Source organism: Vulpes vulpes, chromosome 1, assembly GCF_048418805.1.
Source record: "Vulpes vulpes isolate BD-2025 chromosome 1, VulVul3, whole genome shotgun sequence".
NCBI lineage: Eukaryota > Metazoa > Chordata > Mammalia > Carnivora > Canidae > Vulpes > Vulpes vulpes.
Window position 1 is genome coordinate 122,672,817 of NC_132780.1, and position 114,671 is coordinate 122,787,487.

At 39.5% G+C, this 114,671-nt stretch overlaps 1 protein-coding gene and 1 long non-coding RNA gene across 11 annotated transcripts; both read left to right on the forward strand.

Moving 5' to 3' along the window:
• The first annotated feature begins 4,637 nt into the window (after positions 1 to 4,637).
• Positions 4,638 to 8,072, forward strand: LOC140594239 (uncharacterized). Its single transcript, XR_011994968.1, has 3 exons — positions 4,638 to 4,804; positions 5,448 to 5,561; positions 7,000 to 8,072. It is a non-coding gene; the product is annotated as an uncharacterized lncRNA (long non-coding RNA).
• Positions 8,073 to 18,070: 9,998 nt separating this feature from the next.
• Positions 18,071 to 80,870, forward strand: CD86 (CD86 molecule). 10 transcript variants are annotated; one of them, XM_072724795.1, is made up of 8 exons: positions 18,099 to 18,230; positions 49,676 to 49,832; positions 50,021 to 50,070; positions 62,426 to 62,761; positions 65,053 to 65,355; positions 68,089 to 68,235; positions 75,915 to 75,960; positions 78,487 to 80,870. In XM_072724795.1, exons 3-8 carry the CDS (start codon positions 50,025 to 50,027, stop codon positions 78,578 to 78,580), a joined length of 972 nt encoding a protein of 323 aa, XP_072580896.1. In that variant the 5' UTR covers positions 18,099 to 18,230; positions 49,676 to 49,832; positions 50,021 to 50,024; the 3' UTR covers positions 78,581 to 80,870. The 10 variants fall into 10 exon arrangements, with proteins under 10 accessions (XP_072580927.1, XP_025845949.1, XP_025845945.1 ...); XM_025990161.2 differs by lacking the exon at positions 49,676 to 49,832 and having other exon boundaries at positions 78,487 to 78,587; positions 79,904 to 80,655; XM_072724779.1 differs by lacking the exons at positions 18,099 to 18,230; positions 49,676 to 49,832 and adding an exon at positions 39,595 to 39,769 and having other exon boundaries at positions 78,487 to 78,587; positions 79,904 to 80,229.
• Positions 80,871 to 114,671: the final 33,801 nt, after the last annotated feature.

The following is a 114,671-nucleotide window of genomic DNA, read 5'->3' on the forward strand; positions in this document are numbered from 1 at the left end:
GGATACAACTTTCCGGGGTATACGTCTTATGCTATATTTCCATTCGCTCATACATGCCTGGAAAACTCCCCCCCCCCCCGCCCCCCCGAAAACACACCAATATGAAGTTTGCACATAAGGTCTGCTCAGGATTTCTAGAAACTAAAGATGTGCAGTATAAACTAGAGAAAGAGACTTAATTTTCCGCAAATATGAAAGTCATAGATGCTTATTACAGAAAAGTTAGAGAAATATAAAGTGATAAGAACAAATCCTGCTCCCACCACCTGCAGTTAGGCTCCCTCCACCACCTGTTGATACATTTCTTTTTCTTAGTTTCCATCCTGCGGGAAGTGCGGCTTAGCAGCCCCTCACTGAGTCACCCCTCCCAGGGTCAAAGATTCTGGCTCTCTTTGCACCAGGCCAACTAGGATATAATCCAATCTGTCCTTTCTTGGCAGGATCCCACAGGGAAGAGTAAAACCCAGGAAGAAGACACACCTGCCTTCAGGAACCAACCAAGCAACAACATTAAGTTGGAAGATCACCTCTACCCTGGTCAGTGTAAATAGCCAGCTATTTTATACACCTCTCCCCGATTAGGGATTGTTCATTGTGCTCTCTCTCCTAGCCACCATCTTTTTCCTCAAGAAAAGAATTAAAAAGGTGTATTAAACATCATTTCCGTTCCTGAGGAAGCTCCCGTTCTCATCACTGACCTTGGAAGTCAATATTATTCCTCTTAAGTATATCTCCTGTCCTGCTCTGTGTGAAGGGTTCTCTTCGTTAGAGCTACTGATGTCCTCCACCTTCCTTCCTCCCAGAGGAACATTCTTGTCCTGAAACTGATTGGAGGTCAACCCAGTCCCTTCTCCCAACTTCCCCTTCTTCCCCCGAGTGTGGCCTCTGGTTCCCCAATTGGGCCACTGTACGTTACATGTTTTTCCTGTGGCCTCTTCTCTTCAAGAATGTAGGAAGCAAATTGAGCCAGTACATGGCCAAAGGCAGGTGGTACAGTATGTTCAGGGGCCTTTAGACCTTCTACAGTGGGATCTCAGCGCAGCAGCAGGAGCAAGATCTAATGTGAAGAAACCCCCAACCCCCTCCAGAGACTGTGCTCCTGGGAACATTCTATGTATTTGAGTGTTTGTGACCCTGAGGGATTTGTGTGACTGCTGGATTTGTAAATTGCTCTAGACAATTTTCAGTCCCAGTCCAAAAAAGTATGAGCCCTCTCTTTCCCAAACCTACCTCCCACACCCCTCAGGCCTTGTTTTGATACAAAGGTCATTTTTAATACTCATTGAAGCCAGCATTTTTCCATGTTTATTCCATGGCATGTTAATAAACAGTATGTAGAAAAAAGAATCTGTGATCAAATTCAATAAATGCTGGATTAAACTAAATGAAACATTTTTGTAGCTTTTCTCAAGCCCTTAGAGTGTACTATACATTTGAAATCCCTAAGGAAATAAGTCATATAGCATTTTTTCAGCTTTATTAAACCCCAAAGCCCTTTTTCTCACACATATCTTAGGGCAAAAGTTTCATGGAACAGATTTTGGGAAGTCCTAGAGGTCTAAACCCAACATAACTGAGGGCATACCTTGAAGGCTTCTATAGGAACAAAAGATGACTTTTACAAAGGTTATCCCAAGTGCAATGGAATTTTTTTCTTAGGATTACTCATTTAGTTCAACATCTACCTCTATTGCTTTTCTTGGAGTGAACACAATGATTACATATTTCTCTGCCTACTACATGGATCTGCTTTCTTTACCACTTATATTCTATACCACGCAACGTTCTAAGTGCCTTATATGCATGATCTCATTGTATTTGTACAATAACTATATAGAATAGAGACTGCTTTTCTGTTATTATCAATTCCATTTTACAGATGTGGCAGCTGAGATACAAAGAAGTAACTTGCCCAAGGTCACAAGGCTATTAGGTGGTAGAGCCAGCTGGCTCCACACTCTCTGGGGTCAGCTATTACACCACACGCTCTCACCTCGCTAAGTCCTAATCTGAATTCACAGCTCGTTGACTCTTCCATCTAATGCAGTTTGTTTCCACGTATATCATTTAGCTCTATGTAAAGTAAAACTACATTCCACTACCGTGAGCTTTCCTGGACCAGTTCTTCTGCCAACATGTGCCATTGGTTCAACAGAGATGTGATAAGAGAATATACTTGGCTCAGAACAACAAACAGTTCTTTTATGCTAAACAAAGAAGTAAAAAAAAAATCACTTGACCTGCTGATAGCGCCTGGGACAAAATTGTCTTCATGTACAAAGCAACAATAGGTACCATTTATTGAACACTTATTTTGTGCTGAGCACCATTCTCAGCACTTTTGTATTAACTTCAGTAATCTCTCACCAACACTCTGAGGCAGAGATTACTACTGTCCCCATTTTACAGCTGAGGAACTTGAGGCACAAAGGTCCAGTTACTTACCCAGGCTTACCCAGCTTGTAAGCAGCAAACCTGAGATGCAAACTCAGGCACTCTGCCTTCAGAGAACACACCCTTAATTACTACCCTGGCCATACTGTGTTTCTTTGTGTTCATTCATCCAGAGTCTAACCACAAAGTACAGGGCTTATGATTTCATCACTTATAATCACACTTCTAGTTAAACCTGTACATAAGTGTCTCTGAATACTGTGTCTATATATGCATGTGCATCTCTTCTTGAGAATAGTGTGATATTTGTATGTTTGACTGTGTAGTTATCAAAAGTGGAAGAAAGAAAATAAAGGTGTAAGTAAAAAAACTGCTCCAAGCAGTTAAACCTACAGGGAGGCAAAAAATGGAAGTAGCTAACCTGTGCTGCAGCATCTGGAGCACATCTTATTCATTTTATATGTCTGGCATCTAGCATAGCACCTGGCATATAGGTAGTGCTCAGTAAATATTGTTGAGCTCTTTATCCATAGTTTCTGGAGGAAGTGACATGTGAGCCGTGACATGTGACATGTGACGTGTGACAGCAATCCAAACAGAGAGACTGTGTGCAAAATTATAGCACCAGGGAATAGCATAGCTGAACTAGAAGCACCTCAGTTTTGCTAGGGCAAGGTGGGGAGTGGAGGGAAAATATGTTAGAGAGCCAGGGTAAATAAAGGGCCTTGATGACCAGCCGGAGAACTAAGACTTCATATAGCAGGCAATGGGGAAATAGTGACAGGTTTTATGCTGGGTGAGGCATGATCAGACTTGCATATTAGGAAAATAAACTTGACAGCAATGAAAAGAATGGTAAGGAAGAACTGAGATAAAAGGTAGGGAGATCAGTTAGGAAACTGTTACTATGGTCCAGATGGAAATACTGAGGGCTCAGCTCAGTCATTGGTGTTGAGAATGGAGAAGAGAAGACAGGTGGGCAGATACTTAGACTATAGAATTGACAAGACTGATGGTAAATTAGGTATAGGAATTGAGAGAATATAGGTTTCAAGTTACTAAGTTTGTGTGGATGGTGTTGTCATTAAAGAATGCATATACAGAGAAGAGTTTTAAATCATTTCAGACATATTACATACCTGAGAGAACAGTGGAGCATCCAAATGATACTCCTGTGGATGGTTGGACACCTTTATTGAGTACAATTGGTTGAATGACATTGGTAGGAGCTGCAAGCTTGATGAGGGAGCCCTGAGTCAGTAGGGACTGGGAGACATACTCTTTGGTCACTGGCATCTATATTTACTAGTACTATCCATTTTGAAGATATGACTTTAAAATATATTTTTGTAATAGCAGTAAATCTATAAAATAACTAGGAATAAATCCAGCAATATATGTGAAACAGCTCTACGGAGAAAATTGCAAAAAGTTAATGAAAATAGTTTTTAAAGATGTAAATAAATGCAAAGTTGTACCATATTCATGGCTAAAAACAGTATCACTAAGGACAGTAATTTTTTCTTTTTTAAAGATTTTTTATTTATTTATTCATGAGAGACACAGAGAGAGGCAGAGACACAGGCAGAGGGAGAAGCAGGCTCCCTACAGGGAGCCCGATGTGGGACTCGATCCCAGGACCCTGGGATCATGACCTGAGCCAAAGACAGACACTCTACCACTGAGCCACCCAGGTGCCCAGGAGAATAATGTTTTTCAAATTGATAAATTCTAAATATTTCTAACACAAACCTGAAAAATCTCCCCAGAGCTTCTCAAGATATTCCGAAAATTAAATGAGATACAGTGGTAAATAGCCAAGATAATTTTGAAAAAAAATTAATAAGGACGAGGGGAATTTGCCTCATTATTATTATTATTATTATTATTATTATTATTTAAGATTTTATTTACTTATTCATGAGAGACACACAGAGAGAGGCAGAGACATACGCAGAGGGAGAAGCAGGCTCCATACAGGGAGCCTGATGTGGAACAGGAATTTGCCTCTTTAAATGTTAAAGCTATAGAACTTAAAACAATGTGGCACTGGCATAGATAGGCAAACAGACAAGTGGAATATAAGAGATTCTGGAAACAGAAACCCATATAGATGAGAACTTGATCCATAACAGAGGTGGCATGATTCAATGGGATAACCATTAACTATTCAGTAAGTGATGCTAGGACAATTAATGTTCGTTATGTTAAATTTTTTTATTTTTTTTATTTATTTATGATAGTCACAGAGAGAGAGAGGCAGAGACACAGGCAGAGGGAGAAGCAGGCTCCATGCACTGGGAGCCCGACGTGGGATTCGATCCCGGGTCTCCAGGATCGCGCCCTGGGCCAAAGGCAGGCGCCAAACCGCTGCGCCACCCAGGGATCCCAATGTTTGTTATGTTAAAAGGTAAGATATCTTTTCTTCATACTATATAAAAATTCCAAGGTGATTAAAATCTAAATGTTAAAAGTAAAAATTTCAGGTTTTTGGAAGAAAATGTGATAGAATACCTACATGACATTTTAAAAAATGATCTTTTAAACAGAAAACAAAAAGAATAAGTCATTGAGGAAAGCTGATACAGAAGACAGTATTAAATTTAAAAATTCTATAAACAAAAGACAATATATACAAAACAAAAAAGCCCCCACAAACTGAGAAAGATATTTCCTGTGCATTTAAAAGGCAAATATATACATATATATCTCCAGCATATTCTTTAGAAACTCCTAAAAATTCAGTAGAGGACAACCCAATGGTAAGGAGATGAATAGTTTATTCATATAAGAGGAAGTTTGATTCACTATTAATTATACTAAAAGATGCTCAACTTTGAGCATCTACTGATGACCAGTAGTCAGAAATTGTAAATTTAAAACAATGTTATTTCACCTGTGACAAATTGGTTAAAATGTAAAAGACTGAGCAAACAAGTATTGGTAAAAATGTGAGAAGTGTAAATTGGTTCAACTACTCTGGGGAACAGTTTGACAAAATTACATAGAGTTGAAGGTGCATATATCCCAGGACTTTGTGATTTCCCTTCTAGGTCTCCAATCTATAGAAATTCTCACCCTGGTACACACAGATACATGTGCAAGGATGTTGGCTGTGAAACAATTTGTGCAAGGCCTGGAAGCAACTTTCCATCAGAGGGGAATAAGTAAGTAAAATAGGGCTTATCAGTAGAATAAGATAATATGACACTGTCACTGTCAAAATGAATTAACTAAATCTATACCATAGGTGAATATTGAAAATATAATGTTATATGAATAAAGAAGTTACAAGATACTATTTACAGTATTTTGTCAAATGTTAACACAAAAAGCAGTATTATGTAGTATTATGGAAGATTCATATGTATGTAGAACAAAGTACAAAAAACATTCCAGGGAATAGGATTCACCAATCTCAGAGTGTTGTTACTCGTGAGAGGGAAGGAGAGGTATGGGTTAGGAGGGACTTCAGTTGAATCTGTAATATTTTATTCTTTAAAAAATATCTGAAACTAACATGCTAAAAGTGTAAAATCAGTTAAATTTTATATGGTTTTCTGTATCTTTGACATATTTTGTAATTAAAAATACTTTTAGGCCAAAAAAATGAGCGCGGGGTATAGAATCAGACCACATGTGTTTGTGCCATGACGTTTCCACTGACATCCAATGTGATTTTGAGTAAGTCACTTTTGGCCAAAAATGTTTCTATCAAATGGGAAACTGGTAAAATAACCTCTTTGGTCCTTCCCATTAATGACATTCTACAAAGGCGAGAAGGACCCAGATTAGGAAGATAGCAGGGTCCCTTGCTTGGCTGGACAGAGGAATGCAGAACTAATGCATCTCTAAGGGTGACCTTTCTCGGAGAATGGGCTCGACCCATTCTGAGCAGAAGTGTAGACTCCATGCTCTGCCAAAGCCATGCGTGATACCAAGGTACTTTAATTGCACTCTTCACGTAAGGCCTAAGGATCTGGTTTTTCCGATATTTTATTATAAGGGGAAAAACTAGGGACAAATAGGGGGCTGTATTCCTGAGGTTAGAGCCACAGAGAAGAGGTCCAAGTGCTCATAGCAACAAAGTCAGGCAGCCTGGAGTTTTGCTACCACCAGAGGGATTTTTTTTTCTCTCTCTCTACTGTTTTTTCATCTTGTGGCAAGGCCCAATTTGTTGTTCAGACTCAGAACTTCTCTGAGATGATGAGCTCAGTCCATACACATCTCAGTATAGCTCAGTAGGAGTCAGAATATCCAGTTCTTTCCAGCCCACTCCAGAGAATCTGATTCAATTCGTCTATGGGGAGACCCAGGAAGCAGTATTTTTTCAAAAGTTCCCAGGTGGTTCTAATGTACAGCTAGAGTTGAGAAGCTAGTTGAAGGGTGAGCTGGATGAGAGAATGCCCCACATCTTTGTTAGTAAATAGGGCATTCCCCAGGGCAGTCCCTAAACAGAACACTTCCCAACACATTGCTTATCTCAGCTTATCTTTGATCATTCTGCTTTGCCACCACCTTGAATGACAGAATTGGAGGGTTTCTACTCCAAAGACCACGGTCCTGAGATAATGTAACTTTTCCCTTTTTCGGTTTCTTCACCAGGGGCAGCACAGCATACTCATGGTACCTTAACTTGGGAGCGAATCTCAGGACATTACCACCAAGCAGCTGTTTAAACGAATAACAGTCTCTATAAGCCTCAGCTTCTTTGTTTGTAACTCAAGGGTATTAGGCTAGGTCTGAGTTTTTTTTTTTTTTTTTAGATTCTATTCATTCATGAGAGAGATAGAAAGAGGCAGAGACTTAGGCAGAGGGAGAAGCAGGCTCCCTGTGGGGAGCCCAGTGTGGGACTCCATCCCAGGACCCCGGGATCACACCCTGAGTCGAAGGCAGATGCTCAACCACTGAGCCACCCAGACGTCCCTAAATAAGTGGTGTTTGTACTATGTTCTGAGAAGCTCTTGCATTCAATGAAGTATCTAAGGGATTGCCACTGCCAGAGAGGTTGGTTTGAAAACTCACTGGATTAACTGATCCAGAAGGGTTTTTCCATAACCAACACTTGACAATCCGAAACTTTACAGAAATAGATTTATGCTACCACCAAAGTCTAACATAACCCATAGGCTTTGAGGCCTACTGAAGATGATATTCCAACCTGATCTAAAGCAGATATTACACACGGGCTCCTTGCAGACCAAATTCAGCACATAGACATATTTTGTTTTTGCCTGAAGAATACTTTTTTTTCTTTCTTTGGCATCTTTTAAAACTTTTCCAAATTTGAAGTATAAGACAATTCTGAAATCTACACAAATCAGAGGTATATTGCTCAATGAACTTAACTGTAATGTAAATATATCTTTGCAACTACCACTCTGGGCAAGTTAGAGATCAGTAATGAAATGGTGATTTCAGAAGCATCTCCTCATAACCCCTCTTAATCACTCCCTCCCTTCTCCTCCCCAAAGGTAACCACCATTTTGACTTTTTATATTATAGATTGGTTTAGCCTCTGTTAACATTTATATAAAGAAAGTAACGTAGTACACATTTTTGGAGTTTGTCTCTTTCACTCAATATTGTATTAGCAAGATTAATCTATGGTTTTGCATGTATCTGTAAGTTTGTTAATTTCTATTTAAGAATAGTATTATATTGTTAGACCATAGCACAATTTATTTATCTATTGTATTGTTGATAAGCATTTTGTTAATACTATTTGGCTATTGTGAATAATGATGTTATAAACATTGTAAATGTTTAGAGAGCCATACACTCACCCTTTTTTTGCTTCTATGACTCAGGGAAAAATTGGTCATGGGGTATGTGTAGTGATTTTAATTTATGTCCCCAAATTCTCTGACCCTCCTCTCTTCAAAAGAGGGGAGCTTAAATCCATGACCCTCAAGTGTAGGCTGGACTTAGTGACTCACTTCTAATAGAGAAGCAGGAGTGACGGTGTGTTCCCTCCAAGACTGGGTCAGAAAAGGCATTCCAGCTTCTTCCTTGTCCAGGTTGGTGGAAGCCAGTTACAATATCATGAGGACACTAAGGCAGTCCTATAGAGAAGCCCCATGGTGAGGAACTAAGGCTTCTGGACGATAGTCATCTGAGTGAACCATCTTGGAAGGAATTTTCTAGCTGCAGTCAAGTCTTCAGAAGTGCTAACATTTTGACTGTAAACTCATGAGAGACCCTGAGCCAAAACCTACATAGCTAAGCTACTGTCAAATTCCTGAGGCACAACAAGAGATAAAATATGTTTGTTGTTTTTTGCCACTAAAACAATATTGCCGTTATGCAGCAAGAGATTATCAATATACTAAGCATATGTTCAACCTTAGGTTCTTCCAAATTTATCTACATACCACTAATGAGTGAAAGCTTTAGGGACGCCTGGGTGGCTCAGCAGTTAAGCATCTGCCTTCAGCTCAGAGTGTGATCCTGGAGTCCAGGATCGAGTCCCAGGCCCCAGTCCCATATCAGGCTCCCTCTGCTTATGTCTCTGCTCTCTCGCTCTCTCTCTCTCATGAATAAATAAAATCTTAAAAAAAAGAGAAAGCTTTAATGTTCCACATCCTTGGCTATATTTGGGATTGACAGTCTTCAATTACGGCTTTACTAGTGGGTGTGTTATTGCATTGTGGTTTAATTTGCATTTCCCTGATGACTAATGAAGTTGAGCACTTTTTTTGTGTGTTTATCAGCCTTCAGTACTTTTGGATATCCTTTTCTTGTCTTTGGTAGAATCTTTTGCTTATTTTTTTCTATTCAGTTTTCTATTGCTTTCTTGATTTATAGGAGTTTCTTATTGTATTCTGGATATGATCCTTTCTGTGGTTACACGGGTTAAAAATATCTTCTCCCAGTTTGTAACTTGCCTTTTTGCTCTCCAAATGATGTTGCTTGATGAACAGATGTTTTTATTATTTATTTTGGAGAAACATATCAATCTTTTAATATCTTTAAGATTTCAATGAATTATTTAAGAAATAAGGTCATGAAGATATTCTCCTCTGTCATCTCCTAGGAGCATTATATTTTGCTTTTTACATTTAGATCTACAATCCACATAGAACTGACATATGAAGTAGGGAGTTCCATTTTTCTCTTTCTTTTTAAGTAGGCTCCTCACTCAACATGGGGCTTGAACTCATGACCCTGAGATCAAGAGTCGCATGCTCTACTAACTAAGCCAGCCAGGAACCCCCTTCTTTTTCTCTCACACAGATATCCAATTGACCAAGCCTAATTATTGAAAGTTAATTCTTGTGTTTGCTTTAGCAGCACATATACTGAAAAAGAAAGTAAGAGAGAAAGGGAGGAAGGAAGAAAGGAAGAAGAAGAAAGAAAGAAAGAAAGAAAGAAAGAAAGAAAGAAAGAAAGAAAGAAAGAAAGAAATCCTTTCCCTTCTGCTCAACAATGTCAGTTTTTCTAAAAGCAAAGTGTCTATACATCTGATTCTGGACTCTCTATTTTCTTTCGTTGGTTGGTCTTTCTATTTGTTTGCCTACCCTTGTGCCAATACCACACTTTTTAAATTATTATAGCCTCATAACAGACCTTCATATCTACTAGAGCAAGTCCTTTCAGTTCATTTTCTTCTTCAAGAATGACTTGACTATTCTCAGCCCTTTGCATTTCCACACACATTTTAGAATCAACTTGTTAATTTACACAGAAATCTACTATGATCTTAATTGGGATTGCCTTATGTCAGTAGATCAATTTGGGAGGAATTGCCATTTTTATATTTGTGAGCTTTCTAATTTATGAACTTAGTATATATCACTATTTGTTTTCATATTCTGCAATTTCTCTTAATATTTTAAAAAGTTTTTTAGGGTAAAAATATCATATATCTTCATGAGACTTATTTGGAGATAATGATATAATTTGATGGTAAATTATATCAATTTGAAAATCATTTTAAAAATTGTATTTTCTATTGTTTATGGCTGGTGTATAGACATTTGGTTGATTTTCTATATTGACCTTGTATTCAGCAAAATGATGTGTCTGGTTATTTTGGTTGAGTCCCAGAAATTGTATGAAATATATGAAGAAATATAGAAATTACTTCTGGTTTCACCAAGTATAGAGAGCTGTGAAGAGAGTTGTTCCCACCCTTACAACAAGAAAATGGGGAACAAAGTCCAAAACTAATAAAGATTCTTGAACTCTTAAGAAAATTGCTACTGCAGGGCAAAAATGTAACACAACATTAGGGAGAGACAAGCTCCTTTATAGAAAAACAGAATCAGAGCATTTGATTATCTGGGTCAGATGCCTCCTGATGCCATATAAGCCAGTAACAAGAACAGCTGGAAAACTAAAATAAATTTCTAAAGGCTGAATGTGGGCCAGTATGATATGGTGAAGCCCCGGGGGGTTAGTACTTTGTTGAAGGGTTTCCTTTGAGAACCTCACCAGGAGCTAACAAGGAAAATTGGAGAAAACTCTGAGGATGTTTTCCTTACAGGGGTGCCTGGATGAGGGGAACTAGAAATTATTGCCAACACTCTGCTCCAACCCACCTATTCTATCTCCTCTGTAAAACAAGTCTTAATCTGCAGGGATAGTGGAAACAAAAACTGTATCATTAGGGCACTGGTGGGAGCCAATTGATACTGGGGGAGGAAAACAGAATAAATGTTTACCCCTTGGAGAAAGTCAAGAACAGATTCTGGCCCAGCACGAGGTCCAGCGGAAGGCAAGAACACTAGTGAAGTTTCATAATGTCTGATGAAAACTGAAGCAATTAGAACATCAGAGAACTAGGCCTTGCCTACTCCCCCTGCAGCCCCATAACCACTCTAATAAACACTGAGTAAAAATAAGAATGGAATACAGCTAGGAGAGCTGCAAAGACAGATTATTTTGGGGAAGCAGTTCAAAGGGAAGACTCAAAAAAAAAAAAAAAAAAAAGCAGAAAGACAAGTGTAAGTGTAAAGCCAAGTGTAGAGTAGACAATGAGAGAAACACTGACAAACAGACCACAAGAGGTATTGCTAGAGAAATTTGAAGCCTGTGAACTTAATCACCGAGTTTAACCATCGCAACACTGAACTTCCAACCCAACTCAACTCCAGACAAACAACACAAATCTCCATCACTAAGTCCTAGCAAAAGGAAAGGCAGGCTTATCTCTAAGCACAGAACATGTATACCTCAGTATCTATTATCTTGTATAACACATCTGACTTTGAACAAAAAATCATGAGGCTATCTTAGTCTGCTCAAGCTGTCATAACAAAATACTATAGACTGGATGGTTTAAACAGCAGAAATTTATTTCTCACAGTTCTGGAGGCTGAGAAGTCCAAGATCAGGGTGCCAGCCTGGCTGGGTTCTGTTAAGAATTCATTGTGGGCAGTCGCCTGAGTGGCTCAGCGGTTGAGTGTCTACCTTCGGCCCAGGGCGTGATCCTGGGGTCCCAGGATCGAGTCCCACATAGGGCTCCATGCATGGAGCCTGCTTCTGTCTTTGTCTGTGTCTCTCATGAATAAATAAATAAAATCTTCAAAAGAAAAAAAGAATTCTTTGTGGGTTTTAGATGACTGCCTTCTCAATGTGTGCTCAGATGGTGGAGACAGAAAGAGAGCAAGCTCCCTGCTATCTCATCTTATATGAGCACTGATCCCATCATGAAATCCCCATCCTCATGACCTCATCTAAGCTTAAATACCTGTCAAAGGTCTCATCTCCAAAAACCATCACATTGGGGGTGAAAGCCTCAACATATGAATTTGTGGGAGGATACAATTCAATCTACAGCAGAGGAATTCAAAATGGCAAGAAAAATCAAAATCTGAAGAGACAAAATGATCATCAAAACCAGACACAAGGGACTCCTGGGTGGCGCAGCGGTTTGGTGCCTGCCTTTGGCCCAGGGCGCGATCCTGGAGACCCGGGATCGAATCCCATGTCAGGCTCCCGGTGCATGGAGCCTGCTTCTCCCTCTGCCTGTGTCTCTGCCTCTCTCTCTCTCTCTCTCTGTGTGACTATCATAAATAAATAAAAATTAAAAAAAAACAGACACAAATATGACATATGTTGGAACTATCTTACAGGGAATTTAAAATAATTAATATGTTAAAAGATCTAATGGAAAAGGTAGACAACAGGCAGGATCAGACAGATATTTCAGCAGAGAAATGTAAAGTATAAACAAAAGAATCACATGAAAATGCTAGAAATAAAAAAATAGTAGTAATGGAGATGAAAAATCCCTTAACCAGGCCCTGATACAACAGAAGAAAAAATTATGGAACTTGACAATATAATCATATAAACTTATCATATAAACTGATAAGCAAGAGGAAAAAACTAGGATGCAGAAAAAATAAACAGAACAGAGCAACCACTGAAGAGCTGAAGGAAAACATCAAATGTTATATACGTGTAACTGGAATCTCAGGAGCTGAGAGAAAGTATGAAATGGAAGAAATATATGAGAAAATAATGGCCATGGATTCTCTAAAATTAGTGCCACACCTCAAATCATAGGTCTAAGCTCAGAAAACACTATGAAGGGAAAATACTAAAAAAGAAAACAAAATAAAACAAAGCCCATTCCTAGACATATCGTATTTGTATTAGTTTCCTAGGGCTACCATAACAAAATATTATAGACTGGGTGGCTAAAATAACAAATTTATTTCTCACAGTTTTGAATGCTGCAAGTTCAAGATCAAGGGCTGGCAGGGTTAGTTTCTTCTGAGGTATCTCCTCTTGCCTTGCATATGGCCACCTGTTTGCTGTATGTTCACATGGTCATCCCTCTGTCCATGGATATCATCCATGGTGTCCTTTTTGTGTGTCCAAACTTCCTCTTTTCATAAGGATGCCAGTGAGATCAGATTAAGGGCCCCCATAATGGCCTCGTTTTAACTGAATCACCCCTTTACCGCCCATATCTCCAAATATAGTCACATTCTGAGGTGTTTGGGATTAGGACTTCAGCATTTGCATTTTGGACACAATTCGGTCTATACCAAAATCAAACTGCTGGAAACCAAAAGCAAAGAAAAAGTCTTGAAAATACTCAGAGAAAAAAAGATTGCCTACGAAAGAAAAGGTACAAGATTATAGTGGACTTTTTCTCCCAGGAGCTATGCAAGAAGCCAGTAATATGCTTTGAAATTGGAAAGTGTGATGTTTCCCTCTTTGTTTTTCTTTCTCAAGATAGCTTTGGCTAAGTCTTTTGTGGTTCCATACAAATTTTAGGATTTCAGTGAGAATTAGCATCTTTATTTTATTCCTGATCATAGGGAAAAAGGTTTCAGCGTTTTACCATTGGGCACGATGTTAGCTATGGGCTTGTCATATATGGCCTTTATTATGTTGAGGTACATTTCTTCTGCACCAATTTGTCAAGAGTATTTTTTTTAATCAAGAAAGGAGGTTAAATTTTGTCAAATGCTTTTTCTGCTTTTCTATTAAGATAATTATATGATATTTACTCTTCACTCTGTTAATGTGGTATATCATGTGTATTGATTTGCATATGTTGTATCATCCTCAAAACCCAGCGATAAATCCCACCCTATCATGGCGTATGGTCTTTTTAATGTACTGCTGAAGTCGGTTTGCTAGTATTTTTAAAGAATTTTTGCATCTGGGCACCTGGGTGGCTCAGTTGGTTAAGCATCTGCCTTCAGCTCATGTCATGATCCCAAGGTCCTGGATCAAGTCCCACGTCAGGCTCCCTGCTCCACAGGGAGAGTCTGCTTCTCCCTCTACCCTTTTCTCTATTTGTGCTCTCTCTCTTTCCCTCTCTCATACTCTCTCTCCCTCTTTCAAATAAATAAATAATAAAATTGTTTTTAGAAAATAATTTTTGCATTCATGTTCATCAGGAGTATTTGCTTATAATTTTCTTTTTTATGATAGTGCCCTTATCTAGCTTTGTAATGACAGTAAACCTGGTCTTGTAAAATGAGTTTGGAATTGTTCCCTACTCTTCAGTTTTTTGGAAGAGTTTGAGGAGGATTGGCAATATTCCTTTTTAAATGTTTGGTAGAATTTACCTGTGAAACTGTCAGGTCCTGGGCATTTTCTTGGTTGTAGTTTTTGATTACTGCTTCAATCTCCTAATTCATTATCGATCTCAGATTTTCTATTCTTTGTAATTCAGTCTTGTCAGGTTATATGTTTCTAGGATTTTATCCATTTCTTCTAAGTTATCCAATTTGTTGGTGTGTAATATTTTTGCCAATTCTATCTATTTATTCATTTTTAATTGAAGTGTAGTTGACACACAATGTTGCTTTAGCTTCAGGTGTATGACATAGTGATTTGACAAGTTTATATGTCATTCTATGCTCACCAGAAATGTAGCTCTCATCTATCACCATACAACATTATTACAATACCATTGACTATATTCCCTAACCTGTACCTTTTATTCCTGTGACTTATTTATTCCATAATTAGAAGGCTGTATCTCCCACTCTCCTTTATCTATTTTACCCATCCCTCCACTACCGTCACCTGTGGCAACCATCAATTTGTTCTCTGTATTTATGGATCTGTTTCTGCTTTTTGTTGGCTTATTCATTTGTCTTGTTTTTTAAGATTCCACATATAAATGAAATCATATGATATTTGTCTTTCTCTGTCTGACTTATTTCACTTAGTATAACATCCTCTAGGTCCATTCATGTTGTTACAAATGCGAAGATCTCATCCCTTTTTATGGCTGAGTAATATTCCAGTGTACATGTATACTGTATTTTTTTAAATTTTTATTTATTTACGATAGTCACAGAGAGAGAGAGAGAGAGAGAGAGAGAGAGAGAGAGAGGCAGACACACAGGCAGAGGGAGAAGCAGGCTCCATGCACCGGGAGCCCAAGGTGGGATTCGATCCCAGGTCTCTAGGATCGTGCCCTGAGCCAAAGGCAGGCGCTAAACCGCTGCACCACCCAGGGATCCTATACTGTATTTTAAAAAAGATTTTATTTATTTATTCATGAGAGAGAGAGAGAGAGAGAGAGAGAGAGAGAGAGAGGTAGAGACACAGGCAGAAGGAGAAGCAGGCTCCATGCAGGGAGCCTGATGTGGGACTCAATCCAGGGACTCCAGGATCACGCCCTGGGCCAAAGGCAGACGCTAAACCACTGGGCCACCCAGTGGTTTAGCGATCCCCATATACTGTATTTTCTTCATCTATTCACCTATGGATTGACCCTTGGGTTGGTTCCATATCTTGGCTATTATAAATAATACTTCAATAAACATAGGAATGCATAGATCTTTTCAAATTAATGTTTTCCTTTTTTTGTGTAACTACCTGGTAGTGGAATTACTGAATTATATGGTATTTCTATTTTTAATTTTTTGAGGAACCACCATACTATTTTCCACAGTGGCTGCAGCAATTTACATTCCTACCAACAGTGCACAAGGATTCATTTTTCTACACATCCCACCAACACTTAATATTTTTTGTTGTTTTGATTCTAACCATTCTAACAGGTGTAAAGTGGTATCTCAGTGTGGTTTAGATTTGCATTTCCCTGATGATTAGTAATGTTGAGGTCCTTTTCATGTACCTGTCTTATTGGCATGTAATTGTCCATCATATTCTCTTTCTATCTTTTGTATTATTGTGGTATCAATTGTAATGTTTCTTCTTTCATTTATAATTTTATTGATTTGAATCTTTTCTTCTTGTTCTTAATCTAGTTAAAGGCTTGTCAATGTCATTTATCATTTTGAAACCAACTATTAGGGTGCCTAGGTGGTTCAGTCAGTTAAGTAGCTGCCTTCACCTCAGGTCATGATCTCAGGGTCCTGGGACTGAGCCCCATCTTGGGCTCCCAGCTCAGCAGGGAGTCTCCTTCTCCCGCTGCCCCTCCCCCTGCTCATGCTCTCTTTCTCTCTCTCTCTCTCTCTCTCTCTGAAATAAATAAATAAAATCTTTAAAAAAATAAAACCAACTATTAGTTTTTATGGTCTTTTCATTGTCTTTCTAGTGTCTATTTCATTTACTTCTGCTTCAATCTTTATTTTTTCCTTTCTTCTGTTGACTTTTGGGTTAGTTTGTTTTTTCTAGGTCCTAGTGGTGCAAAGTTAGATTGTTTATTTGAGATCTTACTTTTTTCTTAATGTAGGCATTTATTTCTATGAACTTCCCTTTAGAACTGCTTTTGCTACATCCCATAAGTTTTTGTAATTTGTGTTTTCATTTTTGCTGCCTCAAGAATCTATTTTGATTTTCCTTTTGATTTCTTTGAACCATTGATCACTTCTAAGTTAGTAATTTGTATCTTCTCTCTTATTTTCTTAATTTATTTGCTGCTAAAGTTTTGTTAATATGTTTTATTTTTCTGAAGAACCAACTTTGGAATTCATTGATTTTCTCTACTGCTTTTTTATTCTCTATTTCATTTTTCTCTGTTTAAATCTTTACAATTTCCTTCCTTCCGGTATCTTTGGGTTTGGCTTGTTCTTTTTCTAGTTCCTTAAGTTGTAAAGTTAAGTTGTTGATTTGAGATTTTTTTTATGGAGATCTTTCTTAATTTTTAAAGTAAGTGTTTACATCTATAAACTTCCCCCTTAGCACTTGCTTTCACTGTGCCCTTCCTCCCCTTTCATTTTTCTCTTTTTCTCCTTTTTTTTGGAGCCAGGCAATCAAGACAATAGCTTCTGTATCCTTGTGCTTTCGATATTAATTCATTTCTTACTATTCTGGAGCACATATTCAAGTAATTTATTTAAGAAGGTTATCTTTGTAGCAGTATTTTTGTTGTTCTGTCTGCTTGATAATACATTTCTATTGATCTTCATACTTAATTGGTATCTTCTCTAGGTAAAGAATGCTACCTCAACACTCTATAGATATTGTTTTGTGGGTTTTTTTTTACAGGATTTAGTAAGAGGTTGAGCTGTTTTATCTTCCTCTGTAGACATCCTATTTTTTCATTTTGCTTTTAGCTTTCAATATCTTTGTAACTTTAAATGCTCATCATGATTTATCTGGAGGAAAATCCATTTTCTTAAAGGTTTTTTGACAATCTGAATCCTTTGAAGTCATTCAAAATGTCCTTTCAGTTCACATGTGGACATTTATTGTCTTCTGAAAATAGTTTCCACTTGATGAATTTTATGTTTCTCTCTCAAGCACATCTCTTAATTTCAGGATACTGCTTTTTTTCCCCCCAGACCTCTATTTCAGGAAACTTCTCTTTGACCAATTTAATTTTTGTCTATAGTAAGAATGAAATAATAAAAGCAGTAGTTTTTGTTTGACCTCCTCGGTTGTGCAGCTCTCACAGGACTTTCCCTTGCCCCCAAAGTTCAGTGAATCCTCTATTATCTCTGTGGTGGAAATCAGTAGGAGGAGGCTACTCACTCCCAATCCACATCCATAATAAATTATACTTTTTATTGTCTTACCAAAACTGTAGGATATTCTTTATTCTATTTATAAATACAGAGAGGTTTTTTTCTTTTTAATTATTTTATTTTCTAGGTTTTTTGAGGGAATTTCAAGAGGGGAAATTTTAGTCAGCCTCATCTTAATGTCAGGTCTGGAACTCAAGCCACCAAATTATTTTTAAAAATATATTTAGATGCAGATCAGTGAATTCAAGTGCAAGGAAAGGGTTAAATTTCTTCCACAAGTGTTGGCAAAATCTGTAGAAAAAAGAGGAACAGCCTTTATTGAAGAAAGTTACAGGATATACAGTCATTGAGAGGAAGGCTTTCACAGGCATAGAAGGGGTTGCTCCTCCTTCCACTGTAACACAGACTAGTACAGAGACAAGAGTCATTCCCAGACGTTAGCACAACAGCAGATGCAGCCAAGATGTATCTCAGATGGTGAGTGATCAATTCTTATTTTTCTTTGAAAGGCAATTAAGAGTTAAGTTACCTCAGCAGCAGACTGACAGTGAGGATGGTGCTGTTTTCTGTCCTTTCTGTTCAAGAATGCTAATATGTATTAAGGGTATAGTTATGCACAATTCAAGAGCAGGAACACCTGGGATAAAAAACAATCTATGCTGTGAAAAATCAGATGAAGTCCTAGAAGCCATTCTCCCCATCTGAGAGCATCCACTCTAGGTTGATCCTATAGCTCCAAGGCAGGGGATCTTTTAAAACGTATTTCTACCAAGACACTTGACTGCCATTCAAAGTTAAGAATTATTTGAGATACCAAAAAGTTTACTGGATATTGGGGGTTTTTGAAGTGATTGATTTTGATTTTTTAAACTTTTTTTTCAAATACTTAAATGTTGCACTTGTTGATTTTAAGAATCAGAAAAAAATTATACACGTCTGTATAAGCATTACAAAGGCTAGAGAGTAAATTTTGTATACACAAAAGATTGGTCAGGTTGGCCTGGGGGCCGAGGAATGAGATAGAGAAGGTAGAAGGAGAGAGGCCAAGGGAAAGGAAAAGGAAGATGAGGTGTAAGAAGAAAATGCAGAATGTAGAAAATGAGTCACAAACAGGCCATGAGAGATTCTGAGGAGGGTTAGGTGGAAGAAAGAAGTAAAGTACTAATTCAATTAGTTTCCCAGTATTGAACAAACATGATGTACATAACGTTATTCATATTATGTCACTGGATTTTAATCTTCACAATGACTCTCAGACAGATAATCCCATTCTGTTTTATAGATAAGATCACGGTGGTTTAAAGAACCTAAATAACTTGGTAGGGTCACACTGCTCATAAGGAGTGAAGCTACAATCTTTCTTGCTGCTTTGCTCTGTACCACAAGGTTTCTCCCTGTGTGGCACACCCCCATAGCTGTGACTTACTAGAAGCAGTCACATCCACCCTCCTCTTAGATGGGGGCAGGAGGGATCAGTCATTATTTGTTACTCTTCTTTGAAAATCTACATAACCCTCGTCTATGCAGTGCTTACTGATTATGGAAACAGCTTTGCTGATTTTATTTCAGAAGATTAGAATTTAATTTCCAAGTAAAGGGTCTTTTTCCTTGCAGTAGAGTTTTGAAATATTACACATGTATGAAAAAAAATTCAGAATTTATCATTTTTGTGGAACTATAGAAGTGATACCATTTAATTATGTTAACATTGCCTAACATCTTTAGAAACAGGCCACTGTCTATATTGTTCTTAAGATTCACTCTTTCACAGTGCCTGAAAATTGATAATGAGCAGAAAATTTTAAAATATAAATGACCAATAAATAATGTTTAATCTCATCAGAAATAAAAGAAAAGCTAATTAAAACAGTGAAATATTATTTTTCTTTATCAAAATGGCAGATTTCTTTTTAAAAAGTAGAATGTTTCTAAGGAGGGAAGAACATCTATACCCTTATTACTTGCTAATGGTAATATAATCTTTCTGGACAAAAATTTGGTGTTACAAATCAAAAGCCTTTAAAAGTGTATATGCTCTTTAACCAAGAAGTTCAACTTTTAGAAATTTCTTGTAAAGACATAATCGTATATTTGTAAAATTTTAGAGACACAAATATTTTTCTTATTGTTTCTGATAGTGAAAAATCTTTGCAACAACTTAAATGTCTTAAAATAGGTAATTGGTTAATTATGGAACATCCATAATGGAATATCATGAAATCATTAAAAATTCTATTGTAGAACAATTTTAATGTCTTTAGCTAAAGAAAAAAAAAGCAGAATATACAGTGCTACTACTTTTATACATGAAACCTGTACACACACAATGTTAATCAGAAATACAGATTATTTTTATTTTCTACGTTATGCTTTTGAACTTGGATTACATCTGCAGGCAGAAAAATAAAACTAGATAATTAAAAAAAGGAAATCAATATTTGGCCTCTCTCAGAAAAGCAGATAACTGTCTAGTACTATGTGATAACTCATAATTTGTGGAATTCCATTTTTAGAGTTTTGGCCCTTTGTGTTTAACTTTTTTTTTCTCTTGACTCCTCTTCAGAATATACTCACTAGATATTAAAAGGCCTGTTTTCATAGAATGTTCTATGTGGAAAGATCAGAGCACTCACTTCCACATTTTACAGCTGTGATGCCATGGCTCTAGAGTGAGCTGCATATTGGGAGGAAGAAGAGAGCAGTGGTTAAGTGGCCATGCTTTGGAACCAGAGTGCTGATGCTGGAATCCTAGCTTCTCCTGCTTTTTGTCTGTGTGACCTTGGGCAAGTTGCTTAAAATTGTGATCCTCAGTTAAGAAACTGTACAAAATGAGGTCCACAAGTCCTAAGGTGGTTGTGAGAGATAACCCATGTAAAGTGCTTAGAACCTTGCTCTGATAAGTAATCAGTAATTATCATTAGTTGTTTTACTATTAGGATTAATAGAGGGGAAGTGATTCATCCAAGATTACACAATTACTTGATGCCAGTGCTGGGACTAGAATTCAGGAAGTTTTTTTTTCCCAACAGAAGTGTGTAATACCCTCTGAATCTGTTAAGACAGGCTGGCCCCCAGTGATGTCGACCAGAAATAGAGTCTGAGGACAAGGCCAACCACTTCCAGGGAGTGACTCTGATCACAATGAGAAGCCAAGTACTGGAAAGGAAGAGAAGCTAAGAAAGCAGAGAGTCAGTTTAGGTGCAGGGGTGAAGCCTGGATCAGAGATGGTGCAGAAGGGATGGCTCAGAGATCTGCTAAGGCTTTTATAGACCACTAGCTATGGATTTCATGAGAGGGTCAACATGGTTTAAAGACCCAAGGTCTGGGTGATTAAATAGACAGATGGGGGAACTGCAAGTATAGCTGTGAGAAGATGCCTGACAGATAGTAATAACAGAAAATGAGGTAGAAACTAGGAGGGGCCAGACCATCCAGAGCCTGGGCATTCAGCTGTGATTATCATAAAGTTGCAGCCTAAGTTTGAAGACTAATAAACAAGCAGAGATCTGATAAAATTGCTTTAAAAGACTCTTCTGGCAGCAGAGTGCAGGACTGATTCTGGTGACAAGGAATTCGTTTAGGAAATTATTGGAATAATCCAAAGAGAGGTGTTGAGGACATGAAACCAGGGCAGTTATTGGGGATTAAGAAAGGAAAGGATACATTTAGAAGATATTTAAGCACAAGGATTGACAGGATTTGGTTTCTGAAAGATGTGGAGCTTGGAAGGAAAAATCTAAGTACACAGTGCATCCTTCATAAAATGAAGGATATAGGAAGTGGATTGGATTTGAGCCAGGGGACAGAGAGGACTAAAGGTAAGTTCATTTTTGAACATGCAGCATTTGAGATCCTGTGGAGCTGCTGGATGGTGATGCCCAAGTAGTCAAGTGAATGTACAGGTCCAAAGCTCAAAAAAAGAGGTATAGACTGGAATAGATATTGGCAGTATTCAGCATCAGTACCGCTGAAAGCTGAAATTCTCATTGTGGGTATGATCACTGGGGAGAGAGGATTATGGAGTGAGAAGAAGCCAAGGATGGAACCTGGAAAACCTTGACGTTTAAGGAAGGAGATGAAGATGAAGAGTCCACAATAGACATCACAGAGGATCTAGAGAGATGGAGCAAAGCAGGAGAAAAGTGATGTCATAGAAACCAAGGGAAGAGATAGGTGCAAGCAAGAAAAGGACTTGGCCAGGGGAAGACAAACTGTTTTACCAAACTTTTACAATGAACACATGAGATACAACAGAAAACAATTAGCCTAAGGACTAAGTGTTCATGGTTGAATTGTGTCCGGCCAAAATTGATATGTTGCAATCTTAACCTCAGTACCTCAGAATGTGGCTGTATTTGGAGATAGAATCTTTACAGTGACTCTCAAGTCAAAATGAGGTCATTAGTGGGCCCTAATCGAAGATGATAGGTGTGCTGGTAAAGAAAACTTAGAGAAACATGCATAGAGAGAGAAGACACTGTGAAGAGCCTTGGAGAAGACCATTCATAAGCCAAGGAGAGAGGCCTGGAACAGAGCCCTCCCTCGCAGCCCTCAGAAGGAAAAAGAGCTGCTGACACCTTCATTTAGGACTTCTGGCTTCCAGAACTGTGACACAAAAAACTTCTGTTGTTTAAGCCGCAGTTCATGGTACTTTGTTATTATAACCCTAGCAAACTAATACACTCGGTGAGTGTGCATAATATCTTGGTGAGAAAAGTGCATGCAGCCAGAGAAAAAAACTGGGCCTAAGTGTTTAGGGGAGGGAAGAAAAAGCATTATGTCACTGAAGCTAAGAGAAGGAAAATATTTCACAAAGCAGAGGGTGGTCACAGTGTCAAATTCTGCAGAAAGGTAAAGTAGGAAGATGGAAAATGTCAGTCCAGAGGCCTTTGGTGACCTCTGCAGAGATCTCCCGGATGAGGAGAGGGAGCAAATCATAGCGAGCTGAGAGTACAGAGGCAGTACCTGGAGCATTCCTGCAAACATCTGGCGATGACAGATCTCCTCTCTGGACCTAACTCACCTCTGCTGTCCACAACAGCTACACGGAAACAACCTAGAGTCCAGTCAGCCAGACCTGGAGTTTTCCCTCCTCTAATTGCTAAACCCGGTGTGTGTGTGTGTGTGTGTGTGTGTGTGTGTGTGTGTGTGTGTGCAGATAGTGTTTTTTTCCCTACCAAACTGGTTTGGGGAGGTTTTCAGGGAGAAAAGAATTTCTGAGGCTATCATTTTACAAATTAGATTTTTAGAACTGACACAGGTTCCATTCTGTTTTGTAAAGCTGTAAAGAAGTTGTTGTTATTTGAGACTTCTCAGAGATGAAGACTGTGGTGAATCTGGTGATGTAATAAAGAAGAAAACAAATGCAAGTGGAATTTTGGGGCTCACTCATAATTTAAACAGAAAAATGTAGTAGAATTAGAATAAATAAGTATTGAAGCATTTTCTTAGAAAGTTTTGAAGTCAAAATAAGTCTAAAATTTGCTTTCTGTAGTCTCAGGGATATTATCTGCCAAACAATCCAAATGTCACAGTTTTATATTATAGGAGATCAAATTAATCCAATTTGACTATACTAAAAGATCTAAAAAAAAATAAAAAGGAATGAATAGTTAGTTAAGTAAACCAATTAGTCAATACCAACCAGAAACTAACCATGGGATAAAACATGAAAAAAATAACTACCCAAAAGATAAACCTAGATCATCATCCTCGTCTTACAACTCTTTTCAGCCAAGAGAACAATAAATTTTTATCAAGAACCTGATCGTTTTAAGGAACTGTGTAGAATAGTGTAAATAAGAAGAGAGACCAACAATTGTAAAATGACAAAAGCAATGCAATGTAGTTAATAATTAAGCAATGCTTAAAAATAAATGTAAATGACAAAAAAATGGTCCTTTTCACTAGGTATTAAGGAAATGCCAATTCAAGATCCAATCAAATATTTTCATTTATCAAATTAAATAGTAAACAAACAATCCAATTCAAAAATGGGCAAAAGGTATACAGAGACATTTTCTCAAAGAAGATATATACAGATGACAAGTAAGCACACGAAAGGATGTTCAACATCATTAGCTATTACGAGAATGAAAATTAAACCCACAGTGAGCTATCACTACACACCTGTTAGAATGGCTAGAAAAAATAATGCTAACATCAAATGCTTGCAGAAAGCAGACAAACTGGATCACTCATATTTTGCTGTTGGGTGTGTAAAATGGTATAGCCTCTCTGGAAAACGGTTTGACAGTTTCTTACAAAACTAAACATATACTTATCATATGACCCAGCAGTTGCAGTCTTGGACACTTATTTCAGAGAAATGAAAAACATATGTTCACACGAAAACTAAAACATGAATATTCATACCAGATTTATTCATAATATTCAAAAACAGAGGGAAAAAATATCCTTCATTAAGTGAATGGTTAAACAAACTGTGGTACATATATACTGTGGAATAATATTCGGCAATAAAAGGAAAGAACTATTGATATACACAAGAACTTGGATGAATCTCCAGAGAATTAAGCTAAGTGAAAATGCCAATCCCAAATGTTACATATCATATATTCCATTTATATGTCATTCTTGAAGTAACAAAATCATAAAGACAAGAAAGCAGATCGATGGTTTAACCATGGGTCATGGAGAAAGGAGGAGGTATGTAGCTACCTAGGGTTAGCACAAGGGAACTTTGCTGTGGTGGAATATTTCCTTACCGTTACATGAATTCACGCATGTGATAAAATTGCATAGAACTACACACACACACAGATGAACGCACATAAAACTGGTCAGATCTAAATAAGCTCTGTGAATTATACCAATGTCCATCTCCTGGTTTTAACTGTTGTACCACAGTAATACAAGACGTTACTGTTGGGAGAAAGTGGGTGAAGGGTACACAAGACCTCCTTACACATTTTTTTCTACTTTTTTTGCCTCTTAAATTATTTCAAAATAAAGCATTTAAAAATTAATTTAAAGATACAACTCAACACCCAAAAAACAAATAATCCAATTAATAAATGGGCAGATCACACGAACAGACATTTCTCCAAGGACATACAAATAACCAATAGATGCACGAAAAGATGCTCAACATCACTCTTTATCAGGGAAAGGCAATCAAAACTACAATGAGATATCACCTCATATCTATCAGAATTGCTACAATCAAAAACACAGGAAACAAGTTGTTAGCAAAAATGTGGAGAAAAAGGAACCTTTGTGCACTGTGTGGTGGGAATGCAAACTGGTTCAGCCACTGTGAGAAACAGTATGGAGGTTCCTCAAAAAGTTAAAAATAGAACCTTTCTATGATCCAGTAATTGCACTCCTTAGGGTATTTACCTCCCAAATACAAAAACACTAATTCAAAAGGATACATGCAACCTTATATTTATTGCAGCATTATTTGTAATGGAAGCAGCTGAACACAAACACACATACACAGACACAATGTAATATTACTCAACCATAAATAAGAATTAAATCTTGCCATTTGCAAGAACATGGATGGAGCTAGAGAGTAGAATGCTAAGCGAAGTAAATCAGAAAAAGACAAATACCATATAAAATACCATATAATTTCATTTTACATGAAATTTAAGAAAAACACAAATGAGTAGAGGGAAAAAAGAGAGAGAGACAAACCAAGAAACAGATTCTTTTTCTTTTTTTTAAGATTTTATTTATTTATTCATGAGAGACACACAGAGAGAGAGAGAGAGAGAGAGAGAGAGAGAGAGAGGCAGAGACACAGGCAGAGGGAGAAGCAGGCTCCATGCAGGGAGCCCGATGTGGGACTCGATCCTGGGACTCCAGGATCAGGCCCTGGGCCAAAGACAGGCACTAAACCACTGAGCCACCCAGGCATTCCACAAGGAACAGATTCTTAATTACAGAGAATAAACTTATGGTTACAAGAGAGGAGACAGAAGGGGGATGGGTGAAACAGGGATGGGAATTAAACAGTACACTTATCATGATGAGCACTAAGTAATGTATAGGATTGTTGAATCACTATATTGTATACTTGAACTAATAGAGCATGTATGTTAACAATACTTGGATTAAAATTAAAAACAATTTAAAAAGGCAATTTAAAGAAACCCAAAATGTTCATCTTCACTAAATATTAAAGAAATGCCAATGTAAACACCAATGAGGTATTTTCAGTTATCAATGAACAATTTATATTTTGTTGGGGTGGATATAATAATGTTAGTGAGGTGGCTCAGTTGGTTAAGTGTTGACTCTTGATTTTGGCTCAGGACATGATCTCAGGGTCATGAGATCAAGCCCTGCATCGGGCTCCACACCTAGGATTCTCTCTCTCCCTCTGCCCTTTTCCTGTTCACTCTCTCTTTCTCTCTAAAATAATAATAAAAAAATAAATAAATAAAATAAAAAAATAATAAAATAAAATAATAATAATAAAGTGTACAAGAAGAATGGTATTTTAGATACTATTGATTGTGGGATTATGAATGCCTATAACTTTTCTGGAAAGCAATTTGTCAACTATAAGAAGCTTAAAAATTCTTAAAAACACTCATTCTGGCCAACTGCCTATTTCTCTGTTCTTAGTAGTTTTTTCAGTTCATTCAGCATCTGTTCTAGGCCTTTGGCTACACATTAGAAATATGCCAAAATGAGTAACATGATTTCTGAAGGTAAATATATCAAATATGATGATTAAAAAAAATAACGGTGAAGTTTGCAAGGTTCCACAGAAGAATGAGGGTAGCTGCTTTCCATTTATCTGTAGGCAGTATGTCTTGGATCAATGCCAGAGTTTTGAATAAGTCCAGCAGATGTCAAATAATAAGTAGTTAATAAGTAGTTCTGTGTTTACCAGCAGCGTTACCTTGCAGAAGCTACTGGGCCCCCTGAAATTCAGTGCCTTCATCTGTAAAATGTGGTTATGAGTACTTACCAATGCCATGAGGCTTATGGGAGTTTATAGTGTATTTGAAGTCTTGTGGAAATAAAATATTTTAGTCTTCACATTCTTTTCTTTAAGCCTATTATTTTCTATATTTTAAATTGTGTTAAATTTCCTTAGCTCTGCCTTTTCTGATTCAGTTTTAGCAAATGAATTCTTATTTAAATTCAGAAGTCACAATAGTAAACCTCTAATTATAGATAAGAGAAGAACAGGCTCAATGCAGGTGAATAAGGTGAAAGCCAAGCAACAAAGCCACATAAAGCATATTTTATGTAAGGTATGATGCCAAAAACGTTAAAATAAAATCCTGTCCTATAATTGGTAATTATGTATGTCTTCATGAAGCTATGAAAACCCCTGTTTTAGCCTTCTGGACTTCAAATATGTTACGCCTGCTAATGTCTGCTCTTATAAAGACTTGTTTGCTTTATTAGTCATTGTGGGTAACATATTCAAATTTGCACTTCTAAATCTAGAAGATATATAAACTACCACTTTTGTTTATTATAAAAAGGATTATTCCTCTTCTGTAACAATTTCACCTTTAAGAATATAGGTAAATAATAAGAAACATGGAAAAGATTTGTGTACAAAAATGTTTATTATAGCATTATTTAATGTAATGAAAAATAAGAATCAACCTAAATTTTTCATAGTAGGTGAATGGTTAAGTAAATTAAAAATGAAGCTGTTGATGACTTGTGTGTATCTATGTGTGTGTTGATGACTTTTTAATGACCCGAAGAAGACATAAGCCTATGGAATTATAAGGAAAAGAATGCATAGAAATAACATAGCAAGCAAGTCTGTCAAAATAGTCACAGTGGTTACCTCTAGATTGATGAGATTACAGAAATAGGGCTTTTTCTTTAAAATTGCTAAATCTACAGTGAATTTATATTACTTTGCTCAGCAGGATGAAATCAAGTTAAAAAAGCAATTTAATGGTGAGGGACAGTGTCTAAATCAGGAGTGGCAAAGAATACCTACAGAGGCCCTCAGATAAGAGAAGTGCGATAGAGGCCTATAGTTCATTATACCCTCATGGCACATGAATGGTGGAGACTTCATGACATAAGCAGATGAGCACCATGTTGAGCAATGCTGCTGGTCACCACTCTGTTGTTTTGTGTGCAGGAGTGTGGTCCAGTACAACCTAATCTAATTTTTTGAGAGAAATAAGAAAGATAACCTTAAAAAAAAAAAAGATAACCTTAAAGGTGAAATGTCCTGATTTTTATGTAATGCCTCAATGTCTGGAGGGTCTGGTTTGGCTCAGGCCACCAGTTTTGAACTCTGACCTCTGTTAGTGCAACAGAAGTTCAGAGGAGAGTGAGATCACTGTGAATGGAGGGGTTTAAGAATATATCACGTTCCGGGCTATAGTGAATCAGTGCTAGAAAAGAGGGATCTGGGACTATTTGCTTATTCACTTATTCAATAAAATTTTATTTAGTGTTGAGAAAATGAAGATGAATCAGATAAAGATCCTATTTAGCAGCTACTAAGGGAGAAGGTTTCACCATAGCTAACATTTCTTACCACATGCAGGCATTATGGCATACTATATCACATTATATATTATTTCATTTAATCCTTACAACTCCAGGAGGTAGATAATATTATTATCCCCCATTTTCCACAAGTGAAAACTAAATTTTAGAGATGTTAAATAACTTGACCAGGTCACAGAGCTGATACAGAGCCAGGATTCCAGACCCCAACCTAATTCTAGACCAAATCTCTGAACAAACATTATAAGAGCATATATTATGGGAGATCAAGGGAGAATGAGATTACTCTTAGCAGCAAGACTGATTTGTGGGTGGAAAGATTCGTGCTCAGAGACAGCTATGTTGTGTCATGGTCCAAAACAAGCTCTAGCAACCAAATGATAAAGATAAGAACTAGGAAGCAATAGGTCTGGGATAGAGGTTGAAAATTAAAAGTTGGTAGGCCAAAAATGGTACATACATAGACTGTAATCTTTAAAAATAAAAAAAACCCCTTAAATTATAATTAGTTACCAATACTTTAAAAATCTGGAGAATTCACATAAAACAGAATACCCGGTAACACTGGGCCCACATTCCCAACTGGTGAATCTAGAAAAGGTTGCTCAATTTCCAATGGGGTTCTCCTTTTCCTATGTGGCCTATTTTGCTCATTTATTTTCATTACCTGCCAGGACACTGCAGGCACTTGAGTCTAAAACCCCTGGCTACACAGTGAGGCATCAGCAGTTGGGAAAACATAACCAAATGGAATAAGACAGACAAGAGCTGGGAGCTGCAGAAGCTAGGGGTTTTGAAAACGTGGATTCAGCAAGACACTTCCCCCAGGGCGCTGGATCCTAAGGCAGAGAACATTTACCTCTTCCTTTCTAATTGGGCTGGAACTGGTCCCAAGATATTTGCTTGGGGGCTAGAAGGAAGTGGATTAGTAAAGACAGAGGGGAACTTGTCTGAGGGCTCAGTGGAGTAGGTGGAAATTTGAAGGACATGAAGAATTTAGACAGCAGGAAGCAGAAAAGTTAATAGGCCCATGCAGTGGCTCACCCAAGTTTCTGTTTTCAAGAGAATTCTCTGGCTGGTTGTGTTTAGTTGCCAGGAAAAGAAGTCAGAAAAAAAGGAAAACAAACACAAACTCAGTTTCTTTCACACCTCTAGTTGTGTTTTCACACCTACAGGCAGAGTGATCCCTTTACACACCACTTAGGTATCGATCTGAGGGTCTCATTTAGTTCTGAGGGATCCTAGGAAAAACATTTCCTTGGATTAAAGGAACTTTGGGCAAGTTATTTACTTCTCTAAGCCTGTTTCTTCATCTGTTAGAAGATTTAATGGTTTCCAATTTTCAGAGGGTAAGGATTAAGTGAGTGAATGGAGGAATATGAAATGCATGGCTGGAAGGAAGAAGTGATTGCTGGGATGAGCAGGGATGGGGCTGGGAACCTTACATAGGTGTTGTCCCTGAATCTTTACAATAACCATATAAATTAGGTATTATTTTCCCCATTGAAAAAAAATGAGGAAATTGAGGTTTAGAGAGGTTTGGTAACTTACTCAAGGTTGCATAATTAGTAAAAGGTAGAGTGGAGAGATTTACTTAAAAAGAGCCAAACCACACCAAAAAAGTACACTGACATCTGTGTGACATTCTAATGATAGTCATATAGCATTATCAGTGAGAAATTAAAACAGATTCAGTTCTATATCCTGCTAAAACCTTGAGATCACCAGCTGTGTGTCCCTAAGCAAGTGGCCTAACTTCCCTGAAACTCAATTTCCTCATCTGTAAAACTTTCTACATTTATTATATTAAACTAAATGAAGTAATGCACTTAAAGTACTACCTACTTATAAGTGATCGATGAACAGGTATTAAGTTTAATAATGTTTACTGGACCTGCACTAAGTATCAGGAATGCAAAAGGAATTAAACATGTTCCCTGCCCTTGTGGACGTCAGGACAGGGCATCCTTATGAGCAGTGAAGTTTTAACACAAGGAGGAAACCCTTAAAATGAAAGAATAAATGATGTGACTTGGGAGGGAGAAAGATACAGATATGGTGAAAAAGGAGAGAAGGATGGCAGGCAAGGTTCAACTGTGAACTGTGGAGTGATCTGGATCTCAAAGGAGCAGAGGAGTTTTGCATATAGAAAAGTCAGGAAAGGCATGCCAGGCGGAAGGAATAGGTTGTGCAAAGGCAAAGTACACAAAAAGTCCTGAAAGGTCAAGGAGGGTCAAGGGACAGTGAAACAGTTCAAGTGGGACCAGAAGGTAGGTTATATGGGTTGACTGATGAAAGCAGAAGAGAAAAGTTGGATTCAGGCTGTGAAGGGCATTGTATGTTTTCCTAAGAAGTATGGCCACTAGCGCATGAGGGGAAAGGGAGCAAGTCTTCAAAACAAGGAAGTTTCGTAATCAGATTGCTCTCGGTGAACAGTAATGATGGGGTAAAGGATAGTGAAAGGCAAACAGCCAGGATGCTGTTGCCGTCATCCAGACAAGAGGTGATAGAGACCCCAAAACTGGCCACCAATGAATGGGTGGCGGTGAGGAAGAGGAAGTGAAGGATGATATAAGCACAATGTGTGAAATCCAAGGTATGAAAATGGCTTGCTCCCTTATTTACCACAGTCATCCCAAAGGACCAAAACAAAAACACAGAAAACCTCTTGTAAAAATAATCTCCTTTGTTTGTATGCAAATAGGCCATGCACAGTGAAAATGGAACTCAAGTATGATGACAAATACAATATTTTGTCTCCAATACTTGAATCGCGAAGATCGGTTTACCAGTGCAGTCCTTCTTAAGAATTCCAATCTCTTCACATCAAAACTGCAGACAACCAGTGCGAGGCTTTTTTTTTTGAGATTTCTTTCCCTCTTAAACCAGATGTGAGGAAAGCTATTTAAGGCCGTTTTCAAAAGAGGCCATCCTTTTCTCACGTGGCTAGAGAGTAGGAAGAGTGACATCTGTTTTATTGGAAAATTTCTTCCAAGTAGCCACATGCCTATGGGGTGGTAGACCTTTAGAATCTTCCAGATAAAAGCATGTGAAGGGAACTGCAAAATTACATCTCAATGGTTCTGTACCATCAACTTCAAAATTGCAAATCCAAGTTGATAAATACATATTGTAAGGGTTCCCAGAAGTCTCATGTACGTTGCTTTTGGTTACAGAGATGCCACGGGGAAGTGAGCCTTTGAGTGTGCTATGCCCACTCCCTCAACCCTGTTGTGAAATGGAAGCTTTAAAAACTCCAGTGGTTGTTTTGTTTTGTTTTAACAAGCTTAGTCAAACTGGCTGTATTCTATATGCCCCAATCTATTTTATTTTACTTTGTAGAGTACATTTTATTTATGCTCTTATATAAATATTTTGCATAAAAAGGTGCTTTCGCAGATCATGCTTCCCTAAATTTGAAATATGCTGCCATTTGCTAAAATGTGTTAGTTTTGTTATGTATTATATTCTTTCCTCAGCACAAATAGGAAAAAGCATATGGACTTAACTCTTCAAGCCACTTTTACATTTAGCATATTACCTCATTTTATTTCTTCTAACTAAGATTTAAAGGAAATGGCAAATGTCAGATGCTTTGTGAGAGAAATGACAGTTTCTCAGAATGTGTAAGTGCATACCCTTAAGCAAATGGGCCACTTTAAATTCAGAAATCACAATCTTCTGAATTTGGGTTTAATGTTCCCAGTTAACACTAAAGATTGATAAAGTGCTATGTTTGGAATCATATATTTACTTTGTTGAATTCTGAAAAGTACCATCACTGATGTTGGTAGTTTATTGGTATCAATTTTTTAAACTTTGTATATGTGTCATTCATCTTGGAAAGATTTTACATAGTTTCTTATTTGTTAACTAATAACATCTTTTGGGTAAACTCGCAGAAGTCCTAAGATTCTAAGATTATATTGTAAATATTACTAGATAGCTAGGATATAGAATTATTAAAATAGAAATTAAGTATCACTTTAGTCTACCCTTCTCTTGACTGAGTTCTCTACTGTGCCCCCATGACTAATGGTCATGCAGACACAACAACCATTTAAAATATGAACTGAAGGAGAACCAATATTTCTTAGAAAAGCCTATTCCTTTTTCTTAATTATGACCGATACAGATACAACCTAGTTAGAATCTATCACATGCTATTAGGAAGTTATTTCATCATTAGGACGTCCTACATAACTAAAGTTGTTGATCTTGAAAATCACTTGGTGGCAGGTCCCTCGACATTACTAATTGGTATAGGTCTCCTGCACTCACCTGCAGAATCTTGCAGAGCAGGGACCCTCTGCTTTTGTTCATCTTATATCCTAGGACCAGCCCAAGACCTACTCAATTAAGGCTGGTGAAGCATTTATTGAATGGCTGAAGGCAAATTAAAAAGTAGAAATTCCAAGTGGCGCTAATCAGTGACTTATTATTGGAAAATGGGAAATATTGTTAAGATACAAAAGATGGGTAGAAACAAAGGTAAAGCATAAAATATGTGTATTTGTTTGACACTAGAGTCTATAGTTATTACCAGTTCCCATGGACACCCTAGAGCGACCCCTGAAGCTGTGCCTGGTTCCTTTTATGACATGTTTGTATGCACAGCAGGCAGACACGGGGGCAGGGTTGCTCTGCAGGTGGTCTTGTTGATATACTTGTGATCTCTAGTGTCCTGGGGTTGAGTTGTGAGTCCCTCAGTTCCCCAAGCTGTAGTCCTCTCTGGCTTGGCCTTGTTTCCTGATCTGTGGTCCAGTTCCCCATTGCCCCCTCGGGCCTATCTCCCAGTGCTGGGCCTTGTTCCATAGCGAGAAACAGTGAAGTGCCTCCACCCACCATACTGTAGATACCACAATTCCAGGAGCTCCCAATTCTGCGTGTGCCACAGCACACCCCCACCCCATTCAGCCGTGTCTCCACTAGACCACTGACCACTTTCAGACCCTGGGTTTGGGATGGCTGGCTCCTTACCTGCCAGGGTTGCCATCCTTAGCCTGAGCTCTATGCCATGTTTCATCTTCCACCCTTGCCCATACTGCTAAAGTAGCGGTTCATCTAAAGGCCACATCCAGCCCAGGTACAGCAGTACTTCTTTTTCTAAAACCTGTACACCCTGACGCTTGACAATTTTTCCTTACCCTACCTTTTACTAGACGCTAATGTAATCTTCAGTCCAAATACATGTATACTGTTGCTGAAGTTTGGGTATGTTTTATTAAGCCACCATTCGGTTTTGAGAGATTCTTGACAGCCAAGAATCTTTTGCATTCATTTGATAGAATCTTGTAAATAACTGTTGGTGTCCTTTGCCTCTGTGACTTCTCCTCAGAAGACATCTAGGCAAAAGTATGTCACTAGGTCCTAGTTTCTGTGCTCAGAAGTTGATCGAATATAACTTAAGAAACAATACATGTTCCCTCTTTCTTAGCACGCATGAATGATGGGTGTGAATTTGCATCATGAGAAAGTGAATAAAATAAGACACCCCGGGCAGCAGAGACACCACCCCAGGACTAGAGAGGAGCCTGCGCTAGAGGTTTTAAGAATGAGGGTCTCTCCCTACCTTGGTGACCCTCTTATAGGATATAAATACGGAGGCTGCAAAACTTTGGCTCAGACAAAGAAAAAGACTCAACCTTCAATACTTAACCATTTAAGATTGCTTTTAAATGTACGTCAATGCTGTATCTCCCACTCAAAGAAAAAAGAAACTTACTGCGTTTCTAAGAATGTTCCTCCAGAAACATGGAACTGAAAGCCATTTTTTATTGATCTGGGCCTTAGAACACAATGGGACTTTTTAACGTACTTAAGGAACTGACATAAAAACCTATAATTCTGCACAAGAAAGATGCAGAAAATATCAAAATAAAGGGCAGAAATACTACAGTACAGATGTTTTGCAGCAATATTTTATGCATGGTGTTTGATCACAAGTGGGCAACATGGAGAAGTGAACCTCTGGACTGTGAAATTGATGCTAATTTTCTTACCCACTAGTGTAGAAGCTCTCTAAAATGTCATGTCATTAACTTAGCTGCTTTACCAGGAATCAGTGCATGTGGTTAGTGTGTGTGTGTGTGTGTGTGTGTGTGTGTGTGTGTGTGTGTGTTTAATCAATTAGGCTTCTTCTTCTTTTTTTTTTTTTTTAACAGTTTTAGACTTACAGAAAAATTGGGCAGATGGTACAGAGAATTCCCATTTACCCTCTCCCCGGCACACAGTTGCCCCTATTAGGATCGTGAGTAACTGTGGTATATTTGCTACAATCAGAGAACCAACATTGTTCATTAAAGCTCATGCTTAACATTTAATTCCCCTCTTTGGGTTCTGCAGTTCTATGGGCTTTGACAAATTTATAACATGTATCCACCATTACAGGATCATAAGGAAAGTTTCACTGCCATGAAAATCCTGTGCTCCGCTATTCACCCCTCCTCACATTTCCTGGCAACCACTGATCTTTTTACTCGGTGGTTTTGCCTTTTCCAGAATGTCATCTAATTGGTAGCATACAGTATGTAGCCTTTTGAGGTTGACTTCTTTCATTAAACCATATGCATTTAAAGTTTGTGTCTGTCTTTTCATAGCTTGAGACCTCATCTCTATTTATCATTGAATAATATTCCATTGAATGGGTGCACCACACTTTGTCTAACTATTCACTTACTGAAGGGCACCTTAGTCGCTACCGCTGAGCCACACAGGCGTCCCACTGAGCACCTTTTAATGTGCTTATCTACCATCTGTATATCTTCTTCGGGAAGGTGCGTGATCAGATCTTTTGTCCGTTTTTTTAGACCGAGTCATTCCTTTTCTTGGGTTTTAAGAGTTCTTTATACATTTTGGATGTCAGTCCTTTATCAGGTATCTGTTTTTGCAAATGTTTTTTTCCAGTTTGTGGCTGTCTCTTCATTTTCTCAGCGGTCAGGGTGTTTATGCTTTCAGGAGGAAGGGTTTTAGAAATACTTTCTCTAACAGCAGTAAAAGAAAAAATTCATAGCAAATGTTTTACACTCTCTCAACTGGTGTCAGGGATCCCTCTCTGTGGACCCAGAAGAGTTCAACTAAAAGGGAAGCGTCAGGCCCTGGGAGCGGTGGCTAGCTATCCTGCACTGTGAGAGTTTACGCAGCAGGGCTAGGAACAAGAACAGAACCTCCCTGAGCTGCATGACTTCTAAACTAAACACCGTTTAGGAACTATGCATAGGGTAGGAATTTCTGCCTGGAAATCCAAGTATGTAAAAGATAATCACTTTCCATATTTCCTTTAACTCAACCTAATCTCACCCGTGAGACCCATCCTGCCATTTGGATAGGAGATTCCGTCTTGATCATACAGGGGTGCCCTTTCCTTCCTCCAGAATTCAGGAAGCTTACTTAATGCCTAGAAATGGGAGAAAGGGCTTAATGTCCCGAGTCTGTCTTGGTTGCCATTGGCAACCTCACTATCTAAACCAGGGGAGTCTGTGAAGCCTGGCAGCTCCCGGCCCCCGTGTCAGTGGGGGTTACCAACTGAGGCCCATGAGCCAAGCGCACTGCCTCTGTAGGCAAGAGCCATGACTCCCAAAGCTTTAGCACCCCCCGGGAGCACTGAGAAGGGTGCTTGGATCCCACTGCTCCCAGGACCCAAACACCTCTGCCCTTCCTTCCTCTTGCATTTCAAAGTGCTCTCTTTTCTCTTCTTATCTAGGACACTTGTATCATCTCTTCCATAGGCTTTCACAAAAGCCCAAAGGTGCCTTGACTTTTGTCTCTTCTGCTTTCTCTCTTGCAAACAAAAGAAAACAAAACAAAACTGTGTGTCAAGAAATCTCGAAAACAAACACTAACATTTCAATAAATAATGCTGCTACAATTATTTGTGGAAATGATCTTGTCCTATATTGGAACTACCACAACGTAAAATATTTAAATTTCCTCTTGACCAGTGACCACAGGAAGTCATTTATATATAGCAAACAAATACATGGCTGGAATTGGAAAATTTGGCTGTTTGGATCTTTCCAAATGCCCACAAGTTCCTAGCTCTGCCCTTCCCTGCCCCCAGAGGAGAGCCTAACTATGTGGTCCCAGGGGAATATCTTTTGGGCAGTTCAGCAAGAACATCACAAAGGTATCTATTTCCCTGACCCAGCTACCATCTCTGGCCACTCGCTTCCTGCTGCTTTTTCTTGTAGCCTTGGCCTCATCAGATATGAGAACATCTGGGAGTGAGGCATGGAGGAAGCAGCCCCACACAGAAAGCAGCCTTCTGAGGTTACTAGTAACTTCCTCCTTACTAAGCACAAGGAACTGATCTTCATTTTGCTTAACCTCATCTCAGCATTTGATATTGTTGACCACCATTACTGCTGAACCCCATCTATCCTTGGCCCTGATGACCCTTGGGTAAGGCTTTCTTATCAAATTTTTCAGCGGCACATGGCTTGAAAAGATGACCAATACAATGAAAGACATGTATGGGATTTAGAGTAATTTTGATTGACTGAACACTGACACACAAGATTGGACCAGGAGGTGGTGATCTGACATGACACTTGAAAAAATAAAAATCATGGTCAGCCACTCCAATACAATTTTTATAAGCTTATTTGATCTCTGACTCATTAACAAAAATGATCTTATCATCATCCATTCCATTTTGTGAGCCCTCTCTGCAAAGAAGTATGTTAATAAATTCAGGAAGTCAGATGCCAGTGAGAGAATCACCAGGTTGCTTTGGTTCTAGAGACCACATCATATGAGGAACAGTTGAGGACACTGATACTATTTAGCAGAGAGAAGAGATATCTGATTTCAACTCTTTGGAGGGCTCTATGTAAAGAAGTTAAAAATGCATATACCAGTTAGTTTACTATACAGGACAGAGACAAGTAGATGGTACTTATAGGGCTGAGGGGAGAGAAGTGGGAGATGTGAGATTATTATAAAGAAGACCTTTTTCTCTTATAACTGTCTTATCAGGTAGTGAGTTTTCCAACATAAGTGAGAAAGCAAAGGCTGGATGTCCATCTACTGAAGATAACATCAAAGGGGTCCTTGCTTCACAGTGAGAGGCTGGGATGACTTCTGAGGTCCCTTAGACAACCCAGCAATGCTAATGAAGTCATGGAGTAAGGGAATTCCATGGCACCGTGTTGTCCTTTATTTCTGCTGCCAGCCTCACCCCTTATCTCCCATTAATTCAATGTTGCAGTGTATAGGATACTGCTCTAAGCAGGAGCTGAAACGAGGAGATGAGAGAAAATATGTGAAAGGGAAAACAATAAAACAGCTTTTTTTTTAAAAGAACCTGCTACATGTCAGGATCTGTGTGAGACACCATATATGTGTCTTCCTGTCTAATCCTTACAACAAGCTTATAAGATGTTTAGCATTACTTCTGTGATGAAACTAGGGTTCAGAGAAGTTAGATGACTTCCCCAAGAACACACACATATCAACTAGTGTTGAGTTTGAACTAGCCAGAGTTTGAACACAAGTGTCTGTGATTCCAAAGCCCTGTGTGATGTGTTATTTTTTACTCACCCTTCACTTATGGCAAGGTATATTGGCTTTTAAAATTTTTTTGTTGATATAAAGACTCCTTTTAAAATAAACTGACTCAAAGTAAGTCAAGAGAAAAATAAGTGTATAAAAAATTAATACAGATTTGACATAGATATGAAGTGGGACTAGTAGCTAGAGTGACTGAAATTCGGTAAATACTATTCCAATATTCCAATAGTAAGACTTTCCAATTTAGTCTATCTTAGATTTTGACTGCTGAGTACAAAGAAACAAAGGAAACTTGAAAAACAAGTGGAATGTAAATTGATTCTCCTGTGCCCTGATACATGGGTAATTTCATGTGTTACAATAAGGAAACTAAATGGACCCTTTGAAATTAAAAAAATATATGATTGTAAAATCCAGAGGAAAACCCCAGGTGGGGCCTATCCGAATAAAGGATGAAGTTTCCAAGGTATACACACAGAATGGCTGAGAGGAAGTGAAGACCCTATGAGTCAGGGCCCGGGACCCATGCAGGAAGGCTATGGGTTCAAGAGGTCCTGGACGGAAGGTGAGGGAGTTGACGTGTTTTGGGGAAGAAAGACCATCACCTTTCCAGTGGTTAAGGATAATCTTTGTGGTCCAATAAAGGTCAAAATGAGAACTGGACGGTCTAAAAGGAAGACAGGGAAGAAATAATGAAGAGTAAGCAGCTGCAGAGCATGCTCAGGGCCAGGCGATTTACATGCAAGATCCCATTTGTCTTTCAGAACAAAGCAGCAAGGACGCTGGTCACATTTCCTGAATAAGAAGACTGAGATGGGGAGATAGAGGTTCAGAACTTTTTCAGGGCCCAGCAATCAAGCCAGCATTTGACCTTGGGCCACCAGTTTCAAACCCAGGCTGTGCTACTTCCCCTGCACCACAAGTCCTTGCTTGGGTGCTCCTTCTCAACCCAGACAACAAACAGCTTTTCCTTTGTTACTTTAATTTCTCCAGCCCTGCAGGGCACAGTTGGCCTCCAGGGAGTGGAGGAGGCTTGCTCAGAGGGAACTTCTCTCTTGAGTGCAAATACTGCAGGCTCAGAAGCACACAAATCTCCCCCCACCTCCCCCCAACATTGAGCAGAGGGCTTTGCAGGGCCAGACTGAGTCAGAAAAAGAAGCCATACATTGGGGGCAGGATTATAGGTGTGAAGCCTGTCCCTGCTGAAGCACTAGGTTTGGAAAAATCCACTTGACATTCACACAGCTGTCACTCCTCTGCTTGTGACTTATCCCTGGACTTGAGAGTACCACCTAGTTCTATGAACAGGAACCAAGGTAATAGAAACATTCTGGATTAGGACAGTTAGGATTAGATTGGGAAAATGTGAAAACGGGCTGTGTATGTTAATTGGCTTCTAGCAGGATCCATGGAGGTGAATGGATGAATGGTTGGTTCAACCCAAACTTCAAATCAAAGTGAATGGTTGGTGGGGGTGGGGGGGTGGGGGGAGTGAGACGAGAAATACCCAGTGTCTGGGTTCTCTGATTCCAAACTGTCTCCTGCAGCCCTGCCAAGCCAGAAACAGTGCAGGGTACGTGGCGACCCCATCAAACACTTGTTAAACTGAGCTGAACCTTCACCTATGAGCCTCAGAGCCTGCACTCCCGGATCCCTGTCAGTCTGTGTCATATTTGTGGCTGGGCTGTCTTTGGGGAGTTTCCTCAGGGCTTTACATTCACTCACTCTCCGCCAGTGCCTTCGTAGTCATTTTCATGGGTGGAAATGCCCACCTGCCATCAGAAGTTATCTGGAACCAGCCCCTGTCTGTGGTGCTATTTCTTTCTTGTCAGTTCCCCTTTCTACATTTGAGTTCTAGCCTCAGCCCTGACATTATTTCTTTCTCTACAAGGGGTGTTAGGACGTTATGGGGAGCTCACGAAGTCTCCTCTTTGTTTATTCTTAACCCCCGGCTTCTGTGTTCCTCGGGAATGCCACTGGGCTTATGCACCTGGTCTCCGGGAGCTGCGGTGGATGGGCACGTGTGACAGGTATGTTCTCCGGGCGCCCGGGTGCCTGGGGGCTCGGGGTTAGATGAGGCTGAGTCTGGGGCAGGTGTTCAGAGGTGGGGCTGGTGGCTGGCCAGGGCTGTGGAGGACATGCCCCGAGCTTCTGGGCAAGCCTGAGCTTGCTTCTGAGACTGGCCATGTCGGAGGTAGGGCAATACAAAGACGTGGCTCTTCCAGCCAGATCCCTTTGTCTGCTTTGGTGACCTGGGGGACAGGACAGGCAGGAAACAGAAGGCGCCACTTACCAAACAACCCGCAGCCGCCCCCGGCCTCTGGCTGCCGGAGGCTCCAAGTAGCTCTGCTGCAGGAGAAACCATCCAAGACGCTGGCCCTGCCTGGGCCCATGGTGCCAGTGGGAAGTTCAGACAACCCAGGCAAAAGCCACAGCCTCTGCAGCGCTCTCTGCTTTCTTATTTGGCATTTCTCTACCTGTCCCTCTTTTTTTCTCTTTTCTCCATTTCTTCTTCCCATCTAAGTGCCCCATCACACTATTGGCCCCTCTTGGCACCAGAGACCAACAGCCCATTTGAAAAGAAAGTCTTAGGTCAAAAAAGAGCCCAGGCAGTGGTTTCTCGTGTTCTGTATACCATGAACGTATTTGCATTTGCAAATAGGCTTAAAATAGAGTCTCCACTAATAGTTATTTAAGGAGAGACAGGTGAAAATAATTTTTGGCCAAGGGAACTTCCCACTCCCCTCAAATTGTAATAGCTAAGGAGATGGTCTATTCCTCTGACGTGTAACCTCAAACTTGGGATGAAGGCTCTGGACTTACATGAGTCTAATTATGTGCGCAAGCTCACAGTTCTGTATTATTTTAACTGTTTGCTGTTGCAGGTACCATGAATGCTATTTATATGAGCTATACCGTGTATAATGGAAGCTTTTATAAATGTTTGTTCACTGGTGTGTTCTAAATATATTTATTGAGGGCTTACCTATGTCCCATGTAGTGAGGTTTCAACAGGGAGCATAAAAGACATGGTCCTTGTACTCTTGAAGCTTTTAGCCTTATGGGAAAACAGTGCTAATTAAATAGTCGCACTAACATGACTGTATGGCGACTGTGCTTTGAAGGCAAGGAAATGTGATTTTACTCACTGTTTAATAACTATGTCTTTGAGCTCGATATTTTGGCTACTCTAATACCCCTGAATGTCAGGTGTCTCTTCCTGGTGGAGATGAGGATTGGATTTTATGGAGTTGAGGCTAAGGTGAGAGTGGAAAGAGCATAAAAGGTGAAAAAATGGGATAGAGGCCAAGTTTAGGTGTTTCTGGGCTAGGAGCCTAAAGCTGTGAAGAAACGGAACAAAAACAAAACGTGTCTGAAGCAAGCAAGGAGGGTGGTCGGAAGGTTCCTGGGCGGTTATCCAGAGTCTAGGCAAGTGTTGACAATTCACCTTTCGTGGTCAGGCAAATAAAAGTATTTAGGGGGCAGGACAGAAGGATAGGGCCTTAGGCTGGGCCCATCATTCTTTACTGGACCTTTATCCTCATCTCTAACCTTATGTAGAGCCTTGTTTCTGAACCGTAGGTTGGCGTATACTCAGGGTGAGCTTTGGGAAATAGACACCATTTTGAATAGGTATAGAGGAAAAATATGTCTTCAGCACTTTCCATCTCCCCATCAGAAGAGGAAGGTTCCCATTCACTAGTCTCCCTACTTTTTTTGAGTATGATTCCTTTCTGAGTTCCATTTCCTATTTAGATAAATTAACTTGAACTTAACTCTTAAGGGCTAAAACCAAAAAAACATAGCTCCTTTCTAGTTAGCGTTTGCATTTTAATAGGGGCTTTCAAAAATGCCTTAACCCAAGGAATGAGTAATTTGGGAATTCCAAGCACCGGGGTAGAGCTGGTACACGGAATGGGGAGAGGGGACGTCCCTCAAATTGTGCCCTTGAAACACTAGCTTTCTCTCTTTGACCATGATTCTGGTTCTGAGAGAACAGGAAGGGGCCCTCTTACAGGGCCAGGATTGGCATAAATGCTTTTTAGTGAGTTCTGTGGGTCTTATTTGCAGCAGGCGGAGCCTTTGACCAGAGGTGCACAGACTCACCTGTATAACTTGGCATGATGCTTGCTCATAGGCACTTTTTTGGCAAAAAAGGAAAAAAATGGCTTCAACAACCATTGACAATTTGGAAAAGGGATGCTCCTTGTCTCAGAAAGATCCAATTCTAGATATGACTAGGAGAACCGGGGATGTGTCTCGTACACAAACTTGCTATAAGTAGCCTGGAAAAACTAAATGCTCTCACCATGCTGTGCTCCTTCTTTTGGGTGAGTGAGGGGAATGGACTCCTGATTTTAATACTTAGTCACCTACAATATCAGGGAATGAATAAAAGCAGCCTTCTTCTCCTTAAGAGTCTACATAGACATTTCTTCATTGTACATATGCATCTTTGATGCTGTTACCCTTACATCTGTGTGGAAACATTCTGCTCCCAAGTGGGTGAGGGGAAGGACAGCTTATCAACGTAAGGCAGTATTACGTAGGAAAAATTCTCCACAAATAGAGACCCAGGAGGATTTGCTCCAAGAAGAGATTGGAAACCAAGTTAGTCAAATGACCCAGCCTGAGCTAGAAAGAGACATAGAGGGCAGGGGAACTCAGCAAAGCTGAAAATGGGTGACGCACATCCAGAGCCAATCATCTCCTGTGTCCACCAGACACCATGAAGTGCTCACGTTTTCATCAAGGCAGCGCTCATGCTCATGTCTTTCTTGTCATACCCACGGTCCTCATCTTGGGTCTATGAGACTTTAATATTGGCTTTCTTGATCCCCCTCACATCAGCCCTCACCTCCTTCCTCAGGCCACTGACAGGCTTATTTTCTTTAAACTTTGATTAAATAATTTTTCTGCTCCTAAACCATTAATCCCAAACTCTCAATTTTCTACCACATCAAATACAAACTGGTCTGACATTGCAGACTCCATTAAGCTATCTTACTCTACTTACAGAAGTGAATTTCCCATTATTTGTGCAAGAAAAAAGGAAAAAAGCATCCACTGTAGCATCCACTGTGTTAATCTATTGAACAAGAGTGACTTCTAGCACTCACTTGTTGAATGAATGAATGGATCAATCAATCTATACCTTATCCTCATCGCCACATCCTGTTGATTATAATCCTAAATATTGCTTGAACCTCTCCACTTTTACTTCTACTACTACCACCCCAGACCAAGTGGCTATCTTCTTTCATTTACATGACCACAGTAGCCAACTGATTGGTCTTCTGGCATCTGTTCCAGTTTCCCTACTATCCATTTGCTACACAGTAGCCAAGTCATCTTTTTAAAATATCGCTCCTCTAATTTCTTCAGTGATTCATGTTGCACTCAGAATAAACACCAAAGTCTGTTGCTGACCCCTAAGATAAGCACGATCTGGCCGCTGCTGACCTCGCCAGGCTTGTGTCCCCAGTCTTCTAGTCACTTAAGCCACATCAGCCTTCCCTCATGTACCCTCTTGCCTCACTGCCTTTGCACCTGCTGTTCCTTTTGCCTAAAATCCTCCCAAGTCACTCCCTTTCACCTTTATAGCACGTATTTAATCTGTTCTGTTTACCTATTAGTGTATAACAAACTCTCCCAAACTTAGCAGCTTAAAACAATGAATATTTTACTCTGTCTTACTGTGTTGTAGGCCAGAAATCTGGGTAGGCTTTTGAGTGATTTTTCTGTTCCTCATGGCATCAACTGAAGTCACATGGTGGTTAGTGTTAATCTAGTGAATGGGCTGGTCTAGAGCTGCACTGTCCAATTCAGTAGGCGCTAGCCACGTGTGGCTACCACCGATCACTTGAAATGTAGCTCATATAAGAGCTATCAGTGCAAAATACCTGCAAGATTTTGTGCAGAAACAACAATGTAAAATCCCATTAATAATTTTATATCGATTATATGTTGAGATGATAATATTTTAGATATACTGAATTAATTGAACTATATCATTAAAATTAATTTTTACCTTTAAAAATTTTTTTACTGTGGCTACTTGAAATTTTCCAATTACATATGTGGTTGTATTATATTTCTGTTGGACAGTGCTGACCTAGATAGAGCAAGGGTCAGCATTTTTTTCTATAAAAGACTAAGTAGAAAACATCTGCAGCTTTTCAGGCCATATGGTTCCTACCACAGCTACTCATCTCTATGACTGTAATGGACAAGCAGCCGTAGACAATAATTAAACAAACAGGTATAGCTGCATTCCAACAAAACTTTATTTGTAAAAAGTAGGTGGTGGCCAGGTTTGCTCTGCAGGCTGTAGTTTGCTGACCTCTGACTTAGAGGGTCCAAGATTTTATTCCTATGTCTGGTGGGTTGGCAATAATGGCTGGAAGGCAGGACTCAGCTGGGACCGTTAACCCAAACACATGGCCTCTTTGGCATGACAGTGTCAGGGTAGTAGGACATCTTACATGATGGCTCAGAGCCTCAGAAAAAGTATCCCAAGAAAAATAGAAGCCATAAGACTTCTTATGATCTAGCCTCTCAAGTCCAAAACATCCTTTCTGTTGCATTCTATTGGCCAAACAAGTCTCAAAGTCTGCCCAGATTTAAGTAGAGGAAGTTAAACTTTACCTCTTCAGGGGAGGAATAGCAAAGGATATGTGTCCATATTTATCACATCATTCTTCAAATCTCAGTTTAGACTAGTCCTATAATAAACATTCAAAGTACCATGAATCTCTCCTTTGTAGCACTTGTCATCATTACAATTTTACACTTATTTGTGTGCTTATTTCACTCCTCCACTAAACCATAAGTAACCATGTGACGAGAAGCTGTTCCTGGCTTTGTTCATCATTATATTCTGAGCACCTAGCACAATGCCTGGTTCAATAAATATTTGTTGAATGAATGAACAATATTAGGGCACAACTTTTCAGCCATTAACTGTACTAATATCAACCCCACATTTCTCAGTATTGCTCTCAAGCATATAATGACACCCTGTCAGAAGCCTTGTTAAAATCCAGATACATTCCATTCCCAGCAGCCTTATTATTTTGTATTTCAGAAACTTTTTAAAAAAGGAAATAAGCTTACCCTATTCCTCCCCAGTACGTCAAAGGTAATGACAGCTGCTCTAGCAGTATAGCTTTAGGTTCTGGTGCTGCTCTGAGAAAGAATTGACTCAGTGTGTCAAACCAGAGGCAAGCCAAGGCCCCGGGAGGCTGTAGCATCACCTCCTGCTTTGCTTAAAGCAAGGACTCTTGTATGTGCCAGGGAGTGGTATACATTGCCACCCTCCACACTGATCCTAGAACTTAAATTGTAGTTATATTTGTACACTCTGTCTTTCTTTGTAGTACTGTGTAAGGGAGCAAAGCCCCTATATATCCCCCACAACCTCCAGAACAAGCTGTCATTAACTAAATCCAGTAAACGGAGAATTCTCCTTAGACACCAGCAAACTTAGCAAACCTTCTCTTTCTCTCAAATCCATCAATCAATCAATCAAACTTCAGAGAAAAATAAAAGAGTGCGTAGACTCAGAATCCTTTCTCTTTGCTCCCATAGCACAGCTGAACCTGGCTGGAACTTTTAAAGGAACTATACCAGTGTGAAAAAGAACACAGTGAGGCTGTGTGGGCTTAAACCTCAACTCTATCACTTACTACTGGCTGGCTAGGGCAAGCTCTTAACCTCTTTGAGGCTCCATTTCTTCATCTACAACGTGGGGGTGGATAATCCCACCTTGTTGTGAGGAACAAGAGTGTAAATAGTCATTCAGCTGACTCTAACTCACGGTCTATGATGGGCCAAGCACATACAGTAAGGAAAAGTGCCATAACGGTGCATGCTCTTCTTTGGTTTCTGTAGTGAACCTCCAGCTACCCAGAGGCTACTTGCTTTAGGTTTTTGACCAGTTTACCCACCTACAGACCTTATTGTGAACACAGCTGACAGAAATCTCTTCTCAGAGAATCCCCCCGTAAATTCTTAGGTTCTTTCCTCTCTCATTCCCCTTTTTGCTCTCTCCCTTCAAAAGCCAGGGTTCCTACTTCGCAGGCCCTCTGGAGAAAGCAATGACTTGAGGTTGTGGTTGGGAGTTCATTCCTGTGGGAGCAATGACATCTCTGCTCTTCTTCAGAGCCAACAACATTGAAGAAACTGGTTTCCTAACCCAAGTCCCCATCCTCACACGTACGCCATGGCTAGAGTTGAGAGAAATTCTTCACGTGAGGAGTAAAAGATCATGTCAATCTCTAGTATTTTATCACCATATTTTATTAGGGTCTCTGACAAACAAAGTGTCCAAAGTGTCGTCCAGGACAGTGTCCAATCTTCAAATCACTGTTAGGAAAGTTTACTAGAAAGACCATCACTGCTGGGCCAGAATTTTGGGAAAGGATGTTATCTCTGTCCCCAGATTCATAAAGGGTTTTGCCAGAAGTGTGTTAAGGTTTCTCTGCATAACTCCAAAGAATGACACCAGTATTAATGAGAGGAAGTTAAGGAGAGGCAGTTTCTCGCTCAGGGGAAGAGAGAATTTCCAAATAGAGAAGTTAAAATAGTATTGATTTCCTTGTCATACCCAGTGCTTCTCCCCAGTGCATGAATTACAGGGACCATTTGTCCAAGATATCTTGGGCCATACTGATTCATGTTGTAATTTGAACTAAAGGTGATTTGTTAAATTTATAGTGAAATATAATTTGATTTTGTGTCCCTGTTCAACACATCACCCCAAGGAAAACCAAATCTTTGGTTAGGTCAAGCATGCTGATTTTTGGTTTGCAAACAATGGGAGATTCCTATATTAGATGACAGTTCAGACTCAAAGGATTCCCAGTCTTCAGATTCTATGATAAACAGGATGCTGGTGGTGATTTATTATGAGGAAGTGCACAGGAATCAAACAGAAAACTCTCTTTCCAGACTCTACCACTGACTGGTGTCAGCTTTGGCCCAACAGTTAATGTTCAAGCTCCATAACCTATTGAAATCATTGGAGGGGAGAGAGAGAGTAATCAGGAGCAAATGTGAGGTTCATATACTGAACACCTACCGTGTGCTTCAGCAATTGAATATGTTTGCAACTCATTGTCACAAAGCACAACCTCTCTAAGTAGTTACTAATTAACACTAATTTTTTGAATATTAAAGAGTTCCTATAAATTAAGAAAAATCTGTAAAAAGCCAAAGGCTCAAAATTTAAAGTAAGTAGAAGAAATGTATGGACAGTACATGAAACAAGAAATGTTATCTCACAGGTCTCCTGGGTGGCTCAGTCAGTTGAGCATCCAGCTTTTGATTTCGGCTCAGGTCATGATCTCAGGGTTGAGAGATTGAACCTGCTTCCAGCTGCCCACTGGGTGTCTGTCTCTCTCTCCCTCTAAAAAAAAAAAAAAAAGAAAGAAAAAGAAAGAAATGTTATCTCTCTTACATTTGAAAAGATTTTCAAACTCATACTAAAAGAAATTCATTTCAAAATTATAGTGAGAACCACCTCACATCCGTTAGAATGGATACCATAAGGGGAAAAGTAAATAAATAACAGGTGTTGACAAAGATGTGGAGGAATTGGAACAGCGCAATTGTGTACTCTTCATGGGAATATAAAATTATGCAGCTGCTGTGGAAAACAGTATGTCGGTTCCTCAAAAATTAAAAATAGAATTACCATATGATCCAGTAATTCCACTTCTGACTATATACCCAAAAGAAATGAAAGCAGGGCCTCAAAGAGATATTCATACTTCCATGTTCATGGCAGCATTGTGCACAACAGCCCAAAGGTGGAAGCAACTCAAATATCCATCAACAGACTAAGGGATAAACAAAATGTGGCATATATATATATGTGTATATATATGCACACAGTGGGGATATTATTCAGCTTTAAAAATGAAGGAAATTCTGACACATACTACAACACAGATGAACCTTGAATAAATTGTGCTAAGTGAAAAAAGCAAATCGCCAAAAAAGACAAACACTGTAGGGTTCCACTCATGTGAGGTAGCTAGAGTAGTTAAATTCATGGAGACAAAAGGTGGAATGGTGGTTTCCAGGGCCTGGGTGGAGGGGAGAGTAGGGAGTTAGTGTTTAGTAAGTAAGGACTTTCAGTTTTGCAAGATGAAAGCAGCTCTGGAGATGGATGGTGGTGACGGTTGCACAACAATGTACTTAATACCACTGTACACTTAAAAAAAATGAGTAAGATGGTAAATTTTATGTTATGTGTATTTTACCACAATGAAAAATAATTTTTAAAAATGATAATGAGATGTCATTTTAAGTTTCCCTATTGGTAAAGCTCACAAGTTAGAAAACATGCTATGTTGGCAAAAACCTATGTGAAAATAAGCATGTCCGTGTTTGTTGCAGGGGACCATAAACATACAATCTTAGGGGAGAACAATTTTTCAATGTCTTTGAAGGTTAAAGTTGCAATTTGGTCCTTAGATCAAGCCATTTCTACTTCTAGAAAGATAGCTTACCCTCACATAAGTATTTTGGCATATGATCAAGGTTTTCATTGTAGCAGAATACTGGAAACCCTTAAATGTCCATTTATAGAGGCTGGCAAAATAAATTATTGTCATCCAATAGAAGACAATAGAATATGCAACGGTTAGAATGAAGATATCCACTACACGCTGATACAGAACAATTTCTGAGGTAGTGGCAACGGTGCAAAATTGTGTATAAATTGCTACCATTTAAAAATCTTTTAAATAAAATGAAAAAAGAATATGGGTAGATGTTTCCATTTTGTTTTTGTCTAAAATAACTGCAAGTAGAGGCAAGAAGCTATGAACAGGTAGCAGTGGGGGAAACTAGACAGCTAGCACACCGGGTTGGGAGAAAGAACTGCTTTCCACTCTTTATCACCTGTACCTTTTAAATTTAGGTATGTGCAGGTATGATCTATTCAAAATTTTTTGACTGAAGAAAGAGGGTATAGTCTAGAAAGGAAGAAACCTAACAGACACTTTTAGCCCCAAGCTCTGTGCTGAGTACTTTGGGAGCAGAGGACAGGTGTCTAGCATAGCCCAAAGGGATCAGGAATGGCTTCTAGACAAGCCACCCCCAAGGAAGAAATTTCTGCTATTGGATCACAAATAGTTGCGCATCTTCTCCTGAGCATTGGTTTGTTTTATCCTAATGAACAGATCTGTAAACTAATTCACCAATTAGATTTTCATTTTTACGTTGGCTGTTGAAAGGCTATAGGCCAAACTTGTGACCTGAACCACGCAGGGTGGGCAGATTTCTAAATGCCAAGCGTTTAGCGCTGGACTTGTACCAGGCTCCATTTTATATTCTTACATTTGGTTTGCTTCTTAGCTGTTTCTAATTTTGGTCATTTTCCCTTATCCTATGCTTCCCTGTAAGCCACTATAGCCTTTTTGGTCTAAGTTGGGGTAAGCGGGTGAGTCAAGAAAGAGGGAGGGAAAGAAGAGAGCATAGAAGTTAATAAGCAGTGCCTGCTGTTCTCCTTGGCTCCATCATGCTCTCAAAGTGGGGTCCTTACACCAGCAACAGCAGCATCACCTACCTGTGAGTTAGACACAGGTTTTACTGAGCTTATTACATCAGAATCTCTGTGGACAAGGCCCAGATAACTGCTTTAACATGATCTTCCAGAAGATTTTTACACATGGTAAAGTTGGAGAATCACAGGGAAACCAAAGGCAAGTTGATTTCTAAACGTAAATACTCTTCATTTGTCCCATCATATCCATTGTCTCGGGCAACCTAAGTAATGCCAGCTACTCCAATAAACAATCCCCCAAATTTCATAGCTTAACACAATAGAAGTTTATGTTTTCCTCACTTTAGGGTGGAAAGAACTGTTTTGTTAATTTGTTCACCAATCCAGATTCCTTTCATAGTGAGGCTTTGCCATCCTCTAGGGCCTTGCACTCCTCCTCTGGATTCTCTGCGTCCAAGAAGGCAAGAGAGGAAGGAAAGAGAGAGAAGGCTTTAGTGGCAGGTCTGGAAGTAACACCAGTCTTTTCTGCCTACAATTCCATTGGCCAGAACCCAAACACATGGGCCACCTAACTGCAGGTGAGGCTGGGATGTAGGGCTTATCTGTGGAGCTAGGAGGAAGAGGAAATGGCCTTGGTGAATATATAGCATGATCTCTGCTACGCACCGGGGCCTAAGTGAATCCCAAACTCTATTTGTCATATTTTGGTTTTCAGTCATTTTCTAATCAAGTTTTATCTTTTCTTTTTTTTTTTTTTAAACTCTAGCACTATGGGACTGAATAACATTCTCTTTGTGATGACCCTCCTGCTCTATGGTAAGAACCTTTTGGCTTTGTAAAGTCCTAGAATCCTTCTATGTTTACCAATGAGTTGGCTACCACAAGCCCAGTCCTGAGACTTGGTAGGTTTTACTTATTTCTATCCAGTGTAGCCTAATACCACATGCCAAAAAAAGACTTTCCTGGAGAAGAAGTAAGCATCATGCTAGAGAACAGGTATTTCAGCTGATCGCAGGTCTAGCCTAGAGGGGATGCAACCCTCTGTACACCCTTCTCCTCTGCCATCTTACACCCATGTGGCACTAGATGCACAAAGTAGGGTAGACTGGCCTGTCCAGCAGCACTTAGGGAGCTGGGGGGAAGGCCCCTGCTCTGACACCTCTGAGGCTTAACTTTTTAGCTCCACACACACTTCCTTCTGGTCTTCTCTGTTCCCATTCCTGGCATTCTCAGGCTTTTAGGAAATGGGTGACGGGCTTCTAAAAACCTTTCATTAGGGAACATTGGTTTCCATGTTCCCTACCTTCTCTCTCACCCTGCACAGCCTTCCCTACCAGCCCATGCCCATAGATCACAGTTGCCCCTGCTTACTGGGGGGATCAAGGAGCCCAGCCCTGCTACTCCCTACTTCAGTGACCTTCAGCTAGTCGCATCAGCTGATTCACCATGAACTGAATGAAGCTGCGGTTCAGGGTTTCTCACTTAGACAAGCTCTTTCCAAAGTCCCCTCCAAGCCCTAGACATGGTCACATGTCTTATTCTTTGATAAAATCTCCGTTAAGTATATTTTAACCACAATATTAAAACCACTATCTCTTTCCACTGTGACTTTTCTCTCCATGACATTCTCCTTCTGTTGGGTGGTACTGTAGTGGCCATGGGCATTTTGTATTTGAATTCTATATTCTATCTCTTAAAGAGCACCCCCCTCCCCACAAAAAAGAAGTTTTAGAAGAGTCACTCTCACAAAAACTCAGATCTTCCCTGTTTGCTGCTCCTCTCTGAGTTTCAGTTTCTTCATCTATAGCTGGGGTTGGTTGAGGTTCCTGCACACACCCTGTGACTAGGCGCCTTTGGTTTTTCCTCTTCTGCCCCTTCCTGCTGTTCATCTTCCCCGCCCTCAATACTGAGAGAGAAGACATCCCAATTTTGAGGGGGGGGCGGCAGACTGGGAGGGTGAGCTAAGCTTGAGCTCCGCCACAGCAGCAGACAGGCTGCCCCTGACTAACTGGCCTGCCCATGGGTTCACCTCCTCCAGGTGGCTACACACTAGGCCTTTGCTGTGTGTGATGAGGGGTCAAGGCTCTAGGGAGAGATGCTCTCTCTGATTCATGCTGCCTGGGACAGGCCTTTTGCGATTTCTGTTTTCTGCTTAGCTCCTTGGAGCTTGTTGAGTCCATGAATGTGGTCTCTAGATGTGCTAACTGACCAGTTCAGTGATATAGGTCAGAACAGTAGTTTCTACTTCCCATGGCCAATGACCTGCTAACTTTAGCTCTTGAGGAAGAAGACTCTATGTGTGAGGAAGGGGATAAGACAAGGCTCTGGAGAACATTGTCCAGCAGGAAGCCCGTCCCATTCCACTCCCTATTCTATTTGCTTGACAAGTACGTAGATGTAGCACTTACTTTGTGCCAGGTACTGTTCTAAGCATTTTATAAATAAATAATAACTCATTTAAACAACACAATAACTTGCTGCGTTAGGTCTTTTTTTTTTATTGGAGTTCGATTTGCCAACATATAGCATAACACCCAGTGCTCATCCCATCAAGTGCCCTCCTCAGTGCCCATCACCTAGGCACCCCATCCCCCTACCCTCTTCCCCTTCTGCAACCCTTGGTTTGTTTCCCAGAGTTAGGAGTCTCTCATGTTCTGTCTCCCTCTCTGATATTTCCCACTCATTTTCACCCCTTTCCCCTTTATTCCCTTTCACTATTTTTTATATTCCCCAAATGAATGAGACCATATAATTTTTTGTCCTTCTCTGATTGACTTATTTCACTCGCTGCTTTAGGTCTCATTATGATTCACCATTTTATAGATGTGGAAACTAAGGCCCAGAGAGGTTAAGTAGTTTGTCTAAGATCAACACAGCTAATGAGTAGCAGGGCTTATACTCACCACACAGTATAGAATCAGTATCTGTTCATTAACCTTCACATTATGCTGCTTCTCCTAACTCTTGCTTGTGAACTATTCATAAGTGGTGGTAGGATTTGTTGCTTGGAGACCCAAGCAACTTTGGTGGATGTCGCTTATTCCTCAGCCAAGTTCACAAGCTCCACACGAGCAGTCCTTCACCTTCCCTGCAGCCAACACCTCATCTGCCCCTAATGCATGGGCCCCCACCCTTCTCATTGCAGTGATCAACCCAGCTCTTATGACTTGGAGGAAAATGAAGAAAAATGGCTTAGAAACAAATTTTTACAAAAGTCTATTACCATTTTCCCCCGAACTTTCTGACTCTGCACACTGAAAGTGAGACTAAAGCTGAGAAGCCCTATCAAAACTGAGTCCAGATGTCACTTTTGCCCTTGCCTTGCCTCTGAAGTTTCAAAGTGCCCTGCCTGGATACTCTTTAGCCTCAGAAAAGAGAATTACCAATATTGAAACCATGAAAATAACCTCCCCAAATGGTAGCTACTTAAGTTTTATGACATAGAAGAATAAGTGACTATCTATTTGGCAGTATAAATTTCAATACTGGGATAAGAAATGGTGATATCAGATTAGAATATCACATTGCCAATACTTTACAAGCTATTAAAAACAGCAACAATGAGAAAAACAACAAAAACAGATACCATTCTTTCTTAAAGAAAGAAAGAAAGAAAAGAATCAACTTGAATTTTATCTTTCTTCTTAAGACACATCTCTGCTTACTGGGCTGATGAGCACTGACCTGGCCATAGGCAGGCATCCAAGGGAAGAAAGGAGATGCAATTGGCCCAGTTAATCCATAGCAAAAATGCAGAGCTGAATAATTCATTTGATGGCCTACATAAAACAGTGCATCAAAATAATTCTGTTTTTCGTCTCCCCCATATGTTCTGTGTCCTCCCTCAGGGAAATTAGACATTCTAGTTGCTGCCCCTGCCCTTGAGGGGCTTAAGACTGAAAAGGGCAGGTGGGCCTTGCAGAATCAGGCCTTACAATTTCTGCTTTGTTTATTTATAAAGCTAAAGCAATTTCTAAGTGCCACTTGCAGAGGTACCTTTACCTGTCAAGTTCTGTTTGCTGCTATCCTAGCACCTCTGGAACTCTTTAAAGACGGAGCCAGAGTAGTGTTTGGAAAATCACTTGTTCACACATCACAAGGGAATTTCTTTCTAGTTTGACTTTTGATGGTGGCTCTCTTATTGTCTGGGGGTTGTCTGAGTCATAGTGCTTCCCATTTCTCTTGAACAATACCTCTGGTTCAATGAACGTACCTAGAATGTAGCTGAAAATCTTTCTTCACTTTAAAATTCACATAAAATTAGCTCAACTCATTCCACATCTTATGGAAAGGTCCACTGTTTCCCCCCAGATTTTTGCAGGTTTCTAGTGGATGATTACATAGAGATTATGCTTATATGGTTACTTTTACTCCTATTTCCTGCTACTGTCAATAGTGGTCACTAAAATCACCTCCTGGAAGTGAACTTAATTCCAAAATTCCCAAAGAATTGTCATGAAGCCTAATAGTTCTCCTATTGGAGTCACTCCTTCGTGTTAAGCTACTGTTTCAGGGTCTTTTGAAATACATGTATGCTACCCAAATAGGGAGTATCTTACCCCCAAAATAATTAATCGTTTTAGTAGAATGCTTAGTAAGTTCCAAAGAATATGGGCTGTCAGCCATGATAATTTCGTGGAAGATAGTTACTGAATAGGAAAAGTGTAGGGTTGTTTGGAAGCAAGAATGAAACTGGGAACAGAGAATTTTTCTAAGCATGGGTTTATTTTAATTTATCTCGCTTAGTACTTAGAATGCACTTTTGATCTGAGGATTCATGTCCTGATCAATTTGAAAGGGAATACAAGAGGCTTCAACAGTAGATCGATTCTTTCAGAAAGGAGCAAGAGTCTGAGAGACCGTAGTTTATTTTTCCTTTGTGAGAGATCTTAATACTATTTCCAGAATCTATATCTCTGGACTGTGGGCCCCCCGGGACTGTTGAGATTTGTGGAAACAAAAACAAACACGTGTAGCCTTTACTATATAGGCAAAATTTTATCTCTGGAGCTGATCTATTCCACAGAGGTGACCCCCTTATATTGCCAGGCCCAGACTCAAGTTGCAGAACCTCAAAACTATGAATACATTTTTAACATCCTCTAGGACTACTCATTCTTGGTTTCATTTTCACCTTCTTTCATTTTTTTCTTCTTACAGATGTCTCTATTAAAAAGTATTCAACACCTTTCTCCATTTAAAAATCACTTTTCTGGTTCTTACTATAAAACAACAGACAAGAGAGTAAAAATACTTATATATAGTTATGATCACAATATATGTGCAAATCTCTGAATATGTTTTACTCAGTATTGTTTCATACACACTTTCTAAAGTTTCTTTTTTTTTCTTTCTAAAGTTTCTAAAGGATTTTCATTTTTATGATTTTTGTAATTGCATTAGTCCATTGAATTGAACATATCATTTTGCTTTCTTTTGTGTGTATGTGTGTGTGTTTTATTCAGTTAGAAGTTATGGCCCCATTGTCTTCTTTGGTTGCCAAGGAGGTTTCAATCTAATTGTCATTCTTTTGTAGGTGCTCTTTTTTTAGTTTTTTTAAAGAATGAGTTTGTAAGTTTGAAAAAATCTTTTATGCTTTATATTTAGCAGCTTTACCACAATATTTCTAGGTATGGATATATTTTCATTTATCTTGCTTGGTACTCAGAATGCACTTTTGATCTGAGGGCTCATGTCCTGCACAATTGGAATATTCACAATCTTTATCTCTTCAGCTATTGTTTATCTACGATTCCCTCCATTCTTTCCTTCAAGAAACTCTAGAACTTCTCAAACTAACTGTTTGTGACTCTTAATCGGTTTGTCCACAGTTTTACTTCTTTCTCTCTGCAGCATGCCAACCAAGGGTCATGTGGATCAGCATAAACAGGAGTGGGGGCCGGGCACGGGGGTCTTCTCATTGTTGAGAGAGCCCAGAACAAAAGGTTCTAGCAGTGTTAAGGACCTGGGGTAGGAGTAGGGAAGAAAGATGAGGGAACATAATGAATCATCATGAAGAAAAGTGTCTTCCGGGCTCTCTTTCCTCCCTATCATGAGGAGGCCTCAGCAGAGGCACCTGAAGAAGACCTCTACTCAAGTCTTCAAACAAAAAAATCATGGAATGAAGGTGCCTGGGCTATGAATGTAAATATGTGAATAGGCATGACTGGCCACAGATCTTGAGTTTTGATTACAACTCCTGTCAGAGACTACTGTGCATGGGCTGTGCACTATGTCTCGTATGGGGAGAATAGTTTTCCCCCATGAGGCCCGATAGGTAAAACCTTTGTAATTGCTTAGGGTCAGGGCTAAAAAAATTAACATAGGTTTTTTTAACTAGAAGCTAGATTCCTCAGGAGACAATAACCAACCATCATGTCAGGTCATGATAAGTACTCTGATAAAAAATAAGTCAATGTAAGGAATAAGTAATGACAAGGATGCTATCTTGGTCAGAGTAATCTCCTTAGCAGGTAGTATTTTATGAGAGACTTATATGAAGTGAAGAAATAACTATGAGATTTTATGGAGGAAGAGCCTTCTAGGTGGAGGGCTCGATATGGGAAAAGGCCTTGAGATAGAGTGTGTTTGCCTTTTGAAGGAATGATGAGGAAGCCAATGTAGTTGGAGCTGAGTGAGAGAAAGAGGTTTGAAAGGTACTGGGGACCAGATTACGTGAGACCTTTGAGACCAGGGAAGGATTTTGTATTTCATTCTCAGTGGGATGGGAAAGGATTTAGATTTAATTTTCAGTGTAGTGGGAAGTCATCAGGGACTTCTGAACAGGAGAATTATGTCATCTGAGATATATTTTAAAGAATTATTTGGGCTTGAGGAACTAGACCTGGGGACAAGGATGAAAGTAGGCAATTAAGAGGCAATTGCCATTATCCAATCAAGCTGTAATGGAGGCTTGGCCAAGGTTAGTATCTGCAGACCCAGTGAGAAATATTCCAACTCATGATCTATGTCTGTGGGGCAGAAGAATTGATGGAGTAGTGGTAGGAGAAGAAATGAAAGGAAAAGACAAGAGATGAGGGTAATAAGGTGAGGCGCTTGGTATTGAGAGTTTTTAGGAATGTAGAGTAGCACTTTGGTCTGGGGTCTGGTCCAAGGAGGAGATGGCTGGGGCAGAGTAGGCAACAAGACCATTGGAGGGGGAGAGGACAAGAAAGTGAGAGGCTCAGTATTGTGTGCATGAGGCTGAAACCACCTAGACAGGGGCAGTGAAGGAGAAGGCAGATAAGACAGCTGCAGCAAGCCAGATACCCAGACCTTTAGTGAAGTAGCCATGAGGGTTTGTGGGTGCTATAGTCTGATGACTTGTACTTTGAAGGGGCTGAGGTGTTTTTTTTTTAACATATAATGATGTGTTTTCCATTTTCCATTATATGATGCTTTATAAATCTTAATAGATCATATTTCATAAAAGTTAGAGTATATTTTTACAATTTTACTAAGCATATATAGACATGCATAATATATAAATATACAGATAATTATCTATTATAGATGATTATCTAGAGTAGCATAGATATATTTATATAGATAATAGGATATATAGTAAGCTTGAAATGAAAACAAAGCTAGTCTTAGCAGAAATATCATGTAGGCCATGAACACTTCTGTAGAACCGTCCCTGCTCTACAACAGAGGATGGCTCTTGAGTTTACTATTAAAGAAAAAAAAGTACTAGATGACACTTGTTAAAGCACAGTAAAGAAGACTTTATCCAAGGGGGTTAGAGTGCTTTTGAGATAGGCATAGGGTGCTGCAAAGGGTTTTTACAATGGGGGAGAGATATTTGGCTCAACTCCAAATATAGCATGGGAGGTGGGAATTTCTAGCCAAGGAAAGAAGTGGGGCAGGGTTGGGGGCGGTCAGCGGATAGAAAATTACTAAAGGGAAACAAGGATAAGGAGGGATTCCACCCAAACCACTTTAACAGCATTCTTGCTAAGGACAGTCCAGGATCATCAGACATTACTTGGGGGATGATGGAGGATGAGGAATTTGATCAGATACTCAAGCATAATCAAATAGCAAAGTTGGGTATTCTGGTTAAACTGGGTTCTAAGCAGGGTTCTTGCTAAAACTGGGTTTTATAAAGGTAGATGGGCCTAGGAGTGGATCAGGAGTCTGAATTAATTTTGATTAAACAAAGAGTCTTTGTCATATTTAAAAGATAATGTCTCCAAGATCTCTGGATAAATACAAAACCCCTTTTCTCTGGTTGCTCTTTTCTTTGCTTCATACTGTCTCCCTCTCCCTTCTCTTGCCCATATCAGAGTTCAGCTCTAGTTATAGTTCTACATCTCCTCAGCCACATCTGTGCAGACCCTCTCTTGGGGGTCTCTTCTACAGATGATTCAAATAATTACTGACAACAGCAAAGAGGGGAAGCTTTCACTGAGATGAAGCTTAGGGGAGAAAGAGAGTATCTGCTGCTATGTAAACAGCAGTATCCAGCAGACAGTTGAATGTAGATATTTGGAACCCTAGTCAAAATGATTGGCTGGAGATAAGCATCTGTGAATTATTAGCTTATATGTGGCAGTTGAATCCATGGGAATAGAGGAGAAAAACCAGAAAAGTGGAGAGTTGGGGCAGCCTGGGTGGCTTAGCAGTTTAGCACCGCCTTCAGCCCAGGGCGTGATCCTGGAGACCTGGGATTGAGTCCCATGTCAGCCTCCCTACATGGAGACTGCTTCTCCCTCTGCCTGTGTCTCTGCCTCTCTCTCTCTCTCTCTCTCTGTGTCTCTCATGAGTAAACAAATAAAATCTTAAAAAAAAAAAAAGTGGAGAGTTGGGAGAAGATTGAGAACAGGCAACAGAGATAATCAGCATTTAAGGAATGATCAGAGAAAACTGACAAGGAGGTCAGAAAATGGGAAAGAGAGTTTCCAGAAGGAGATAAGCCCAACACTGTGATATTCAACAGAGTGGTCAAATGACATGAGGTCTGAAAAGAGCTCTGAATTTGGCATTGGTGGAAAGTCACTGACAACCTTTGGGAAGGAAGTTTTGGCAGAGAAACAGAGGACAGAGGCTGGGGATAGAGGCAGCCACTTAATCTTTCAGGGACTTTGACTATAAAAGAAAAAGAAACTAAAAGCAATAGGAAAGAGAACTGTCGAAGTAACTGTGATGAGGAAGGGAGAGGGTAGTAAGTAGGGTAACCAGCCCATGGGATGGGTCCAGATTTGTAATATCATCAAACCTAAACAATTGAGTAATTTCATCCAGTATTGCCCAAACATTTTAGTTTTAAGAATAAATATGTAGATCGAAAGTGAAGTGTTCTTAGGATGAATTCTTCACAAAGGAGCAAGTTTATTGGCAAGAGAAAGAATGATTGGAAAGGTATACTATTGCTGTGCTATCTAATATGATAGCCACTAGCCACATGTGGCTATTTATATTTTAAATAATTAAAATTTTAAAAGATTAAAAATTCACTTTCTCAGTCACACTAGCTACATATCAAGTGCTCAATGTCTACAGTGGCTGGTGACTATCATGCTGGTCAGCACAAATATAGAACATTTCCATCATTGCAGAGAGGCCTGTTGGAAAGCACTGCACTACAGCGCACTACTAAACTGGATAGAGATGAGGTCTTGATGAAGTCAAAGAACAAATATTGGTGGAGTAATAAAGAGCAAATCTTGGAGGAAGATATCTTGTGGACAGAGATGGGTACGTTGAAGTTTAAGATATTAGATGCAGAGTTCTTGGTGAAAAGGTTCAGGGTTATAGTCATGGGAGAGGAGCTGCTGAAATAGTCTGTGGATGAAGATCTTTGGAATGGAAAAGACCAAAGAACTTTGAAGCAAGGTTGTTGGTGAATTTATCCACATGCTGAAATAGTTCAAATTGATAGTAATGGTTGGCTAGAAAGAAGAACCTTACATCTACTGCCAAAAATCCTCAATGAATAAAGAAGTAATGACAAATGATTAGTAGCTAACAGCAGTGAGAGAGGTGGACACATCAAAATGGAAGGGATGTTGTTGCTTAAATCCCTGTGAAGTGTGCTACAACAAGCAGTGACTGAGGACAAGTGGTGTCCTTTAGGTAGGGCCAGATTTCAATAAAAGCATAACCTCGGAGGCAACATTTGATGGAGAGGTTGAAGATGTAGAGGAGTTTATTACAATGGAATGAGATTTCCAGAAGGCCTAGCTTTGAAGGAAGTTTAGTAAATGAGGAAAAATTTATGAATACAGATAACCATAGTAACATAAGAAAAAGATGGTTCTTGAATGTATAAGACATGCATTTGGGGTAGTGGCCAGGGAAGACTGAAGTCCCAGGTATAGTCAGAGATCTCACAAAGTTAGAAGACTACAGGTTTTGTATAACATTCAAACAGTATATTGCTAAGGAACAAACTTTTCTACCTGATCAGGGAGGTGTCTAGATGGATTCTTAAATGCCTAACTCCTGACCTGATCACAGCAACCCGTTATAAATAGATCCAGACCATTTTTATTACCCAAGTACTGGAGATAGTAATTATATCTCCAAGGCCAAGGAGAGAATCTCAATGTGTACCTACCCATGGAGTCCCAGTGGAACCAGTAGCTGGGTGACCTAAGATGTGGAATCATAACAGGGAGGCCTGAAGCTGCTTAGGAAAAATAGACTTTGAGCTAAATCTTCCTCATATCATCAAAGAGAGAATTAGCATGTCTACCAAGTATAGCTCTGAGTGATGTCATGGAAGAAAGTGGTTGGTGAGGAACTATAGAGTGTAAATTGTGAAATATTTTCAGTTCCACTCAAAATGGACCTCAGAGTGATTTCCACCCCAGAATGAGGGGAGAAGGAGGAGGGATAGATAGGAACAAATTTTTCCTATCATTACCTTCTCTGTTCTACTCTGGAGATGGCCAGCAGAGATCCCCTCTTATAGCTTCTGAAGCTGAGCTACCCTTAAAAGGCAGATTCTGACTCAGAGGTGTGTTGGGGGTGGGGGTAGAGATTCCACAGCTCTGACCAGCCCCCTAGTGATGTCCTTGCCTTTAGAACACAGACCACACTTTTGATTTTGGTGAGGAGTGGGGCAGTGAGAATGGGTGTAAGGAAAGCCCTTCTAATCTTTGGGAGGTGGGACCTTAGAGAATTTAGACTGGTCTGTTCTTGGAAAGAGTGGGTGGGAAGGAGAGAATATATTGTGAGGCTCTACAGAGAAACAGTCATAAATCAAGAAGACAGAAGAAGCCAAAGGTCAAGTCATTTCCAGCCCAGAAGGCGTAATCAACCACTAAACAATAACATAACATTGACCATTAACTGGCATAATTTTCAACTATGAGTTTGGTTTCTCCCTTAGGTCATCCTCCCTATTTATATGGCAAATTAGTGATAAAGCCAGAAGGAGTTTCCCCAGAGATACAGCTACTAGAAGCTTTCACAGCAGGTGGCACTCTTACGTTACCATTCAGAATTTAGCAATGAAGTAGCAGGAGCCCCAGGATTGCCTTGTAAGGCAATTGCTGAACACAGTGAATCTTCCTTAGGTTCCCCTTTCACAGTTCCAGGTACTCAGGTGAATTTTCCCACCACCCTCCGATATGTACAGGGACACATCCTGTACATTTGCCGCATTGTATACCTGCCAAGTGCTTCACGGGCTCTAATGAGCACCAATGCAATAGGCAGTGATTTGAACTTGTGTTGACTGTCACAGGTGCCTGGAGTCCTCTTCCCTTAGATTTCAAGACCACCGCCGCCAACCCCCTTGATTATGTGTTCTCACTGGGCCACACCGTGGACAGTTCAGTTTTGCCAAGTGCATGTCACTGTTACTTGGTCCTACTCCCTCTTAGAAGAGAAACCCATTGACCAAATCAATTTAATTTCTCCTACCTCCCTCAAAGAACACCTCAAAGGAAACTCCTCTCATCTCTGTTACCAACCTACCTCCCCTTTCCCCCTTAATGTCAAGGACTCTCCACTGAAGTCTTGAATGATGAAGCTTTATTCAAAACCCACCCTAATATTCTCCCCAGGGCCGCATTTAACTTTGTATTAACTAAGAAACAGTATTTCCCACTAACCCTGCACTTCTCACTCACTACTACTTAATTTCTTGGCCAACCCTCAAGTAATTTTGTGACCCAGAATACATCCTACAAAAGCCCCTATAAATGATCCCATTTAAGGAGTTAGGTGGTACACATCTCTTCCACAAACTTCAGTATGTCCTCAGGGGTGAAAGTCTTTCTCTGAACTCTCCCAGCATGTCCTCCAGGGGTTGTAAAAATTTCCAGTGGCAGTGCATACTGGGAAGAGCAAGTTTCTCATACCGGGGGTTTCCCCAATACTCCAAAAGTACATCCTCACCTTCCCATCTATGATTCATTTCCAGCATCTCATTCATGTACCTTAAATGGTCTCTGACCACCACAATCCCAAAACAACCATCATATTGGCCCAGTTCTCCTTCTGATCCCAGAAAGAGCTTAGCCAGGTCACTGAAAATAGAGGCTTTGGTTGACTGTGTCATCTCCAAACTGTTTTACATCCTTGGGCAAGCTGGCCATGGAAGCAGCATTCAAGAGGAAAGCTCTATAAGGGGAACTCTTTGAATTTCAGAGATCTTACTCAATGTGATACCCAACATAATGAAAGGGGGATATCAAATTTGTTACCATTATCAGAAATCTTTTCACTGTAGCAGGCCAAAGAATAAGGGGATAAGGAGGCGAAGGGTGAGGTTTTGGTGATGGTGTAGAAGTAATGGATCTTGTAACAGCTACAGTGAGGAGAATCAGTATTCAGGGTATAGGAAAGTTCACAGATGGGCTAATGTGTTGTCTAAGTCTGCTGGCTTTTCCTGTTCTGGGATTTAAATTCACAGAACCACAGTATTAGAAAAATTCTTAGAACACTTAGTCTACCCCTTCATTAAACTGAGAGGGAAAGTGAGCCTGTAGTGGCTGCAGTTTGCACAAGGCCCACATTTAGGTAGCAGTGGAGTGAAGACAAAAGTCCCATTCTCCAGATGCCAGTATGTATGCACATTCCAGGGTTTAACACCTAGTTCTTCAGCATCATTACTGATAAGATACCACCTGGGTATTATATAAAGAGAAATGGAGTTGTTTTTTTTCTTCTTCCTTCTTGTTTCTCCCTCCTGTATCTCTACCTTTTCTTTTTTTAGGTGCTGCTTCCATGAAGAGTCAAGCATATTTCAACAAGACTGGAGAACTGCCATGTCATTTTACAAATTCTCAGAACATAAGCCTGGATGAGTTGGTAGTGTTTTGGCAGGACCAGGATAAGCTGGTTCTGTACGAGCTATACAGAGGCAAAGAGAACCCTCAAAATGTTCATCGCAAGTATAAGGGCCGCACAAGCTTTGACAAAGACAATTGGACCCTGAGACTCCATAACATTCAGATCAAGGACAAAGGCTTGTATCAATGTTTCGTTCATCATAAAGGGCCCAAAGGACTCGTTCCCATGCACCAGATGAATTCTGACCTATCAGTGCTTGGTATGTAGTCAATGGCACATTCAGATCCTTGACCTTCTCAGATGAGACTGCAAAGAGCAGAGATATCTGGGGGAGGCGGGTTGAGGAGTGGGGGGTTGGGGATGGTGCGGGTAGAGAAGGCAGGAGACAGCCATTTTGGGGAAGTCTGTTTGAAAGGAATGCAGAGTTTGATGATAGGAAACTGAAAATCCTTCGTATTTGTTATAGTTTGCTTTTGAAGGATAAGAATCTGCTTTGGGGAAAAACTAGAGCTAACTGAACAAAGTTAAGGGAAAACCATGGGTAATTGGGCCATTATTAAGTTCACATAACTATTCAGGCTTCAGATCTCTTTTACATTCATTTTTTTTTCCTTTGGTCCAAGATTTCTCACCCACTAAATCTTTGCCTAGAGCTCCTACCAAAGGTGACAGCTGATTAATTTGGGTTTTTCCTTCAGCCTCCTAGAGGTCACTTATGAGTGGTTTGCTGCCCAACCAAGAGCCCCGTAGACGGAGGGGAAATAACCCAGTGCACATAATCCTCAGACTGACAAATCAGCTTCTCTTTATTTCCAGGCCTTGAAAAGCCTAAATACCACTACAGACTTTTTTTTTATTAGAATGCAGTAAAATTAGTTATTTTTATTTTGATGTACACTGTTAATTTAAAAATATGTATAGATTTATGTAACCACCACTATAAATAGGGCACAAAACATTTCCATCATCCTAAAAAAATTTACTCACACTGTTGCTTTATAATGATACCTTCTCCGTACCCACAACCCCTGTTTTACATCCTACAGTCTTAATCTTTTTGAGAACACCGCATAAATGTATGAAACCTTTAAGACTGGCTTCCTTTATTCAACATAATGCCTTTGGGATTTATCTCAGTTGTCCCGTGTATCAAAAGCCTGTTCCTTGTTATTATTGAGGAGCATTCTATTTTATCCACTCAACCCATGGAAAGACATTGGGATTTTTTTCAGTTTGGTGCTATTATAAATAGCTGCTCTAAACATGTACAAGTTTTTGGGTGAACATAAATTTTCATTTCCCTAAGGCATATACCCAGGTGTGGGATTACCAGGTTCAGGTTAACTTTTGATGAAACTGTAAAAGGCAGATCAACAATGATTCTGAAACCATGAAGTAAAGCAAAGGCAAAAGTAGAAATAGAATGAGGAGCCCTCCCTTTAAGCCTTTTGTGACTCAACGTAGGCTGCAGGACTTTTGGAACATTTTAGCAAGTGATAAATAAGTGTTTTCAAGGTAGGGCCAGATACCACTGAGGAACATGGTATGTTTAGGTGGGACACGATCATTTTTTTATTTTAACAATTTTATGCTTATTTTAATGTATTAGGAAAAGCAATAACTAACTTAGCCAACCTGTGATTTCACAGATATTGCTAAGGAGGCCAAAGTAGCACCCTGACAATCCACCTTCTACAGACCACATGAAGTATAAGCAGAGTACTTAGGTAGCATGTTGATAACAGCAAAACTTAGAAAGATGACATGCAAATCACTTGTTTTAGAGGCAACAAAGTAAATTATAAATTAGTATGTAGAACCTGAAAACTACCCATCAACTATAGAAGAATAACAGGGGATTTGGCTAGCAGAAGGGGCCAGTGATCCTTGACGGACATCAAAATCTGAATGCCAGACCAAGGCGAGAGCAGCTCTGGGTTTACCAAGCTCATACATTTTCCCTGAAAATGGCTGGGTTTGGCCTTCATCTTACAGTATATGATGAAGAAAGTTTGACAGTCATTCCCAAAACCAATATTCTGAACTTCTAAACCCCAAATCCCCTCACCCTCCACAATCCTGCTTGGGTTTCTAGAAGATGTGGCCCAGAGCATGCCAGCACAATGAACTCTGTTGGTATCAGTCCCTTTCTGCTTCCTTAGTCTGGCAAGTTGGAACATACCCCAGCTGGGTTCTAAAGTCAGACCACTTCTCTGTCCCAAGACTCCACTCCTCAGAACAATGGCCTCATTGTGAATCTTTGGTGACTCAACTTCAGCCCTCCTGTCACTCAGAGAGCACCCCCTCCTCCCCTATTTGGGTAAGCAGGAAGTAAGCATGGCCCAAACTCCATTCTTGAAAAATAAATGTGGGGTCATTATGTGGCTCTCACCATGGGCTGAGGCCCACAGTTTAGACACTGAGAGGCTCCCAAGTGCCCCCAGTAAGTTTCCAGATCAGAGCCAGATATTTACAGTTCTCTTTAGATACATTTAAATTTACACTGATTTCTTTTTTTTTTTTTTTTTTGTATCTTTATTCTGCTTTCAGCTAACTTCAGTCAACCTGAAATAATGGTAACTTCTAATAGAACAGAAAATTCTGGCATCATAAATTTGACCTGCTCATCCATACAAGGTTACCCAGAACCCAAGGAGATGTATTTTTTGGTAAAAACCGAGAATTCAAGTACTAAGTATGATACTGTCATGAAGAAATCTCAAAATAATGTCACAGAACTGTACAACGTTTCTATCAGCTTGTCCTTCTCAGTCCCTGAAGCAAGCAATGTGAGCATCTTCTGTGTCCTGCAACTTGAGTCAATGAAGCTTCCCTCCCTACCTTACAATATAGGTAAAGCCGCTTCCCAAGACTATTTCTTTCATCAGATATTATACCCTAATGGTTGAGGAAGATCATTCAGTGTGCCCTGCTTACCAGGGAGCTTCAAACAGGGCCATTTTTGTGGTACTATTAGGAATGAACTAGATGGAGGGCTCCTCTCTTCATCTGAGTGCTGTAGGGTCCTGGAGACTATGAACATACGCTGCACTTGAGAAAGTATGCTGTTAGCCCTGAAACCGACCCAGTCTTTTGGACTACCTTTGGATAGAAGATTCACACACACACACACACACACACACACACACACACACACACACACACCCCACACACACGGTCATCGTCGTCATCATACATACATACATATATACATACAGTACATGCTCTAAGTACAGGACTTTTCTAGATGTTGTTGGCTTCAGGTGTGAAACCTAAAATGTATAAGACATGCTCTCTGCCCTCAAGGACCTTCCAATAGAATCAGAACTCCATGATGTACACACATGGAAAACTGGATTTTAAAAAGACTGAATTGGAATCTAAACCACATCCCACGGAAATATGCAACTAAATTTAAAAACAGGAGTGACTGAAAATCAGTTTTATAGATATTTGGAGGTAGATAGGTTCCTTGAGGGCCAGGGAAGTCTTCCTAAAGGAAATGGGACCTTAAAATACCATAAAAGATAACTGAACTTTAAAAGTATGGTGAAGAGCTGACAGGTATCAGACTTGTGGTTTCCTGAACAGAAAGAAAAATTCTCAGACGCATCCAGGCTTAGAAGGTGAGAGGACCAAAATCAATTAACAGTATTTGATATGGGCACGGGTGTCAAGCAAAGACTAAGAAGCAGAAATTCTCGTGGCATGTTGACAGTGCGTAGTATAGGGTCCAGTCCAGCTGGAGGAAAGGGACAAAACTAAGCAGTGTCTGCTAATAGAAGTAGGACATTTTGAAGTCCTGGCTTTGCCCTGGAGGAAGGGCATCCATATTTGCAACCTCACTTTTGAGGAGCAATAATTGCAAGATTCTCTCCTGGAATAAAGGCATTCTGTACCCTCACGGCCACTATCACTGCTTCTTCTGATCCTGGCCCCTCTCTTCCCACACATCTGCTTTCTGCTAACCTTGGCCCTTTCTCCAATTCTGGCCGTTTGGTTTCTCTCTCCTAAAGCATCCATCCAACTCCTTGTTTCATCCCCTAACTTTGCTGCTTCCTTTCTCTTGGTGTCTCATTGTTCAAACATAACTTGGCCTATGGACACATTCTTTTGGACAGCCCCCGGAGGCAATCCATAGCAGTAAGCTTTACCAGCATGTCAATCCCTGCTCTTGGTACTGATTTCCTTTTGCTGAGACATCTCTGCCTCTGAGAGCCCAATAAGTAGTTAGGCCATACAGCCTGTCCTGGTTGCTCCTACTGAGAGGGCTTGGCCTAGTAGAAGCCTCTCTCAAGCTATCCCTGAGGTTCAGCACCTGTCTGGAGCCAGTAACACCAGTGACTTGCCTTGGGGCCTTCTGTCGTGGCTTCCTCTGCCATGGCTCCCACAGTCTATAATCTGGCTTTGCCATCCCTGCAGTTTCATCATGGCTCACCTTTCTGCTGTCTCTTAACTACTGCCCAAACCTTCCCAGCCACCACCATCTTCAGAAACATTTCAGCTCCAACTACCTCAGGAAGCCAGGGCCTTGGCTCTCTGTATCTTTGTTCTATGGCTTTACCAGAGATAGCATAGACCCTGAATCACGGAATATTTTTGGATGTCCAAAGGTAGCAGCAGTCTCCACGTTATCAAGTATAATCTTCCTTTTACTAGGAATGCCAAAAAGGCTCAGTTGGGACAAAATGGGGACAGATTCAAAAAGTGTTGAATACACCTGCAATGCAGCAACTCCTTTTCTTAATATCCCAGGAATGGAGACACGTGTCCACAAATTGCAGCTAAACTAATAGGTCAGCTGGTACTCTTTTCCTGTAATTTGAGATTAACTATCAGAATTATTCCCATAAATGTCTATAAAATGGGTCACTCAGTTCTAAGCTTTCCCCCCAAAAAATCTGTTTTTCAACTTCCCGGAAACTTAGAAGTCCCCATGCAAGGAAGAAAGTCTTGACTTCCCAGGAGCTGATCCTAACCGTGATTCCTCCGGGCACGAAGAGATAACAAAGATTTTCTAGTAGGTGGTACCTTGTGAAAGCCTTGCCTCTTCCACTGTGACCTCAGATGAGAAAACAAACAAACAAGCAAAACTGGAATTAGAAGGCTGTGATATTTGTCCAAATGAGGTATGTCTGGAGCCTGATCTACAGATGATAGTGGATGGAGAAATTATTACAGGGGAAACTTCAGGACCCCAGGCTGAGGTCATGGCCCAGGACATGGGCCGAGGAAGCAGGGTGTTGCACAGATGACTACACATTCAAAGCTCCGGCATGGGTACCACACCCATAGGCAGAAAACAAGGGCCAGGTTGACTTTCTTCTTCTAGATCATGATCATTGTCATCCCAACCTCTGGGAAGGGAAGGCAGCTTAGTCCAGGCATTTGGCCAGAAGCACTGGTTTCATTCTAAGCTGCTAAGGCCCTAAGCCTGGGTCTTTCTATGGCCTCATATTGCAGATTTCAGGCTCCTCTGGCAGTAGAGCCCTGGGGAGATGCTGATTTGTAAATGAAGACAATAGTAATTATAAGCCTTTTATAATTAATTTTCCTGGCTGATTGGAAACTTATGGTCATTTCTAGATGCACATACGAAACCCACCCCTGATGGAGACCACATCCTCTGGATTGCGGCTCTGCTTGTAATGTTGGTCATTTTGTGTGGGATGGTGTTCTTTCTAACACTAAGGAAAAGGAAGAAGAAGCAGCCTGGCCCCTCTCATGAATGTGGTGAGTCAGTGCTTGTCCTCTCTGCAGATTGCCATTTTGCAGCTACCTCCTGTCAGCTGCCTTCTGAAGCTCATTGGCTGAGCTCAGATTAGCAATAAGTCAGGGAGTGGTTGGAGGAGGTTTTCCCTCAAGAGTTTGGAGCCCATATAGATGGACTCAACATTGCTCTGGATTTCTAGGAGAGGCAACATTTCTAAACTAAGTTCTATAAACGTACTTCAGGTTTCCAGACAAAGCTGATTATTCCTTGCTTTAACTACCCCACTTCATGAGGTTACTGTGAAAATTCAATGAAGTAAAATTGCGACAAGGCTTCTAAATGTTAATGACTGTGGACCTGGCAGTGTTCAAGCAGGGAAGCTTGGTGGTGGGAGAGGAGGATTAGATGACCATAAGATCCACTTTCTCATCTTTAAAAGAAAGTCTAGGTTTCTTAGGAAAAAAAAGTGGGATGAATTGTTCCCTATTGACTTTTTAAAAATAATATTAACTTTCATTGATTACCAAGTATTACATACCCATTACCAAATATGATTAAAAAATTATCTATAGTTCTAGTAAGAGAGAAATGGTTATACAGACAATATTTTAGAGTATATCCTCCAGATTTTTCTGGAATCTATGTTATTTTCCATAAGGAATAATATCATACGGACTGTTTTTCACAGTTTAGATAATATCACGTATACTGTTTTCTAATTTATTTGTACTAAACATAGCGAGAAAATTTTCAGGGTCATTAAGTATCATCCTATAGCATTATTTTAAGTGGCTGTGAGATACTCCATTTTGTGGATACATCTTAATTTATTTAACTAACTCCACATTGTAGGACAATTTGCTTGTTACCGTTGTTTTGCTGTTGTAAACAGCACTGCATTGAGCAGCCTCCTCATTGGCTTTTGTAAAAATGGCACTGTGCTTAATGAGGGACAAAGAGGTTCCTGACTTTGTAATAATCTTATGCCTCTTTGTGCTTTGGGCTTGTTTGGGCAAAGTTGCAAGCTAAGTTTGGACTTTATCTCAGTAATGCCTGTAGTAGAAGTCTGGTTGGTGCTAATATTAAGGTAACCTTCTTACTCACTTTGGTAAAAAGCACCAGATGAGTAATACTTCTGATCAGCATCTTTTTTTTAAAATGTTAGTGGATTGCTTTTAGGATCCACTAGAAAATAGATGGATGACATTAGCAGTTACTCATTTCATCCTACTATATTTTAAAAACAGGTAACTGGGGAGTGATTATCCAATTTCAATAAATGAATACAAGCCTATGGTAGAGTCATATTCAAACTGCCAAAGTATGGGGTGTGCTGATATAATAATAGATTTCTATGATATAAAAGTGTAAAATTCAGAGCACAGGGCGAGATGTACAGATATATCATGTTTATCAAAGCTTTGACATTTCAAGGTGAGAATTTTGAGTCTTTTAATCTCATTGCCATTTAGAATTAGCTAAAATTAAATTAAATGTGCAGAAGCAGCCTTCAGCTTGGAAATAAGCTGTTTTCTAAATTTGCTTTCATACTGGGATGATTAGCTTATAAATGAAACAAAGAATAAGAGATAGAGAAAAAGGGAGTAAGAATGTTTCTTCCCCCAAGAGGCAATCAGAAAAATTCAGGGGACTAGATAAAAGAGTTAAAGAGGATACGTGTATACACATGGAAGAAGCTGAAAGGGGGTTCAAGAAGCTGTGTGTATGCATATGAAATGGTCATATTGAGCTATGAGGGGTAAAAGAGAGAATATAGTAAGAGAGTATAGCACATACATGACCTCCTTCCCCCAAGAATGTGATAAAGAATATTGCTAGGAAAGGTTTGGTAGACAGTCACCTGTGCTAGTGAGTTTGGTCAAAGAGAAGAGTCTTGATATCACTGGAGGAGGAAGATACACCAAGTAACTATGTCATGTAGACATGTTTGTAAATTTGGGTTCTGCAATTCAGCAGTGTCTGTACTTGCTTTGTGGAGACCTCTGGCATTGTCTATGTGATAGACTGAATAGTGCCCTCCGGCAAGATGTCCATCTCCTATTTACGGAACCTATGATAAATTATCTCACATGGCAAAAGGGACTTTGCATATGTACTTAAGGTACTGTCTTTAAAATGATGAGATTATCCTGGATTACCCTGATGGGCCCAATCTAATCACATGAGTCAGAGAACATTTCCCAGGCTGGGTTAGAGAGATGAAATGGAAGGAGGAGAGATCCAAATCTTGAGACAGGGTTAAGATGGAGGAAGGGGCCATGAGACAAGGAATGTGAGGGGCCTCTAGAATCTGCAACTGGCCCTCAGCTGAGAGCCGGCTAGGAAATGGGGATCTCAGTCATACAACCACAAGGAACTAAATTCTGCTGACAAACAGACATGGAAGCAGTCATGACCCATCCACAGAGACACAAGCTTACTGACACCAATTGGAATGCCTCCAAACATGGATCTTCCTCCTAGTCCAATATTAATTAGTTTCTCAGCTTCAAACTAACTAACTTGGCATTGAAAGTCTTTTCCAGTGTGTGTTCGGTAATTATAGTTATCCTATACCCCAACCATCCACATTTACTCTGTTAAGGCTGTTAAATGAATAAAAGGGAAATGCCACAGTTATTCTAACTGGTTTCTAATCTCTCTTCTCTTTCTTGATTTGTCAAATAGGGCAGATTAGGCATGAGAAATTGTAAACTTGAATTAACAGTCTTTTCCCAATCAGAAGTTACCCTATCAGCTTACCCATCAGGGAGAGAGACTAAAATAGCTCCTCCTGAAGTTGTACTTCCTCATTTAGGTCTTCTGTGACTGAAATCTGTATATAATAGAGCCCTAGCAACTAACAGTTTTTACAGTTTGTCGCCCTCCACCAAACCTGAGTGAGTCTCGGGTCTTTCAGGAATGATTTCTTAAAGGGCAAGTATCTTTTCTGAAATAAATAATTTTAACCACAATTTAGACAGAAACCTTCCCAGGACGTAAAAACTGAAAGTTGATGATATCATCACACCTGGCCTTCAAAATGCTAAATTTATAATCAAATCCACAAGTTTAGAATCTGCCTTTTTATTGTCTGCTTTCATTTTAAAATAGAAACTTTTTTTTTTTTTAAATGGTGATGATTTTGTCATGGGGATGAAAGGACAACATAAATATTCTATGTTGGTCTACAGACATCTGAAATACTATATTCAGTTATAAATAAACATTTAAAAAAGACTTTGAAAAAATAGAACCTAATCAGATTTATAAAGTGTCTAGAAGCTTAGTCAAACTACAGTCAAATTACTTGATTAGTTCAAGTAACTGAGAATGCTTAGCCAGAAATGAAGTGCTGGGGAGGAGAAAAGTGTTCCCTTCAAATAGCTGAAGAGCTGCCATACGGTACAAAGATCGCATTTAACTGTGGCTCCAAAGGGCATCTCAATGCATGAAGATTATATGAGAAGATGTAAGGAAATAAGACTGAGTTTTGCAACAGTTAAGACCCTTTAAAAATTATACAGAAGACATAAATTTCTTCCTCCTATGAAGGATTAACTGCTACAGGAATTTCCTTCTTACAGTAAACAACTAGAAATCAGATAAAAATATGAAACAACTATTTTCAGACGTTGGACAATAAGCTATAGAGGACTAGTCCCTGAAAGAAGGGAAAAGATGAGGTAAGCCCTATGATTGCCTCCAACTTACTGCCTGGAGTCAGTTTCCAAGTTGCTCTAAAAGTAGGGGAGCCCTGATACTAAAACTGGAAAAAGACATTACAAGAAAAGGACACTACACATATATTTTGTGAAAATAGATGGCAAAATCCTTTAAAAAATTACCAACTACCATCTAGCAATCTATTAAAAGTATGATACATCACGATCAAGTGGGGTTTATTCCGGGAATATGAGATAGGTTCAATATACAGAAATCAAGCAATAAAATTCACAATATTGACCATCAAAAGAGAAAAAACATGTAATCATGTCAGTGGATACAAAAAGGCATTTGGCAAAATTGATACTCATTCATAATTTTAAAAAGAAAGAAAAACTCTCATAAAAATAGGAATATAGAGGAATTTCCTCAATCTGACAAAGGACATATACCAAAATCCTTCAGTAAGCATCATATTTAATGATAAAAGACAGACCACTTTCCCCATAAGATCAGGAAAGAGGCAAGGCTATCACTCTCACTATATTTCTTCATCATTGTACTGAAGATCCTAGCCAGGTTTCCAGTCTAGGAAAAAAATAAAATAAAATGCCTACATATTGGAAGACAAGAAGTAAAATGTCTTTTTCTCACAGATAACGTGACCGTGTTTGTAGAAAAGCCAAAGTCATCCATGAAAAGCTATTAGAACTAATTGCATGTAGCTAAGTCTCCAGATACAAGGTCAATACACAAAGTCAAAATCAGTTATTTTTCTATATACTCACAACAAACAATTTGGACACTGAAAAAAAATTTGAATACCATTTATAGCAGCATCAAATAATATTAAAAGCTAGGGAGTAAGTTTTTAAAAACAAAGACCTATATACTAAAAACTGAAAGACATGTCTACTGACAGAAGTTAAAGTAGACCTAAATAAATGGAGAAATATGCTATGTTCATGGATCAGAAGAGTAGATAATAAGATATCACGTGGCGCCTGGGTGGCTCAGTCAGTTAAGCGTCTGCCTTCAGCTCAGGTCATGATCTCGGGGTCCTGGGATGGAGCTCCATGTCAGGCTCCCTGCTAAGTGAGGAGTTGCTTCTCCCTCTCCCTTTGCCCCTCCTCCCTGCTCCTGCTCGCTCTCTCTCTCAAATAAATAAATAAAATCTTTTAAAAAAAAGAAGACATAAATTCAGCCCAAACTGATCTATGAATTCAATGACATACCAATAAGAATCCTGGCAGGCTTTTCAATGTACATTAAAAAGCTAATTCTAAAAGTTATGTGGAAATGCAAAAGACATACAATTGCCAAACAATTCTGAAAACAAGATCAAACACAGATGACTTATACTACCTAATTTCAAGATTTACTGTATGGCTATAGTCATCAAGACAGTGTGATATTGGTGAAAGCACAGACATACCAATCAATGGAACAAGATGGATAATCAAAAAGTAAACTCACATGGTCAACTGATTTGGACAAAGGAGCCAAGGTCATTCCATGCAGAAAAGGGTAGTCTTTTCAACAATGGTTTTGGGACAATTAGATATCCACATAAACCATATAAACCTCAACACACAAAAAATAACTTGAAATGGATGATAGACCTAAAAATAAGAGCTAAAATTAAAAGACTTAAAAAAAGTTGGAGAAAATCTTTGTGATCTTAGGCTAGGCCGATCTTAGGACACAGTAAGCACAAAGCATATCATAAAAAGTAAAAATTGATAAGGTGTGCTTCATCAAAATGAGAATCCTTTGCCCTTTGACTTTGTTTAAAAAAATAAAATTAAAGCCACAGGCTGGGGGGAAATGTTTGCAAAATACGTATCTCAAAAGGACACGTATCCATAACATACGACTATATGTTACTACCCAGTAAAGAAGATAATCCATTTAACAAAAGGCTGGGAGCAAAAGACTTGAACACATACTTCATAGAAGAAAGTACACAAATGGCCAATAAGCACAATCACACAGTCACAACATCATTAGTCATTAGGGAAATACAAGTTAAAGCTATAATAAGATACATCCCACCAACATGACTAAAATTAAAAGGATTAGTAAATATCAAGTACTGGAGAAGTTGTGAACAACTGAAACTCTCATGCAGTGTCACACAAGCCAGCAGTCTGAGATATTTGTCCATGAGAAATAAAAACATATGCCCTCACAAAGACACACACACAACTGTCCATAGCAGCTTTCTCCATAGTACTGAAAGCCAGGCATCCTAAATTTTCATCAGCTGGTGAATGGATAAACAAATGGTAATATGTTCATACAACAGAATACTGCTGACCTATAGAAAGGAACAGACTGCTAGTAATAAGCAACAACATGGATTTATTTCAGAAGCAGTATACTACCTCGATACTGTTCTCCAGAGGGCTTGTGTTCCCACCAACAGCGTAGGAGGGCTCCCCTTTCTCTGCATCCTCAACATCTGTCATTTCCCGTGTTGTTAATTTTCACCATTCTGACAGGTGTGAGGTGGCATCTCATTGTGGTTTTGATTTGTATTTCCGTGATGTTGAGTGACGTTGAAAATTTCTTCACGTGTCTGTTGGCCATTTGCATATCTTTTTGGGGGAAATGTCTATACATGTCTTCTACCCATTTCATGACTGGATTGTTTGTTGTTTTGGGTGTTGAGTTTGATAAGTTCTTTATAGATCTTGGCTACTAGTCCTTTGGAGATACCAGCCTAGAAGAGGACAGTCAATCAAAGTGATTTTCTTTGTAAATATCAAATCTAGAATTGCTTTAGGATATCAAATATCAAATATAAAATTAATAACTGTGTTTTCCTTTGAAGAATATAACAGGAAATTGTGCATTTTCCGAGCATTTCGTCTAAATTTGTAGTATAGTTGTATCATGATTTGTGTTTCCAATAGGTTTTAAACTTAAATAAATCAGATAATATTTAGAATTTTCTAAAAACAGTTCATTAAAGTATCTCTATGGTGAAAAAAAAAAAAAACCAAAACAGTATGCTAGGAGAAAGATACCAGGCCCAAAAAGACCACATGACCACACATTTATGATTATTTAGAATTACAAAATTTTTTAAAAAGCAAAATTATTGTGACATCAACCAGATCAGTAGTTATCAGGGGATGGGATAGGAGAAAGATACTGACTGAAAAGGGGAAAGGGGGCGCTTTTGAGTCTTATATAAATGTTCTACATCTTGGCTATGGTGGTAGTTACATGAGTGTATACATTAGCTAAGCTCACCAACATCTATACAGAAAATTATTGGATTTTATTGCACATTAAATTATGTTTCCATAAAGCTGATTTTTTAAACATACACACATGTGTCCATCCCTGAGCCAATGGCAGCAAGTGTTCAAAACCATCAAGGGTGTTTTTTTATTCCCTAAAGTCTTCCATGGACACCCAGGTTAACAACTCTGCTACAAGGCTCTGTGTGGGGCAAAAGCACTATCAGAACAGTCAGCCTAAAGGAATTTAAACCCTAAATTGCGCCAGTGGTAAGCCCATACCAGTGACCACTCAGGCTATGGAAGGTCTAACCAGTTAGAGATTTCCCGCTCAGGCCCATCTATGCCACACTGTATCATGTTGGTAGTGCCGCTAACTCACCCATTTAGACTTCACCATCGTCAAGATTTCCTTTTCTTTCTCCTTTTAAACCTTACTTTCAGAAAGAGATCGAAAACGGTTCCAATCACTAAATGATTGCTAAAACTAAGTGTGTTACCCCTCCCAGCAGTATTTTTAGTTCAGTAAAGAATAGAGCTATAAGTGAAAAACCTATTTCCAACATTAGAAATTAAGATGCAGTGAATAAAGGAAGGCATTTGCTTTTTGGATGCAAAAAACTCCTCAGTCCCCCTGAAACTGCATCAAGTAACCATCTATTCCACATATAAGGCCACAACGACTTCTTTCTGAGTCCTAGGGCTTTGGATTCTCTTCAAACTTTCCCTCTTTTACTATCTATAGGCAATACATTTTCTGACGTTGTTTTGCTCTCTTTCAGAAACCAACAAAGTGGAGAGAAAAGAAAGTGAGCAGACCAAGGAAAGGTGAGTCCTGACCTTACGACATTGCTGATAGAGGTCTCATCTCCAAAGGATCTATAACTTAACCATCAGTTAAGTCTGAGGCATGCTGAGACCTCAGCAGACATGAACATGAACTAATGGAGAGGGAAACGAAAGTGAGACCAGTTAGGATCTGGAAGGAAATGTTCTAGCTATAAATGGATGACAGGAGGTCCAATGCACAATGCTCAAGGGGTGTGGCAAGCTCAGTCAAGGTAAAGTAAAAAATTAATACCAAAGGGGTCTGTGTGCATGGGTTGTGTATTACTCACCATGGTAACCCAGCACCTATCATGGTGCCTGGACTAGTGGGAATCCTACAAGCGTGGAATGAATAGGTAAGTGAGGAATGACAACGTGTATGTTTAGCTTCAGTGTCTTTGCACCTGCTATGCCCCCTTCTTGGAATCGTCTTCTGCCACTTTTTTGCCTCATTCTTCAGATCTTGGTTCAAGCTGAACTTCTAAAAAAAGAAAACAAAAACCAAAAAACCACCTTTCTTAAACTACATTATGTTAGCCTGTTATAGTGTCATTTGGATCCCTATGGCTTTTTCTCCATAACACCAGGTAATACTTACATTTTTGTGTAATTACACTATTAAACTCTATGAACTATACCAAACTTTATAGAGGGTAGGGATCATATCAGTTAAGCTTAACATTGCTGCCGGCACCTACCACAGTGCAGGGTGCATAGTACATGCTCAATAAATTTTTTCCTACTGTGAAGTTGTAGCAGCAGGTATTTTTTGATCCACAGAAAGTAGCCTTTTTATAACACTAACAATTTTCTGTTGTTATAATTTTCATGGCATCTACTGACAGGACTTATTCATAAAAATGTACACTGTAGTGGTCTGATAAATATATAACCTGTTAAAAAAGAGTTTCAAGGCAACCACCCGCTGGCTCAGCTGTTTAGGGCCGCCTTCGGGCCAGGGCATGATCCTGGAGACCCGGGATCGAGTCCCACATCGGGCTCCCTGCATGGAGCCTGCTTCTCCTTCCGCCTGTGTCTCTGCCTCTTTCTCTCTCTCTATGTCTCTCATGAATAAATAAATAACATCTTTTAAAAAAAAAAAAACAGTTTCATGGAAACATAAATGCTATTCATTGGGGACTTAGCTTCTCTTACATTTGCTTTCAATTGAGCAGTATTATAAGTTGTTTGGTTTTTATTTATTTTTTCATGTATTTGCTTACTTTCTAGATTCTTTACCTAATCAAATCCAATTAAGCAGCCCTAAATATGTCAAGGGGAAATGTGCATATCCTCTCCTTTATATTCTCTTTTGTCCACACACTACAGGCTAAAGAAGACAAAATGTGGTGAGGTGTTTTTCTTTTTTTAAAGATTTTATTTATTTATTCATGAGACACACACACAGAGAGAGGAACAGACACAGGCAGAGGGAGAAGCAGGCTCCATGCAGGGAGCTTGACATGGGACACAATCCCAGGTCTCCAGGATCCTACCCTGGGCTGAAGGTGGCGCTAAACCGCTGAGCCACCCGGGCTGCCCTTTTTTCTTTTTTCTTTTTTTAAGAGTTCAGGTTTTCAGTTGTTTTTACAGTTTATTCAAACTAAGAACAAAAACAGTTCATCCATTCTTTCACCCCTCCTACTCCTCCCCTCCTACTTCTGGCAACCACCAATCTCCTCTCTGTGTCTATGAGGTAGGGGTTTTTTTTTATTACTTATTTTTAGATTCCACATACAGGAGAGATCATATGGCATTTGTCTCTCTCTGACTTATTTCCCTTATAATGCTTTCAAGGTCCACCCATGCTGTTACAAATGGTGAAATCTCATGTATTTTTATGGCTGAATCATATTCCATTATATGTATTTACCATAAATTTTTTATCCATTCATCTATCAATGGACACTTAGGTGGTTTCTATATCTTGGCTATTGTAATAAATAGGTGTGGAAAGAATGAATGTGTGCATGAAGGAATACATAAAGATTCCAGGTGATCAGTCCTTTCACAACGTGATAAAATCAGATTATCTGTACCTCCATCCTCCCTGAGGACCAGGGCTCTCAAGAATATCCAGGCTCTGGCCACAGAGTCATGGGGTCAGGCAATCCTAAATCTAAAGCCTGGTCACAAAGATACAGTCATAACCCCAGGGTCAACAGCCCCAGAGTTCCCAGCATTTACCTGAATACACAAGCTACTGTGAATGTAGGAATCCGGGATGTTGAGCCCGGGTGCTGAGACCTTGCCTGCCCTCTTAGACTCAGTTCAGATATGATCCAGAAGAGCCTGCAGAGAGAAGGCAGCAAGGAATCAACATATGGCAGGGGCAGGAAGAGACAACGATAAAGGGTAGTTAAGTGAAGGAAGCATGAACAGCACATCTCCACCTCTCTCTTCAACGGTTTCTCCTTGTTGCCTATTGCAATGGCCCCTATATTCTCCTCTACCTCTGAAATCTAGAAAAAGAAAGTGGCTCGACTGTAAAATCTCACCCAATTACCCTTCTTTTTATTTTTCCAGAGTACGGTACCATGAAACGGAAAGATCTGATGAAGCCCAGTGTGTTAACATTTCGAAGACAGCTTCAGGCGACAACAGTACTACACAGTTTTAATTAAAGAGTAAAGTCCATCCATTGTTTATATGCCTTCCCTTTCAAATTTTGGCTTACCTTTTTCTTGTCCATTAACATTATAATTGCCACTAATAATAACAGGCTCTCCGGGGCTCACTCTAAATGAGAGAGCCCCCCTATAATGCCAGTTCTGCTCCCTACACCAGGAGCAGATTTTAACTGCTTCTTTTCATCTCAGAGCACACTTGTGGGCCATGCTCACCTGACTGGCTCCTGGCTCAGGAATAATGTTTAAGACTAACACCTCCTGTTTCAGATTCAGCCTTCTTTTCTTAATTTTATACATTGTGTTTTATGTAGAACTCCCAATTACTGGACTAATGGCTTTTATCTATGCTTAATTCTAAGATAGTGCCTCATTCCATCTTGTATATTTGTGACTACCTCTGCAGTCTGGGTGGGAGTTTTGTATGTTATGGCTTTATAGTGTTGCTTTAATATTTTGAGACATAAAGAGATGTGTACTATAATAATGTAATTACTATGCCCCGAGAAAAGTCTACCCACTGCTGAGGAGCTCTTGCTCCTCTGTGAGGGTCAGTAGGAAAATGGTGGCTTGGTGTGCTGACAACAATGAGCAGACCAACTCAAAATTTGGAAGATTAGGAACGACGGAGATAGAACCAGCTCTGAGTCCTGGAGCCACTTCTATCTGGGCTGCTGCTAATCTGAGGAGGATCCACCTGCCTAACAAGCTATGGATAAGCCTTAGCAGGGAGCTCTTTGTAGAGCAGGAAAGCACTATGCACTGTGAACCCTACTTCTCTTCTTGAAAAAAATGGCTGAGATGATGGCCCAGGGCAACTGTTCAAGAGCCAACTGAGAGATCACAATACTTAAAAGAGAAAAAAGAAAAAAGAAAAAAAAAAAAAAAAAAAAGGAAAGCTCTTGACAGACCGAGATGTGCATGGATGTCCTATCTGTCCAGTCCTCCAGCAAGCCCTGGGACAAGAAACGGGTGAACCGTCTGTCCAAAAAGATGTAAGACAGACAGCATCTTCCCTGGTAGTTGGTGAGAAGTTTGGATAATACTTAAGTTATTGTGATGTTTCATCTGGCTGGAGGCAGAGTTGGGGCGGGGAGAGCTATCACCTTGATAATGGGATAAATGGAAGGAGGCTTAGGACTCTTTCAATTTAGGACTGAAAGAGAAAGAGCTAGAGTCGAATTAGGAAGACCCACATGCAAATCATCCAGTGGCCAATGTAGCTGGTGAGGGTGCTAGGAAGGGATCAGCTGGCTCAGAGCAGGGCTCACAGATTTGTGTCTGAGAACTATCTATATGGTCATTCTCAACCATAGGAAAACTGGGTGCACCAGAGGACCATGCTAGCCCAGGAGAAATGAGTTAAGTGACCCTGGCTCTAAGACATCATCACTAATGGATGGAGCAGCCTCAGTCCAAACCAAGAGAGAGAACTTTGGGAGGCCCGATCCACAGAAATATTTCTTCTTATTCTACACATAGAAACCTAGAAGATTGTAGACAGCTGTGCTAACCGTGCTTGCCTTGTAAGATTTCCATTTATGTGTTCTTCCCTGCCTCTGCCGTCATTGGGCTCTAAGCGTCTTGTTGGCTCCTAACATGGTTTATACAGTGAGCTCTTAATAAATTTTTCTTAAATTGATTTAAAGGTCTCCATTTTCTGCTTCTACTTCAACAGTACTGCTCAACCCATGTTACTTCCTCTGTCTTCCTGATATACTTCCTCCCTCTTCATGTCTCCATGGAAGCCTCATTCTCCAGTCACCCTTGCTAGAAGCCTCTGACTTACCCCAAACCCCTGCGCTTCTCTTTTCCCTTAACCATTATATAAGAGAGGAGGGTCTTATATGATTTTAAATGTTTATCTCAGTTACGAGACATAAAAAAGTCAAGCCAAGGAAGTTCTTTCTGAGGACAACTGGGAAATTTGGAGTTACAAAAAGAATATTTGCTTTTCAGTTTGTGACTTTTTAAATTATGTGCTCATGTACACATTAAACAAAAGCCCAATGTTAAATATTCCTTAAAATACCTTGATTACAAAATAAATGGATATAACTGTATTGTATATTTTTAACTTGCTGAGAAGTTCTTAAAAGTTCTCATCACAAGAAAAGTTTGGACCTAGGTGTGGTGATGGATATTAGCAAAACTTACTGTGCTGATTGTTTCACAATATACACATGTATCAAATTATTATGTCCTTCACCTAAAATTAGTACAATGTTATATGCCAATTACACCTCAACTAAAAATAAATAAATGCATATATATGCACTAACACATATTGCTTTATGTAGTATATATATATACATATATATATATAGCATCTGAGGAGACCCAGGGAAATTCTGAAAAAAGAAAACTCTAGGCTCTGTGAGGGCAACAGTGTGTCTAATTTCTTCACCAAGGAAGCCTGGACACCCAAGAGTACCTCAAAGCTATTTGTTCAAAGACTGAATGAAACTTTAACATGCCCTCTGGTGAAAATATTCCCCCTTTGTATATTAAATTCTCTAGATTTTCTATGTTCCAAATCTGGAGAAAGAAAAGCCAAGGGGCATCTGGGTGGCTCCGTGGGTTGAGCATCCAACTCTTGGTTTCCGCTCAGGTCATGATCTCAGAGTCATGGGATCGAGCCCCATGTTGGGCTCCACACTCCTCGAGGAGTCTGCTTGAGATTCTCTCCCTCTCCCTCTGCCCTTCCCACTTGTGCTCTCTCTCTCTCTCTCTCAAATAAATAAATATTTTTAAAAATAAAAAAGAAAAGCCAAAAGGCTCTCAAAAGAGGTCATGAAGTATACTAACAATACTAGTTAACAATCCTGGTACTTACCTTGTACCAGGGACTCTTCTAAACTGTTAAACTCATTATTCCATTTATTCCCCACAATGACCCTGTGATGTAGGTATTGGGATATTATGACCATTTTGTTGATGAGGAAACCTAGACATGGACAGGTCAAAGCAATTAACCCAAGGTCACTAACTTAGTAAGTGACAGAGCTGGAGAAAATTTTGCAAAATTTTCTTTCTACCCCTTTGTTTTCCAGCCATAGAAGGGACAACATTTTAGCTGGTTGCAGGTTGAGTGCCTATATCACATCCTACACTCCCTCAGCCCTCTGAGGTGGTGCCTGCAGAGAATGCATCACTGAGTTTTCCAGAAGCCATTCCATCATCTCATAAGCCCAGAAGCTGTGGATGATAAGGCACATGATATGACCCGCGGAAATGAGTTTTTGGTCAGAGGGAAAGTGAACTACAACTACTGCCTCCAACTCCTCCCCCTCCACCCCTACCACTTATTCTTTTGCAATCAACCTTCCTTCCTCTGCCATTCTGAAGCCAGTTTCATCCACTCAGTGTTCTCAAATTTGGTAACCTGAGCTAGAAAGCAAAGACTCATCTCTGACTGCTGTCCTCCTACCTTCAGTACCCACTGTCATCCCACCTTCCTGCCACATTTAGTTATCACAAGACCAAGCAAAAATTCTTCTGACTTCAGCAACCACTCTTTCTCTTCTCATTCAGATCCTTATTTCCTCAATCCAAGAGTGTGACAATCACTACCCAACTGATCCCAGTCTACTGTCTCTTTTAAACTGTATTCTGTCCAAAACATCAAAAGGAACAAAGAGATAAATAGTGAAAAAAGGATTTCCTCACATTCGTTTTCCCTAGCCTCATGGAGGCAACTATGATCTTCAGATTCTTATGTATCTTTCCATAGACTTACTACACCTGTATGTGTGTACATATACATATGTAAAAATAATGTACATAAATATACACATAGACACAAATGTGTGTGTACATATTTTCCCCTTATTCAGGTAGATTTGGTTTTATTCTACACCCTAGCAACTAAACAGCCTAAACATAAGACTGCTAAGATGATTAGAAAGACATCAGCCTTCCATATAATCCTTCATATTAAAAACAAGTGAGATTCCATTGGCTTTCACCATGCCTGCCTGTTTACTCCATTAGAAAAAATATTTAGAGATATAGAATCCTGCACTATCCTTAAACACAGTTTATTTTTATTTTATTTTTTTTGAGATTTTATTTACTTATTCATGAGACACACACACACACACAGAGAGAGAGAGAGAGAGAGAGAGAGAGGCAGAGACACAGGCAGAGGGAGAAGCAGGCCCCATGCAGGGAGCCCGACATGCGACTCGATCCCAGGTCTCCAGGATCACATCCCAGGCCAAAGGCAGGAGCTAAACTGCTGAGCCACCCAGGGATCCCCAGTTGTTGTTGTTGTTTTTTTTAATAGAGGAGGTTTGCAAGCAGGGGATTGGGTGTGGAGGAAGGGGCAGAGGAAGAGAGAAAATCTCAAGTAAGCTCCACACTAAGCACAGGAGCCCAAGTGGGGCTCAATTTCATGACCCTGAGATCGTGACCTGAGCTGAAATGAAGAGTCAGATGCTTAATCAACTGCAACAACAATCACCCTGAACTGGATCTCCCATTTCCTGTGTATCGTTTTTGTCTTTCTTGATTTACTCCCTCACTTTGTTGTTACATATATATCAGTAGCTTTCTGAGGAAGGATATATGGGAAATTAATGAGATCTTGTGTATCTGAAATGTCTTTATCCTACTCTCTCAATCATTTGGCTTGATATGGAATTTTGGATTAAAAATTATTTCCATTGTCTCTAATTTCAGTATGGTTCCTGAGAAAGCTATAGAAATTCTGACTCCAAATCTTTTTATGTGGAAGCATTTAAGATCTTCTATGTCCAGTGTTCTTAAATTTTGTAATGAAACACAGGTTCATGTACTGTGATTTACACTAAGATGGCCTTTTGTGTCTGAAAATGCATGTCCTTCACTCTAGGGAAATTTTCCTGAACTATTTCATTGATTATTTTTTCCCCTCAATTTCACTCATCTCTCATTCTAGGATATGGATTCCTGTGTTGGATCTCATAGACTGACCTTCTCATTTTCTTATCTTTCTCTCCTCTTTTTGCCTTTTTTCTATATCTTAAAGATTTCCTGAAGTTTATCTTCCAGACTTTCTGTTGTATTCTGCTATCATATTTTAATTTTCAAGTGCTCTTTTTTGTTCTCTGAATGTTTCTTTCTGCAAGGAGTCTGTTCTTCATTGTTGCAATATCATCTCTTGACTCTCTGAAGATGTTGATAGATTGTTTAAGTCTTATTTTTCCTCCCTTATCTCTATGTCTTTCAAGATGTTTCTTTCTGTTTGTTTCCTTTGGTCTATATTATCCGTGTTGGAGGATTCCTCAGATGTCTGATGAAACTTGATTGTCTGTTCATGATTAAGAGTAAGAAATTAAAAATTAGTTTTGAGGACCCAAGTCTTTGGATGAGCTTGTTAATCTTAGCATTACACTAAAGGGATCTAGGTGGGCTTTTGGTAGCAAACCGTATTTAGATCTTTCTTCTTCTGCTGGTAGTTTTCTAGTATCTTGCTTGGAATCTATCTGGCAATCAGCACTTTAGGAGCCAAGTAAGAGAAAAGAGATCTATGTGTATGTGTGTGTGTGTGCATGTGTGTGTACGTATGTGCGTGTACAGGTGATAGTGGTTGGGGTCTCTGCAGGCTTTATTCAGTATGAATAAATGTACTTAATCTATATGTTTTCAATATGGCAACTGCATCTTCGAATGTGTGAGAGGTTTCCCAACTGAAACATTTTCTGCTTTACCCTCTCCAGAGAACAGACCCTAGACTTTTACCAGGGTGGGAGAGGGAAGTTGCCCAGTAGTGTGGAGTGGGAAAGAAGAGCTCGGCTCTAACTTACTATCAAACAACTTTACCCAGTCTTCCTTATTTGGGTCCTTATTTTTTCCTCCAACCTTCACCCTCAATTGGTTCTCAGGCCTGCCAGTTCCTGAGGCTTTTGATGATTCTGGAGTATAAACTGGATTGTTTTTTGGGTTTCTGCACAAACAGGTAAGACGTGGCTATCTTGCCTTGAGTTACCACATATCCATCTACTTTTCAGATCCCATACTGCCATCTCCTTTCTTATTCTTGTGCTGTTACATTTTTCCATTTAAATTAAAAAATAATTTTTCTTTAGTTTTAGTGGAATCTCAGAAGGTAATGGAATTAAATATGTGTATTAAATTAAATAAATTAAATTAAATTAAATAATTAAATAAGTATATGTATATGTACATTAATACCATTGTACTTAGAACTTCACTATTCTAGGACTCTACCACTGAGTGCCTTCAGTCTAACATCCAAAGTCATCAACAGTGTGACTTGAAACTAACGCAACTGTTTACCAATCCTATTTTTCCCTCTTCTCATCATATCAGAAAATCATAATACTGCCATATTTAGCTACTAAAATAATTTCTGAAATATAACCTATATTATCCAGTTTGCTTCCATTTATGCTATTGTATGTCTCTGCAATATTTCTCCCCATATTTCTCTGTTTACCGAACCCTTGTTTATCCGTAAAGCGTGGCTCTAATACCACTACCTCTGTTGGGCCACATACCTAACCACTCCCCAGGCTGTGTAGTGACACCATATATTTGGATCACAGAATACCCCTTCCAGCAATAATTCATTCCTAATCTAAAACTTTCCTTCCTTACCAACCATCATGATTCTGGCCATTGGCCAACATACAGAGGAGCTCCAGGTTTCACAGGGAAACTTCAAGCCACCAAATAAGCCAGTGTTATTTTGTGATACAGCACCTTAGTCCTAAACCACTTGGTCTAGGTAGTTTCATTCTCTCTTGCCAACTTCTCCCAACTGCCCTAGCTTTGCCAGTTGCCCCTTGTCCTAGTCAATTGCCTCCTGTCCTTCCATACCACTCAGACCTGACAATCATCTCCTTCCCCAAGGTTAAAACCTTAGTTTCCCACTCTAAGTATGGCTTGGATCCACTCCCTAAAAAAGCTGCCTCTGGCCACCACCCAAGATAATCATCCCTTGACCCATCTCAGCCTTCTGAGACCATTATTTCAGAGCAGTCACACCAGACCAGGTCTTCCCAGCCAACAGGAAGCAGGATTACAGTCACATGGTCCTACACAGGAGGTAAAGGTGTGCCCTGTATCTACTCCTTAATTTTAGTAGACATCCTCATTAACTTAAGTAAAACCTCTCATTTCATGGAATCATAGGGCTTAAAACAACTCAAACAGTCCTCAGCCCTGATGGGAGGTGGAAGCTGGATACCACAGGGATTGAGAAGCAGGATCTGGAGAGATGTAGAAACAGAAAATGAAGACTCGTTCAGAGATGGGTAGGCAAAGTTAAAGTAGAATAAAAAAGGAAAACTGTTTAAAGGAACATTTCTGAACCTTGCCATGCTTTAAGTTTGCCAGCACATAACAAAACATTTCTAATTATGTGAGCAATTATTTTTGTCGGTTCCTTATATATTTCCTAAGAAAATATTTATCTGCAAAAAGTGTGTTCACAAGCATTAAGGATAAAAGGCAGAGATAATGAATGAAACAGAAAAAAGATCAGAATCAGTAGTTTTCACATCTTATGAAAAAGCACATAAAATTTCCCACTTCTGCAATTATTTCCTATTAACCTATACTTTTGATTATAGCAATTAATAAGTTATCTTTAATGAATGAAGAATGGGGAATACATCTTAGTTTCTTAGGGCTCTACACCTGTGAAGTATAAATCAGAATCACAGAGTTGAGGGAAATGTAGATGCTGTGTCTTGCGTCAAGGCTGTCTACTAATGATGTTTTTAGAAAAAAAATAAGTACCCGTGCCTTCTTCATCCTGGCACCATTTGCACTGTTCCCTATTTGCATATACACAAGAACAGTATAGTGTTGTTTTTTTTTTTAATGATAGTCACACACAGAGAGAGAGAGAGAGAGAGAGAGAGGCAAAGACACAGGCAGAGGGAGAAGCAGGCTCCATGCACTGGGAGCCCGACGTGGGACTCGATCCCGGGTCTCCAGGATCACGCCCTGGGCCAAAGGCAGGCGCCAAACCGCTGCGCCACCCAGGGATCCCCAGTATAGTGTTTTTTATAAACAGGTGCAACATGACAAAGATTAGAGTGCTCATTACTTTTAAATGTTTTATTGTGAAAAGAAGCCCTTAAAAATATATGTGAAGTTATTTCAGAAAGTAGCTCTCCACCTTGGCAGGAGTGCCAGCTTACTCCTATCCATCGCATGAGGCAAAGTGGCTTCTTTTCCCATGATCTGATTGTATAGCACTGTTCCTGAGACAACACACTGTGAACTCATAAGTTTCCAAAATATAGAGAGTATAAAGTAATAAGTCACTAAAGTGTCTTAACAGTCTATTAGACGTAGAAGAAATATAGAAAGCATCCAGTGGAGCCCTTCCCCTCTTGCCAGAGCAGAGAAGTGAGGGAGTAACCAAACAAAGAAAACCAGCACCAGAACTCTTGATCTTTCAGGAGTTCCTGATCTTCAGGTCAGTGCTTTCCACCTTGTAGTGTCCTCTATGCTTCCTGTTAGCTGGAAACACTGGAGAATGGGTGTCGACAGATTATAATGCAGCAAGAGCATGGACTTTGGGGTCAGATAGACCTGGCACTGCTATAGTTGGCATGTGACCTTGAGCAACTTACTCTCTCTGATTCTAGGTTTTCTTATATGTAAAATAGAGTTAATAATACCTACCTACTTCATGATATCAAGTGCAATCCAAAAGATGAGGATTATGCATTTGAGAGGAGAGAGAAAGAGAAAGAGGAGGAGGAAGGGAGGGGAGGAGATCCAGCAAACAAGCAATTGTGTAGCTTGTGGCAGTAGGATGGGTTGGGGAATGGTAAGTGAGCATTAATAGTGGGAGGATGGGAACAGGAAGCCATCATGGAGTAATAGTTATGCGTGTGGATTCTTTCTTATAACACTCAGCCCAGAAGTCCCTCCACACCCTGCGGAAAGCCAGAAATGCTCCTATAATTCCTCCTACAACAGCTTCACTTAAAGAAGTCCCTCTCTCAGCGTCTCGACCCAGGGACTGATATGACCCATTCAATCACCTTACATGCATGGGATCTTTCTATATTTACTACTGAAGCCAAAGTCATCTTTTTAGGACCTTTATCTTTGTCAAGATTTTTTTCAGACTCAAGAATACCTACTTCTCTGTCAAAGTGACAGAAAGTTCTGCCCTTACTAAATATAACATGAAATTCTCTGCAGTCAGGCTGAGAGAGAAAGGAGGTCTCTTAATGGCCAGGGGTGCCCAGTTCAGATTTTGGAAGACCTCTGCCTTAGAGGGCAATCATACAGAAAATAATTTTGGAGGGTAAGAGTGCACAAATTGGAGGCAGGAAAACCACTTAGAAAACTGGCATAATTAGCCTCTACAAGTTTGGCATTTCTAAGTTGTTGAATTAGAAAAGCCTCCTTATATTTCCAGGCTGGATCTGGTGCCTGAGCTCAATCAGATCAGGGTCAGGGCTAAGTAGATTCCACTACAGAGGCAAATTCAAATGATGAGGAAAGAGAAAGTTAAGGGAGCTGCTTTAGGAGAGATGGACCACAGGAGTTCTCTGCACTCAATTAGAATGGGATGAAAGAAATCCTAAAGTATGTTGGAAAGGTGAGATGATTCAGGTATAGCTACCAGACTAAAAATAGTATAAATCCATCTTCTTTGAAAAAACCCTTGATTATATAATCAATTACTCGTATACAAAGGAGGCAAGAATATGCACTGACAAAAAAGATAGTCTCTTTAACAAATGGTTTTGGGAAAACTGGACAGCTACATGCAAAAGATTGAAACTGGACCATTTTCTTACACCACACACAAAAACAAGCTCAAAATGGATTAAGGACCTAAATGTGACACCTAAAACCATAAAAACTCTAGAAAAGAGTACAGGCAATAATTTTTTGGACATCAGCTGTAGCCAACATTTTTCTAGATATGTTTCCTGAGGGAAGGGAAACAAAAGCAAAATTAAACTATTGGGACTACATCAAAATAAAAAGCTTCTGCACAGTGAGGGGAATAATCACCAAAATTAAAAGACTAACTATGGAATGGGAGAAGAAGATATTTGCAAATGACATATGTGATAAAGTGTTAGTATCAAAACTTACAAAATTCAATGCCAAAGAAACAAATAATCCAATTTAAAAATGGGCAGAAGAGTGTTGGCTGGGTGGTTCAGTTAGTTAAGCATCTGACTCTTGATTTCAGCTCAGGCCATGACCTCAAGGTCATGAGATTGAGCCCCACATCAGGCTCTGCACTCAGAGTGGAGCCTGCTTGAGATTTTCTCTCTTTCTCCCTCTGCCTCTCCCTCCACTCTCTGTCTCTCAAATAAATAAATAAATAAATCTTTTTAAAAAAATGGGCAGAAGATATGAACAAACACTTCTCCAAAGAAGACATACAGATGGCCAACAGCCACATGAAAAGATGCTCAACATTACTCATCATCAGGGAAATGCAAATCAAAACCACAGTAAGATATCAACTCACACTGTCAGAATGGCGAAAATCCAAAACACAAAAAACAACAAATTGGTGAGGATGTAGAGAGAAAAGAACACTCATGCACTATTGGTAGGAATGTAAACTGGTACAGTCACTCTGAGAAATAGTATGGAAGTTCGACAAAAAATTAAAAATAAATCTACCATATGATCCAGTAGTTCCACTACTGAGTATTTACCCAAAGAAAACAAAAACACTAATTCAAAAAGATGCATGCATTACTTATTGCAGCATTATTTACAATAGCCAAATTTTGGAAGCAGCCCAAATGTCCATTAATAGATGAATGGATAAAGAAGATATAAGATACATTTATGTATATATTTGTGAGGGAATATTATCCAGCCATAAAAAAGAATGAAATCTCATTCACAACAACATGGATGGAGCTAGAGAGGATAACGCTAAGTGAAATAAGCCAGTTAGAGAAAGACAAATACATGATTTCACTCATATGTGGAATTTAAGAAACAAAAGAACAAAGGAAAAAGAGAGCAAGAATCCAAAAAGCAAACCCTTAACTATAGAAAACAGATGGTTACCAGAGCAGAGGGAGAGAAGATGTGAAATAAGTGAAGGAGATTAAGAGTACACATATTGTGATGAGCACTGAATAATATATTGAAGCGTTGAATCACTATATTGTACACCTGAAACTGATATAACACTGTATGTTAACTACACTAGAATTAAAATTTAAAGAAGGGAAAAATAACTAGATTCTTTAATAAAATGAAAACATTAAGTACTCAATAATAAAACTGTTATCTTTCAACCAATCAATCAATCACAGTCCTTGATATAGTCAGCAAGATGAAAAGATCCTCTTCTATATCATAAATCCAGTATGGGGGTAGGGCAAAGGTAATTTCAGAAATGAGACGCGAAAGACACAGAGCAGGAAGCAGAGGCTCTTTGCTTCCAGAGCACTGGCTACCAAATCATTAAAACTCTTGGGATCAAAATAACAACAACAACAACAACAAAAACTCTTGGGATCCCTGGATGGCTCAGTGGTTTAGTGCCTGCCTTCAGCCCAGGGCGTGGTCCTGGAGTCCCAGGATCAAATCCCACATCAGGCTCCCTATGTGGAACCTGATTCTCTCTCTGCCTTCTCTCTCTGCCTATGTGTCTCTGCCTCTCTCTGTCTCTCATGAATAAATAAATAAAATTTAAAAAATAAAATAAAACTCTTTAAGTTCATATTTGCAACCCACAGCATATATCTGAAGGTTCTTATGAGAACGTACCAGGGTAGTGTTGCCATGCTAACTGGCAACACAAACTAGTTACATGCTGTTTTCACCAGTCCACCTGCCACTTTTTAACTGCACACATCAAGTATTTGCCCTCAGGCTTCAGGCCTCACAACCTCTGTAGAACAGTTGAGCTGTATCCACTTGATGAGAAAACATCATTTAAAAAAAAAAAAAAGCTATTCCAAACAATCAAAATATAGTGGGGTTTTTTTTTGTTTTTGTTTTTTTACTGATTTACTTTTTCCTCTAGTTTTCAATTTATTTGTTGAACGCTCTTATAGACATAGTCTCAGGGTTTGAGACTCTCATTATCAATTTAGAAAGGAAAAAAATGGTTTTTTTTAAATGCTAAATTCTATTCCTGTGTCCAAACCAGGTAGGCAGATTAACATATGTGAATGTCCTTAGGGTTTAAAGAGTCTTGATGGATAAAAAGTATTGTAGCAAGACTTAAAGAAACAAGGTGAATGTAAGCAACTGAGTAATTGCTTATATTCCGAACTTACTACGAGTATGGGTAAGTTACAAAAGAATATATTGCATCAGGGTCTTAAGCATTGGCTTGATCAAATCTTCCCAAACCTATGTAAGGAAAGGGTGCTGCATCATTGTTGTCATCATCTCGTTGTCATTATCATCATCATCATCGCTATTTATTGAGCGTACCACATGTCAGGCACTCTGTTAAATGGCTTATTTTATATTACCTTGGGAAGAAGGAAGAAACGCTGTATCATCTTGCAGAAGTTTAAGATCTTGTTGAGAAGGGAGAACCTAAAGGAAAGCATAATGAAGTAAGGTAGTAATCAGAATTTAGAGAAGGGGGGCAAAGCATGAGAGCAGCAATGAACAAGTATTTTACTGTCCTGGGGCAGGATAGGGAGGTGCAGTCCTACATTCAGAATCAGGTATAAGCGATCTTGTAGACAGAACTGGCAGAGAAACTGGTAATACTAGGAAATAATTCGTAAAGAAAGAATTCAGTTATGAATAGTCAGGAATCATGGAACTATCGCCAAAAGGGTAAGGAGATTTTGAGGACACCTGCGTATCTCTCCTGCAACTTCTTGTTTGATTCAATGTTTAACCTGAAGATGGAGCCAGTCCTAAGAGAGCAGATGCAAGAGATCAATAGATCATGGTGATATCACGCAGGCCTGTTTCTAGCCATACTTTTGGTTGTGTAAGCCAATAGTTTTTCTCTCTCCCTCTTCTTCTCTCCTCCCACTCTTTTTGATTCAAGTTGGTTACATTCCTTGAGTCAGACTTTCTATTCTTGATTGATACATCACAGAATGAAAAGTCTTGCTCCAGCTGAGTCTAAAGGTACGATCAATATCTTCGAGCTACTCTTTTCCTCCTCTCTGTTTCATTTTGGCTTGTATTTTCTTTGCATGTTGACCTCCTCTCCTATTACAGGCAGATTTCTTCAAAACAGCTAGGAAAGATAGTTGTAAGAAGTTCCAGCTTATGTTGTCTGGACAATCTTTTTTGTTAGCTTTAGCAGAAATAATCTTGAGAGGATGCTGATTAGGTTTGTCTGGGTCATAAATTCATCCGTGAACCAATCACCATAACTAGGGATTTCTGACTTTATTAAACAGGTCCAAGTATTGCTCTCACTTCTTCCTCCCAAAAATCCCAGGGGAATGGAGTCAACTCAAACTCAAAAACGACAAGATGTTGTATGGGGAAAAGTGGTATAATGAATGTTGGCGCCCAAACCCAGGTCCCATTTATGTGACTAATGCACATATCCCCCTGGGTGCTGTGAATGTTGACGCTAAACAACCCATAGCTGCCTTCTGATTCTGAAAATTGCCCTTGGCCAAATAGGAACTTCCTCCCCTAATTTTATCTTTAAAATCTGATTTTGTTCATTATGATTTTTTATTAATTTTGATTTACTTAAAATATTGCATTAAAATAGTATTCATCTTGACTACTGAATTTTCATCCCCTTCAAATTTTACCCTGCTCCCCTCACCCTAGCCCTGGCCCTGGCTAAGAAGCTAGCCACCAGCCCCCCATCATTCCCTCTGGGGACAGACTTCAGTCAATGATTAACTAATGTAGGGGTACAAAAGGTCAGCCCCATTGCCTCAAGACAGGGCTAACTCTGCCACAGCAGGAGCTTCCCCTGGATTTAGATCCTGCAGTTAGTCTCTAGCTAGGACCACAGTCTTGCTGGGTTTTATTCCTGCCCAATCCTTCCTTCCTCAGTCTCTTTTTTCTGAGAGCATTCCCAGCAAGTTACATGGATAAGATTCCCTGTCTTCAGAGAACCCTACCTAAAATAGTTGGTACCAGGAAGGGTTCTAGAAAGTAGACACTAAAGGTGAGTTTCTGAAATTCAATGACTCATCAGCTGGATAACAATGAGAACTAGCTTGGATGCTGCGGAAGTAGATTAAAAAATTTTGAGTAGACTCAAAAAATTCCTAATCTCAGACTGCATATGAGATATTTACATGACAAGTTTTTAGGGGGAAGGACACCAGCACCAATATATTTAGAAGCTCCTAGGTGATTTCAACATGCTGATGAGTTTAGGAACTACTATCTCAGGCAATTGAGGGGTGTGGGAGCAAGAGTGACTTTAAGAAAGGACTGTGGAATCGGACAGCTTTTGGTAATCACTACTGATTCTTTGCAGAGAGTAAAATCACAGGCTCAAGTTTATTAATGAACAATTTTAAACAGTGGAAGAGTCAGAGTATCTCCTTGACAACATTTAAGGAGACACTCATTTCCTACAGCAGGAGGGGAGGCATGACTGAAGACCAGGCTGAGGATTTATTGAGAACCTTGAATTGCCTGAACCCTCTAGGTCTGCACAAGTGACCAACTCTCCCTTGTTGAAAGATACAGCCCCCCTGCTGCTTAAAGGTTATAAAGAGATCTCAATGAGGCAGCTCGTTACAAGGAGGGTTGCCAGATAAGGTGCAAGATGCCCAGTTGAATTTGATAAACAATGAATAATCTTTTAGTATCCCAGTTCCCTGTATCTTGTACTTCCATTTGTTACAGCTGGCAACCCTAATTTTTTTAAAGGTTTCTTTACTTGTTCTGAGGCGAGGGGAGGAGCAGAGGGTGAGAATCATTAAGCAGGCTCCACATCCAGCCCAAGAGCCCAATGCAGGGATCAATCTCACCACCCATGAGGTCACGAACTGGGCCAAAACCAAGAGTCAGACCTTTAATGGACTGAGTCACCTAGGTGCCTGGTTTTTAAGGCAACCCTTTTTTTTTTAAGGCAATGCTTGCCTTGATCTGCCCTCGCCTCCATCTGGCCAATGGACACATACATCATTAATATCAAGTCTAAGCAAAACCTGACTGGGAAGTCTGAGGCTTGCTAAAGAAACAGAGAAAAATTATACCAAAAGAGCTGAAGGACCTGACTGCCATGTACTGGCAAGAAATGGGAAAGTATTCCTGGGAATGAGTCCCGGGGATGCTGGATCAAGGGAGGAAGAATGAAAATCTAGATAGAGGATTTAAAACCTGGTTGTAAAAGGGTCCTGGGTTGTGACACCTCCAATATATTATGGAAATGGCACTTGAAGATTGGAAAAAAAACGTAGCCCATTATAATCGAAGTAGAAATGCCAGAACTGTGATGGCAAACTGGGGCAGAAAGGCTCAGAAGGCTTAGAGAAGTTGAAATGCTAGAATGAGCCTGCTACATAACCCTGGAAAACATATCACTTTCTATTGATCAAGAGGGCCTGGAAGACACGTCATGAACCAAGGCAGTAAAAAATATGCTGGTGAGAGGGGACATATGCATTGTTGAAAATCCAGTAATATTTGTTCTCCATAGATGAGGACTGACAGATGCTGTTAGGGAGTGGGCTTTACAATATGGGGGTGACATGACCCTGGCATATTATAGGGCAGGAGCAGCACTTAAACATCAGAGGTAATGGGCATAAATAATGTGATGGGAAGCAAATTTGGAACAGCAGTCAGGGGACCTCAGTGATCCCTAGAGATGGCTCATAGAAATGGTACCCCTAGTCACAAGGAGATGGGCCCACCCTTGGAGGTCCTGTCTAACATATGTAACCAAAAAAGGATCAAGAAGGGGATCCCTGGGTGGCGCAGCGGTTTGGCGCCTGCCTTTGGCCCAGGGCGCGATTCTGGAGACCCGGGATCGAATCCCACATTGGGCTCCCGGTGCATGGAGTCTGCTTCTCCCTCTGCCTGTGTCTCTGCCTCTCTCTCTCTCTCTCTCTCTCTCTCTGTGGCTATCACAAATAAATTTAAAAATTTTTTTTTAAAAAAGAAATATATTAAAAAAAAAAAAAAAGGATCAAGAACAGGGATGCCTGGGTGGCTCAGCAGTTGAGCCCCTGCCTTCTGCCCAGGGTGGGATCCTGGAGTCCCAGGATCGAGTCCTGCATTGGGCTCCCTGCATGGAGCCTGCTTCTCCCTCTGCCTCTCTCTCTGTCTCTCTCTCTCTCTGTCTCTCATGAATAAATAAATAAATAAAATCTTTTTTTTTTTAAAGGATCAAGAACAGATAGGAAAACTGAGGTCACAAGCCCACCATCCCCCTACACCTGAAGATAATCTTTATCTTTGTGATAAAACGTTTCTGTTTTGATTTACTATTTTGCAGCCTACATGTGGACCCTAAACAATATAATTTCATTTCCCCCAGTTTCCAACTTTTATGTAAATAAAACGATACTATGGTTTTGTATGTGTGACTAATTTCCTTCACTCTATATTATGTTTGTGAGATTTATATATATTATGTGTGTGTTCCATGTTATTCCAACATATGAATATTTTATGCAAGGTCTCCTTCATGAGACATGCAACCAGGGCAGTCTGGTTCATATGGGGTTCTGCACTCAGAAGGACCTGTTCTTGGTTTAATAATTTTATCTTTGAATTTTAATTTTGTAAGAGAAGTCTGATGGAACAATGCAGCATGTGCTGCAGGCTTGAAGCCTTCATTCAAGAATGATCCTGCCTCCTACCATCTTTCTGGAGTAGATTTTCAGCCAGCTACTCCCCACCCCAGTCATCCCAGGTTTCCTGATCCTAGCTCCATGTAGCAATGGCTAACCTCCCATTGGAGGTCTGGACAAGGGCACAGAGAGGGTCAGGATTGTGTATTACAGTATTTGGGGAGGAGTATGGTGACAACTGTCCCTGTCCTAGGCTAAGAATACCATGGTGAAGTCATAGGTGACTTGATGGGGATGAACTTTTCATCCACCGTGTCCAGGCATGAAGTTGCAATACATTGTGGGTTAGAAGGGGAGATGACTGCCTCAACTTTGGGGGCCAGGTCTGGAAGCTGATGTGAAGAGTAACCCAGCAGTTGGTGGGTTTCATGCCTGCACCAGTATGGAGTCATGAGATGGTGTCTCCAAGTGCCTAGAAGGATCTGTACTTGCCCCATGAGTGTCTCTGAACCCACGAGAGCATAATCATAAACACCACGACATGTAGAGAAAAACCACAAAAGAAAGGAAAAAGCTTTATTCTTGCTTTTTGAAGGTGTGCACGTTTTCATTTGGCATGAGGCCTGACAAATGATGTGGGCCGCCCTGATGCTATAGCTTGTTTGTCCATTACTATTTAAATCAATTTGCTGTATTATGAAGTGTCCATTTATTCAGTTTTTATCTTGGATTGTCTACCTTTTTCTTTTTGATTCATGGGAATTCTTGATATATTTTTATTACTAGTGAGGTTTTTCTATCAGTTTTATTTATTTATTTTATTTATGATAGTCACAGAGAGAGACAGAGAGAGAGAGAGAGAGAGAGAGGCAGAGACACAGGCAGAGGGAGAAGCAGGCAGAGGGAGAAGCAGGCTCCATGCACCGGGAGCCCGAGGTGGGATTTGATCCCGGGTCTCCAGGATCGTGCCCTGGGCCAAAGGCAGGCGCCAAACCGCTGCGCCACCCAGGGATCCCTATCAGTTTTACATAATTATCCTCTCCTATCCCATAGCTTGTCTTTTCATTCTTTTTATTATATCTTCTGATTAATAGAAGCTCACCATTTTAATGTAGTCAAAAGCATCAGTCTTTTCCTTTATGATCAGTGCTTTTTTGTATCTTGTTTAAGAAATCAGTCCCTATCTGAAAAGTCATGAAGTTATTCTCTTCCTGTATTATCACCTAAAATATTTTTGTCTTTTCCTTTCACATGTAAGTACTGTCTACAATTTATTTTTGTGTATGGTATGAAGTAGATGTCCCAAATAGGTTTTTTTTCAATTTGGATACCCCATATTCCCAGTACTGTTTACTAAAAAATCCACCCTTTCTCCACTGCTCTGATATACTACCTCTGTCATAAGCCACTTGTCCAGACATGCAAGGATCTGTTTGGGAGCCCTCTGTTTTACTCATTTATCTATTTTCCATCCTTACACTGATACTCCCACACTGTTTGGTTAGGGCTTACCAAGAAGTCATAAACTGAAGTCTGGTAAACAAGTTCTTCCACTTTCTTTCTTGACTATTTTTAGCCATTAGCACTTTCATATGTATTTTAGAATTTGCTTACCAAATTCCACAAAAGATCTTTTTGAATTTTTTAAAAAGATTTTATTTATGTATTCATGAGAGACACAGAGAGAGAGAGAGAGAGAGAGGCAGAGACACAGGCAGAGGAAACTTGATCCCAGGACCCCAGGATCACGACCTGAACCAAAGGCATCTGCTCAACCCCTGAGCCACCCAGGTATCCTGATCTTTTTGAATTTTGACTGTTACTACACTATGAATCAAATTGTAAAGAATGGGCGCCTTCTGGATGCCTGGGTGGCTCAGCGATTAAGCACCTGCCTTCAGCTCAGGACATGATCCTGGAGACCTGGGATCGAATCCCACGTCAGGCTCCCTGCATGGAGCCTGCTTCTCCCTCTGCCTGTGTCTCTGCCTCTCTCTCTCTCTCTGTTTCCCATGAATAAATAAATAAAGTCTTAAAAAAAAAAGAATGGGCATCTTCACAAAATCATGTTTTCCATGCTATGAATATAGGAATACTCTCCAGTCATTTATGTCTTCTTTGAAGTCTTTCAATAAAATAAATAAATAAAATGCTAAAATCTTCTCCATGGTAGCCATGCTCACTTGCTCATCTTTTGATAGACATGATCCTTGGCACTTAATGTAATATTATTAGTTTTATTTCATGTCCATTGAACTGCTGCTGTTATCTAGAACTACAATTTATTTTTGTACATTGATTTTATATTCAGAATACTTCCTAAATGCTCTAATTCTATTAATTTATCCATAGATTCTTTCAGGTTTTCTACTTACACAGTCATGCCATCTGAGACTAGTGGTAGTTTTATTCCCTTTCTAATCTTCATATCATCTATTTCTTTCCTTGCCTTACTGTATTTCCAGGATTTTCAGTACAATGCTGATTAGAAGTCATAGCAGGCATTGCTTTATTCTTGATCTCAAAGGAGATGCTTTCCAATGTTTCACCATTAGAACATCTGCGGTAGGTTTTTGTACATGTTCATTATGAGATTAAATATCTTTTTATTTCCAGTTTAATTGATTTTAATACTAATATTATAAATGGATAGTTAATGTTATCAAAAGGTTTTCTGTATCTATGAGGACAATAACATAATTTTTCTACATTATTCCATTAACGTAGTAAATTAAGTTAATTGTATTTCTAAAGTTATTCAACTTTATGTTTCTGGGGTAAATGCAATTTGGTTTTAATCCTTTTTATACATGACTAGATTTGGCTTGTCAAATATTTGGCTTCAGATTTTTGTACCCATTTTCAGGAGATGTCTGATAATTTTCCTTTCCTGTCCAGTTTTCTGGTGCTAGTCCAGTTTTGGTATCAAAGTATATTAGTTTCCAATAATGAGTTAGAGAAATGCTACTCCTTCTCTGTTTTCTAAAGGAGTTTGTCTCATACTAGAATTATTATTATTTTTTTAAGATTTATTTATTTATTTACTCATGAGAGACAGAGAGAGAGAGGCAGAGACACAGGCAGAGGGAGAAGCAGGCTCCATGCAGGGAGCCCGATGCGGGGCTAGATCCCAGATCCCAGGATCACACCCTGAGCAGAGGGAGATGCTCAACCGCTAATTTTTTTTGATGATACCATCTCACTGTCTTCTAACTTTCCTTGTTATATTGAGAAGTCAATTGACTTCTATATATATCACTCCTTTGAAAGCAGTCTGTCTTTTTTTTTTTTCATTCTGGTTTCTTTTAAAAGCTCCTTGTCTTTGGAATTCTGAAGCTTCAATATGATGTGTCTAGGTACGTTGCTTTTTATTTATGTTGCTTGGGTTTCATTAAACTTCTTAAATTGCTGTATTGAGATTTCTGTTTTCATTTCCAATAAATTTTGATCCATTATCTCTTGATATATTGTTTCTCCAAATTTCTCTTTCTTCTACTACAGTTCTGATTAATTGAGTTAGGTCTTCCCATACTATCCTCCTTGCCTCTTAACTTTTAATCTATACTCTCCAGTTTATTTTTTCTCTAGCCATTTTTTCTACCCTATCTTGTAATTCATTAACTATATTTTTACCTATTTCTAATTTGTTGTTAAACATTTCTACATTGCATCTACTATGAGATCCAATTCCTGGTCCTTCTCAGAATAGAATGGTTGTTATTTCATTTATTCATTTATTCAATTAATACTGAGTACTTACTATGTCTCAGGCACGGTGGATGAATAAATTTTGTATATACAGTAGATTCACTACTTTATTCAAAGCAGGTAAGACCCCTGCCCTCATGGAGCTCATAATCTAGAGGAAAGAACATACATTTAAGAGGTAATTAAATATGCACACTCCTTTCATACTGTAGTAAATATGATGAAAGAGAAAAACAAAATTCTGGGAGAGAGAATGGGTGTTGGAGCTTCCACTGTGCCTCGTCTACCTCCACGAAAGCTCACATCATGGTTTATTGTAATTGTCTGATACCCGTGGCTATTATTCCTTGGCTACCAACTTGTCTTTTGTCTTACACTGTTCCTCTCTGAGCCATCACCCCTAATAGGGATAGACCCAAATTTGACTCTGCTTCCCTTTCTCCTGGCCACCCTGCTGACTTAGCATGGCATGAGTCACACTTGCTCTGAGAAACAAAGTTCTGAGAAAACTGAGCCAATGAAGAGGTGACAGAAAAATAAAACACCTAGCGTAAGGGATTTGGAGCATGTAGGGGTGGAAAAATCACTCTGGAGTTGTCAGATGAACCTGATCCAGATAAAATACTCTGTGCTTAGATGAGCAAACAGATAGTGAAGTAAATAGAAGTACATTTTGAGTATGTTGGAAACAGTGGCACATAAGTACCTCCTGTGCCTTGAGAAAAGCCCTCACAGTAATAAGAGATCTCATGACAAAACCAAACCTAAATATTTGGACTGTGAAAAAACAGAAGACGAACATGCAGTCAATGAATCCACATCTTTCCCTAACACCATAGTCTGGAAAATAAGCCTTTATATCCTCAGGGTTTCAAGATCTTAAAAGAAGTCCTAAAATGGCAGGAAAGGGCCTCCCAGTGCTTCCTTAAACTGAGAGCATTTACCATCAAATCTCTGCTTCAGCAGCTGCATGGTCTTTGGAAGATTGCTTAATCTTACTCACTTTGAGCTCAATTCCTCATCAGAAAATACGAATAATAATCGGTCTTCTAGGGGGGTTGAATACTTAATAGATGATAGGCATCATATTTTTATATGTAATTTTTTGAGCACCCAGCTCAGTGCTGAGCACATAGTAGATGCTCAATAAATGTTTTATTGTTCGATTAGCTGTACTTTTCTTATTGGGACTTCTCTCAAACAGTGAGGATGCATCTCTAAGATAAATGAGCAGGTGGTCTTTGCAGCCCCATAGAGGCTTTCAGAGGCCTGGTGATCGGTCTGCAAAGAGTAACACGGGGCCATTCCAAGACGCATTCACTCAGTTAAGCCCCCGAAGCATAGGAAGGAAAAGACTTCCTCCATTCACCTGGGCCAAGTGCCTTGCTGGACCTATTTATTTTCCACCCCCCTAGGTAGACATGGTCACAGAAACAGAGCAATGTGTATATTCTTTGTGTAAATAAATAAATACACTGGGTAATGCTTATAAACATTCGTAGTCGAGCTGAACTCAAAGGAAAACTCAGCTCGACTACTGAAGCTCAACATATCAGCAGGAGTTAATTAGACATGAGCTGCAGGCAAGAGCAGTGATAAACAGGTTACACATTAGAAGCCTGGAGGCACTGGCTTAGAACGGGGGGGGGGGGGGGGGGCACGTAAGGCACGTAAACTCCTAAGCCCCGCCCCTAGCGGCGTCTTATAAATACGCACTTCCGCCCGTTTCCTCCTCTCTCGTTTTCGCCATCTTGGTGGTGTGCCGTTGCCTGTTCGTCGCCGTGTCTTCTCACAAGATTTTCAGAATCAGATTCCTGGCCAACAAACAAAAGCAGAATCGTCCCACTGCCCAGCGGATTCGGATAAAAACTGGTAATAAAATCAGGCACAACTTCAAGAGGAGGCGCTGGAGGAGAACCGAGCTGGGCCTGTGAGGAGGCGTCGCACGTCGCAAGATGGCAGCCAACCGGCCCACATATTTAAGCTGCGTGGGGATCACAGGTTCCAGTCCTGTCAGCACGGAAACATCCTTCCTGCCTGGCCATAGACAAGTCTTACTAAGGAAATTATTTTCTCGGTTACTATGCTTCTATACCCGTTCGGTGGTTCAGTAATGTAGACCTTTCAGCTGAAAAAAAGAAAAAAAAAAAAAAACAAGACTGGGGCACAGCATCCGGACTTTGTGGCTTTCAACATCCGGGCCTTGTGGCTTCCAAGACTCCAGCGCTGACGGACCAAGGGCCACCGGTGCAGCACGGGAACTGCATCCCTCTGCATCTCCGCCCCAGGGTAACCCATAGACTCATCATAATGCATTTGCACCGTGATTTCAACCCCCCGCCCCGGGGGGGGGAAGGCTGGCATGACTGCTCAGGTACAGACCTTGTAGGGTCAAAAACTCTCCCAACTTGCGAGAGGGTACTTTTCAGATGATCCAAAGCAGCCTTCGTTAGACACCACCCTCCATGACCCGAGACCTAGTTCATAAAAGGAAGAGACGCCTGTAGCCTCGACACACACCTGGGGGGTCCGCCCACTATCCCTTCTTGACAGTGTCTTGTCCTCAAATAAACTGTGTTTACTGCTTTCCTTCTAGCTGGCTTTATTCAAGCATGGATCCTCATCAGGAATCCAAGAACCGAGACCCCCATTCACGCTGCGTGGACTCTCCTTCTAGGGACAGGTGCATGGCATTAGCTTTACCTCTCTTTCCTGGCCAGAGTCCTGTCCCACACCCTACCGGTCTTCAGTCAACTCCTAAGTTTTAACAGAGCAGCAAAAACCATCTTTTTTTTTTTTTTTTAATTTGTTTTTATTGGAGTTCAATTTGCCAACATACAGCATAACACCCAGTGCTCATCCCGCCAAGTGCCTTCCTCAGAGCGCATCACCCAGTTACCCCAACCCCCCACCAACCTCCCCTTCCACCACCCCTTGTTCATTTCCCAGTTAGGTGTCTTTCATGTTTTGTCACCATCACTGATGTTTTCACTCATTTTCTCTCCTTTCCCCTTTATTCCCTTTCACTAATTTCTATATTCCCCAAATGAATGAGACCATATAATGTTTGCCCTTTTCTGATTGACTTATTTCACTCAGCATAATACCCTCCAGTTCCATCTACGTCGAAGCAAATGGTGGGTATTTGTCATTTCTAATGGTTGAGGAATATTCCATTGTATACATAGACCACATCTTCTTTATCCATTCATCTCTCTTTTTTTATTTTATTTTATTTATTTATGATAGTCATACAGAGAGAAAGAGAGAGAGGCAGAGACACAGGCAGAGGGAGAAGCAGGCTCCATGCACCGGGAGCCTGATGTGGGATTCAATCCCGGGTCTCCAGGATCGCGCCCTGGGCCAAAGGCAGGCGCCAAACCGCTGCGCCACCCAGGGATCCCTCCATTCATCTCTCAATGGACACCAAGGCTCCTTCCACAGTTTGGCTACTGTGGACATTGCTGCTATAAACATCGGGGTGCAGGTGTCCCGGCGAGAAACCATCTTCTTTATTCCGCCATCTGCTTCACTTCCATAGCTACCAAATGCCAAATCATGAACTGTCAGAGGTTAGGGTAGGGAGCTTCCTGCAAGGACACCACTTCGGGCTGCTTCCCTGAGCATTTAATGTAAACTTCAGCTCTACAGGAAACTATTGCTGGGGCCCTGGTACCTGGGGGTACAAGGAGGCTCCCTCTGAACTTGGTCCCAAACCAGTGTGTGACACAGAATAAGAAGGGATTCTCAGGGAAGGAGGAAGGCATTCTGCAGGGCTCCTCACCTGAAAGGGGAAAGTTCACCCTAGAAATTTTGATGGAAAATTTGATGGACCTAATCAATAAATCATCTAAAATTCAAAGTGATTTTGCTCTTACCACAAAGAAAAAAACAGGGTCAGAATTTTTCTTCTCCAAAGAGCCTGAGCCACTCTTTAGAAAGGAAGTTTGATATTTATAATTATGGATTTCTTGTGATCATCTGGCAATAATTTTGTAAATCAAGAATGGAGACAGAATTAAATACTCAGATATGAGTTTGATACATCATAGTTAAGGTCAGTCCTGTGACAGTAAAATAGTTAATCTTGGGTTCACAGCTGTGGGGTAAAACAGGAAAAAAAATAGTTTATTTCCTGAAAGCTAAAGACTAGGCTCTCTCTCTAATCCCAGACCACATTATCTTGATAAATAAGGAAGTTGTGCTTATTAACAGGAGCTTAATAAGATTCCATCCCCCTTGAAATATCCTGAAGACATTGGTGGCTTTCCTTTCTAGCGACAAAGTGTGGTAAGCAACCCCGAGTCATTTCCTGCCCTGTCCTTGACTCCCTGCAGCAGCCTGTGGACATGGCTGACCAGGGCGCAGAGCCATGATTCATCTATCTTCCAGCATATGGATGTGAGGGCAGCACCATCTCACAGGAAAGCACAATTTTGTTTTATATTGTTTAATATAAAGCACAAGCTGTCCCTATTCTGAGGCTGGAGAATTTGATTTCCTTTCTTGTCTGTGGAAATGGGCTCCGTGTCTGACCCTATTTAGCCACAGAATGTTAACAGTAACTTGGGCCATGGCAGAGAGCGGTACTAGCCCTTCTCACTGAACTGGAACCCAACCTCGGAATGCAGAGGTCTTGGCAGCCCCACCAGCCAGAGTAGATGTGCGATTAAAACTACCATATGTTTCCTCAGTCCAACAAATCATATTATTTTTTTTTCCCTAGGAGAGGAGAACACATCACTATTTCAATGGTTGGCACTGGAATCCTACTGAGAGGAGGGAAAAACTAGTTCTAGCGACTAGTCTAGAATGCACATTCTTCTGAAGCTCTTTTCCAGTGCTACTTTCAGATGCCCCTCGGAGCTCCCTAACTTCTCAGAATCTAATATAGGCCACCACTCTAGATTCCTGCAGCCTTGAGGAATGAGGAAGGGTGGTGCCTATGTGAAATGAAGCATGGGGGAGAGAGGACCCCAGATACTGAAAGAAATGGTAGAAGCCAGGAAAGAGTAGAGAGGCAGGCTGCAGGGTGGACAAACTCAGAGGCAGACTCGAGAATCCTGCAGACAAGGGGGTAGGGAATGGGGAAGCAGGTGGATGAGGGTAAGGGCCTTCGGGGGCTTTCCAAATAGACATTTATTTGTGTAACATATCTGTGGTGATAATTCACATATAATCTAGTACCCGGACTTTTTTGGCAATACATAATCTCAGAAGTACTTTCTATGTTAATAGTACATTATCTTCATAAATATTTCCAATGGTGTCAAATATTATTATGTATATAATTTTTTACCATAGGATAATTCATTCATGGTACATTATCAGCAATGGAATTTACCAGGTCAAATGGTAGGATATTTTTGAACTTTTGATAGATATTTATATAGTTTTTATGCCCATCAATACTGATGGGGATCCCAATTTCTCTGCACAAGAGAAGCTCTCTATTCCATTTATTTCCTGGAGGGAGATGTTTTTTGACTGACAGTTATTTTTAGAGGCTACATTCTTAAAGATAAAAAAGCTAAGTCAAAAAGTACACATATTTGAACTTTTGGAAGACAATGTCAATTGCCTTCCATATAGGCTAATACCATTTAAACTCCCAACTATAATGTTCATTCAGCAAACATGTATGAAAATATTCATTCCTCCCATCATTGGAGACCATGAGTACTATAAAACTTTTCTGGTCAATCTGGTGGTCAAAAATACCACATCACCTTAGTTTATATTTTCACAACTGCTAAAGAGGCTATCTTTTCATATTATTAGCTACTTGTGTTCTTTTCATCTGTGAATTGCCTGTTCACATACTTCGTCCATTATTAAGTTATTCATATTTTGCTTATTGATTTGCAGAAGTCCTCTAAATATTACCAAAATAACATTGTCTGATATGTATATATTGCAAATATTTCCTGTCTCTTTGTCTTTAATGCTTCTGTTATATAGAAATTTTTAATTTTCCTATATGGTCAGATCCATCTGTCTCTTTTGGCACCTGTGTTTTCATCTACCTTAGGAGGGTCTTACTCTCCTATGATTATTAAAATACTCTTATTTTTATTCTAATAATTTTTTAAATTAAAGTAAACTGTATGGAATTTTGTTTTGTGTATGTTGTGAAGTGTGATTTTATTTTTCTAAAATAGATGAGCAGTTGTCATTTATCACAAACTAAATCCATAGTCTTGGATTGAGTTTTACATTCTCTAGTTATTAACTTCATAACAATTTTTATTCTACTGGAAGAAAATAATTCCTTGATATCTTTCCTATTTCAAAATTTTGTTGGTTATTCCTGTGTATTTACAGTTTCAAATGAACTTTAGAATCATCTAGAAAAGGATTACTTTTTAAAAATAGCAATTAATTTCCTTTGAGATTACTCTAAATTTATATGATAATTTGGGGACAAATAACATACCTTGGTAATATACCCTGGTAATAATATTAAATCTTTCTATGCATAAGATGGCATCACTCTCCATTTATTTATTTATTGTACTATTTTTCTACTCTATTTTTATTGATATCTTCAGATTTTTCATTTTGTCTTGATTATTTTTAATAACTTTATTAAGATACAATTCACATGCATAAAGTTCACCTTTTTAAAATTGCATAATTAGTGGTATTTAGTATAGTAACAGAGTTGTGCACTGATCACCATTGTCTAGTTCCAGAAGATTTTTATCTCCCCTAATAGAAGCTCCATATATATTAATAGACACTCCTCATTCCTTTCTTCCACCTAGCCCCTGGAAACTACTAATTTACCTTCTAGCTTACAGATTTGCCTATCCTGGATGTTTCATATAAGTTGAATTCTACAACTGAATGGCCATTTAGCCTGGCTCTTTTCGCTTAGTATAATGATTTCAATGTTGTAGAAAGTTATCAGAACTGAACTCCTTTTTATGCCAAATAAACTCCATTGATTGGAGATACCATATGTCATTTATCCATACTGGAGTTGTTTCTACTTTTGGCTATGAGATTAATGCTGCTATGAGTACTTGTACATAAGTTTTTGGTGGACATGTTTTTAATTCTCTTGGGTATATGCTTATATACCATATATACATATGTTTTCAATTCTCTTGGGTATCAGGTTGAGGAATTCTCTTCTATTCCTAGTTTGTTCAGTGTTTCTATCTTAATGAAAGGGTGTTGGATTTTGTCAAATGCTTTTTCTGCATCTGTTGAGCATGTAGTATTTGTTGTTTATTTTAATAATACAGTTATATTATAATAATTTTTGGATGCTAAACCTATCTTATATGACTAGGATAAATCCAACTGTTCATGGTATATAATCCTTTGTATATGTTACTGGATTGGTGTGTTAGTATTTTGTTGAAGATTATGTTTGTATATTCATAAGGGATATTGATCTATAGTTTTCTTGTGATGTCTTTGAATGCTTTTGGTATTAGAGTAATAGTAGCTTCATATAACGAGTTGAAAAGTGTTTCCTCCTCCTCTATGTTTGGGAAGAGTCTGTGAAGAATTTATATTAATTCTTCTTTAAATGTTTGGTATATTTAATGTGTGAAGCCATTTGGGCCCAGACCTTTCCCTGTAGGAAATTTTTTGATTTCTAGCTCAATCTCTTTACTTATTATGGGTCTATTCTAATTTTCTATTTCTTCCTGAGTCATTCTTTAGTTTTCGTCTTTCTAGTGAAAGATATTTCTAGTGAAATATCCATTTCATCTAGATTTCATAATTGTTGACATATAATTTTTCATAATATTCTCTTATAGTGCTTTTTATTTCTATAAAGTTGGTAGTTATGCTACCTCTTACATTCCTTATTTTAGTAATCTGTGTTTTCTTTCTTTTCTATTTAATCTAGCTAAAGATTTGTTAATTTTATTGATCTTTTCAAAGAATCAATTTTTTGTTTAATTGATTTTATTGGTTCTCTATTCTCTATTTCACATGTTTCACATGTTTCTACTCTAGTCCTTTTTTCCTTCCTTCTGCTTGTTATATGTTTAGTTTTCCCGTCTTTTTCTGTTTGTTTCTTATGATGGAAGGCTAGATTATTGATTTAAGATCTTTCTTTCTTGGGATCCCTGGGTGGCGCAGCGGTTTGGCGCCTGCCTTTGGCCCAGGGCGCGATCCTGGAGACCCCGGATCGAATCTCACGTCGGGCTGCGGGTGCATGGAGCCCGCTTCTCCCTCTGCCTGTGTCTCTGCCTCTCTCTCTCTCTCTCTGTGACTATCATAAATAAATAAAAAAAAATTAAAAAAAAAAAAGATCTTTCTTTCTTTTCTATATAGATATTTATAGCTATAAATTTTCCTCTAAGCACTTCTTTACCTGCATTCTATATGTTTGGTATGTTGTTCATCTCAAAAAATTTCTAATCTACCTTGTAATTTCTCCTTTGACATATTTGTTATTTAAGACTGTGTTTAATTTCCACATTGTTGTGAATTCTCAAATTTCTTCACATAATTAATTTCTAATTTCATTCCATTGTGTCCAGAAAACATATTTTATATTATTCCAATCCTTTTAAATTAATTGAGGCTTACTTTGTGTCTTTACATATGGTCTATCTTAGTCCATGCAGGCTGTTCTAACAAAATGCCATAAACTTAGTGACATATAAATAACAGAAATTTATTTCTTACAGTTCTGGAGGCTGGTAAGTCCAAGATCTGGAGGCTCTAGTAGATTCAATGCTAGTGAGGACCCACTTTCTCTTTATAGACAACTGTCTTTTTTTTCTGTGTCATCACATAGGGGGAAGGAGGCAAGGGAGCTCTCTGGGCCTCTTTCATGAGGACACTAAACCTATTTATAAGGTCAGAGCCCTAATCACCTGTCAAAAGCCCCATTTCCAAATACTATCACATTGGAGATTAGGTTTCAACAGATGAATTTGGAGGAGACACAAACATTCAGTCTATAGCATATATATATATTTTTTTATTTTATTTATTTAGGGCAGCCCGGGTGGCACCATGGTTTAGTGCCATCTTCAGCCCAGGGCATGATCCTGGAGACCTGGGATCAAGTCCCACATCGGGCTCCCTGCAGGAGCCTGTTTCTCCCTCTGCCTGTGTCTCTGCCTCTTTCTCTCTGTGTGTCTCTCATAAATAAATAAATAAATCTTAAAAAGAAAAAAATTTTATTTGAGAGAGAGCAGTGAGAGAGATCACAGACGGAGAGGAAGAAGGAGAAGCAGACTCACTGCAGCAGGGAGCCTGATGCAGGGCTTGATCTCAGGACCCCAAGATCATGACCTGAGCCAAAGGCAGATGCTTAACTGACTGAGCCACCCAGGTCCCCCTCTGTAGCATATTCTATCCTGAAGAATGTTCTGTGTGTTCTTGAAAGAATGTGCATTCTGCTATTTTAGGGTAGAATGTTCTACAGATGTCTGTTTAGGTCTAATTGGTTTATACTATTGTTCAAGATTTCTATTCCTTGTTGATTTTCTTCCTAGTTGTTCTATTGTTGAATCTATATTTGTCCATTCATTCTTTTTTTTTTAATTTTATTTATTTGTTCATGAGAGACACACAGAGAGAAAGACAGAGACATAGGCAGAGGGAGAAACATGCTCTCCGCAGGGAGCTCGAAGCAGGACTAGATCCCAGGACCCTGGGATCACAACCTGAGCCAAAGGCAGAGGCTCAACCACTGAGCCACCCAGGTGCTCTGTCCTTTCATTCTTTTAATTTTTTTCTTCATGGATCTTGCAGCTTCATGGATCTTGGTATGTACATGTATGTTTATAATTCTTATGTCTTTCTGATGGATTAAACCTTTTATCACTAAAAAAAAAATAGTACTACTTTATCCCTAGTAATAATTTTTGTCTTAAGGTGTATTTTGTCTAATATTAACAGAGCTGCTCCAGTTCTCTTTTGGATTCTATTTACATGGTATATCTTTTTCCATTTATTTATTTTAACATACTTGTATCTCCAAATTTAAGTATGTCTCTTGTCAACAAACTGATGGTTGCCAGAGAGGAGGGATGTGAGGGGTTGGGCAAAATGAGGGAGAGGGAGAAATAGGCCTCTTGTTATAGAATGAGCAAGTCATGGGAATAAAAGAGCATAAGGAATACAGTCAATGATATTATAATAGCAATATAACAGGACAAATTACCATTTTATGGTGAACATAGCACAATATATAAATTGTCAAATCACTAAGTTGTACACCTGAAACTAATGTAACATTGTGTCAACTACACTCAAATAAAAAAAATAACAGAAAAGTTTATCACACCATATAGATATTTTTATCCATTTTGTGAATTTCTGCCTTTTGACTGAAATGTTTAATCCCTTTACAGTTAATTAAATTACTGCAAAGATAGGAATTATGCCTGCATTTTTGCTATCTGTTTTATGTGTATCTTAGATCTCTTCATTCCTCTATTCCTCCGTTACTGCCTTTTGGATGAAAGTGATGTTTTCTAGCCTACCATCTTAATTACCTTTTTGCTTCTTTTACTATATATATTTTTTATTTTCTTAATGATTGTTCTGGAGATTGCAATTAACATCTTAAAACAATCTAATTCAGATTAATACAACTTAATTTCAATAGTTTTAAAACCTTTACTCCAGTATAGATCCTTCTCTTCCTCCTCTTACATCTTTAGACATATAAGTTCAGAACACAACATTATAATTGATTTATGCATTTGTCTACAGATTAGATAGGAGTTTTTTCTCCTATTTTTTGTTACAAACAAAAAATACACTTATATCCTCTCTTTAATTTATCTGTAATTATTATTTTTTAAAATTTATCTGTAATTACCTTGTGCTTTTTACTTCTTCATGTGGATTTGAGTTAGTGTCTAGCATTCTTTCAGTTGAACTTAAAGGATTATACTTAGTATTTTTTTCAAGTTTTTATTTAAATTCTAGTTAGTTAACATAGTTTAATATGAGTTTCAGGTGTAGAATTTAGTGATTCAAAATATTTACAACACCCGGTGCTCATCACAACATACACTTAGTATTTCTTGTAGGGCAGCTCTCTCATTTTTTGTTATCTGGGAAAACCATAATTTCTCCTTTGACTTTGAAGTATGATTTTGCTGAATATAAAATTCTTGGTTGACAATTTTTTTTCTTTCTCTACTTGAGTATGTCAATCCTCTGCCTTCTGACCTCTATAGCTTCTAAGAATTCTATCAGCTGTTGATCTTATTGAGGACCCCTTGTATGTGAGGAGTTGCTTTTCTCTAGCTGTTCTCTTTCTCTCTACTGAGGTATAATTGACATATATCGTTATATTAGTTTCAGCTATACAACACAGTGTCAGTTAAGATGAACTGAATAGACCTGAATTTTTTCAAAAAAGATATGCAGATAGCCAACAGGGATATGAAAAGGTGCTCAATATCACTAATCCTCAGGGAAATACATTTCAAACCCACAATGAGATATCATCTCTCACCTATTAAAATGGCTAGTACCAAAAAGACAGGAGGTAAGAAGCATGGGTGAGGATATAGAGAAAAGGGCACTTCCCAAGTGCACCCACTATGGAAAACAGAATGGATTTTCCTCAAAATATTAAAAATAGAACTACCATGTAATCCAGTAATTCCATTTCTGGATATGTATCTAAAGAAAATCAAATTGCTATCTCAAAAGATATCTACACCCTCACTGTTGTCAGTGCAACATTATTTATGTAGCCAAGATATGGGAACAACCTAAGTGTGCTGATTCACAGAACCCATACAAAGGAAGGATCCTGACATTTAAACTTTATTAGCTTCATGGTACAACTACCTCTGGCAAAAGTTTTGCACTGATGTTAAAATAATCGAACTATATTTCAAAAATACAGGCTGGGGATATTGTTTGACCACAATCTTATTTTGGTCATCACTATTGTGACAGAGAAAAAAAAAAAGAGCCAACTCAGCTACCTGGGCTGCCCAGCTAAATAATATTCTAAATTCACAATAGGCATCAGCCATATGAGCCTGGGAGCCCAGACTTAAAGAGAACGTTGGTAAACCACAGCTCACAATGAGGAAAGAAGACAATATGATGAGAGAGTCTGTAAAACCTGCCTTTGAGGAATGGCTGAAGGAAATGAAGCACTTGGCTTTGAGAAGGGAATAATTGAAGAGCCAGCATGTACAAGAAGGAGACTTATTCTGTATGTTCTAGAGGAACAAAGTATGAATTGCAAGATTTCAGTTCAATATAAGTCAACTCAACTCAACGAATATTCATGGCACTTATTATACTCCAGGAATTGTTTGAGGCACTTAAAATAAATCAGTGATCAAAGTGGACAAAATCTCTATTCTCAGAGTTTACATTTTGTAGGAGGGATAGACAATAACATAAATATGTCAGGTGATGAGATGCTGATGTATCCTAAGAAGAGAAATATAGCAAAGTATCAGCAACAATTAAGAATGAAATTTTAAAGTGTTGCCAAATACAACTGTATCAAAAAGCATCAAGGGGTGCCCAGGTGGCTCAGTAGATTAAGCAGCCAACTCTTGCTTTTGATTCAGGTCATGATCTCAGGGTCCTGGGATCAAGCCCCACATAGGGCTCCATGCTTAGCGGGAGTCTGCTAGAGGATTTTCTCTCTCTCCTTCTGCCCCTCTGCCCACTGGTGCTCTCTCTTTCCCTCTCTCTCAAAAATAAATAAATAAATAAATAAATAAATAAATAAATAAATAAATCCTTTTGTAAAAACATCATGTACCTATGAATTAATCTAAGAAAATATGTGCAAGACTTATACACAGACAACTGCAAGTTATTAGTGTGAGAAATTAAAGAAGAGTTAAATAAGTTGGAGAATATGCCATGTGTGTAGATTGCAAGTCTAACTATGAGATGTTAATTTTCTCCAAAATTGATCTATAAATTCAATGTAATTTAAGTAAAAAATCCAGAGGGGTGTGTGTGCATGTGTGCATTGGCAAGCTGGCTCTAAAACTGTATATGGAAATGCAAACGGCCAATAGCAGCTCACATGATCTTAGAGAGTAATGAAGTTAGAGGACTTACTGTCCCAGATTTCAAAATTTACTATAAAGCCACAATAAAAAAAAAGACAGTTTGGTATCTTGGCAAAAGAATAGGAAAATACATAATGAGACACAATAGAGTGTCCAGAAACAGACCCACACATAGTTGGGTGTTTTATGACAAAGATAACATAAAGAACAGGAGGGAAATGTTGATCTTTTCAATAATGGTGCCAAGTCAGTTGGATATTCATTGGAAAAAAATGAAAGTTGATCATAGAAAAATCAATTCTAGGAAGATCATAGATCTTAAAGTACAAGGAAAATAATAAGGGTTCCAGAAGACAACATTGGAGAATATATTCATAACCTGGTGTAAGCAGAGCTTTCCTCAGCAGGAGCAAACACACTAACCATAAAGAAGACTACATTAAAAATAAGAACTTCTGTTCATGAAAAGGCACTATTAAGAGAGTGAAAAGGCAAACCACAGAATTGGAAAAGACATTTTTAATATCGATAATTGACAAAGAACCTAGAATATAAAAGGCATGCATATGTTTAGCACTGGAAGATATTGCCAAAGAACTTTATGAAGTGGTGATACTAATTTCTATTTCTACCAGTAATAAATGAGAGTCCTTATTTATTTTATTAACCCGATAATTCTACTGTGATATATTGCCCAACAGAAATGCAAGCACATGTACACCAAAAAACATTCATGGCAGCATTATTCATAATAGCTCAAAATCGGAAGCAACTCAAATACCCATCAGGTGAAATGGATCAAGAGATTGTGGTACAACCATGCAGGAGAATATTCTACAGCAATGAAAAAGAACAAACTCCTGCACAATATACTTGAATCTCACAAGTTATTGAGTGAAAAAGATTAGATATAAAATAGAATTTACTGAATAATTCCATTAATATAAATATAAATTATGGTGTTATAAGTCAGGACAATGATTACTTTCTGGGGGTTTTACAGAATAGAAAAAGGTACAAGTTATACATATTTCTAAATATGTGTTCTGCTTCAAGAAAATTTGTTAATTAAAACAAAAAAAAACCCAAAATGATTATGTCCCATCTGAGTTTCTTAGCTCATCTTAAGAAGGATCAGGATATAAAGAGGACATGGGCTAGAGATGAGAGTGTGAGAACACCCTTGAGCAATGAGACAGGAATCTAGTGACCCAGAAGGAAAGACAGCCAATAAGAAATTCATGGCAGGGGGATCCCCGGGTGGCTCAGCGGTTTAGCACCTGCCTTTGACCCAGGGTGTGATCCTGGAGTCCCAGGATCAAGTCCCACATTGGGCTCCCTGCATAGAGCCTGCTTCACCCTCTGCCTGTGTCTGTGCCTCTCTCTCTCTCTCTCTCCCCGCCCCCCCTCTGTCTCTCGTGACTAGATAAGTAAAATTTTAAAAAAAAGGAAAGAAATTCATGGCAGCTGGATTTCTGTGTGTTTGTAAAGAGAGTATTATATATTTATTTTTAAGTTATTTTCTGTGCGGTGATTTGCTCTAACTTCTCTGACCCCCATTGTCTTCCCTCTGAACTTTATTGTTCTCAAGCCATAAATAAAATTTCCAACACCCTTAATAAAAGGTAAAGCAGGATAAAGAAATAGTGATGATGTGGGGTGAAAGAGAGGCTATGCTTCGGGGGATAGGAATCCCAGAGGAATGCATCTCTGAAAAGGTAACACTTGAACAGAGAGGAAAAAGAGTGTTCCAGACTGGGAACTGGGAAAAGTGAATGGAAGTCTCTGAGGCAGGGTCTGCTGAGCACACTGAAAGCCCAACAAGGAAACCAGTGTGTATGGGAGCCAAGAAGGATTATAGGAGATGAGATCAGAGACCCAGCCAGATGATGCTGGACTTTATGGGCCATGAATTTGACTGGATTTTAGTCTAGTGAGATAGGAAGCCATTACAGACAGGGTTTTTTTGTTTTTGTTTTTTGTTTTTTTTTTTATTTATTTATTCATTCATGAGATACACAGATAGAGAGAGGGGCAGAGACATAGGCAGAGGGAGAAGCAAGCTCTTTGCAGGAGCCCAATGTGGGACTCGATCCCGGATCCCAGATCACGACCTGAGTGGAAGGCAGGCGCCAACCGCTGAGCCATCCAGGCGTCCCAACACCAGCTATTCTTTTTTTTTATTTTATTTTTATTTTTTTTTATTTATGATAGTCACAGAGAGAGAGAGAGAGGCAGAGACACAGGCGGAGGGAGAAGCAGGCTCCATGCACCGGGAGCCTGATGTGGGATTCGATCCCGGGTCTCCAGGATCGGGCCCTGGGCCAAAGGCAGGCGCCAAACCGCTGCGCCACCCAGGGATCCCCCCAGACAGGGTTTTAAACAAAGAAATGACATCATCCAAGTTGTTTCAAATGTATCATTCCAGTTGCTATGGGAAGAGTACATTGCAGAGAGGCAAGGGTGGATGCAGGAAAAATTAGGTTTTCTAAGAGATGCTGGCTTGGATGAAACTGGTAGTGCTGGAGGTAGAGAAAAGAAGTTTGATTCTGGCTGTATTTTGAAATCAAAGCCAGCATGACTTGCAGATGGATTGGGTTTGGAGTGTGAGGGAAAGAGAGGCCTTTCAGGGGTGCTTTAGGAAAGAAGTCTCTAACCTAAAGAGCTGTCTGTTGAATGAACTTCCCCAAAAGCAGTTGTAGGCAGTTACTCAT

What these genes read in the sequence shown, in the direction of transcription:
- CD86 (XM_072724776.1), top strand. An exon ending in GATGACCCTCCTGCTCTATG is followed by an intron (nt 50,071 to 62,425) that starts GTAAGAACCTTT and finishes TTCTTTTTTTAG; the next exon opens with GTGCTGCTTCCATGAAGAGT. An exon ending in TGGCCCCTCTCATGAATGTG is followed by an intron (nt 68,236 to 75,914) that starts GTGAGTCAGTGC and finishes GCTCTCTTTCAG; the next exon opens with AAACCAACAAAGTGGAGAGA.